General features: G+C 52.3%; 7 protein-coding genes across 17 annotated transcripts; 4 read left to right on the top strand and 3 right to left on the bottom strand.

The window, feature by feature from the left end:
* The first annotated feature begins 26,296 nt into the window (after positions 1 to 26,296).
* C1QL1 (complement C1q like 1) lies at positions 26,297 to 33,959 on the top strand. Of its 2 annotated transcripts, none has more exons than XM_067714745.1 (2): positions 26,297 to 27,166; positions 32,729 to 33,959. In XM_067714745.1, exons 1-2 carry the CDS (start codon positions 26,570 to 26,572, stop codon positions 32,906 to 32,908), a joined length of 777 nt encoding a protein of 258 aa, XP_067570846.1. In that variant the 5' UTR covers positions 26,297 to 26,569; the 3' UTR covers positions 32,909 to 33,959. The 2 variants fall into 2 exon arrangements, with proteins under 2 accessions (XP_067570846.1, XP_067570847.1); XM_067714746.1 differs by lacking the exon at positions 32,729 to 33,959 and adding an exon at positions 30,614 to 30,845.
* A 9,185-nt stretch (positions 33,960 to 43,144) lies between these two features.
* On the top strand, positions 43,145 to 62,778 carry KIF18B (kinesin family member 18B). 4 transcript variants are annotated; one of them, XM_067714269.1, is made up of 16 exons: positions 43,145 to 43,264; positions 51,211 to 51,537; positions 52,113 to 52,270; positions 52,608 to 52,712; positions 52,920 to 53,030; positions 53,112 to 53,309; positions 53,610 to 53,786; positions 54,407 to 54,481; positions 54,632 to 54,732; positions 55,126 to 55,312; positions 55,675 to 55,802; positions 59,048 to 59,253; positions 59,505 to 60,030; positions 60,972 to 61,061; positions 61,533 to 61,583; positions 61,946 to 62,778. In XM_067714269.1, exons 2-16 carry the CDS (start codon positions 51,219 to 51,221, stop codon positions 62,151 to 62,153), a joined length of 2,640 nt encoding a protein of 879 aa, XP_067570370.1. In that variant the 5' UTR covers positions 43,145 to 43,264; positions 51,211 to 51,218; the 3' UTR covers positions 62,154 to 62,778. The 4 variants fall into 4 exon arrangements, with proteins under 4 accessions (XP_067570370.1, XP_067570372.1, XP_067570369.1 ...); XM_067714271.1 differs by having other exon boundaries at positions 43,145 to 43,386; XM_067714268.1 differs by having other exon boundaries at positions 43,145 to 43,408.
* A 7,045-nt stretch (positions 62,779 to 69,823) lies between these two features.
* GFAP (glial fibrillary acidic protein) lies at positions 69,824 to 80,369 on the top strand. 2 transcript variants are annotated; one of them, XM_067717651.1, is made up of 10 exons: positions 69,824 to 70,306; positions 72,499 to 72,559; positions 72,755 to 72,850; positions 73,804 to 73,965; positions 75,139 to 75,264; positions 75,451 to 75,671; positions 76,236 to 76,279; positions 76,641 to 76,766; positions 78,036 to 78,121; positions 78,752 to 80,369. In XM_067717651.1, the coding sequence occupies exons 1-10, from the start codon at positions 69,858 to 69,860 to the stop codon at positions 78,791 to 78,793; spliced, it is 1,413 nt and encodes a 470-aa protein (XP_067573752.1). In that variant the 5' UTR covers positions 69,824 to 69,857; the 3' UTR covers positions 78,794 to 80,369. The 2 variants fall into 2 exon arrangements, with proteins under 2 accessions (XP_067573752.1, XP_067573753.1); XM_067717652.1 differs by lacking the exon at positions 76,641 to 76,766 and having other exon boundaries at positions 69,825 to 70,306.
* Positions 80,370 to 80,878: 509 nt separating this feature from the next.
* On the bottom strand, positions 80,879 to 82,417 carry FAM187A (family with sequence similarity 187 member A). The gene has a single exon (XM_067716820.1). It carries the CDS (start codon positions 82,398 to 82,400, stop codon positions 81,156 to 81,158), a length of 1,245 nt encoding a protein of 414 aa, XP_067572921.1. The 5' UTR covers positions 82,401 to 82,417; the 3' UTR covers positions 80,879 to 81,155.
* Positions 82,418 to 82,549: 132 nt separating this feature from the next.
* Positions 82,550 to 86,782, bottom strand: CCDC103 (coiled-coil domain containing 103). Of its 4 annotated transcripts, none has more exons than XM_067716845.1 (4): positions 86,715 to 86,782; positions 85,068 to 85,219; positions 84,535 to 84,667; positions 82,550 to 83,860 (listed from the first exon to the last, which is right to left on the bottom strand). In XM_067716845.1, exons 2-4 carry the CDS (start codon positions 85,208 to 85,210, stop codon positions 83,429 to 83,431), a joined length of 708 nt encoding a protein of 235 aa, XP_067572946.1. In that variant the 5' UTR covers positions 85,211 to 85,219; positions 86,715 to 86,782; the 3' UTR covers positions 82,550 to 83,428. The 4 variants fall into 4 exon arrangements, with proteins under 4 accessions (XP_067572946.1, XP_067572942.1, XP_067572944.1 ...); XM_067716841.1 differs by having other exon boundaries at positions 85,875 to 86,770; XM_067716843.1 differs by having other exon boundaries at positions 86,653 to 86,770.
* Positions 86,783 to 86,949: 167 nt separating this feature from the next.
* EFTUD2 (elongation factor Tu GTP binding domain containing 2) lies at positions 86,950 to 119,890 on the top strand. Of its 2 annotated transcripts, none has more exons than XM_067716812.1 (28): positions 86,950 to 87,105; positions 90,115 to 90,223; positions 92,917 to 93,082; positions 93,715 to 93,793; positions 96,111 to 96,186; positions 96,668 to 96,733; positions 97,495 to 97,530; positions 98,668 to 98,758; positions 99,690 to 99,772; positions 101,764 to 101,930; positions 104,357 to 104,481; positions 107,926 to 107,989; positions 108,374 to 108,464; positions 109,928 to 110,063; positions 111,091 to 111,218; positions 112,120 to 112,313; positions 113,280 to 113,391; positions 113,802 to 113,942; positions 114,591 to 114,692; positions 115,878 to 115,960; positions 116,499 to 116,585; positions 116,800 to 116,926; positions 117,131 to 117,218; positions 117,840 to 117,958; positions 118,097 to 118,191; positions 118,654 to 118,807; positions 118,978 to 119,085; positions 119,417 to 119,890. In XM_067716812.1, exons 2-28 carry the CDS (start codon positions 90,119 to 90,121, stop codon positions 119,510 to 119,512), a joined length of 2,919 nt encoding a protein of 972 aa, XP_067572913.1. In that variant the 5' UTR covers positions 86,950 to 87,105; positions 90,115 to 90,118; the 3' UTR covers positions 119,513 to 119,890. The 2 variants fall into 2 exon arrangements, with proteins under 2 accessions (XP_067572913.1, XP_067572914.1); XM_067716813.1 differs by having other exon boundaries at positions 86,997 to 87,105; positions 90,118 to 90,223.
* Positions 119,891 to 119,917: 27 nt separating this feature from the next.
* On the bottom strand, positions 119,918 to 125,604 carry HIGD1B (HIG1 hypoxia inducible domain family member 1B). Of its 2 annotated transcripts, none has more exons than XM_067716847.1 (5): positions 122,865 to 125,604; positions 121,882 to 122,032; positions 121,121 to 121,255; positions 120,370 to 120,480; positions 119,918 to 120,056 (listed from the first exon to the last, which is right to left on the bottom strand). In XM_067716847.1, exons 2-5 carry the CDS (start codon positions 121,979 to 121,981, stop codon positions 119,953 to 119,955), a joined length of 450 nt encoding a protein of 149 aa, XP_067572948.1. In that variant the 5' UTR covers positions 121,982 to 122,032; positions 122,865 to 125,604; the 3' UTR covers positions 119,918 to 119,952. The 2 variants fall into 2 exon arrangements, with proteins under 2 accessions (XP_067572948.1, XP_067572947.1); XM_067716846.1 differs by lacking the exon at positions 122,865 to 125,604 and adding an exon at positions 122,110 to 122,834.
* Between the last annotated feature and the right edge of the window lie 423 nt (positions 125,605 to 126,027).

Raw genomic sequence — 126,027 nt, 5'->3', positions numbered from 1 at the left:
GGACCCCTGGGCCCAGAGCCCTGTGGACCCCAACTCTGTGTATCTGGGCAACAACCAGGATGGATGGAGGCCCAGCTTCACACAGGTTGATGACACAAATCATCCTGCCCTCATCCCACCCCTGCCTTGGCTGCCAGGGGCATCTTCAGGAGTCAGATGGACAGAAAAGAGATCGTCCCATCGGGGCCAGATCCAGGAGAGGTGAAGGAGAGGCCATCAGTAAAGCCACGAGGAGCCGAGGACCTCCTCTGGGTTCTGGCACTACGCACACATGAACTGAGATAAATGTCACAACACGTCTGTACCATACATCCTGTTATCCCCATTTTACTGATGAGAAAACGAAGGGTCAGAAAGATTAAGTTACTTGCTCAATATTGCACACATGGAACTAGCAGAATCAAGATGTAGACAGCTAAGAAAATAATCAGGCAAGTCACAGCTTGGGAGAAAATATTTGCAATACATGTATCTGACAAAGGACACGTATCCGGAGAATGCTCACAACTCAATAATAAGAAGACAAACTATCTAATTTTTTTTTTTTTCTTTTTGGCCGTGCCACGAGGCACACAGGATCTCAGTTCCCCAAGCAGGGATGGAACCCGGGCCCCGCGAGTGAAAGCACCCGGTCCTAACCACTGGACCGCCAGGGAATTCCCCACAAACAATCTAATTTTTAAATTGTTAAAAGAAGATACAGGGCTTCCCTGGTGGCGCAGTGGTTGAGAGTCTGCCTGCCGATGCAGGGGACACGGGTTCGTGCCCCGGTCCGGGAAGATCCCACATGCCACAGAGCGGCTGGGCCCGTGAGCCATGGCCGCTGAGCCTGCGTGTCTGGAGCCTGTGCTCCGCAACGGGAGAGGCCACAACAGTGAGAGGCCCGCGTACCGCAAAAAGAAAAAAAAAAAGAAGATACAGAATGGCCAATATGCACATGAAAAAGATGTTCAACCTCACTCATCATCACGGAAATGCAAATTAAAACCGCAACAAATACCACTACACACCCATTAGAAGACTAACCGTGCTACATGTTGGTGAGGTTGTAGAGTGACTGGAACTCCCAAGAGTAGAAATGTATGACGGTCCAACTACTTAAGCAAACAGTGGATCCGTTTCTCAAAAGGTGAAACATGCAATTACTGTAGGACCCAGTCATTCCACTCTTAGCTATTTACCCAAGAAACAAAACATCTGTTCACACACAGACTTGTACACACAAGTTCAGAGCAGCTTAATTCACAACAGCCCGAACCTGGAAACAACACTAATGTCCATCAACAAGTGGCCAAATTGTCACATATTTGTACAGTGGGATGGTACTCAGCAATAAAAAGCTATAAACTACAGGCAAAACAACATGGATGAATCTCATGGACATTATGAAAAGTGAAAAGCGGCCAGCTACCAGGAGCACATATTACGTAATTCCATTTATATGAAACTCTAGGAAAGACAAATCTAATCTATTGTGACAGGAAGCAGATCAGTAGTTGCCTGGGGCGGGAGGGAGGGTGGGGATCAGCTGGGAAGGGGCGCGAGGGAGCTTTCGGGGATGATGAAAATGTTCTATATCCTGATTGCAGTGGTGGTTATATGTGCACATACATTTGTCAAAGCTCATCACATTGAACACTTCAAATGTGGGCATCTTATTGTACGTAAATGATGCTTCCATAAAGTTGAAAAAAGAAACCAGGTGAGCTGAGCTAAAATCTGCACCTGTAACTATCATATCCTGTGTCTCTCGAGGTAATGGCAGCTGAGTAGTGGGTACCCCGGGCCCCTCTGAGCAAGAGAAAGGGCTGTGGTTCGAGAATTGATTACCTGCCTCCACAGGAAGGAAGCGTCCAGCTTTCCTCTGCTTTACTGCCCCTCCCCCAGCCCCACATCCCAGGCTCCCCGTGGCTTTCTCTGTAACCTTAGGAACTGACCACCTGCGAGTGTCTAGTCTCCCGTTGGGTCCCCTCCCTAACCCCTTCAATAGGAAACATCTTTAAAGCTTCCTAAAGCAGCGCCCTGCTTAGTGGGTCAGGAACCCCCAGGGGAGTCAAAGTTGTTTTTCTTTCCATAGCTAGAGGTCAAGTCCACCTCTGCACATTCCCTCTCCCACCCACCACCCAGGGACTGGGAGTGGGCCTTCAGTGTGGTGGGAGGGGGCATGGGTACTCTGCTCCGGGGCAGGTACCAGGCTTACCCACTCAGGGATCCCCAAGGAAGGCCAGTGTGCTGGTGCTCGGAGCCCTCAGACTTGCTTGCTGTGATCATCAATCATTTACTGAACGCCTGTTAAGTGCTGGGCTTTGAGTTAAGCCCTGTGCCTGCATTTTCTCTGTTAATCCTCTGGATAACCCTAGGAGGCTGGAGCTATTATTGACCTCATTTTACAGATGAGGACGCTGAGACACAGAGAAGGTCAGCGAGGCCACACAGCTAGCAGGTGGAAGGGAGAGTGACAACGGCCAATGCTGTTAACTTCCCAGCAATACCTGGACCAGCCCCATCTGAATCCCTTGGAGGGGGTTAAAAATACAGATTCCCGGGCTGGCCGATGCTTTGCTTTGTCCTTATTCCCTCTAGATTCTCAGGAGTTTACTCAGGTAGGCAATCAGCTCTGACTCCCTCGGGGGCCTCCAGACAGTGAGCCACTCCCATCTCCCACCCCATCCCCATCCCCCCACCAGTTGCCAGGCTCCATGTGGCTGGGCACAGCGCCAGTCCATCTGACCAAAGAGAGGGGCAGGGCTGAACTTGGTCAGGACCGGCCGGGTTTGGGGGCCGGCAGGAGGAGATCTACAAATTGATTTCTGTCCTGTTTAGGGGGAGCGCTGGCACCAGCAGGAATGGGATTGGGTTTTAACTAGAGAAGTGGAAAGGGCAGCTCGACCTAGGGTAGGCGGGCCAAGCCAGGAGGCAGGACCCCCGGACCCCCGTGCCTCGGAGGTACCAGGACCTTGACTGTGTTCCTGGCGGAGTGGTACCTCCACTTCTGTCTGCCCCTGGGGATGCAGGGTCCTGGAAGATAGGCCCCAGAATCTAACTGGTATGACCTGCACCTGGAAAAAGAGTGAAAAAAAGCATTCCACAGCCCAAAATGCCTGTTTTTCCAAAATGACCCGTATTTCAAACATGCTGCCCCGTCAGACCTTGCTTAAGCACACGCAGCCAGTCACACCAAATGCTCTGACTTGGGGATCAGAAAATAACATTCAGGGAGTTCCCTGGCGGCCTAATGGTTAGGATTCCAGGCTTTCACTGCCATGGCCCACGTTCTGTCCCTGGTTGGGCCACAAGCTGCATGGTGCAGCTGAAAGGAAGAAAGAAAGAGAGAAAGAGAGGAAGGAAGGAAGGAAGGAAGGAAGGAAGGAAGGAAGGAAGAAAGAGAGAGAGAGAAAAAATAACATTCATGCCTTGAAAGAGTATTCAGGATGTCCCCCAATCACCCCCTTCTGTTTCGCCTGCACTCGAGGCGTCTCAGAGCTGGTTCCATGTTCCCCCCAGGCCCCCACCTTCCCCTCCATGTCTGCACAGGCGGTTCCCTCTTCCTGGAGTGCCCTTTCCATCAACCCTCTGGAAATCCATGTCCTGTGCAATCCTGAAGACCCAGACTAACTCCTGCCACCTGCTGAAACCTTCCTAGCTGTTGGCAGCCTCCTGGGGTTCTTCCTTCCTTGGCCTCCTGTGGTCAGTCCCACACAGCAACCTCACTACTACCATCTCCCTTGAGTGTGTGTGAGTGTGAATGTTTATACGGGGAGGCTCAGTGAATGCTGCACTCCTGTGTTTTTTTGGGCAAGAGTCTGGAAAGGTGAGGGCCTGGCCGTGGGGTCCCACTTCTTTTTTTTTTTTTTGGCCACACCGCCGGGCTTGTGGGATCTTTGTTCCCCGAGCAGGGATCAAACCCTCACCCTCGGCAGTGAGAGCGCGGAGTCCTAACCACTGGACCGCTAGGGAATCCCCAGGGGCCACGTCTCCACCATCCCAATCATCCCCACCTCCACAGCAGACAGCACAGCACGTGGTTGCTCCCTGGTCAGCCTTAGACACACGGCCTCGGACAGTCATGAAGCTAAAAGGTACCACAGCAGCATTTTGTCTCCTTCGCACCTGCTCAGAAAGTTCTAGTGATGAAAGCAGTCCTTGCATCACCCTAGGAGTTTCTGCCCCACCATCTGGGGGTGACGGGTATCTTGACTTCTGCTCAGCCTTCTGTCTCCTCCAGCTCCAATTCCTTCAGCTCCCAAAGGCCCCTGTGCTTCCCCTGATCCGTCCTCTGTTCTGAGGATGCTGAGCCAGCTGGCCCTGGGCAGCTTTCCAGCCCCTTAGTCCACCCTCCCTTCATGCCATGGTTGAGGGTCATCCCTTCCCACCCCCCACGCCCACACCCCATCTACCACCTGGGCAGATGGTGACTCTCCTTGGATCCCCAAGGTGGGGCTAGAGAGCAGAAAAAGGATCCAGGATCCAGGAGAAGTCATTGCCACCAGGCTCAGCCTTGTTTCAGCTCGGGACAAGTTACAGGGGGCCTGTGGCGGTGCCCAGGAGAGGAACAGAGGAGCCTCGGGGCAGCTGAGGCAGCAACATTCCTAGAGGGAGGAACTGAGCCTCCTCATCGGAACAATGGGGAAACCGAGGGACGTGGCTTGACCGTGGACGCACAGCATGTCAGAGCCAAATCCAGGAGCCAGTTTCCCATCTGGGGTAGGGAGTCTCCAGGGCCCTAGTCCCTAGGATGGTGACAGACAGGGCATCACAGCTGGCTCACACAGGTCCCTGGATAAGGGTGGACAGCCAGCCTCCCAACCCTGAGGCCAGGGCTGCGCCAGAGCTTCCAGGGACAGAGTGATTTCCTGTCACTTGGCCCCGGAGCAGCTGCTCCCTCATCTAATTAATGGCCCCGCTTCTGAGCCTTTGACGAAGGGGAATCACGAGCAGTGGCTCTGTACGAGCCTCCGTGGAGCCTTCCGTTAAGGGGGGCAGGCAGGAGGGGCGGCAGCAGCCGGGCAGCGCACAGGCCCCCGAGCTGAGAGCTGTGCCCACTGCCAACCTCTTGTCCCCCTTTATGTCCTCACCATTTCTTAGCTCCTTGCTTCGTCCTCCCCTTGTCCAGGCCAGCGCCCGTCCCCTGCCCTTACAGCCTTCCTCTGGGTCCTCTCTCACTTCCAGTCTGTCCTATCCTCTGCCCCCTCTCAGAGCCTGACTCCTTCACCTTGACATACACACACACACACACACACACACACACACACACACACACACACACGCTTGTCTGGCTCTGGGAGGAGGTGGGCAGGGAAGGCCCCTCCTTCCACCTACAGCCCACATCAAGGCGGCAATCTTGGGGCTTTCCCTGTGAGATCGGCTCAGCCCAGGGCTGTGACCCTCCACAGACGGTCGCTCCTAGCGACTAACATCCTGTCTTGGGAGCTGGGGAGGTGATGGAGGTGTCCAACAAGCAGCAGCCGGACTTCTCTGAGGACGGCTCAGGGATCATGAGAAAATCCCTTCCCAACCAAAGTCTGTGCAGTGCTAGCTGGGAGGAGACATTAGGGCTGGGTCAGATGGAGAGGAACAGGACTGGAGACCCAAAGGCTCCCCTGCTGGCTGACCGGATGGGTCCCGGGAGCCGGAGGAAGTTCAGATCAGTGCCAGTCAGGGTTAGGGCAATCTAGCTGTGACCCGCAGACATCTAAAGGGTTGAAAGGCACATGGTCCAGCAGAAAGCAACAGGAGATAGCGATGGGGGCGGGGACCTTATTAGGCAGAATCTTACATGATCATTGGAGAGTGGTTAATCTGGGGTGGTCAGTGTGGAGAGATCTGTACAGAGGGTCCTTACTGGATGTTGGGGTAGAGATGTTGGTGATGGGTGGCCAGTGTCGAAAGGATGTATTAGCACATTGATGTCGGGCCACCAGGAGTGGTTGATATTGGATAGTTGGTTGGGCCATCCGGGATGGGAGGCTGGGCTGGGTCGATGGGCGGTCAGTATTGCTGGGGACGGTCACTTGGTTAGTCAGTGTTAAGAGAGAGATGTTGAGTAGTCAGTATTTGGAGGCTGGGGCAAAGTGGTCAGTTCCCACACTCTGAAGGCATGGTACCCTCTGTGTTACTATGCATGGTACCTGATATAGCAACCTAAGGCGAGCCCCTGACTCCCTGCCCCAGGGCTTCATCCAGCCCCAGGCTATGCTCCTGGCTTAGTCAAAACAAAGCTGTCCTCAGGCTAAGGCGGGGCGGGGGGCGGGGGGTCTTAGTCTCTTGGGATTGTGGCAGGTGGGAAGGTCCCTAGAAGGGATGCCTGGGGCATGCGGGATGGAGTGGGCAGGGAGCTGAAGTGCTCAGGGATGCAGCAGAGCTCCACGGAGGCTGTAGACCTCAAAGCCAGGTTGCTTATCGATGAATCGATTCCCATTATTGATGCTCCTGGGAGAAGTTCCGAAAGATGGAGCTGGGGGAGAGGATGGGGTTCTCACGGAGAAAACTACGGCAGAGCCTGGCCACTCAGAATATAAATGAGACCATCTGCTCACCTGGCCCTTCATAGCTGCCCCCTGCAGTGCTGAGCAGAGGTGGGGACATGTACCCCAGCATGTAATGAGCTGCAGATGTGGGTGTTGGAGAAGCCGTGGTAGGCAGTGAGATGCAATTCTTGAATGGAGCGTCCCAGCTCCGGGCAAGCCGCAGACTTGCAGGCAGACGTGCAGGGAACATCAGGTTTGCATGGGGCAGTCACAAGGAGATGGATTTTGGCTTCCATTGGTGACAATTTCTCCAGAAAACAGGTTGTTCTCCACAAGGGGAAGCTTCCCTGCTTCCAGAGGCACTGAGTGCCGTGGACTGGAGGTGTCCAAGCAGAATTTGGAAGACTCCCTCTCAAGAAAGATGGTCTCTGAGGCACCCACCTCCCACCAACCCTGCCCCCGTATTGTCATCAGGGTCCCATTAGTGATATGAACGGTGGGAAATGGCCATAACCAGCCAGGGGTGTTTAGCTGCTTTCCAGGAAGGGCAAGGGGAGTAGTTGCTGTGCTGACCATCACTAAGGGGCCAGGATGAAGGAAGAGTGACAACTTGGGAGAGCTGCATCCATTGGTAGCAGGTCACTGCAAGGAAAATCTGGTGGGTACCCCGGGCAGAAGCCAGGAAGGGACAGGATAACTCACTGCTGTGAGGTGGGGCCGGGGGGCGAGTCAGGATAGAGCCAATGCTAAAGCTGCTGTAACCGGCAGACCACAGGGGCAGAGGCTGAAGGGGGAGGAATCTGATGAGGGAGGCACGATCTCTGCCTTAGGTGAAGGTCAGTCTGTTGGGGGAGACTCAGTCCCTGTCCTGGGAGCCCAATTTGACGAGAGAGATACAGACCCTGCCTTCGGGAGCCACCAAGTGTAAAGGGGGAGACAGTGCCTACGCCAAGGGTATCCATCTCTTGGGAGGAAAACAAGAGGCAGGTTGTCCTGATTGGAGTAGACGTGCGGTGTCCCAGATCTGAGAGCAGAGGCTGGGTTGTGGAGGCCAGCGTGGCCCCAAGTCTGCAGCCGAGAGGGCTCAGGCTGAGCAAAAGGCACGCTGACTTCCTGTGTCCGAGTTTCCAATGCTGGCCTAAATTCAGCGCCATTGGCTGTGACACTCCCCACCCCATCTTCTGCTCACTGCTCTGTCCCCAGTGAATTATTGAAGATGCTCAAAACGGCAGGAGGCCAGGGCCTCCGCTCCCTGGCAGAGAGGTGGCATTCTCCAGGTGTGCCTCCTTCACCAAGCACACGTGCCCACACCATGCTCGTTCGGGCTCCACACTCTCCTCCCAGGGAGGCCTGTGGGTCTCCTTCATCCCCCCACAAACCTGCGCACCCCAGACACAGGAAATCTCGGGGGGACAGGCTCAGATGTGGAGCAATGCCCTCTGCATCAGACCCGAATCCTCAGCCCAGCTGTGGCAACAACTTGCTCTGTGACTTTGGACAAGTCCCTTTCCCTCTGTCCCTCTGGACAATGGGTGGGTTGAACACAGTGGCCTCCCGGGTCCTGGGAAGTGCTGACCCTCTCTAGGCAGAAGGAACGATGAAGAGCAGTCTCTGTTTGAGGCTCTGCCATTAAGCAACGTGCGACCTTGGGCAACAATTTTTACCTCCTGGAGCCTCAGTTTTCTGTAAAATGGGTACAAGAGAAAAAAAGGATACAAGAGCTGAACTGCCTCCTGGGGTTGTTGCGAAGATCAAGGAGATAAAGCCAGTAAAGTGCTTGGGACGGGACCTGGCACGCGGGGCGTGCTTGGTAAACGTTACTCATGACTCTTGTTACTGTTATTATTTCCCTCCCAGGAGCAGCAAGGTCTCTGACACTCTTCTCTGGACCCCATTCTCCCTTCTCCAGGCAGCAGGGCCTTCTGCCCAATCCTTGCCCTGTATGATCAACTCCCACACAGTTCACTATCCCGTCTCTGCAAGTACCACCTGCCCGCAGCCCCCCTGCCCAGGGACAAAGCAGCACAGCCCCTCCCCCACACCCGCTACCACTCAGAGCGCCTGGGCCCCCTCCCAGTGCCCCCCTCCTGCAATTATGTAGAGCAAACAAGCGCAGCTGATGGGAAAGGAGCTGCTATTAGCTTAACCTTTCGGGGCTGGAGCTGCTGGGACGATGGGGAGGCTCATGGGGAGGGGGCTCCGTAAGCAGGTGGGGCTGTGAGATGGAAGAGAGGAGAGGGGAAGGGAGGGCACTAGCTCTGAGCTCCTAATGGGTAGGATGCAGGCCCCAAAAAAGCAGAAAAAAAAAAAAAAGGACAGAGAACAAAAGGAAGATGTGGAAGTGGAATTAAAAAGACTGGAGCAAAGAAATCAGTGTGGAAGAAGTGGGAGGCAGAGGAAAGGCGGGAAATAAAGCCCAGAGAACTGTGCCGAGGGCCCCCTGCCTGCCCATCACAGCCCCCTGTCCCCTCGCGCACAGGAGGATGGGACCTCAGAGTCTGTAGACAGGATTGTTCCATCTGACACTATGGAGAATCATAGAATGAGGATTGCCAGAGTCGCACGAGACCTCAGACACCGCATAGCCCCGCTCTCCCACTTTACAGATAGAGAAACTGAAGCTCAGAGAGGGCTTCTGCCTTTCCCAAAGTCACGGTGAATGTTCAGAGAAAACGGGTGAGCATTCAGGCCCCTGAGCTCCTCCCTTTACATCACCTCTAATCTGTCCATCCATCCGTCCATCCATCTCAACAGGCAAGCCCGCTTCCCAGCCTGAAGGGGCTTAGATACAGTGAGAGTGACCTAGGGAAATAAGGAAAGAAAACACAGAGTAGAGAAAGTCCCACAGGGAGACAAAGTTCCCACCGAGCACAACATGTGATGGCGTTTAATATTATTAAATTATGAACAGTATGTACAATGAACAAATAGCTCCTTCCGCGTGAATCAGGGAGGCTTCAGGGAGGAGGTGACTTTGGTCTGGGGCTTGAAGGATGAACTGGAGGATGCTGTGACTATTGCAATTTTCCCAGCAGGGCCGGCTCAGGTGCAGGTAGCAGCTGGGAGTTCAGGGAGGCCCTTCCTCCTTTCTCCTCTGAGTTCTGGGAGGGAGAGTGAAGCAGGTATGCTACGAGGTGGAGAAGGGACCTCGGCTACATGCAGGCCTCTCCCTCGGATGTGGGAGAGATGATGGTGAGGGTTCCTGTGAAACTGGTCCAGAGGTGGGGAGGGGGTTGCGGAGGGTGGTCAGGTATCAGAGGGTGGCTTCTGCCTTTCTTCCTGCTCCCACCCTTGTCTCCCCTGCCTCTCTCTCCCCAGCTCAGGTGGGCTAGCCAGGATGGGGAGGGGCGGGAGTCACAGATTTGCAGAGGCCTGGGTGTGGGGGGGTGAGAGCCCTTCTGCCTGAACTTGGCTTGGCCAGGCCCTGAGACTAGTCTCGACCCTTCGCCCTGCAGCCCACTCAGGGGGCCCGAGGGAAGGGCCGGGGGTGGGGAGTGGGGATGGGGTAGGGAGGCTTGACTCACACTTAGCCCACAGCTTCGGCGAGACAGCAAGGAATATTTTTAGGAGCTCGTTAAACAGGGAAGAAAGAAAGGGAAGGGAAGGAAGGAAGATGAGGATTATGCATTATTTTTCATCCAAGTGACAGCTCTGAGCATCTCCACTGGAACTGTCACACAAAAGAAATGGCATGTCTAATATTATTATGGAACGGGTGTGCGCACACGTGTGCGCGCGTGAGTGTGTGTGCCGCCAGTGTGCACCTCTGCAGGGTGGGGGCCCTGCAGGTGAGCCCGCAGGTGACACGTGTGTGCGAGCAGCGGAGGGGAGGGCGGTGTGTGCAGCTGCAAGAGAGGAAGCTGTGACGGAAACTGTGGGAGAAACTCTGAAACTGTGTGTGATGGGGGGTGCAGACTGTACAGCTCTGTGTAATTGGCTATGTAGAACTCTGGGTGCGTGAGACATCGCTGGAAAACTTGTATCCCCGGAGATGTGTGGGGTGAGCACGGGGGCGAGAGGGGCTCGTCCTCACAGGTGAGGCTGCATAGGTACGAGGGGGAGAGTGGGCTCGGTGGGGACTCAGAGTCGAGCCCCCAGAAGGTGGTGGGGAAACGGGAGGGTGAGGGCAGCCCTGAGCCCACCTACCCTGTCCTGAAGGGAAGGCGAGACATGGCGAGACACCCCTCACCACCCCGACACTCACACTGTCCCTTCTCTGACCCTGCTGACTTCCTGGCCGGAGGGACGCTGCCCGCGGGTGTGCGTGCAAAGTTCTCTCTCTGACCTTCAACTCTGGTAAGTGCTTCAGATGGTCTCATAGAATTATCGTCCCCTCTGGTGAGGTAGGTACTCTTTTTTTTTTTTTTTTTTGTGGTACGCGGGCCTCTCACTGTTGTGACCTCTCCCGTTGTGGAGCACAGGCTCCGGACGCGCAGGCTCAGCGGCCATGGCTCACGGGCCCAGCCGCTCCGCAGCATGTGGGATCTTCCTGGACCGGGGCACGAACCCGCGTCCCCTGCATCGGCAGGCGGACTCTCAACCACTGCGCCACCAGGGAAGCCCGAGGTAGGTACTCTTATTATTCGCATTTCATGAGTGAGGTGCTCGCGGGGTGACTCAGACTCAGCAGGGCCAAGCAGCTTCCCTGACGTCGCCGAAGGTGGCAGGAGGCAAAACGCAGATTTGAACAGGCCTCCCGTGAGCCTCCACGTCTCAGGGCTGGAGAGCTGAGCGCAGGGGGTCGGGGTTAGTGGGAAGGGGTCAGCCTGGGAGGCTGTGACTGTGACCTTGGGCTTCCAGGAGCCTTCCCAGGACTTCTTTGGGGTTCCTGGGAGCCTGTCTGGACCACAGGCGTCCAGCGTGGGAAGGGGGCCCCGGAGAGCTGGTGGGATGCTCCCGAGTGGCCGGCCGGGTGGGGTGTAAGGAGATTCGCTTCTGTCAGCCACTGAGCGGTGGCGCGGGCCCTGCCGACTTGGTAACTAAAGCCAACCTCGTAAGTGGCTAATTGATTTCTGTTCCCAGATTAAACGTGCAGCACTTTACATGGCAGCAGAAGGAGGTCAGCGCTCCCCCCACTTCTCCAGCGCCGCGTTCAGAGAGACAAAGAAATTGATTTTCCAATCGATGCTCTGAGCAATGATTAAATGTTCTCTTCACAGCGGGCCTAATGAGTCCCTGAGGGGCGTGCCGGTCTTTTAATTAGAGACTCCCATGGGGGCCAGGGGTAGGGGCTGCCCTAGAGAGAGGGGTCCGGCCAGGGAGCAGTCCTCACCCCCAGGGATCGGTGGGCGGCACCTCTGGGGGAGCACCGTGGCCTAAGAGATGCTGTCTAGGGGTTCCTGAGCATAGACACCCTGTGGAGGGGTCCCTGGTTGCTCAGGCCCATGCCAAGGCCTCCCTGCCTCCGCCCTCCCTCAGCATCCAGGTAGCCAGGGTTCTTCTTTCGGTCAGTTCAGCTCCTCCATCCTGGTGGAGACAGGGCGAGACAGGAAATGAATCCCCTGTAAGCAGCTGCATTTTCATTACCCAGCTGCCCCATTGGAGGACCGGCTAAAGACTTTAGAAATTCAAATGAGGCTCTCGGGGGAGAGCGGGTCTTAAACATTCCCCTGCGCAGGCGGCTTTATTGAAGGAATAAACTATTTGCAAAGTAAGATATTGAGGCTGTCAGTTTCTCTTAGGGATATAATGAGATCCTGGGAGGGAATGAGGCCGGCAGGATGGAGCCCCCGAGGGCAGGAGCCCTAGCCAGAAGCTGGGGTGAGCTGCCTGCCATGGGCCAGGCAGAGTCCCTCCCCCCCCCCCAGAAATTCTGTGACCACTACCCGGTAGAACCTATCCCCTCCCACACACCCACCATCCTCACCTCCCTTGTCGGCGCTCCCGAGAGAGGTGAAGGCAGGAAGGTAGTCAGAATGGCACTGCTGGCCATGGACACCCCAAGAGAGCGGAGCCCCCTGAAGTCCCAAACACACACACACATACTTCCCCACCAGCTCTCTTCCCCTGTATAGAGCTCCGCTCTCCTGGGGCGGAAGTAGAGGGCAGGAGGCAAGACTTGCGGGGGGGGCTGGGGCGGAGTCTAGGCTCTGCTATTCGCTAGCTGTTGACCTCGGGCAAGTTGCTTAACCTCACTGTGCCTCAGCTGTCTCATCTCTAGAATATTAGTAGCTGCCTCATAGGGTTGTTGGGAGAATTAAATGAATTATTTCATATAAAATGCTGAGCATGCATCTGTTTTGTGAATGACACTCAATAAATAGTAGCTATTACTAAAGAGGTGGGGGAAGATGTAGAGGAAGGTAGTGACCAGTCAACCTCTTTCCCTCCAGGAGGTCCTACCTTACTCTGATCATCACCACCACTGTCACCACCACCTCCACCGCCACTTCCATCATAACCACCACCAACATCACCACCAGCAGCATCACCGTGACTCAGACAGAGTCAGACACATAGCTGTGAGAGTGAAGGGACAGTCAGAGGGAGTCAGAGAGAGCAGAACTATGTGGGGTGAGTCCCGGCAGGTTTCCTGGGGGAGGAAGCCTGTGGACAACGTACAGTCTGGGCACAATTCTTTCTCTCCTCTTCCCTTCTTCACTAGCTCCTGGGGGTCAAGATGGAGCTACCCATTTTTTTGAGCAAGAGACTAAGGACTCAGGTGCAGGACCAGAAAAGGACGAGGACCAGACCCCCGAGCTCACCACCTCGGAGCTCAAACAGGGCTGAGGGCTGAGGGTGACATTCCCTGGCCCTCCAGCTCAATGCCAGTCAGAGCGGCTGTAGCACGGTGTGCAGGCCAAAGGAGGCCCACGGTCATATCTGGGGGAGGGGTGTCAAGTGTAATGGGTCAGGCAGCAGCTGGGCGTCTGTCACTCTCACTCTGAGCCTGGAGAAGGAGACTGAAAGTGACAGTGTAGACGGTCAGGAGGACAGCAGATACAGCAGCTCCCCCAGGGGCCTGAAGAGGTCTGTGCTCTGTGCCTCTGTCAGGGCTGCGGGGGGGATACACTGGTGGTCCGTCCATCCTCCTCAGTAAGACCTCAGCCCCAGCTGAGATCTAGAAGTCCAGAGAAAACAGCCAGGCTCTGCTTCTCACTACTGCATGACCTTGGGTAAATCAATCAACCTCTCTGGGTCTCCATTTTCCCTACTGTGACATGTGGGTGGCTTCATGATGGCAGAAGAAGGAACATGGGGCTAGGAGTCAAAGGACCCAGGGCTTAAGTACCTCTCCATGTCTTACTAGCTGTGAGCAGGTAGCCGGGTCACTTGTTCTCTGTGGCCTCAATGTCCTTATCCGTAAAAGGAAACAGCAATCTTCATGCGTTGCTGTAGAAACGAAGTGAGCCCCACAAGGGCCTGGCACATAGTAGGCCCTCAACGGATCATCTGGAACTGAGCTCTCTTCCAGCTCTTAAAATCTGAGCATAAGGTTCTGAAATGAGCTCCTATCACCACTATCACCACCTATACCACCAAAACCATCATCACCTCCACCATCACCTCCACCATCACCACCATCACGTCCATCACCACCAGCACCACTAATATCGTCACCTCCACCATAAACTCCACCATCACTTCCATCACCACCTTCACCATCACCACCACCACCACTAATATCATCACCTCCACCATCACCTGCATGACCACCACTGTCACCACTACCCCCACAAATACCATCATCACCTCCACCATCACTTACATCACCAGGTTCACCATCACTACCTCCACCATCACCATTCCACAACCACCACACACACAAGAATGCTTTTTTTTTTTTTTTTTAAGTGGTACGGGGGCCTCTCACTGTTGTGGCCTCTCCCGTTGCGGAGCACAGGCTCCGGACGCACAGGCTCAGTGGCCATGGCTCACGGGCCCAGCCGCTCCACGGCATGTGGGATCCTCCTGGACTGGGGCACGAACCCGTGTCCCCTGCATCGGCAGGCGGACTCTCAACCACTGTGCCACCAGTGAAGCCCCAAGAATGCATTTTTATAATTGAGAGCCAGAGAGGGGAAAGTGAGATGAAGAAAGGGGCTGTTTTTCTGGAATATGCAGGTGGTCCAGGAGGCAAAGCCAGGTCTCTCCACCCTCTTACCTGCAAATAAAGAGGCTTCCCTCAGAGCAGAACCGGACTCCCTGGGAGGACTGCATGAAGTACAGATTCATGGTGCATGGATTGCCGGGACTTCCCACACCCCTAAACCTCCCCCAAGTTTCCTCCCCCTGCCAGTGCGGAGAGATGCAGTGCATACTTCTGGCAAAGGGGCAGGGGAAGGGGCTGGCATGAGTCGAGGCCCCCACTCTCTGCCAGGCACCATCTTTGGTGCTTTATGTACTTAATCTCATTTGATGCTGATAGTACCCCTGTGATGGGTACCAGTCACTGCGTTTTAACAGAGAAGGAAACTGTGACTCAGAGAGACGACTGATTTGCCTGAGGTCACCCAGGCAGTGTGTGTCCAAGCTGAGGTTCAGTCTCACATTCACGCTTTTCCCACCATTCTTAGAGGGTTTGGCTGCCCAGGAAAGCAGACCTGCAGAGGCAGGAGAGGGGTGAGAAGGAGATGTGATCCTGGGATGAGAGAGGGATTCTGTGTCATTTTCACAACATTCAGCTGCAAGACCAGGACATCTGGGTCCCCATGTGTGGCACCTGAATACTGCTCCCTGGCCTCCTGGGGGCACCAGGCTTTGTCGTGCATTTGTTTTTCTTCTTTGATCAACTCTAAACAGTGTGCAGGCCAGAACTGGCTGGCGTTTGCACTGGCTCCCAGGACGCAGCACAGGACCTGGCACCTGCGTGAGTAATCGTTGTTGAGCAGTTACTTGAAGGAACCTGTGAAAGCATGAATCAATCAGGACGTAAACACCTGATGGAAAGCTACACTGACGATTAAAACACAGGAAAACTGCAGTCAGCACAACCTTCCCTGCTTTTCATTATTATTATTTGTTTGCCTTTCTGATTTTATAGAAATGGTTGCTCCCAGATTGCAGAGCACACGCTGACCAATTGATACCCCGGAACTAATACCCTGAGACAGACCCAAGGCGAGAAGATGATTATTTAACGCAGCACACAGGGGCACCGGGTGTGGGGACATCATTCTGTGTGCGGTAGAACAAATGGAATACAAAGTTTATGCCCAAAACATGTTTCGTTCCTCCTAGTGACCTTCTTCCCCAGCCCCCTCCTCAAGCCCCTGCCTCAGGCACCGGTTCCTGTCCACGTCTGGTGGGTGCCTGGGTGCCCAGGAGCAGAGAGTTGGCCCTGCTTCCCAAGCCCAGCTTCAGGGTCCGGGGACCTGGACAAGGTCTGGTTTCACTGCCTGCTTTTTGGAGAAGGAGATCCAATTGCCTCCCTCCCCCAACTTTGGCCCTGCAAGGTAAGGACAGCCAGGCAGGTCACTGGTCTCATCTGGGTCCCTGTGGGTGATGAGATGGGCACTGATGGGTGAGTTGGCAGCCAGGCTGGAGTGGCACAGCTCGCTGCCCTGGGCACTGCCTTCCCTGCTTGTCACCACTCCTGGCTGCCCAAGCAGCAAAGAAAACCCACAGTGACAAGATCCAGAGGGGGAGAGGCTCCAGCTGGGGGTTGCTGGTCTCACAGGCCACTGGAACAACAATGTGACAGTTTCTCATGGGGGGGGAGGGGGGGATCCCTCTGTCCCCAGCTCCTGCCCCATCTGCCTTGACCCTTGTCAGTCTCCATTTCCTTGGCCTGCCTTTGCCTCTCTTTTTTTTTCTTTATTTTTATATATTTTATTTTTTGGGGGGCTGTGTTGGGTTTTCGTTGCTGCCCATGGGCTTTCTCTAGTTGCATCGAGCAGGGGCTACTCTTCGTCGCGGTACACGGGCTTCTCATTGCAGTGGCTTCTCTTGTTGCGAGCCACGGGCTCTAGGCGCCTGGGCTTCAGCAGTTGTGGCTCGCGGGCTCAGTAGTCGCAGCACACAGGCTCAGTAGTTGTGGCTTGTGGGCTCAGTAGTTGTGGTGCCCGGGCTTAATTGCTCCGCAGCGTGTGGGATCTTCCCGGACGAGGGCTCGAACCCGTGTCCCCTGCACTGGCCACCAGGGAAGCCCTCCCTCTGTCTTACTTCAGTTATGGGCTGCTATCAGCTCTGAAGGGCTCCTGGTCCACACCTCCTCCCTCTCCCTCGTCCCCTGACCTCAGGGCCTATTCCCTCCTGCTACACACACACACACACACACACACACACACACACACACACGGACACAGACACACGCGCACGCGCACACACACCTCAGGCAAAAAACAGAAGGCTCTCTCCCAGGACCTGTGATTAAGACCTGTGAGGAGTAACTGGGATCTGGGGCTCCAGTGGGTTTGTGAGTGTGAAGTGGTGTATGTGCAAAGGTGTGAGCAGGTGTGCGTGAGAGTGAGCATCAACGTGGATGTGGGAGTTGGAAAGCGTGTTGAGGGCGGAGTCGGAGTGGCGATGGGTGTGTGAGTGCACGAGTGGGTGGGGGTGAGGGTGGCAGGATGGGAGTGACTCTGAGTGTGGAAGCAGAGCCCAGGGGCAGATGGACAGATGCATCCTCTGAGCTGGTGTTTCTCAGTGTAGAGGCTGCCGGGACCACGTCCTACTTGATCACCCCCATCTCTGCCATCCTGGGCTCCCTCAAATCAGGTCAGGGGGTGGGGAAGGGGGGTGAAGCCGCTGAGCTCCAGGCAGGGCCCCTGCCCGCTCCTTGGGCCTGTCAGCCACTGATCTGTTCCATGTTCCTATAAATATTTACAAATCCCAGCTGCTGAGGAGCAAGACATCCTCCGCCAGCTGGGGCTCCCAGCCTGGGAGCTGATGGGGAGGGAACATGGGGGAGGGGGAGGGGGCTGCAATGGAGAGACAGGCGCCCAGGACCCCCGGGTTCAGCTCCTAGTTTCGACTCAGGTTAGCCCGTGCACCTCTGTGTCTTCCTCAGGGACTGTGGAGCCAGAAATCTCCTCCTCCAGACCTCGGCCTCAGGAAGCCTGCACCCCTACCCGATGGAGAGGGGGGCCTCCTGTACAGCCAGCCTCCTGCATCCTATTCATGTCTCTCAATTTGAGGTAAGGGGAAGGGTCTTACTTTTTTAAAAACACAGAGGATTCTCCCCGAGTCCCTGGAAGGTATTTTTTTCTCTCCACTCAAAATCTTCCCCAGGACACTTTGATAAATCCATCTGGATCTTTCTAAGTTAGAGGCTGGAGGAGCTGTGGTTCAGGCACCCCCATCGCAAGAGCCCCCTCCGTAGACCCTGAGGAGAGCTGAAGCATTTTCAGCTGGTCTCACACGCTACCCCCAGGCCGCCCAGTCACTTCCAGAGCTGGCCTGGCTGTGGGAACCGGGGGAAAGGGGAGCTGGGTGGGGAGGGCTCCCTTGCCCCAGTCTGTCAGCACCATGGCCCAGGCTGGTGGTCAGACACCCTGGCGAACCAGCCCAAGACAGTAGCCCTTCTCAGGCAGAGACTGATTACCGATTATTGATCGACTCTACCTGGCGCCCGGCACAGGCCTTGGGCATTTGCATGGATTCATCGGCCATGTGCCTGGATCTCCAGGGCAGGTTTTCCCGGTAGGACTTGGCGGCAACTTCCGACTGCTAGTCCCACAAGGCATGTGCCTGACAGATGGCACCAGAGTCCTGGGTGTCCTGGGTCTCCCAGCTCAGGCAGGCCCAGCACAGACACAGGACACCCCGAGCTCTTCCCCTGTCTTGGCTAAAATTTCAGATTTATAAATGCCGGACCTTCCTGGCCCCCTGTGGGACACCCCTTGGCCTTGCCCAGGTAATACGTACATCCTGGTGTAGGTTTGTCCAGGAAGCCAGACACTGGAGTGGGAGAAAAAGAGGGACAGGGAACCCCATGATACGCTCGGCTGCGTGCGTGGAAGCAGCTGGAAACTCAGCCCAAATGCGGCATTGAAGTCGGGTCGGTGGCTGGCTGCTGCTCTGCCGGAAGGTGGACGCCAGGACTGTGGCTTCCCATCTTCCTCTCTGGGGCCCAGATCAGCTGTTTTCACTAGGGTGGGGGAGCCTAACTACCCCAATTTCATAAGATGAGAAGAAGGGGCTGGATGATGCTGAAAACGGCCAATCTCCTTAGCGCAGAGCTGTGATGAGGGGGAGGGGGAGGAGGTGCAGGGCTCAGAGGCCAGAGACAGCCACTCTCCTCGCGAAAGGCAACTGGCCCCACCCCCGAGAAAACTGTGTCCTTCTCAGCCGCCAGCGAGGAAGAGCAGGGGCCGGGAAGGAGGGATCAAGAGAAAGACAGTCTGGCGCTGGCACGTGCTCAGGAAGAGAAGGCCAGTTATGGCAGTGGCACAGGAAGAGTTAAGACTGTTCCTAAAATAGCCCAGCCAGAGCCTAAGCCAGCCGGCCAGGGCCTCTCCCAGAGAGCCGATCTATAGCGGGAAAAGTCAGCCTGCTCTGTGCCCACCGCCTGCTGCCTGGCTGGGGGTGCTAATTAAGCCTCCCCGCCTCCACCAGCCCCTCCTGGTCCTGTGGGGTGGGGGCGGGACTAAGCAGAGGGGCCACATCTTCCCAAGAGACAGCTGGGACCAGGAGTCTTGTGGCAGGGCATCCCCCTGCCACACATCCTGGCCTGGGTCAGTGATGGGCAATTGAGTGATGGGTCAGCGAGTGGGTCAGTCTTTGGAGGGTGGGGACCGCCAAGAAGCTCATTGAACGCCAGCTTCTCCCAGCTCTGTGCTCCGCTCTACTTGGGGCATCTAGGGGTGAAATTGGGGCAGGGAGGGGCCAGAGGAGCCCCTCCGAGAACAAACCATGTCTCTGTTTCAGGGGCAGGACCAGCTACATAATTTACAGGCCTGCACGAAATGCAACTGTGGAGTCCCTTTGTTCAAAGATTGTTAAGAACTTCAAGATGGTGACAGCAGAGCCTTAAACCAAGTGCAGGTCCCTTCTGAGCGCAGGGCTTTTGTCAGTGAACAAGTTGTACATCCATGAAGCTGGCACGGTCAGGGTCTGTTTAACTAACGTTTACTAAACAGGCACTGCTCTGTTCCACCGCTCTTCCGGCTCTGCCACCTCAGAGATCCCCTCTCACTCACTCCTGTCCTCAAATGTATGGATGAGGTGCTCAAAGACCGCTCTGAACTCGGAAGGGAGGCTGGGCCACCTCCGCCCCTGGCTGACTTGGACTCTCCAGGAATATTGCTGCAGCCAGGGTTCCAGCCTTCACACCCAGCTGCCAGAAGTCTTTGAGCCGAACCCTCCACTAACACCCTGAGGGTCTTTGGGGACCACCTAGGACAGGGATGAGCAATCAGCCCCTCTTCCTCTTGCCCCCTGACCCCCACCAGTGGGGTCCTGAAAAGAGCCCCTGGGGGTCCCATCTGGCTGTGCCTCAGATGGGCCTCTGACCTAGGGCAAGCCAAGTCCCCTCTCTGGGCCTCGGTGTCCCCCTCTGTCAAAGGAGAAGTATCTAAGATATTTCCAGACCCTAAGTTCTAGGTCTCCTGGGGTGAGAATGGAAGGGAAGGTTTTTTCCTAGAAGAGACAGAGCTTCCAAAGAAAAAGCCCTCCCCAGTCATCCTGGGGATCACGAGCCTTTCTCCCTTATACCCCCATCCTCAGACCCGGGGGTGTCTTCCCCAGAAGCCAGGAAAACCAATGCCCCACTGCAGCCCGGTCCCTCCTCCACCGCCCTCTCCCCACTACTTCTCCTCCTCCCTGCCTTCCCCCAGTTTGCCTGGGAGCTGGGGCTGGGGTGCTGGTGGGTCTGGAAGAGTCAAGGCCTGAGGGAGCGGGTGGGTAGCCTGGGGACCGCGCTGGCCAGGCCGGGCGCTCCCTCTGCTGCCTTTGCAGGAGGCTCAGCACAATTGCACTGCCTGTCACTCCCACTTCCCACTATCTGTCTCTCAGGCTGACCCCGTACACCGGCCATTATATTGGTTCCTGCTGGGGCTGCGGAACCTCATTACTTATACATGCAGCTGGGAGATGCAGGCTGGGCTGAGGGTAGACGGTCCCTCCGGTTAGGTCTCCCCCCCCACAGCAGGGGCCTTTTCAGAGCTGCCTCCCTGGAGCTGGATTGGGCTGGGCTGCCTCCCTGGAACCGTCAGGCATGAGGCCCAGAGTTCTCTGGCGAAGGGGCATCGGAAAACCTACCTGTGACCTGGGTACTTGGGCTCTGCCCCCTTCATCCCGCTCTCTCCTCCTAGGATATGGGGCTGGGGGAGGGGCTCCTGAAGGAGGTTCCTCACCAACCTGAGTCCCAGCCTGGTGTGTCCTGGCTCCCCCACCCCAAATCACGACACAGCTTCCATGCTCCCAAATGCCCCTTCTCCAAAGAGGGGCTGCGATTACGGAGGCTTTTCCCATGGAGGATCTGCAAGTGTCTGAGTTAAAATGTCATGAAGGGATTTTAAATATTTTAACAGACGACAATGAGGAGTTTTCTTTCACGTGAGAATCACAGCCTCTCTGAGCTGCCCTAGGCAACTCTCCAGCCCACAGAAAGAAATGCGAGGCTCTAAAATGTGATCAGAATCCCCAACACCGTGGCAAGCTGGTGGCCTAACTGAGCCTCGAGAGCCAGTCTCGGCCTCTAGATGCCTGGCTCCCCACCCTTGCCCAAGACAGGGCTATAGACCAGTGGCTTCAACCAAAACCCAAAAATATGCCTTGTATATAATTGAGCCTTAACCCAAGCTTTTCTTTCTCTCTAAAGGACCTAGCCTTGCTTTATCTACCGGGTATGCACCTGCTGGGCCGAGTGGTGAAGAGCCCCCACCCAGGGTCAAACAGACCCAAGTTCTCTCTCCTACTAGCTGTGTGATCTCAGGCAAGTTACTTTACCTCTCTGAGTCTCAGCATCCTCATCTCCAATATAAAGATGATAATGATTATTCCTTAGACTTCCAGCGAGTATTAAGTGAAATAGAGTATATAAAATGTCTGGCACATATTGGTGCATAGGTAATGGCAAAAACACTCATCCACCCTTCATTAATTTCATAAACATTTCAAGATCTTTCCAGAAAGCTGAAAGTCTCCTGCTCCTCATCCCACCCCCATCCCATCCAGATCAGGTCACTATCAGCTCTCGCCTGAACCACTGCAACCTCCTGCTACCTAATCTCCCTATGACACTCTTACTCTATTTTAATCCCTCCTGCCCAAAGGATATCTGAAAAAATCTGATTATCGGGCTTCCCTGGTGGCACAGTCATTAAGAATCCGCCTGCCAATGCAGGGGACACGGGTTCAAGCCCTGGTCCGGGAAGATCCCACACGCCAAGGAGCAACTAAGCCCGTGCACCACAACTACTGAGCCCCCGTGCCACAGCTACTGAGCCCCTGCACCTAGAGCCCGTGCTCTGCAACAAGAGAAGCCACTGCAATGAGAAGCCCGTGCACCTCAATGAAGAGTAGCCCCCGCTCGCCGCAACTGGAGAAAGCCCGCGCGCAAAAACAAGACCCAACGCAGCTAAAAATAAATAAATTAATTAATTTTAAAAAATCTGATATCGCTCACTCAACACTCTTCTGTAGTTTCTCATTGCCCTTACGATAAATTATACACTCCTTGCCACAGCCCACTGAGGCCCTGCAGTCTTGTCCTTAGCACATGCTGCTCCCTTTGCCTGGAATAAGCTTCCCTCCCTCCCTCTCTCCTCCATTTCTGGCAGTCATCCTCTTCACCTTGCTATCCTTTAATCAGGGCTTAACTAAAATACCACCTCCTCCAGGAAGCTTCCCATGATTCCCTGCCTCCAGATGAATTTAGGCAACACTGCTCAGTGTTCCTATAGCATCCCACATATTCCCAGGCAGTTTGTCAAGTTGGATAGCAGTTGCTTGTTTAATTGTCCAGGTTTCTACCATATGCTGTAACTACATAAGGTCAGAAGACTTTTCACGCTCATCACTGTATCTTGTGATAATAAGTCATCAATTAATATGGGCTTATAGAATGGATGGAGGATGGATAAGTGGATGGATAAATAGATGGGAAAAAAATGATACCTCCCCTCTGTAGAGTCTTCCTACAGTCCTCTGGGAAGGGAGTTTTCCATCTGTGCTTCATAATACCTAGTGCAAACCTCTACCCAAGCCTTAGTCTCCTCAGCTATAAAATGGGGGAAATAATAGTATCTACCTGGTGGGGTTATTGAAACGAAATTATATAAGCCATGTAATAGTTTTAAATCAATGATAACAGGTTGTTACATTTAAATGAGGTAATCCATGCAAAATGCTTAGAGCAAGTTCTTGTACTACTAAGCGCTCAAAAAATATTCATAATTATCATAGCACTTATCATTTCTTCCTGCCTGTGTCCCCTGCCAAAGAGTGAGCTCCTTAGAGGTGCTGCTTAGGTCTTGATCATTTTTGGACACACCACCTCTACGGCCTCACAGTGCCCAGCTCGGTGCTTTCAGTAAATGTTTACTGAGTGAACAAGTGAACAAATGAACACAGATTTGCCAGCCGATGAGTCAGGGCACTGCACTCTTTTTCATCACTCACAAACCCAGACACACACTAATGCAAACAGTCTCTTACAATTCACACCCACTCACATTCATTCAAAGAACCTCAAAATACCACAGAACAGCCACCCAGCTTCCTAAAGTCAGCCATGCATCAAAGAAGAGACTCACCCACTTTCTTACACCCACCATACAGCACCTCAATGCCCAGTACCCCCTCCTCACCTCTGGAATGATGGGGGCTGTAGGAGGGAGGGAGCTCTCACTCACAGTAAGGAAGGCAAAGCTGGACCTTCAGCCCCCAGCACTGGCAGTACCACAGCTACAGATAGCACTGCCCTCCCTCCCTTCCCTGGGCTCACCTCTTTCCTTTTCTGAAAACCTGGGTCCCTGGGCTTGGCAGGTGGTTGAGGAAGAGGCCTGGGAGCCAGAACTCCTGGGTTCCTTTCTCATTCATCTAGTCTTGTCTCTGAACCCGGAAGCATAGGCCATTGTCCTCCTCTCCTAGCGCCAAGCACAGCAATTTGTAGGAAAAAAGGCAGGATGAGGAGATCCCATGCCCCGGGGTGGTGGAAGGGTCTTGCTGTGAAATAATTATATTAGCCATCCTTTACTTGGCGCCTAATAAGGGTCAGATACTGAGGCCAGCGCTTTGCTACCTTCATTATTACTCATTTAATCCTTATAACAACCCCTTTTCCAGAGGAGAACACCTGAGACGCTGCTGGTTAGTCTGTAGCCTAAAATCACCACCTGGGACTGGCATGCAGGTCTCTAACCCCGGAATCATCAGCGGCCAGGCTTTAGAGAACTCGGGGTGGATGGGGTAGGAGGGCTGGAGGTCCTCAGGTATTAAGCTGGGGAGACGCGCCCCCGTCCCAGACAGTACCCGCCCCCCAATCAGCCAGGCCCTCTTGTCCCGGGGAAGAGGGGCTCGGAGCGCCGCGGCGGAGGACCCTTTCCCGCGGGGACCTGGGCGGGGCCCGGGCGGGGCCGGCGAGCCTGGGGGAGGCGCGGAGCCGGTGGCCCAGGCTCACAGGCCAAGATGGCTGTTAATTAAAGTGCTGGCACCGGCTCCTCTCTGCAAAGTTTGAAGCCGTTATTTTCCACTCCAGCGAAGCGGGGAGAATCCGGCTGGTCTGACAGCGACGCCACACCGCGCTAGGGGAGCGGGCGCTCTTTCGGGTCGGGGGGCGGGCCGCCTTGCAGCGCCGAGCGCGCCCCTGGACGCCCCGGCGAGCGCCGGGGGTGCGTGCTCCCGCCCCTCCGCGGCCTCGGGCGACCAGCCGCAGTTTCCCCGGCGGATTCGGGAAGGACTCCGGGTGACAGACGAGCCCCAGCGGCACAGCAGAGGAGAGAGCCGTGTGCGCGCGAACTAGGGGGCGCGGGATTGTACAAATCATACGCCGACGACCGCGCACTTGTCCCTCGGGTCACCAGCCCTGTCGCTGTTGGGGGAGTCATACTGGGGAGACCGCCGTGGGGGACGGGAGGCCGGACTGACAGCCGAGAGTCGGGACTACTCTTCCCGAGCCTGGGGGGGGGGGGTGTCTAGCTGTCCTCCTCCGCCTGCACTTAACGCCTTCCTCCCTCTAGGAAGTAAACGGTACCTAGAGACCCAACTGGGTGGCGGTTAGAAGAGCTTGGAGCCAGGCTGGCGGTTTGCATCCCGGCTCTATCGCTTATTAGTTGTGTGGCTTTGGGCAAATCTCTTAACTTCCCAGAGCCTCAGTTCTCCCGCTGTAAAATGAAAGTAATGATGGGCTTTACCTCCTTGGATTGCTGTAGAGATCTGGTGTGATGGCCTCTGTGAAGCAGTCAACACAGGGCCTGGCACACAGAAAACCCTGAATAAATGCTATTGATTGAATTTTTAGCTCCTTCCTTGGCGAGGGGATCACTCTAACATGGGCTCGGCGGTGCTTGAAAGGTCCTCTCTCACAGCCCCCACCCCCCCGCCCCCGACATCCTCCTGTTCTTGTCCTCCTCCCAGCTCAGGTGGGGTTAATCAATCTCAGCTTTGGGAGGGGTCCTCTCAGGAGAAAGGAGAAAGGCTGGAGGGTCATCCTTTAGCAGCAGCTCGTGGCCTCTGCATGGCAGAGCCCTCCCGGGTAGGCTGGATAAAGGAGGGTGAGAAGGAGCAGCGGAGCAGCACAAACTGGGCCTCAAATAACGTGACAAATATTTTGATGCAAGCAGACCCCTTCTCATTTATGCAGCCTCAACACTTTACTGCACTTGAGGAAGAGGAGTGCCTTATACAGCCTGATGGGGAAAAGAGTTAGGAGCTCAGGAGGCTCGAGCTTGGGTAGGAGTGGAGAGCTGAGGGACTGGGAGAGATCAACCCCTCCTCTTGGAGCCTGGGAGAGGGGGTCACCACCCAGGGATGTGTTTGTACTGTCAGAACGGAGAAATTACCTGGGGTGCCCACTTTCTTAGGGCCTCGATTTCTGCCTTGCCTAAAAGCAGGGAGAAGGGAAGTGACCAGAGTAAGATGGAGGGGCCCCCGGCCCCACGCCCATCCCCAGGAAAAAGCAGCCTGACCTGGCCTGGAGCGCAGGCAGGAAGGAGCAGAGGTAAGGAGGTGTGGGTAGAAGATCCTGCTCCTCCTGGGGAAAGGCGGTCCCGGGAACATCCAGGAGCCAAAAAGAGAGGAGGGAGCGGCAGATGTTAGCACTCGGGATTCTGCTGGGCACCCTGACAGGCATCCCACCACCACCCCCATCTCCCGGACAGGTTGTCTGCGAGGCCTGAGGGCGGATTGGCCCCCTCCCCATCCTCCTGCCTTCCCCTCTTCTCCCCCCTCATAACCCTCTTCCTTGTCCTTCCTTCTTGCTCCCCGCTCCTTCCTCTTCTCAATCGCTCTTTGTCCCCTGAAGACCGGGGTGCCCTACCCCAGCCTCCAGCCCCTGCGAGCCGTGGCCCCTCGTGCCTCCCACTGTCTCTCTCGGCTTTCCTCGTAAGCGACCCTCGAGTCCTCTCCCTCCCAATCTCCCTCGGCGCTTTCTAGCTCTCCCTATGACCCTCTCTTCCATTCGCTTTTTCGTCCCTAGTCTTCCCTTCTCTATGCGAGCCTCTCCTATGTCTGAGACTCTAGCATCCTCTCCATTTCCGAGGCCCTGTCTCCCTCAGTCAGTCTCCCCTTTCCTCTCCCGGCTCCAGCCCTCTACTCCGCGGCCCCGCCCCACGGCCCCGCCCCTCTTGGTGGGCGGAGCCCTACCGTCCGCGGCCCAATTAGGCGCCGGCCCAGCCCTCAGCCCCACCCCTCACGGGCGCAAAGCTGCGCTGAGCGGGTGGGGCTGGATAGGGCGGAGGGGGCGGTGGCTCGAGCGCGGGGAGGCAGGAGGAATCAGGCAGGAGGCGGCGGCCGCCGCGCTCAGTTCTGCCGCGCCGCGGGAGGGAAGCGCGAGGTGGGAGCCGGCGGCTGGGCTCGGCAGCGCATCCAGCCCAGCGCGGCGCCCCGGGCCCGGCCCCATGCCCTCAGACCCGCCGGACCGCCCTTGAGCACGGGCGCCCTGCCCGCGCCCCCCGCCCGCCGGCACCATTGCCCCGACGGCGCGGCCTGGCGGCCCGGCGCTCCCCAGGCTCCGCGCCGGCCGGAAGACGCTCCTGGCAGCCGCCGCGGGCGTGGTGATGCTGCTGGTGCTGGTGGTGCTCATCCCCGTGCTGGTGAGCTCGGGCGGCCCGGATGGCCACTACGAGATGCTGGGCACCTGCCGCATGGTGTGCGACCCCTACCCCGCGCGGGGCCCCGGCGCCGGCGCGCGGCCCGACGGCGGCGACGCCCTGAGCGAGCAGAGCGGCGCGCCCCCGCCCTCCACGCTGGTGCAGGGCCCCCAGGGGAAGCCGGGACGCACAGGCAAGCCGGGCCCTCCCGGGCCCCCGGGGGACCCGGGTCCTCCGGGTCCTGTGGGGCCACCCGGGGAGAAGGGTGAGCCGGGCAAGACCGGCCCTCCCGGGCTGCCGGGCGCGGGGGGCAGCGGCGCCATCAGCACGGCCACCTATACCACAGTGCCGCGCGTGGCCTTCTACGCCGGCCTCAAGAACCCTCACGAGGGTTACGAGGTGCTCAAGTTCGACGACGTGGTCACCAACCTAGGCAACAACTACGACGCGACCAGCGGCAAGTTTACATGCAACATTCCCGGCACCTACTTTTTCACCTACCACGTCCTCATGCGCGGAGGCGACGGCACCAGTATGTGGGCGGACCTCTGCAAGAACGGCCAGGTGGGCCCGGCGGGGGCATGGGGCTGGCCCGGGGGCAGGGCATCCAGGGATCCCGGGGCCGAAGGGTACGGAAGGGCGCAGATGGAGCCCCTGGAGCGGCTTAGGCATTACAGGCGGGGATGGTCCAGGCTGGCTGGCACCCCTAACTCCTCGGTTCCTGGGCGCCAGCTCCAAGGCAAATGCCGCTGGGCCCCCGTGGTATGGAAATGAGGGAGATAAATCCAACTAATAATCAGAGCGCAGGGCTCCCGGGCGCGCGGACTGGCCCTTGGGGGCTTGGCCCTTGGGAAACAGCATCTGAGAGCTGGGATTCTGGTTGATACCAGCTGGTGATGAGGGGACGGATCAGGATGGGCTCTGGGGAAAGGCAGCATCGGCGCCCACGGGCGCCTGGGCGCACCGCTAGGCGCGCAAGCGGAGAAGGCGAGCTATAGGATATGTTTTGCGCACAAAGGCAAAGGGAGCCGAGCGCATAAAGCCTTAGCTGCAATACATCCCCCGCCCTAAGAAAGGGACCACTGGGCAGATCTGACACCCTTTGCAAAACCCGGGACTGCGCGGCCCCTTCCCACTGTGTCAGAGCTAACCGCACAAAAAGACGGCCTGGGGGGGAAAGTTTTTCCTCCTGAGGCAGGGCAAAGAGGTGGAAACTCCCCCTCTTCTTTGCCTCCCAGCTGCAACTCCTGATTCCTGGGGTGCCGGGGGATCCTCTTCCTTCCCTATCCCCGTCGGAGAGACCAGAGTGGCAGGCACCAAGCTCACGAGGTCTTTGGTACCTGGGACCGGCAATGCCTCCTACTCTCCTTGGAACTGCTGCCCTGGGACCAATCTTGACCTAACCCTGCCCCAGGGTGACAGTTTTACGCAGCACCCTTCGCTTTGATTCCCCCTCCCTTCTCAGTGCTCCCAGACCACGGTGGCCTGGGGCCCCTGGGGTAGTCAAGCAGAGCATCCTTGTGGAAGAAGGTGTCTGTGCCAATCAGAACTAAAGCTAGGCTGATGGGAGTTGGGAAGGAATCTCCTGCGACTGAGACCCAAGATCCTGCTGGAACCCCTCCCACTGCAGCACTACCCTGAGGCAGACCCTGGCTTGCGGGGTGGGGGAAAGGACAGGCCTGAGAGTCAGCAAAAAGCCTACCAGGTGCTTGTAAGTCTGCCCCCTGCCCTCTCTGCCCTCTCTCCCATGCCTGCTGTGTCTGGTTTCTGCCTCTCCCCTGCCTCTTTCTCCTATCTCTCCATCTCTTGTGCTGGCCTCTCTCCTGTGTCTACCAGTCCTCTGTCTCTCCCTGGGTTTCTGTTCCCTCACCCCTGGGTTTAGCCCCCCCCCCCCTTTATTTCTTTGGTGTCTATCAGGCTTCCTGTGTCTCTCCTCTTTGTCCTTGGTTCTTGACCAAATGGGAGGCCCTAGTATCCAGTTAGGGCCATCTCTGCAGACAGTCCCACATTTCCCCTTATGAATCGCCGGTAAGGGATGCAACAATGTCACCTTCATTGATGGAATTTCTCCCTTTCCTAAAGAAAGTTTGGGCTGGCATGAAGTTGAGGTTTCAGGGGGCTGGGGGCCCAGCTTGCCTGAATAGGGAGGTGGTCACCAGGCCGCCAGTGGGCCCTAGACCCTATGCTACTTCAGGAGGGTGCCGCAGGGCCCCAGAGATGAGACAAGAGAGGCCCCAAAGATGGTGTGTGCTTGGGGCAAGGACACTTGCTGCAGTCTCAGGGAGGTGAAACTGACCCCAAAGCCTCTTTTTACCCCCCGGGGCAGGACATCGACAGAGCCTGACAAGGAGGTGGCACCGCAGGCTGGTAGAAGAAATGAGGTGGCTTTAACCAGGGGTTTCAGAGACCCAGCATTTTAACAGTTACTCAGACCGTTTCCTCCACACACATAAAAAAATCCAAGCAGTGGGGTGATAGGCTCTGGTCCTCCCCTACATCCTTTGTGACTTCTTCCAGATTGTCCAAGAGATTCCTTTACTCTCACTGGTCATTCTTTATATTAGTTTTGAGCCCCTACTAGGAGCCAGGTTTGGGGTTCCAGAGGTTCAGTCTGCTTGCCCTCCAGAACCTTGTGGTCTGTGCAGGGGAGACAGTAGTAAACACACAATAACACAGCCCAGCGATTACTGAGTGGGAGAAGGATAGGGAGACCACGGGCACTCCTGTCCCCAGATGTGTCGGCTGGAGGGAGTGATTCAGTGGGGCCTGCCCCAGCTCAGACCAACCTGCTCTGGGGAGAGGAAGGTGAACCTGGGTCCCCAAGGTGAGGAGACACAACTAGGGAGAAAATGAAAAGGTCAAGTGTAGGGAAAGGCTGGCTCAGAGGTGGACATTCAAGTGAGCGGAGAAAAAAATGATGGGGCTGGGCAATGGGTGGGACCAGAAAAGAGGAGCTTGCTCCTCCCACGCCTTCGAGTCCAGGGGTGACCCTGGGCTCTGTGCTTTTCCTTCCTGGCTTCCTGCCCTGCAGAGAGGCTTCCAGAATTTCCTCCAGAAGGTAGAGCTGCACTGGGGCCCTGGCCCTTCCCTGGGCAACACGGGGAGACGGGGCATCACCACCTTCCTGCCCGGTGCTGAGACCCCCTCTCTGTCCTTGTGTGAGGCCCACCAGCCCCTCTATCTAGGGGTAGCTTTGAGTCACCACTGCACAGCCTGATGGCACTAAGCCTGAGTCATCAGGACATGGGCACCGGAGGAGCCTGAGGAAGGGTCTCTAGGTTGGGGCTGGTGCCCTGGGTGAGGTGAGCCCCCTGCAGCTCCCCCTAAGACCCACAGTTCAGGGACTTCCCTGGCTGTCCAGTGGTTAAGACTTCATGCTTCCAGTGCAGAGGGCATGGGTTCGATCCCTGGTCCCTGGTCGGGGAACTGAGATCCCACGTGCCGGGCGAGGACGCGAAATTGATAAACAGGGCTAGAGAAGAGGGGGCTGTGTGGGGACAGGCCAGGGCCTATGGGAAGGCAAGTATTACAGATGGGCAGGGGCTTGGACACCAGAGTTTGAGTGAGGTGAGAAGTGGTGGGGTGTGTAAATTGGGGACCATGGTATAAAGACCTAACTGGAGATCAGCCTCTCTGATGGGAGGAGAGGGGCCCCCTGCTGTCCTCTCTGGCCTCTAATGCCTTTCACAGCACAGAACGAGTGCTTGGCATAGTAGGCACCCAGCAATGGTGTGAAAGCACAAGTGCCCTGTGGACCAGGCTGGCTGCCTGTGGGAGCCACACCTGCACATCCCAAACCCCAGCATTGCTCTGGGGGTAGGGGCACATTTCCTGGGTTCTCTGCCCCCACCCCACCCCCACTCCAGGCCCCTAATCGGACCACTGCCTCAGTTTCCTTTATTGGCAGCCCTTGAAGAGGTGCTTCTATAGCACCCCCTCCTGAAAAGCCCCAGACTTGCTTTCCTGCTTCCAGGACAACCTCAAATCCCCAAACTTCCCCTTTGCCCCCAGGAGGAGCTGGATGCCTCAACTGTTCCCAGTCTTGTGCAGAGAATCAGGACCCCTGGGTTCCATTCCTGGATCCCCCGCTGTCTAAGGATGGAAGAGCATTAATTCTCCCTGCCTCCGTGGACAGTCAGGATAATCACAGCAACAATCATGGTGATGAATAAATAATAAACATAAGCGTAACAGTTCTGATGCTTGTCACATCACCAGGAGATTCCTGATGACAGATGACGGTATTCTAATGGATTTGGCTATTAAGAAGCACACTGTTTTAATGAGTTAAGGCTAAATTAATCTGGGTAATAAAAATAATTGTTATTAATAGTAATTTATTAGCAAAGATAATGAAATGCATGTGTAATAATAAATACTACCAGGATTAGGGCCCAGGGAACAATACAGGAGTTGGCTGCTTGCTTTTTTCAGCTCTTTCCTAGTAGCTCAAAGCCCATCAAGATTAAAAATTTTTTCCTTCACTGTCAAAAAGCTTCTACACTGGTGGCAGTGGTGAGGCAGGATCTTCTCATCCATTTTCTAAATGGAGAAACTGAGCTCCTTGGCAGACGGCGTCTCTCCCTCATTTGATTTTCCACCACCTTTAGCTGGACCAGGAGTTTTCCCAACTGAGTGCCCCAAACAATTCCCTCCCGGGTTGGGGAAGAAGAGCTTGAGGGGTGAGAAGGGGCTGAAAGGATCTGGGCTTTAACTGGCAGACTGCGTGCAAATATGTCGGGTCCTCCTGGTGCAGCATTGCTGCTGAGTCAGCAGCTTCGGCACAGCTGATCTACAATTCTGCCTTCCGTCCAGGAGGGAGGATGGGCCCCTCCCCTAATTTGCCTTGGTCCAGCCCTGACTGTCAGCCCTTGGGGGAGTTGCCTTCGGTGAAGGGGCAGGATGGAGAGGGGCTGTTGAGGAGCCTGGCTGAGAGAACCCCATTCAATGCAGCCTCCCCCCAACACAAGCCGGAACTTGAAGATGGTTCCTCTCTTCCCATTCTCCACCCAGAATATCCCGGAGAGGCCCCAGGTCAGATGGCTCAGGACTTGCGCTGGCCTCAGCGGTCGGAAAGGAATGCCTGGAGGGAATTCGTCCACCACCCCACATCCTCGATATCTTATGATTATAGTCTGAGCCCCCCAAATGATGTGTCAGGCTTCAAATCCAAAGGCTGGCACTCCCCTGCCCCATCGTCCTGCCTGTCCCGCCCCTCCTCCATCCAAACAAGGAGCAGCAAAGATATCAGATCAGACTGAGGATCACAGAGGGATATAAGGCTTGGCTCCCTTCTTCCCATCCACTTCCTTTCTACCACCGTGGGGTGACACAGGAGGAGCCGGAAGTCCTCTTTGGGTGGGGGGATAGTCACAGGTATAGCTACAGCTCCTTGGAGGCGGGATGCAGGCCCAGCCTGAGCCTTGGGAGGGGAAGGCCTTCCATCTCACTGCAGGCCTTCCTGCAGGCCTTCCATCTCACTGCTCTGGTGTGAAAGACTCCAGAACGGACTTCAGACAAGGCGTCCACAGAGCAGGCCCTGGTACTACGGTGGTTGCTTTCTAGTAGCCTGGCATTGATCCAGGCCCGAACCTGTAAGGCCAAGGGGCGCCCTCCTGTCCATCCACTGACATAAGAACAGGTGGATGTGGCTGAGATGTAAGGCATCATTAGCACAATAAGGCAGAGAGGAACCAATGGTGAGAGAGGGGATGGCCCTCCATCCCTTAGGGGTCCAGAGAATTCCTCTCTGCAGGGAGGGAGTTCCAGGCTGAGGCATCCCGGAAACATTGTTGAAGTCAGACAGTGAGACCTAGGGGAGTTAAGGAGGCCGATTACACCTTGACTGCCAATTCAGACCCAGATTACACCTGCCCTAGAGATCCAAGGCTCCTCTGTAACCCCTTCCCAAAACACACAGTTATGACTGGACAGGGCAGTGGTGGGATGATGGGAGAAAAGCAGGCTGAGAGCCCTGATGGGGCTGGAGGTGGGGCTTTGGGGGCTTCCAGAGGTAGCTGCCTTACCTCTGACGGTCCCCCTCCCTCCCCGACCCCACCTCTCTCCCTCCTCCTCCCCTACCTTCTCACACACACCCCTCTTCTCCTACCCCCACCAACCCCGCAGGTGCGGGCCAGCGCCATTGCCCAGGACGCAGACCAGAACTACGACTACGCCAGCAACAGCGTGATCCTGCACCTGGACGCGGGCGACGAGGTCTTCATCAAGCTCGACGGAGGCAAAGCGCACGGCGGCAACAGCAACAAATACAGCACATTCTCCGGCTTCATCATCTACTCCGATTGAGCTCCTCGCGACCCCTCCATCCCCTATACCCCCGGAGGTCCCCTCCCGGCGGGGCAGAGGATGACCCGTCCCCCTACCCACACCCCCTCGCTGCCCGCCACGGCCGCCGGCTTCTCCCGGCTATGACGCCCCCGGCCTGCCCTCACCACCGTCCGGGCCGCAGCAAGCCCTCCCGCCGTCTCGCCACAGAGCCGGGTCCAGCGCGCCCCGTCCCGGTTCCCCGGGAGGCGGTGTCGACCGCCCCTGCCCCGGCCCGCACTGTATATTTGTACAATAGGATTGTTTTTGCCCACCTGACCCACCAGCCCGCCCCAGCTGGGGGAGAGATCTCGGCGGGGTCGCTCCCAGTGCTCGGATGTGCTGCCCACCCGCTCTGGGGTGGCGCTGCCTGGGGGAGCGGTGTATCGGGGGCTGGATGGCTTCCCAGCTACAGCCCTGGCCGGCTGAGCCCCGTCTGACCAAAGCTATAATAAAACACTTCCACCCCGCTGGCTTTCCGACTGTGCCGTGGAGAGGAGTTGCAGGAGGGGACCATGAACCCTGCCCTCCTCCAGGCTGGGAATGAGTCTGCTGAAAGCTTCTCACGGATCTGTGGGGAGCCAGGCTCCAGAGCTAGAGCTGGTCCCGGAGGAGGTGGGCCGAGGGACCCAATGCCCACCACAGCCCAAGTGGGCCTGGGCAGCTGGAATAGGAAGCAGTTCAGTTACATCATCATTTTCCAGGGTGGAAAAGCTCCATCTTTTCGACCTTGAAAGTGGCATCAGCATTCCAAAGGCATAGCAAGTTTTAAATTGGGAAACCCAGGTTCTGGTCCCAGTGCCACGGTTTAGAATCCTGGCCGTGCCACTCTTTTCTGACTCAGTTCTGGGTTAGTGACAGCAGTGAAAGGAACAAGCTTTGCATTAAATGCTGGTTGACCCTGACCCAAGCACTTCACCCCTGGGCCTCAGTTTTCTCATTATAATGTGTAGGTGAGGAGACCTAACCTACCTCACTTGACTGAGAATTAAAGAGGTATCATGTATATGCTCAATAAACACAACTTTTATTATTTATGCATCACTTTAAAGTTTGTCAAAGGCTTTCATGTATGTCGTCTCACTTGAGTCTTCCAAGAGCCCTGGGAGGTTGGATGAGTAGATTTTATTCTTTTTCCAAAGAGGTTAAAGAGCTTTTAAAATAGGACACAGGGACTTCCCTGGTGATGCAGTGGTTAAGGATCCACCTGCCAATGCAGGGGACACGGGTTCGAGTCCTGGTCCAGGAAGATCCCACATGCCGCGGAGCGACTAAGCCTGCGCTCTAGAGCCTGCGAACCACAGCTACTGAGCCCACGCAGCTAGAGCCCATGCTCCGCAATAGGGGAGGCCACCGCAATGAGAAGCCCACGCACCCCAACGAAGAGTAGCCCCCGCTCGCTTCAACTAGAGAAAGCCCACACACAGCAACGAAGATCCAACACAGCCAAAAGTAAATAAAATAAAATAAATAAATTTATTTTAAAAAAATATATAGGACACAGTCCCCAAGTTCTGTGATTGCACTTGAATCCAAGAAGCCCTTGCCTCCCTGGAGACACACTAAATCTCCTTGCCTTGTCACTGCCTCCCTCACCTCCTATTACTGGGACCATGACGGTTGCACAGTTAGGGCATTCCTAAATCATAATAGCTAATATTTAGAGAGCACCCACTCTGTGTCTGACACCATATAGGAACTTTTTAATTGTTTAAATTGATTTTTGGCTGCGTTGGGTCTTCGTTGCTGCACGCAGGCTTTCTCTAGTTGTGACGGGCAGGGCTACTCTTTGTTGCAGTGCACGGGCTTCTCATTGCGGTGGCTTCTCTCGTTGCAGAGCACGGGCTCTAGGCGCACAGGCTTCAGTAGCTGTGGCACGCGGGCTCAGTAGTTGTGGTGCACAGGCTTAGTTGCTCCGCGGCATGTGGGATCTTCCTGGACCAGGTCTCGAACCCATGTCCCCGGCATTGGAAGGTGGATTCTTAACCACTGCGTCACCAGGGAAGCCCCATATAGGAACTTTATAAATATTATCTGATGGAAATGTGTGTGGGGTGGGAGTGGACTGGCAAGAAATGCTCCCATGCCCTTTAACATGGATGCTGTTGTCTTATCCATTTCAGATGAGGAGACTGAGGCTCAGAGAGGATAAATAATTTGCCACGGTCACAGAGCTAGGAAGAGGCAAATGCCAGTATTCGAGCCAAAGACCATGCTCTTACCCAGCATGCCCTATTACATAAAGACCTGGGATCTCCGAAGCAGAACGGAGGAAGGATGGCTTGGGGGCAGCCCAGCGCTTCCACTCCAGCGCTGCCCTGCAGAGCCTTGATGGGATTTACAGGCATCTGCCCTGGGCAGCAGCCATGGGGTGAGCCTCTTGGAGAATCCCAAGGCTCTGCTTGAGGGAAGGGTCCCATCTGGCCTCCCCTCCTCCTGCTGGCTCAGCTGGAGAGACAGGAAGGAGGGGTGGCCTCCCTCCCAGTCAGGCCCCATGTATGGACCCTTGTCAAGGCTGGCGGACTTGAATGACTTTCTTTATCCTGTCTTCTCTCCCCGACATCCCCCTACTGCCAGCTGTGGCCATTTAATAAAATTAGCTTAATACTTGTTCCTTCCCTGTGGGGTCTGGAGATCGAAATCTGCGGGTTCCCACAAACAAAATAAAATCCCTGGCAGGTCTAGCTGGAACGAGAGTTTCCTTGGGAGAGTGATTAGATTAGCCAGTACCCCCCCGCCCCCCCACCCAGTGCCACCCACAACCCCCTGTGATTCTTTAATGGCCAACTGGCCCCAAATTACCACCACACCTGGGCGTGCTCCCCAGCCCTCTCCAGAGGCCACAGGGACTGGTCTAGGACCCCTGCTACAGCAAAAAGCATGTTAACCATTTTTGTAGGGAGAGCCAGGCTGGTTGGCCTGCTTTCTTTTCTTTCTGGTAAGTGGCTGTTCCTCATGTCATTCTGAGAGATGGGCCTAAAATCTCCATGTCGCAGATGAGGAAATCATAGTCTGAAGAAAATCTGTGACTTGTCTATGGTCACGCAGCAAGTTTGTGACACAACTGGGACAGGACTGAAGCCAAGGACCTTTTCTTCCTTTGCAGGGCACCAGGGGTGTCCGGCAGTGCCAGTTGCCAGCTGGTTGTCACTCAAGCGGCATCCCAGCTGACGGGGAACATGTTGGGGTAGTGTCTCCCCCACGAGACAGGGGCTCCCCAAGGGTGGATCTATTTTTTCCCCCCTCAGACTTGGGACACCTGAGAGCAAGGACTATGTCTCCATCCTCAGAATGGGAAACTTCCTGAAGGCAAGACTGTGTCCTCCATCAGCCTGGGTGTCCTCAAAGACAGCGTTTTGACTGAGTTGAGGGCAAGGTGTGTATCTCCAGAGACTGGGGATGAGGAGGGGCCGTTTCCTAGTTGCAAAGATTGTGGCCGTCCTCTCAGTGGCTCCAAGGGTAGACACTGTGCTTTTTCTATTAAACTAGGGCTTTCTGAGACCAGACCCTGGGACTGGAGGTTCCCTGAAGGACAAACTCTGTCTCCTCATGCAATTGGGGTCTCCTTGAAAGCAGGGCACGTGTCTCGCCTCTTCCTCTGTCAGGGGCGTGTCTGCCACAGAAACATTCCACAGGGCAGGGCTGGCTAGGTGGTGGAAAGGAGGCTGGACAGGCAGAATGGTGAGCCCACTCTGGAGGAAGGAAGGAAGAAGCCTCCCCAGGCTGCCTCCCCTTTAGAAAGATGTGTGATTAATTAACGAATAATGTCCCTGCCAAAGGGGTGTGAGGATGGCAGTGCCCCTGGAGCTCACCCACACGAGAATTGGCAGGCCATCCTGTGCCCAGGCAGCTGCCAGCCCTCAGAGCTGGTGTTGCCCTGGTTTCCGGGGTCAAGGGGAGCAGAGGGGGCAGCAGGAACCCACCGCTGGGGGCTACCCTAATTGGATGACTTTGCAGGAAGGCCAGGCAGGTGCGCTCGGCTCTCCGCTTCAGCTTGCTGCAAACACATCTGCCATGGTGAGGTCTAGGGGTTAATTGCCTCCCGCCTCACTCCTGGTAACCGATATTTCATTTACTGCTCAGAGGGGGAGCTGCCTGGAGAATCAATCCTGGACAAGCATCCAGGGGACAGGGGAGGCGCGGAGGCACGGGAGCTGTGTCCTGGAGGATCTCTGAGCATCAGAGGAGGAGGCAGGAGGCAAGGACCAATTGCTCAAGGCTATTCTGGGGCTCACCTGCATTCTGCTGACGCTGACAACAGCTCCAGGACCCCAAAGAGCTGGGAGAAAATCCGAGGGGTCCAGAGGCTGCACTACTTCAGCTAGCGGTGCTGTTTCCCCTGCCCTGGTTCCTTCTGCATGTACTTACCTGGGTACCCCTGTAAGCTGTAGCAGGTTAGATGCAGTTAATAAGGTTATTTTCACAAGCGATGAAGGTATATTTGAAAAGCGGAACTGGAGGTGTGAGCTCCTCACTTCCTTCCAGGTAATAAACCTTAAAATCCTACAAATGGGACTTCCCTGGTGGCGCAGTGGTTGAGAGTCCGCCTGCCGATGCAGGGGACACGGGTTCGTGACCCGGTCCGGGAAGATCCCACATGCTGCGGAGCGGCTGGGCCCGTGGGCCATGGCCGCTGGACCTGCGCGTCCGGAGCCTGCGCTCCGCAACGGGAGAGGCCACAACAGTGAGAGGCCTGCGTACCGCCAAAAAAAAAAAAAAAAAAAATCCTACAAATGAAGTGATAATAAAGTGGAAGTAAAAAGTCTATACATGTTTGGGACTGGGTGGGGTTGGAAGGGTTACTGAGAGAGGGCAGCTGGGGCCTGGAGAGAAAAGGGACCAGAGGGCTCCCTGCCACCGTGCTTTCCACATGCTACCCATTTGCCCCATCTGCCAAAATTGAGAATCAAAGCCACAGAATGGGCAACTCTCAGTACACAGCTGGAAAAACTGAGACCCAGAGATGAACCCAAGTTTGCTCGGGCTGGTTCAGGGCAGAGCTAGAACCTGAGACAGCAGGACCCAGCAGACATGCAGCAGTTGGAGTCAGAAGAATTGGGCTCAAGTTCTGGCCCAGTTCAGTGTTTCAGGAAACAAAATCTCACCTATCTGAGCCTTGGGTTCTCCATCTAAAAAATGGGCCTAATAAAAATATCTACTTGAAGGGCCATTACGAGGCAGTAAGAAATTATTAATATTTTGTAAGTTGTAAAGCAAAGTGCAGATGCAAATCTCCCAAGCCCTGTGATCTAAAATTCTTTTGAGGACTTCCCTGGTGGTCTAGTGGTTAAGAATCTGCCTTCCAATGCAGGGGACATGGGTTCGATCCCTGGTGGGGGAACTAATATCCCACATGCCACAGGGCAACTAAGCCCATGCGCTCTAGAGCCCAGGTGCCACAACTAGAGAGCCTGCGCCCTGCAACTACTGAGCCAGCGGGCCCCGGAGCCCGTGCCACAACTAGAGAGAAGCCCACGCACCGCAACAAAAGATCTCACAGGCCGCAACAAAGATCTGACACAGCCAAATAAATAAATAAAAATAAAATTCTTTTGGCTGCACTTCAATGTGTGGGCCGGTGATGATCGTCACTGAAGAAAACGAAGACATCTGGGTTTTCTCCCACCCGAAGTGAGTGTGGGGCACTAAGGGAGAGATTGGTCTGAGGTACCCAGGATGGAGAGCTAAGTATTAAGAATGGAGTCTCCAATGTGGATTCTCCCACCATTCTGCTCTGTGGCCTCCAGTTTGGGGTAAGAGCACAGGGATGCCCCAGAGGACCTGGCCAACCCATCTGTTTGGTCTCTACTTGCTCTGCTCATTTTTAAAAAAATATTTACTTATCAAACAACCCATACATTGTTAGTATACACATCATGCAAGGTTAAAACATATTCAAACATCAAGATCCACATTCAGGGCTTCCCTGGTGGCGCAGTGGTTGAGAGTCCGATGCAGGGGACGCGGGTTCGTGACCCGGTCTGGGAAGATCCCACATGCCGCGGAGCGGCTGGGCCCGTGAGCCATGGCCGCTGAGCCTGTGTGTCCGGAGCCTGTGCTCCGCAGCGGGAGAGGCCACAACAGTGAGAGGCCCATGTAAGTTCTAGAGGCTGGAAGTCTGGGCTCAAGGTGCCAGCGGGGTTGGGCTCTGGTGAGAGCTCTCTTCTTGGCTTGCAGATGGTTGCTTTCTTGTTGTGTCCTCACAGAGCAGAGAAAGAGAAAGAGAGAGAGGAAGAGGAGTAAGAGAGAAAGAGAGAGAGAGAGAGAGAGCTTGCTCTGCTCATTTTAACATTACTGAATACCTCATCTGGGCCAGGCCCTAGCTCAGTGTGGAGGAGCCAGAAAGTGATAAGAAACCACCCAGGGCTTCAAGATACCTACAGAGATCATATAAATACATCCAGGACACGGTGCTATTAGAGAGGCAGGGAAGGCTCCCCAAACTGTTAACAGTGGTTACCTCTGAGGGAGCTGGACTAAGTGGAGGCTTACATTTTTTTTTTTTACTTATATAATGTTCAAAATGGTTTTACAACAATTCTCCCTCCAAAATCTGAGACCCCAGCCCCACCCCAGCTGTAGTTGAAGCTGTCCTTTTTGGAATAGGGAAGGGGGCAGAACCCAGGCAGCTGAGGGGTTTCTCTTCTTTTGTCCAGGGGTTTGGGGAATATTGGAGCTGGAAGAACAAATATACTCTCATCTCCGTATCAATAACTAAGTTATAACAGTAGCTTATGCACCATGCGCTGTTTTAAGAATTTTGCACGTATTCGTTCATTTTAATCTCACGATGATCCCGTAAGGTAGTTACTATTATCACACCCATTTTTTTGGATGAGAAAAATGAGGCACAGAGAGGTAAACCTTGCCCGAGATCACGAGGCTTCATCTTTCTGACAACAGCTCTCTTGACTGTCCATTCCCTGGAGTAGGGGAAGGGTTGAATCTCACTCCCTCCCAGCCAGAGAAGTCTTTCATCCCCTAAATCACTAGACATTTCCTATAACACCTGCCACCTGGGCAGCTTGTGCAGGGGCGGGGTTCCTGTCTCTTCCCAGACAGTAATGGGCAAATTCAAGGAGTTCTTCCCAGGCCCCCAGGGCTCAAGCCCCTTTGCTCCCTGAGTGAAGAACCCCAGCCAGCATTAGGACAACTGCCTAGGCCAGTAGAGTTACAGACCTCTCCCTGCCTGCCCAGAACCAGGGATGGGTCTGCTAGACCCTGGGCTACTTCAGCTGCCTGCAGAACACCTGCTCTTCCATGAAGCCTTCCTGGACTTCCCCAGCAGTCATCTGCCATCTCCAAGGCCATACTGAGAGCATCTTCCAAGTGGCTCACTCAGTACCTAACACGGCTTCCTCTAGTTGAGGCAAGTGGGGGCTACTCTTCGTTGCGGTGCGAGGGCTTCTCATTGCGATGGCTTCTCTTGTTACGGAGCACGGGCTATAGGCCCTCGGTCTCAGTAGTTGTCGCATGCCGCCCTAGAGCACACGGGCTTCAGTAGTTGAGGCACGTGAGCTCAGTAGTTGTGGCGCACCAGCTTAGTTGCTCTGCGGCACGTGGGATCTTCCCGGACCAGGGACTGAACCCGTGTACCCAGCACTGGCAGGTGGATTCTTAACCCCTGCGCCACCAGGGAAGTCTCCAAGGACCTTTTAAAATTGGTCTACACCCGAAGCAGTGAATGCTACATCCAGGTGCAAAGATGTGCAGTGACAAGGGTACAGGTGAATGGACATGCCTCCTCTCTGCCTCCTTTGAGCACCCAGGGTTGGTAGTCTTGCCACTTGCAGATAGTGAGACATCCACACACCTCACAAGAGCACAGAGCCTGTGGCCTTTCACACCCCCAGCCATGTCAGCCCAGAAACATCTGCTGCCAGACAAGGCAAAACTCCTGCACCCAGCCCTCACGTCTGGGTTCTATGCTTTGAAGTTCTTGTTAGGCCAGTACCAGGCTGCTCTCCCCTTATCAGCATCTGTGGTGTAGGGCCCAAGGGTTTTCCATTTGTGTCCACTAAGGTGGGCCTCACCAGGCCCTACCAAGCTCTCTCAGCATCACTGGGCTTGGTTGACTCCCTCACCTGCAGAATCCTTTTCCCTTGGCCTCTAAGATCCAAGGAATGGCTCCACTCACCAAACGAGCTCCACTCCTCCTTCAGACCTCAGCTTGCATGTCACTTCCTCCTGACACCCTCAGATGTTCTCGTTATAGCCCATCTCTCATGTCATTGTTAGTCATTGTTTAATAGGCCAATTTCTCCCATAGCCTGGAAGCTCTATGAAGGTAGGAGGTGACTGTTTAGCACGCACCACCCTATCCTCTGAGCCTACTTGTCTCATATCAGTAAATATTTGTTGAATGAATGAATACGAGAACACCCATTACCACTTCATTGAATGTCTGCAAATTGCTTTCCCTACATTATTTCTCATCTTTGTAACAAGCTAAGTATTATTTTATCCTCTTTTTTTATACAACTGCAGAAACTGAGGCTCTGAGAGGCTAAGTGACTTGCCCCAAATGATCAAGCAAGTAAATGTCCCCTTTCCACTGCCCATAGCAGGGCCAGCCTCTGCTCCTGGCCTCACCGTGACTCACCTCACCTTCTACAGGTAATTGTCAGAGTCAGAATAGGACCAGGGCAAGACTTGGCTTACAGGGCACAAGAGGCTCCTATTCCCCTCGTCTCCTGGGCACCCCAAGCTTTCAACCACACTCCAAACCTCTGTTATAATGCACATCCCTGTGAGGGGGGAGGAGATCCCTAACCTGGAAGCCATTCTCTCTTTTTTTTTTTCTTTTTTGCGGTACGCGGGCCTCTCACTGTTGTGGCCTCTCCCGTTGCGGAGCACAGGCTCCGGACGCGCAGGCTCAGCAGCCATGGCTCACGGGCCCAGCCGCTCCGCGGCATGTGGGATCCTCCCGGACCGGGGCACGAACCCGTGTCCCCTGCATCGGCAGGCGGACTCTCAACCGCTGCGCCACCAGGGAAGCCCTGGAAGCCATTCTTTAACAGCTTATTTCTCCTGGGTAGTGGAGATGGCAAGAATACCCTGGTTTTCTGGTAGCTTTACAATAACAGCATTTTTGCATGGTTGTTTCATTTTATTCTCACCAAACCAGCAGTGCTAGCTCACTGAATAGAGGGCGGTAGAGGTCCAGGTAGGTGAATGGAGTTTGGGCCAAATCAACCAGGGATTAAATAGTGACACTCCTATCTTGATGGCAGGCCAGCCAGGGAACTTTGCCTCCTGCTTTCTTGCATGCCTCAGACCTGTTCATGGTCCCAGTGTGGGGACAGATCATTAGAAAGTGGTGAGCAACTGACTCCGGGCAGCCATTGCTGTTTCATCCTAATCAGACTCATAGAAAGCTTACATATGCTGGAAGTTAAGAGAGTTTTCCAACCATGCTCTTAGGAAGGGCAGGATATTTGCCCCACTTTATAGATGAGGAAACTGACACCCAGAGAGGAGAAGTGACTTCCACAGTCTCAGCACTAATTAATGATACAGGCACTAGTGATTGGAATCAGACTTTCCGATTCCAGGGCAAGGCTCTCTCTTCCACCGCCACAGCCCCCGGAGCTGGGGATGAGCATGAGGGTGGCCCACCAGAATCCAAGCAGCAGACCACTGTGGAGGATAGAGACACTGCGGCCCAGCGGTGCCCTAAGGGGCCGCCCCTCTTATTCAACAATCCGTCCATGATACTCCTGGCACTGTCAAAGCCAAGCAGGTGCCACTCTCTGCCTCCACCGGTTTCTCCACATCAAACCTTGAAGTTCATTCTTCGGATGGTCGCGGAAGAGAAGAAACCCTGGAGAGCGGCTGAAACTCCTTTCTTGGGTAAGTGGATGCCGACTTAGCCCACAGAAAAAGCAGGTTTGAAAACGTGTTTGATGTCTGGTTGCTGCATTTGGTGATGAACTCAGTCCCAGGGACAACTGAGACGGGCCGTAACCCTCCCCTTCCCCCTCCGTACCCCAACCCCATACTGGTTTCTGCCGGTCGGTCTGGTGGCTCCAGCCTCAGAGACACTGCTTCGAACCTCCAGCCAACAGGAAGGGGAAGTGCGCAAGCGCACTGTTGACAACTCCCGCCACCTCGGAGCAGTACACTGTTACTTAGGAAACAGCCAATCAGCCATCCGGACTGTGACCAATGGCAAGCGCCGATGAGCCGACCCGGCTAATTTGAACACTCCGCGCGGGCAGGAGGTTGGCGCCGGTCGGGTGCTGGAGGGGCGGCGCTCTCCGGTGGTCAGGGTTTCCTGTCTGCTGCGGCTGGACCCGGCAGCGAGGGGCGACACCAGCGGCGGGGAACCGACGAAGGGTAAGCGCTGACCCACGACGGAGGCGGCCCCTCGGGCTCCTGCGCTCAAGTCTGGACCGGCGGACCCAGCTGCTGACGGCGGCGGAAGCCGGAGCCCGGCCTCTTTTGTGCGGGACATGGAGGTGCAGCGTGAAGACCGATCAGGTCCCGGGCGGCCCCTTCCGAACAGGGTGGGGGGAGGTGCGGGGAGAAGGCCCTTCCTTCTATACCTGCACGGGAGATCGGGACCCTCTGCTGATTTGTATAGGACCTAGACTGGGCCCTCATGTCTGCATCCGGGCCCAGCCCTCTGTACATCCGCTCTGAGAAAGGTACCCCTGCTCATACGTAAGGACGAATTGGGTCCTCCCGCGCACTAGAACTAGAGACGTGGGACTCTCTGCACATCTGTAAGGAGTAGCTAAGACCCTCGCTGCACATCTGTGCAGAACTGATTGCAGAGCTGTGCCAGGGGCCGTAACTTAGTTACTGGGGCACCCAGTAAATATTTGATTGAATAAAGGAAAGAGTGAAAGAAGATCTGCATGACGGAAAACCAGACCTTCTGCTACTGTTCCTAGGATGCCTTTCCTCTTAGCTTTGACCCTTTAAGGTACTGAAGTGACACGGGAAAGATAAGCCTGGTCTGTGTCAAGGAAAATAGGCGATTTTACTGCAGATGGTGGTTCTTCTGGTAGGGGGCGAAATGCTAGTATGTCATATCAATTCTAATAATGATGGCTAACATTTATTGAGCACTTACCAGGTTTGAGTTAACTCATTTAATCCTCACAACAACCCAATGGAATAGATACTAATATTTACATTTTACAGGTTAAGAAACAGAGAAGTTAAGCCTAGCTAAGAGGAGAACATCCACAAAATTTTTCTGTATGAGCTTCTCGTGGATGTTACACTGCTTTCACCCGTCTTATCACTATTCTTTTTCCTCTCCGGTCACACAGTCCATGCTTCAAACAACTACCAAAGTATCCAGTCCTTCTCTGCCTATTTCATGATTGAATTCCCCCACCATCAGAGAGAGATTTTAAAGTGTCTCAATTTGTTGGTTTTATGTTAACCAACCCAGCTCCATTTTATACTTTTTTTTTTGAAAAAAAGTATGCCAGTAGCATATTTTTAGAGGTCTTAATAAAAATTATCTCTATCTGGCTACAGAGCAAATCTAAACAGTTATCAGAGTATTGTACAAACCATATTCTATTTCCACAAGCAATTAAATTTAAAATATAAAAGAAAAAGAAACAAACCCACATTTGGATATTTTTTTTAAAAAAACATTTAAATAACTCAGTCAAATAGGATATCATTATTCTAATTAAAATGTAATTAGCATGAAACAGTGATAATGCTATTTATAAAATGTGGGGAATGCAGTTAGAGAATACTTAGAGGGAAATTTATAGTCTTAAAGACTTACATTAGAACATGTATTTTTTCAATCTGAAAATGAGGCAAATATTCAATTTTAATAAGATAGAACAGAACAACAGAATTAAAGTGTAGAAAATAAAAGAAGTTGAGAGCAAAAAGTAATGCAATAGCATTTTCCTATATAATAGAGATGATTAACTTAGCCAAAAGCTGTATCTTTGAAAAGACTAATAAAAAAGCCAGACCTCTGGTAATATTGATTAAGAGAAAAAGAAAAGAAACATGGAAAAATGACCTTAGGAATGAAAATAGGGACATAACTTTGGTTACTGAAAGATTAAAAGAGAGAGAAAGACTTCAATGGAAACTCTTTTTGATGATGCTTTTGGGCAATTTTCTAGGAAAAACAACTTACCTAAACTGATTCAAGAAGCTATGGAAGGTACTTCCCTGGTGGTGCAGTGGTTAAAGCATCCGCCTGCCAATGCAGGGGACACGGGTTCGATCCCTGGTCCGGGAAGGTCCCACATGCCACGGAGCAACTAAGCCCTTGTGCCACAATTACTGAAGCCCTCGTGCCTAGAGCCCGTGCTCCACAACAGGAGAAGCCACTGCAATGAGAAGCCCACGCATCGCAACAAAGAGTAGCCCCCGGTCACCACAACTAGAGAAAGCCCACAAGCAGCAATGAAGACCCAACACAGCCAAAAATAAATAAAATAAAATTAATTAATTAAAAAAAAAAGAAGCTATGGAAATTTTGAACAAACCTAGGACTACTGAAGAAATTTGATTAGTTTAAAATCTACCTTCACACACATCAAAAAAACCCACCAAAAATATACAGGCAATTGAAATGATTCTAATCTTCTAGAAACTCTTCCAAAAAAAGAAAGAAAGGAAGAAAACATTTACAGTCTATTTTTGGGGGGGAGGCGGGGTGCCGCGCAGCATGCAGGATCTTAGTTCCCTGACCACGGATCGAACCTGTGTCTCCTGCAGTGGAAGCTCAGAGTCTTAACCACTGGACCGCCAGGGAAGTCCCCAGTCTATTTTGTGATACCAAAAATGAGGCAAAGAAAATTTCAAGCCAATCTCTTTTATAAATGTAGTTGTAAAACTCTTAGATAAAATACTAGCAATCAGAAGCCAGTGTTGTATTTTTAAAAACTGCATTATGACTAAATTGGGTTTATCCCAGGAATGTGAGAATAGTTTAACAATAGAAGATCTATTAATACAATTTACACATTTACAGATTAAAGGAGAAAACATATCCCATTAGGTACAGAAATAGCATTCAATAACCATTTATGATTTTTTTCAATGGTAAACTAGAAATAGAGGTAAATTTCCTTAAACCAACAAAGAGCAAAATGAAAGCAGCAAAGAGACAAGATTGCTCACTATTGCTGCTTTCAATATTGTACCCGAGGTCCCAGCCAGAGCTGTAAGACAAGAAAAATAAATAAAATTGATTAGAAAGGAATAAACAAAACTACCATTAGATACAGCCTTATGATTGTCTATCTATAAAACAAAAGGACACAGCTCCTTCCTCTTTGCTACCACCCATAGAAAGAAACAGCCATCTTTGGACGTTTTTCTGTAGGTACTAAGGTGAGGGGGATTAAGAGCTGCAAAAGCCCAGGTAGAAGGCAGAGCAGGCTAGGATGAAGAGTAACGCCTCTGATGACAGAACAAAGTCAAGGTCTGGCCTTGCTACTTACCATCCATGAGACAATTTCCTTCCTGAGCCTCAGTTTCCTTTGCAGAGTAGGGATGTAACAAATGTATCAATAACTGCAGAATGAGATTGCTGTGAAAGATAAACGAAACACTTGTAAAGCACTTAGCATAGTGCCTGACACATAGTAAGTGCTCAATAAATGTTAGCTATAATTGTAGTCATTTTTAGGCTTTTGGCTTCAGACTGCTTTTCTCTGGCCTCTATTCATTCACAGGACAGATATTATACAGCATCTACTGCATGCTGGATCTGGCTCCTAGGCATCTGGGGTGCACAGACTATATCAGAAGAGGGTCCTGCTCTCTTGGAGCTTAAGGACCAGAAACACAGTGTACGATTGTTGTGAAGGAGCAATGAAGGAGACCACAGTAACCGCTATACAAAAGTACAACACCCAAGGGCTAAGCACTTTCCCTGCCTTCCGAGCTCCCAATGTCTGCAGGCAGACCCCCCTCAAGTCCTCAAAAATTCTTCTCCAGGGGCTTCTGAGGACCTTGGGCTTGTTCTCTCTGTCCCTATGAGGATGGGCAGAGGAGGCTACCCTGAAAACAACTGAATCTTGGCTTCCCAGCCTCAGCTCCGCGGCGAACTAGCCTCCGGGTTTTAATGAGCTGCCCCAGGTTAGAAACAGGACGTGACTGTGGCTGGCTCAGAACCCTGAAGATCTTATTAAAGAATCATGTCCCTTGTACTTTGGGCTGAAAAGCTCTTTCCAACCGAGGATCAAAGCAAACTTGACAAACGTTTTCTCATTAATCTCCCATCCCCCTGGGGCAGGAGCAGATCGGTAGCTGTTCTCTCTGGCTCTCGAAGGGAGATGATGTGACATCAACGTGGTGTGGCTGGTGGAAAGACCTCCCCACCAGTCAGAGGCAAAGCAGAGACCAGGACCCAGGTGTCCTAACTGCGGCCATGCCAAGTGTCACCCTACCCGCTTCCCACCTCCCACCCCACACCCTCAGCACTGTCTCTGGAAGAAGGAAAACATCTCATTAGGCAAACGGTCAGCCTCACTGGTCCTCAGGAGGTGGAGAGGAGAGAACTGTAAAGGTTAGGCGCACTCCGCTGCCAGTGCCCTTTTTAACTTCCTGCTTTGAATGTTAGGCTGCTCTGTAGCTCCAACTCAGCTAATACAGTGTAGACTCAGATGGTGGGACCAGGCACCCTCTGGCTTCACTTTCCTGGTCACAAGAGTGGGGTTCCTGGGAATTCCCTGGCGGTCCAGTGGTTAGGACTCCATGCTTTCACTGTCGAGGGCCGAGGGGTTCGATCCCTGGTCAGGGAGCTAGGATCCTGCCAGCTGTGAGGCACAGCCAAAAAAAAAAGAGTGGGGTTCCCTGGGGGTGGGAATGCGAGGATGGGAGACAGGAATTCTGAGTGTTGAAAATTAGGTCTAGTCCACTTATCCGAAAGCGTTTGAAGCATACATAATGCTAGTTACATAAAAGGGATTATAATTATTATACAAGCATAAGGGACTGTTACAACAATGTGATCATGAGGGTGTGATATATAACGTCATTCCAAGGCAGTATCGCAGGCTCTATGGGCAGACTGCCCGGGTTGGAAGCAGGATTCATCACTTACTACCACTGGGATCTCGGGCAAGTTGCTTAACCCTCTCTGTCTCAATTTTCTCATTGAAAAATGAGTATAATAATAGTAGCTATCACGTGGGGTCATGATGGGGTTGAAAGGAGGTGAAACGTGTAAGGCGCCTAGAACAGTCCCTGACAGAGTGGACACTTACCTGTTATGTTTATTATTATGATGAGCTGATTACTGGGACAGGAATAGAATTAATTACACACAAGTAAAAAGATGATTATTGGTTGACATCTCTCCTTTGTTTTGTGTGGGGAAGAAATTAAGAAGTTTGGGGGTGAAGGACAGGAGTTTGAAGTCAACTCAATTCTGCCTCATTCCCCAAGGAAAAAATGAGTTGTTTGCTGGAGTTTTAGGTAGAAATCCCGTGTTTCTTTGCTGAATGACCCTGGTAATTGTGACCCATCAGTGGGACCTCATCTTTCCTAGGAAAGCATTCATCTATTCCTATCCCCCAGGAACAGCCCCCTGTTTCTTACCCCTGTTAACATATCCCTAGACTTGGGCTGAACTTTTCCAGGATATCTGTGACTCCTGCATTGCAGAAATTCCATCTCTACCTTTGGTAGGCTGGCTTGAAGGTGAAATGAAAGGGGAGAGAGGTCTGAGGGGAATTCAAGAGAGAATAGGCAAATAAGCTTTCGGGATTACTACCAGGGCAATATTAGGAAATCTATCCATGTCACCCTCTACATTAACAGACTAAAGGAGAAACACTGTGCGATCATCTCAGCGAGTGCCAAAAAAGCATTTGATAAAATTTAGCACCCATTCCTAATGGGTAGTGGAGGGTGGGGAACTAAATAAAGAAGAGCTAAAAATAGAAAGTAACTTATTATTACTAAGTAACCTAAGAGAATCAATGACAATCTATTAGAACTAATAAGGGTGTTCAACAATGTGGCCAGATACAAGATCTGCATACAGAAATCAGTAGCTGTCCTATGTTCTGTCAAAATGAATTAGAAAATGTAATTTTAAAAAGAGCTTATTGGGCTTCCCTGGTGGCGCAGTGGTTGAGAGTCCGCCTGCCGATGCAGGGGACACGGGTTCGTGCCCCGGTCTGGGAAGATCCCACATGCCACGGAGCGGCTGGGGCCATGAGCCATGGCCGCTGAGCCTGCGCGTCCAGAGCCTGTGCTCTGCAACGGGAGAGGCCACAACAGTAGGAGGCCTGCGTACCGCAAAAAAAAAAAAAAAAAAAAAAGAGCTTATTTACAATATAACAAAGACTATACAGTAACTAGTAATAAACCTATGAAGAAATGTACAAAACTCATGTGAGGAAAACAATAAAATTTTACCGAAGATTATAAAGTTGTGAATAATGAAAAGAGATACGATATTCCTAGATGGGAAGACTTCATACTGTAAAGATGCCAATTCTCATATTAATCTATAAATTCAAAATAATCCCAATTAAAGTCTTAGCAGGATTTTTCATAGAATCAGTTTCATAAGCTGATTCTAAAATCATGCACAAGACAAGATGCCCAAGAATAGCCAAGAAAAAGAACAATAAGGTGATATATTATAGAACCACAATAATTACGAGTTACGGGAAAAGGAATAGACATTTCAGTAGATCAGAATGGAGAGTCAGAAAACAAGTTCATGTTTATATGAGAATTTAGTTATGTTAAATGTGGCATTTAAATTAATGGGGGGGGACTTCCCTGGTGGCCCAGTGGTTAAGACTCCACCTGCCGATGCAGGGGAGACAGGTTCGAGCCCTGGTCCTGGAAGATCCCACATGCCGCGGAGCAACTAAGCCCGTGAGGCACAACTACTGAGCCCACGTGCCTAGAGCCCGTGCTCCACAACAAGAGAAGCCACGACAGTGAGAAGCCCACGCACCACAGCAAAGGGTAGCCCCACGCTCTCTACAACTAGAGAAAGCCCACGCGCAGCAACAAAGACCCAACACAGCCAAAAATAAATAAATTTATTTAAAAAAAAAACAATACAGGGATGCCTATTATCATTCAACATTGTTTTGGAAGTTCTAGGGAATACAGTAGACAACATATGAAATATTTAGTGTAAGTATGGAGAAGAAAAAGTTAAAAAAATTATTTTCTGATACATAATTGTATACTCAGAAAACTCAATGAGCTCTAATAAGAAGCACTTAAAGTCAATAAGAGAGTTTGAGGGAATTCCTTGGTGGTCCAGTGGTTAGGACTACACACTTTCACTGCTGAGGGCCCATGTTCAATCCCTGGTCAGGGAACTAAGATCCCACAAACCTCGTGGCACAGCCAAATAATAATAATAATAATAAGAGAGTTTGAGGATGGTGGGTATAAGGCAAATATATAAAAATCAATCATGTTTCAGGACTTCCCTGGTGGCGCAGTGGTTAAGACTCCACATTCCCAATGCAGGGGGCCCGGATTTGATCCCTGGTCCGGGAACTAGATCCCACATGGGTGCCGTAACTAAGAGTTTGCATACCACAACTAAGGAGCCAAGTAAGGAGCCCGCCTGCCACAACTAAGACCCAATGCAACCAAATAAATAATTTTTTTTTAATCAATCATGTTTCTCCATATTAGCACCTGGAAATAGGGAAGGTGTTCCATTCATAAGAGCAATAAAGTACTTAAGAATTGTATTAAAAGGACAATTATAGAAACTATCTGAAGATATAAAAAATACATGAACAAATAGAAAGGTAATAGCCATATTCTTGTATGAAAACATTTCATATAAAATAAATATGTAAATTTAATATAATTCCGATTGTAATCCCAATAGAGATTTTTTTTGGGGGTGTGGTTCTGGGATGGGGATGGAATTGATAAAATGTTCTTAAAGTCGAATAGAATAAATGACTGAACATAGCCAAGAGAATCATGAGAAAGAAAGCTGGGGTTGGGAGGGGTGTCTTGCCTTGCTAGACAAGAAGCAACTGTAAAGGAATGGAGTGGAAACAGTGTGGTGCTGGCACAGGAATGGACAGATTAGTGGAACATAATAGAAAGCCCAGAATAGGCCTCTGAAAGATATACAGTCATTGGATATGACAAAGACGGTCTTTCAGATGAGAAAGATATTTGTCAATAATCGGTGCTGGCATCAATGTTCTCTTGAGGTATAAAATGGAGCTGAGCTGTTGAGGAGGAGGTGGGAGAAGGCCCCTGAGTGCTAGGCTGAGGGCACCTGGTCAGGCCTGGGTCAGATTGGTCCTCATCTCCATCATGTCTCTGCCCAGGTGTTGCCATGGTGATGGCGGTGGAAAACAGCATGGTGCGGGTCGTGGTGCGGGTGCGGCCCCCCACCCCGAGGGAGTTGGAGAGTCAGCGGCGGCCTGTGGTTCAGGTGGTGGATGAGCGGGTGCTGGTGTTTGACCCTGAGGAGCCTGATGGGGGCTTCCTTGGCCTGAAATGGGGCAGCGTCCATGATGGCCCCAGGAAGAAGGGCAAAGACCTGACGTTTGTCTTTGACCGGGTCTTTGGTGAGGCGGCCACCCAACAGGACGTGTTCCATCACACCACCCACAGCATCCTGGACAGCTTCCTCCAGGGCTACAACTGCTCAGGTGAGCCCGTCTCCCCCTCTGCTGGGCACTGGTTGAGGAGGGCTCTGGCCGTGCATTCTCTGTGGGCCCCCCATTCATTCTTCTCCTGTGTGGGGACCACTCCACTGGGCCACGGGATACAATAGCAGATCAGGCAGACAGCGTTCCTGTATGCGTGAGGCTTACAGTCTAGAACTGGGAGAAAACACATCACAGAATCACACCCACAAGTGTGTGGTTAAAAACCAAGAAAAGTGATATGAGGGAAAGAATTGTGGGCCTTCCACAGAGGAAGCTACCCAGGCTGGAGAAGGCTTCCCTGAGGAAGGGATAAGCTCCCACTCATAGTGGAGACCCCTTTGCCCTCAAATCCACAAGCCTACAGGGGCACCAGGAATGGACACGGAGAACTCAACAGCTGTGAACGTAGGGGATGTGGGTGGGTGGGAGGGAGCAGTGGAACCGCGCATGTGGAAGGAAGGAAAGGGGCTCGGGGAGAAGGGAAGGGCTGACCGGATGGAAATGCACTGGGGGAGCCCCTGGAGAAGGTGGATCTGGCCCTGCCGCCACCCTACTCCCTACTCTGTCTTCTGTAGTGTTTGCCTATGGGGCCACTGGGGCCGGGAAGACACACACCATGCTGGGAAGAGAGGGGGACCCTGGCATCATGTACCTGACCACCATGGAACTGTACAGAAGGCTCGAGGCCTGCCGGGAGGAGAAGAGACTCGAGGTGCTCATCAGCTACCAGGAGGTAGGGCTGTTTGCACCCCAGGACTGGGCGGCCCCATCTCTCATTCTCACAACCACCTAAAGAGGGAGTGGGGTGGAGTAAGCAGGAGGGGGGAGAGGGTGGTAGGGAGTGGGCAGACGGGGGCCCAGAGGGTGGACGCAGCTCCAAGAGAGACTGCGTGTGAACTGACCCCGCCTGTCCTACTCATAACGTGACATCATCCAGCAGAGTGCCACTCACCACGGCGTGTCTCATCATGCTTCCCTGACCCAGCAACTCAGCTCTCCCCAGCGCCTAGGGGAGAGGCTTCCTGACCAGCCTCTCCCTCGGGTCTCTCCCTGGCTTCCTTTCTCCTCAGGTGTACAATGAGCAGATCCACGACCTTCTGGAGCCCAAGGGGCCCCTTGCCATCCGTGAGGACCCCGACAAGGGGGTGGTGGTGCAAGGGCTTTCCTTCCACCAGGTAAGGGGCTGGGCTCAGGTGGGACGAGCAGCCCCACTGGTCCTCCGGGATCCCCTCCCCGGGTAGTTTGGGGATGTCCTGGATCCTGTTGGGGCAGTGGTGGTGATAGCAAGGGGGTAACATGGGTCCTGAAGAGCAGCCCTTCTGTTGGGGGAAAAGTCCCCACTGGGGAGACCACAGCCCCCTTCCTGCACATCTCATCTGTAGCCGACCTCAGCTGAGCAGCTGCTGGGGATGCTGACCAGGGGGAACCGTAACCGCACGCAGCACCCCACTGACGTCAACGCTACGTCCTCCCGCTCCCATGCCATCTTCCAGGTGAGGAGGGGTCACAGGCCAGGGCCTGAAGCTGGAGCTCCTGGTGCCCAGTGGCCCCTCACCCCTGCCATCTGCCCCCAGATCTTCGTGAAGCAGCAGGACCGGATCCCAGGTCTGACGCAGGCCCTTCGGGTGGCCAAGATGAGCCTGATTGACCTGGCTGGCTCGGAGCGGGCGTCCAGCACCCACGCCAAGGGGGAGCGGCTGCGGGAGGGAGCCAACATCAACCGCTCCCTGCTGGCCCTCATCAACGTCCTCAACGCCCTGGCCGACGCAAAGGTAAAGCTGCACGGGGCCAGGCTCCTCCCCAGACAGCGACCCAGTGCCCAAGCCAAGGCTCCCTCCCTCCAGCCCTGGGCCGAAACCTATCAAGTCTAAATTTCCTGGTGGTCCAGTGGTTAGGACTCGGTGCTTTCACTCCAGCGGCCCGGGTTCAGTCCCTGGTCAGAGAACTAAGGTCCTGTAAGCCCAGCAGCGGGGTCAACAAAACAAACAAACAAACAAAAAGCAAAGGCTACCGAGTCTAGCCTGGGTCTGTGTAGTCCAGACACTCGCTCCACGCCCACCCACTGTCCCCAGGGCCGCAAGTCTCACGTGCCCTACCGGGACAGCAAGCTGACCCGCCTGCTCAAGGACTCCATCGGGGGCAACTGCCGCACGGTGATGATCGCTGCCATCAGCCCCTCCAGCCTGGCCTACGAGGATACTTACAACACCCTCAAGTATGCCGACCGGGCCAAGGAGATCAAACTCTCGGTGCGTGCCAGCTGGGAGGGCCACCACCCTGGAGTGGGGGTGTAGGGGTGTCGGGGGAGCCCCCAGGCTGGGAGGAGGAGGGGACAGGACCCACTGGCCTCCTCTGGTACCTGGAGCAAGCGTTCCCGCAAGGCCGAGGGAAGAAGTGCTTAAAGGGGTCCTCGTCCTTAAAATATCACAGCGCTGGGACGATTGAGGCAGTCTTCTCAAGAGGGAGGCAACGGAAGGGAGTGGCCGAGTATCAGCCAGTGATCTTTGTCAGCCTTGTTTTTAGCAGCAGGCCCATATTTTTGGCAAAACAACATATAACACAGATAAAAGCAGAGTTGCCCGGTTTCCCCCGCCTCCTCCAGGGAGCCCCGGTGCTCCAGGAGCCGCTGCGGCAGAGCCCCTGGCCTGCAGAGAGCATATCGGTCAGGGAGCCGGGGTCTCGGGTTCAAAGGCAAGCTCTCCTCTTGCTGTGCTAGGAGAGCCACTGGCCTCCCTGTTCCCTCAGTCGTGAGGGTGCCTCTCGGGAATGTGAGTGAGGTGTGCCTAGCGCGGCGTCTGGCCGCCGGAAGTGGTTGCCGAAAGCTGCTTTGAATGAACAAACAGATCCCTCCCCTGTGCCCCCATCTCAGCTGAAGAGCAACGTGATCAGCCTGGACTGTCACATCAGCCAGTACGCCAGCATCTGCCAGCAGCTCCAGGCTGAGGTGAGGAGCCGCCCCGGGAGCTTGGCCGGGAGGCAGGGCGCCCGGCTCGGGGGCAGGACGGGACCGCCGGCGCGCGGCCAGGGCGCTCTGCCTGCCCCCTGCCTCCTGTGCTCACCCGGCGCTCTGAGGGGCTGGGCTGCTTCATTCCAGGTGGCCGCCCTGAGGGAGAAGCTCCGAGTGTACGAGGCAGGAGCGCAGGCCCCACAGCAGGACTCCTCGCAGCCCCCCATAGCGGACCCTCCACATCAACCGTGAGTTCTGCCACCCCTACCTGCCCCCATCCTTTCTCCAGCTTCTGCAGGGCTAGGACTCCTCGCTTCTGTTCTGGCACCTGGGGTTAGGGGTTCCTACTCACTGCCCGGCACACTGACTGTCACCTAGAATGGTCTATGTCAAAGGAGTAAATCACACCCCAGCCTATATAAGCAGCATCTACTCTTCAAAAGAAGGTGCATTTAAGGGGCGGGTGTCATTGTTTCCTAAACCAGAAAATCCCTGACTCCTTCTCCCACGCTCAGCTACTGCCCTATTATTACCCAGGCATCCACCCCTTATGGACCTGGAGCCACAGAGACCCTGCCGCCTCCCTGATTTTCCCAGCTGCCCCCGCTTCCCACCTTTCAAACCTCTCCTTTCCGCCTTAGCCTTCCCAGCTGCCCCTCTCCATCCCGCCTCCCCAGCCAGCCCTGCACCCCAGAGCTACGCCCAGGGTCGGCGGTCCTTCAAGAGGAGAGCCTGGGGACAGAGGCCCAGGTGGAGAAGGTCGTGGAAGGGAACTCTTCAGAAAGGGAGCAGCTCCCAGAGGACAAGGACGAAGGTCCGGCTGAGGAGGTAAGACTTGGAGCTGGTGGAATATTGAAAGAAATGCCCCACCCCCAACTCACAGGGTCCCTTCAGTCCCAGCTTCTCTACCTGGATGTCTTACACCTCAGTCATTAGGAGGCTTTCAGATCCTGCGCAGGAAGAACTAGTCTGTCAGATCCTGTGTGTCTGGAAATGGGGAGGCTGAGTGTTAACAGAAGGGGAGCAGGGAAGGAGCACAGGGACCGGGAGAGAAAATGCCGCTACCAGGACCTGGTCGTTCCAGGAGCTGTCATTCCCACTCTTGGAGGAGGGACGGGTTGTAGGAGCTGCTCACGTAAAGCGAGGGAGGCCGTCCTGGGCCCTCGACCTGTGACTCCCTTCCTCTCTAGGTTCCAATCCAGGTGCCAGCACAGAACCTCAGACACCCATTGCCCGGCTCCCCTGACCTGACCCTGCAGCCCAAGCCAGTCGCGGACCACCTCCCACCACAGAACCTGGGCAGCGACCGTTCTAAGCAGTAGGTATCTTCTTGCTCCAAGGCGGGAGGCGATGGGTTCCAGGCCTCCTGGGGTGGGAGCTGGCGCTAAGTACATCACAAAAGCTCTGTTTCTGCTCTAGTTAAAGAGGCAAGTCTTTTCTCATCAACATTGTCCCTTACCTGCTGTCAACAATTAGATATTATCACCTACTCTGTTTATGTAGCATCCTCTCTATTTATTACTCCGTGTAGCTGGCAGCCCAACAGGAGGGAAGCAAAACACCGAATTCCATCCAGACAGCTGGCAAACACCGAGCTAGGGCAGGGCTGCCTGGGCTAGTGCTTTGCTCTCCAGTCTGAAGGCCAAGCTGCCTGTGCTCAGCAAGGAGCCAGCTGCCAGCAGCTGAGCAAGGGACAGCTTTCCTGAGTCAGGTGTTCGTCGTGTGTCTTCATCAACAGATTGACTGCTGCTCCTCTCCTCTGAAGTAAATACAAACCCAAAGAGAAATGGCTTTTGGACCATTCTTTCCGTGCTTAATAGAGAGGTGCAGCTAGTATTTTCTTCCTTGGCCCCCAGAACATAAATCCCCTGCCACTTAGCTTTGCTGCTGCCAACCCTACACCTCCCTCCCCAGCACGCTTCACGCTAAGCAGTGTATTTAAAGCTTCCGGACAGAAGGGCCTGTTTAATTTTATTTCTTGTTGGGGAGTGCCTGTTCCCGACTCAGCAAAAACTGCTGCAGCCTGAATAATCAGCGGCTCATTATCTGTCTCCTGCTGCCGACTCCCCGGGGCCCTGGAGTGGCAGGGATGCACTGGCGGGATGTCCCCTTGGCCCCCAGGGAACAACCATGGACTCCCACTGATGACTCAGGGTCTCTCTGCCTGGAGTCCTGCGTTGCTAGGACACTAGGGTTCTCATTTCTGCTCTGCCTCTGATTTTGTGGTTTCTGACAAGTTGCTTCAACCTTGGCTGCGATTTGGGCATCATGGTCCTCGTTTTCCTTACTTCTTAGAGTTAATAATAGATACTAATAAACTGTGATGGAAGACCCCAAGTGTCAGGGGCTGCAGAACATTCTAGATCTTCTCCATGCTTGAAAACAACCTAACAACCAGATCATCGAAAATAATTTTGCTTTGGCCTTAGAGTTTAGAATCTTAGACCACCAGGGCACTGAGTAGATCTTAGATTTTCCAGTTCAGTGGTTTTTCGGAATTTTTTTTTAGCGGCAAAGCCCTGTCTTCAAATGAAATCTTATGCTGAGGTCTAATATGTAGAATGGATAAAGCAGAGCTGTTCTATTAAAAATGTTCTCTGATGGGTTTCTTGAAACCTGAATTGAAAACCCATGATATAGACTGACGGGGGCTACACGGCAAGAGGGACGGGGCCAGACCTGGGTCATCTGACATCCAGGCCAGTGGCTTTCTCCCCAGACTCCCACTTTTCTCTCTCTAATTTTCATATAATGTGTGGCTCAGGCAGATATAGAATGAGTTTCTGCTGTGTCCTTTTTAATTTATATCCTGCCTTCTTTCAAAAAGGCCTTGAGGCTGCTTTATAAAATGAGTTTGGGTTCCCTGAGCACACACTGAGGACGGAGCAGGGGGCTCAGAGATGTCCAGGCAGGTAAATGCTACCCAGGGATAAATGACTGGCCATGAATAATCCCCACCGAGATAACTGTTTATCCTTTTATCGTGGGTGTGCCTCACAGAAGGAAAATTTGCTTTCTTAGAATCTAAATTTACAACATCAATAATTACATTACCCTCGTAATTTCCTTTATTTTATTTTTTACATATATATTTTAAAAAATAAATTTATTTATTTGTTTATTTTTGGCTGCATTGGGTCTTCGTTGCTGCGCGCGGGCTTTCTCTAGTTGCGGCGGGTGGGGGCTACTCTTTTTTTTTTTTTTTTTTTTGCGGTACGCGGGCCTCTCACTGCTGTGGCCTCTCCCGTTGCGGAGCACAGGCTCCAGACGCGCAGGCTCAACGGCCATGGCTCACGGGCCTAGCCGCTCCGTGGCATGTGGGATCTTCCCGGACTGGGTCACGAACCCGTGTCCCCTGCATCGGCAGGTGGACTGTTAACCACTGCGCCACCAGGGAAGCCCGAGGGCTACTCTTCATTGCGGTGCGCAGGCTTCTCATTGCGGTGGCTTCTCTTGTTGCGGAGCACGGGCTCTAGGCGCGCGGGTTTCAGTAGTTGTGGCACGCGGACTCAATAGTTGTGGCTCGCGGGCTCTAGAGCACAGGCTCAGTAGTTGTGGCGCATGGGCTTAGTTGCTCTGCGGCATGTGGGATCTTCCCAGACCAGGGCTCGAACCCGTGTCCCCTGCATTGGCAGGCAGATTCTTAACCACTGCGCCACAAGGGGAGTCCTTCGTAATTTTCTTTAAATAGCCCCTCAGTGCATGTGAAGTATGTGTTAATACACACATACTCTTTCAGCATCCCAATCACTGAATAGAAAGAGCAGACTGAATGCATTTTTGAGGGTCTCCTCGGAGCCAAGATCAACATGGCCTATCTTATTTAATCTCATTAACCTAACAAGGTAGATGGCATTATTATTATTACTATTAGAGAAAACAACAGTTAACTAACCTTATAGTGCTGGGTATGTGCCAAGTACTCTTTAAACACTTTATATCTAAGATAACCCATTTGGGGAATTCCCTGGCGATCCAGTGGTTGGGACTCTGTGCTTTCATTACTGAGGGCCCGGGTTCAATCCCTGGTCAGGGAACTAGGATTCCGCAATCTGCCTATTTCATCTCCCCAGCAACCCTGTGAGATGGCTGCGTGTGTTGACCTCATTTTAGGGATGCGGACACTGAGGGTAGGAGGTGATCCGAGGTCACGCAGCTGGGATGTGTTGGAGCCGGGTTTTGAGCTGTTAGTCTGACTTGAGCCTGGCTCTTCTCTGCTACCTCCCATCGCCCCTCTGGGAAATGGACTTAAGATCACAGCACTTGTAGGTGGCAGAGCTCAGAGGAAACTCAGACCTTCCGAGTCCAAGGCCACTTAGTGCCCTTTCCCTACTTCCCAAGTACTGTCTTTGTCAGGGACATGTTTAGTGAGTGAAGCCGCCCACCATTACCGGGGTCATCTCCGCCAGCCCTGGTCTTCAGCACGGCTGGAAGGGTGATGAGGCCAGCCAGGCAGTCCGGGAGGGCCAGTGCACGTGTGCTGCTCACCACACCTGGAGCCCTGGGGCTGGGTCCTCCAGGCAGGTCTGAGGTGGAGTGGGGATCCCCTTCTCTCTGTTCCAGGTTGGCTCTGAGGGTGTTGTGTCTGGCCCAGCGCCAGTATTCCCTGCTCCAAGCAGCCAACCTCCTGACCCCTGACATGATCGCAGAATTCGAGATGCTGCAGCAGCTGGTACAAGAGGAAAACACTGAGCCTGGAGCAGAGGCCACCGCGGAGCCTGACCCGGCCAGGGGGCCACCTCTGGCTCAGGAGCTACGTTCAGAGTCAAGTGAGTCTCAGCCCTGCTCGGCCTCTGTCTTCTGGTGCCAAGGGGTGGCTGGGGCCCCAGGTGCAGGGTTATAGTTCGGTCAGAGACTGGACCCCTAGGATCATGGACTTCTGCACAGAGAGGCCCCAGGGGTCACGCAGACCCGAGGAGTCAGGGGCTCCTGCCTGTCCGGTGTCTCTCTTCCCCAATTCTACACATTCTTCCTTCTGGCCAATCCCTGATCTCCCCTCAGCACCCTCCTCTCTGCCCAGAGTCTCCAGGATACTCCGGCCCTGTGACCCGGACCATGGCAAAGCAACTGAATGGCCTCATACACGCTCTCGGCGTCCCACCCGGGCCTGACCGCACCTCAGCTCAGGCATCCCAGCGGCCCACAGAGAAGAAAAGGAGGAGACCGAGCCCCTTGGAGCCAGACAGCCCCCCAGACCCGAAGCCCGGGACCAAGCGCCGGCGCCAGTCCCTCCTGCCCTGCCCGAGGAGGGGGACCCCGCCTGAGGCTCGGCTTCCGTGTGGGCCCATCACCCCCACGGGGGGACGGGCCTCCTCCCCCCGCCATTCCCCCAACTTCTGCCCAGCCACAGTCATCAAAAGCCGGGTGCCCCTGGGCCCTTCCGCTCTGCAGAACTGCTCTACCCCTCTGGCCCTGCCTGCACGGGACCTCAACGCCACCTTTGATCTCTCTGAGGAGACCCCCTCAAAGCTGGGCTTCCACGAATGCATTGGCTGGGACAGTGTCCCCCGGGAGCTGAACAGGCTGGATCAGCCCTTCATCCCCAGGTGGGTCTCCCTTCTGGCCTCCCAGCAGGGGGTCAGGGGCCACAAGGGACAGAGGTGCTGCCCAGGGGAACGGAAGACAGCACGCTCTTGGAATTGGGACACTGCATCTCCTTCCCTTTGGTCTGACCAGCATCCAGGCCCAGGAGAGCAGAACGCGCCGTCTCTTTGGAGGCGTCGCTCCTCTCCAGGCCCTGCCTTGTCCATCTATACTTCAAAGCCGCCAGCTCTGTGCTGGTTTGTCACATGCCCCTGAGCAGCTCACAGGCGCCGCCTATGGGGAGGGTCAGCGGGGAGGAGGAACTAACACGGGGTGCCCGGCCCACTCTGTTCCTTGGCATAACCTGGGCCTGGTCTGAGTTCTGTATCCCACTGAGAAATACCTGTTTCTACCACTTCCACCCCAGACTTTACCCTCCAGCCCAGCATCTGGAACTGGGAAGGGGATCCTGAGAAAACTTTCTTCAGCATTTTTCAGTGGGAAGATGCTCTCACCCTCGGCTTCTGCCCGCGTGGCAGGGAGGGGGGAGCAGCGACCAGCTCAGGACGGTCCAAGGCCGCGAACAAGCAGCAGACTGACCTGGACTTGGGAGGCCGAGGGTGGCAGGCTGCCCACTGCTCCCCCCACCTCTCCCACAGCCCAAACCCCCTCTCAGTAACAAGCTCAGAGCCAGGCAGGTGGAAGGGTGAAACTGTCTGAACTCCAGTTCCCCGGACGCGCCAGAAACTGACACCTGGATGTTCTCCCAGAGCAGGCCTGTCGCTCAGCTGTCAGCCCAGACCGAGTGAGGCAGGGAGGGGAGTCCACCTCTTAGGAGGAAGAAACCGCAGAGGTCACCTTGTCTAACCTCCCTGCCCCGCACGCCGGGTGCCGGAGCGGGAGGTGCTGGCACTCTTCTCTGGTTCCCTCCTGATGTGCCACCTTCATCCTCCTCCCTCCCCAGCGGACCCAGGCCCCTGTTCACCGTGAAGGGCCCCAAGCCGGCAACTTCCTTCCCTGGGACCTCAGCTCGCAAGAAGAGGCGCGTTGTGAGGTGAGGCTGGGGAGGTGTGGGCAGAGGAGAAGAAGGAGCTGTCACCAGGGCAGCAGGTGCCTGGGCCAACTACAGCTGGTCCTCTGGCAGGACCAGCATCTGGTTGTCTGAGGTTCCCTGGGCTCTTGCTATTACAGGATTATATTAGAGATGTCTCCCTCCTTTGGTAAAGGCCACAGACCCTCTCTCCACGAGGGGGACATTCAGTGTTCACTGGGTAATCCAGGGAGTGGACTACCCACCCCCCTCACCTCTACTTCCCTCCCAAACCGCACTCAGCTCCCCTCCCCTCTGCTGCCTCTCCCACCCTCAGGTCTGGCCTTGGCCAAGTGCTTCCTACTGTTGCTCAGCCTCCCCCCACTCCCAAGGCTCCGTGTCTAGCTCTTACCCTCCCACCCCCACCGCCCCCCCCCCATAGTCCAGAGGCTTGGCCGTGACCTTCCTCCCTTCTTCCTTCCTTCCCTCCCGCAGTTCCCGCGGCCACAGTCGCATCGCCCGCCTCCCCAGCAGCACCTTGAAGAGGTCAGCTGGGCCCCTGGCAATCCCAGGTGACTGGTATTTGGGGGCAGGGATGCTCTGGGTCAGAGTGGCAGATGGGGACAAGAAGTAGGAGGGGAGGGAGTTCCCTGGCGGTCCAGTGGTTAAGACTCGGCGCGTTCACTGCGGTGGCCCAGGTTCCATCCCTGGTCAGGGAAGTAAGACCTCGCAAGCCGCCAAAAAAAAAAATGTAGGCGGGGACAGGCGAGAGGAGGGCATGGGGTACTTCCGAGCATCTCAGGGACCCTGGTGAGAGAAATGGGGGATGGGGTGGGGGAAGGGAACGGTGGGATACAGCCTCACTTTTCTCCTTCCTCCCTGCGTCCCCTCATCTAACTGGCCTGCAGAGCCCCCCTCCAGTCTCCACTCCCCTGGCAACCACAGGAGCCAGAAGGAACTGTTGAGGGTTGGGAGAGCGCTGTCAGCTGGGAGCTGCTCCGCCAAGGTGTCCTGACCGCCGGCCCCTGTTGGTCCCTGGAGCCGCCTAAACCAGGAGCCCTGACCTGCCTTCCTCGGCTCGGAGCAATTAATGCCAACGCCCTCTTCCTTTACTAACAGTCCTCCCCCAGACGTTCATTCTGCTGCTCACCCTCTTTATTAATCTCTTGTTACACTCAGCTTCTCAGCGTGTACTTATTCATTTGTGAGTTTTAACGTGTTGCTATTTTAAAGGGTGCTGCCATCATTCCCCCCTGGTTTATAACACCCTCCATGCAGGAAGGTGGCTTTTGGGGGCCTTGTTGCCCACCCCCCATCTAACACAGGGCTCTGCACAGTGATGCCCGCTGTGCAGTTGAGGAGGGGTGGGCATGGGATGGGGGCATGAGGGAGTCCCAGCTTGGCTCTTCCTGGCTTTGAGAGGAAGGCGTCTTCAGCCCCATCCCCCCAGCCTGGAGTAAGAGCCCCAACCCCATGCCACAGTCCTGGCGATGATGCAGATGATGGTGGTGCCTTGATTTCCAAATGAAGAGAGTTTATCGTTTTTACCCTATTGTAAACAGGATACACACTCAGTGTAAGAAGAAGTGTAAACATTAATGCTACCACCTAGACGTAAGAGCTGTTAATACTTGGGTTTATATCTGCTGATCCTTCAGTTCTGCATGTATATATACATACATATATATATATATATATATGTATATATACACATATATAGTTTTTTAATTATAATGACTAATAAACCACCTCCATCCTTGGTGTGTGTTTCTCTCTGTACACCTAGGTAGGATAGCAACCCCTTCCTCCTCTTCAAGAAACTTCTGAGTATAAAAAACATGCCCCCTCTGCCTCCTCCTTCAGCCTTACAGGTGGGCCCTGTCCCTTACTCCGCAGCCCCACCTTCTGCTAAGGGCCCCTGCTCCTTAGCAGGTGAAGAAGCTATCACCCCTGGAGGCCAGGTCCATCCTCCTACAGCCTGCGTGTGGTGGGTTGCCAGGAGTCCTGTCGTCAGAGAGAGCATCTTAGTGGTCCCCAGGTTTTACAAGGCTCCAGGCTGAGCCTCCACCTGCTGGAACCCATTGCAATCTTCCTCCCACAGCTCCGAAAGCTCCCCTCCACCCCCATTCGTGGCTTTCCTCTCCACTCATTCGGATTGTGACAGTTCAACCCAAGCCTACCTCTTTTTCCCCAGGAAGACGTGGCTGGCTGCATGAACGAATGGCATAACCAAAATTCCAGGAGTCTGTGTTTAAATTGCTTCTGAAAACAAATACGTAAAAGGCATTTAGCACTTTGTGAGTAGTGTGTAAACAATGTCGCTAATTTCAAGTGAGGCCTCTGCTGCTCTGGGTGAGCAACCTCCCCCTCTACCTGGGGCACCCCTCCCCGCTCAGTTTCCATGCCTTTTTGGAGGAGTGGAGAGCACAGAGGGGAGCGCCGCATTCCTACCGGCTGCAGGCATCTCACACGACTTCACGACCTTATGAGGTATAATGAGGAAATAGACAAAAAGGTTAACAAAATGTGCCCGGAGTTAAGACGGCAAGTGGCAGCGCCAGGACTCAGACCAGGATCTGGTCGCACACGTGACACCAAGCTGCTTCTGTTTAGAAGTGAACAGACATCGTTTCTTTCCGCGTGCCGGGAATTTCCTCCTCTCCAATTAGTCTTCATGAGTTTCCTTCCCCTGGGTACCATGATCCCCACAGAAGCAGTCACCGCCTCACATCTGTAGCCCCCAACGGCTTGGTGTGGTGCCTTTGACCTCAGGAGACCTCGCCGCATGCTGGTTGGATCCAAATTGAATAAGTTCCTCATTTCCTGGGGCCCTCACATCTATTATCTCATTTGATCGTCACCATCACCCCTGCAAGCGCAGAGGCAGCAGGCACAGGGCAAGGTGGCTGGTAACCAGGGCCAGGAGGGCAAGCTTCGCCCAACAGGCTCCGTTGCACGAGGGCTGGGGGCAGCTTGCAAGGGGAAGAGGTCACTCTTGACAAGGATGTTCTGCAGCTGACCATTCGCTCAGCAAACATTTGTGGCTCCGTGGTGCGAAATGTGCTCTCGGGTGACCCATTAAATGTACAAAGACTCTGCCAATGGAGTTAAGCACACGTGGCTCCTGCCCTCAATCACGGGAGGTTGGGCTGAGATGGGCCGCTCACAAGGGGGCAGCCTGGCTGGTCCAGGGAGCTGGCAGGGGCTGAGGGGGGCAGTGAGCTGACGGCCGGCTCCCAGCTGACCCCCGTGGGCAGCGATGAGGCTCTGAGATTGGATTGTTCTCACATAGAGTCATCCGCCAGAGGCGGCAATAGATGGCTCCCCCGTCCACTGCCCTAGGTTCCCCCGCCCGGCTTCAGCCTGCCTCTTCCGCCTTGAGGGCCTACGCAGAGCCCCTCCCTCTACTTCAGGGAGTTTAGACGTCCTCTCTTCCCAGGCTCTATGCACCCACTCCAGGCCCCGAAGCTCAGGTCTGGGCTCCACCCCGGGGGCACAAATTCCTGCCCAGTTCAGAGAATCAGGCTCAGTGTCAGGAGCTGCAGACACAGAACAAGACATGGTCCCTTCACACAGAGTCAGGATGGAGTCCTTGTCACCTGAGAGTAAACCAAACCTCCGTCAGTGTTAGGATGTGTCAAGAGGAAGGGACTGGGCTTTTCCCACTGGGTCCTCCCACCGCCAGCCATCGGCTTGGCACCCACAGGGGACATCCTCACCCCATGGGGATCCTTCCTCCCTGGCAGCTGCTAACTCAGGCATCCTGCCTCCCAGACCCTTGCTCATCTGCCTCCCGTTTCCCCCAGAATGTCTCTTTGGCTCTTGGCTAGGTTTGGGGGATCCTGCTTCCCAGACAGAGTCTAGTTTCTGGCTATCTTCCCCTTCTCCACAGTTCTTTTGTGAATAGGGACCTAGAAAGTCTTGGGATGGAGTTTGTGGGTGGAGGAAGGGACCAGAGTCGTACCCAAGAGCCTGGAGACCATGGCTGTGTTTTCTAGCTCACCCCAGAGCTCCCCTGGGCTCACCCGCAGCCCTACCCCCGGCTCATCCTGCCCATTTGAAGGACCACTGGATTGGAAATAACAGGCCGCCGGTCAGCCCTCTCCTCCCTCCAGGGACACATCTGGTCCCCGCCTCTCACCCTCCCAAAGGGACACAGTCAGGCAGGGAGACAGAAGGGAGCAGGGAGCAGAGCAGACCAAGGAAAGCAATTAAAGAGCTGGTCTCAGGGTTAGAGGCCGGGGGCAGGCTTGAGCGGCCCCTGGCTGGGTGGGGAGGCAGGAGTAGAGCAAGGCCCCGAGCTTATTAACCCCAACACAGCAGCCTGGCCCCTGGGTCTGTGAAGGTGAATGAGCTGGTGCCTCCAACGGCTGAGGGGCTGGGGAAGAGAAGGGGAAGGAGTCCAGGGGTTCAGCCAGGAGCCCTTCTGCAGCCACAGGAGTCGGGCGCTTTTAGCCGACAGAGCTGGATGGACACAGGCTCAGGATCGGAGAAGGAACCATCCCTGGCTGGAGGCAGCCATCCTCCAACCGTCCTCCAACAGAAAGGGGAGACCCCTGCGCTCAGGGAGCTCCCAGCTGACAGTGAACCATGGGTTCTCCCATTAGCTGGCTCCCATCCAAGGGGAAAGGGCAGCTCCTGTCCTGTGGGTGCCTGAGTCTGAAAGGGGAGACAGACCATACCCTTAGGTGCATCCCAGTCTGATGGAAAACATAGGTCTAGCAACGGGAGGACCCCATCTTCAGGGGGTCTTGTCCTTGGGAAGCCTCAGGCTAAAGTGCAGAAGAGACTCGCACCCATGGGAGATGCTGACACACCAAGAGGTTCTCAAGCCAATGGAGCTGTGGGTCTCAAGCCCACAAGGGCTGGGGAAGGGCAAGGATGGAGCGACAGAGCCCACTGTGGGAGTCAGGGAGGAGAGCAAGCAGGCTGGGAGACAGCCTGTACTCTGAGTCTCCTCCAGAACAGGGGGACATAACTCTCACATGTCCCCTGGGAGACCCAAAGCCACAAACAACTAGTGATCTGGGGGCAAAGGGTGCTGCCCCCTCCCCACATCCTGTCCACACTGCCAGGTAACTGCCCTTTGCAGGGGGGGCCTGCCCACATGCTGTCCCTGCCCCAACCCCAATGGAGTCAACAGGACATGGCCGCTCCCCTGGAAGACCCAGCTCCCAGCCCCCCAGGTCCACCCCATCACAGATGCGCTAACATGGAAACAGGTGAAGCACCTGGTAGGTGTTATTAAATGGAAGCTAGGATTTGTCGAGCACCTGCTGTGTCCGGCTTTTCACTGATTTTTATCTCACAACTACCTTGGAAGTAAATATGTCTAGACCTCATTTTACAGATGGGGAAATGGAGACTCAGCGAAGGTTCCAGAGTCATCCAAGATCATACAGCTATTGAGTGGCCATGGCCTTGCTCTCTCCCCTAGACAGCACTGCCACAGCAGTCAGAGGCAGTTCTAGTGAGCCCTCAAAGTGATGTACATTTGGGTTTTAGAAAGCCTGCCTAGAGCTGTGAGACCAACTTTCTTCCTGCCTCCAAAGGGCTATGTCCACCCGGCCACTCGGACCTGGTCAGCTCAGCACTGCCATCTAGTGGCCAGTTTCCTTCCTCAGAGATGGGTCACTGAGTGGATGGTCAGAGATCCATGTTCTCTCCATCCCACTCACTCTTGTTGACCACCGTGCTGTGCCAGGCACTGGGAGAGTGGCAGGAGCACAAGCGGAGTCAGTGGGCAGCAGTCAAGGGACACAAGGGCCCCTTGAATTAGAGGCTGGCAGGTTTGGAAAACACTGGGCACTTTGCGTGCAGGTTGAGGCCGGGTGACGTGTTGATCTATCCTGGGATCAACTTGGGTCTTGTAGGCAGGAGGGCATCCTGGCAAGTTCTGACGTAGAAGATGGGCACAGGGAGTGGGAGGTCATCTTGTCCCCAACTCAGCTTGCAGTGGGGCGCAGCTTGGCCGAAGGCCGTGTGGAAGGGTGTCCAGGCATCCTCTTCTTGGGACCCGCAGCGTTCTGCCGTCTAGTCCGGAAGTCAGTCTAGGAACTGGCCCGAGGCTTTGGATGATGAGGCCCTCAGATTGGGGAAGCAGGAGAGGAGGCGCCACAGAGAATGGGGCCTGAGTCAGGCTGGGAGGAGGCGGGTAGAGGTGGAGGCCGGGAGCTGTGTCTGCCTGAGGCAGATGTGCATCACGGTGTGACCTAGAACAGAGGGAGAGGGGACATAACTGTCCAACAACAGGGCTTGGTTACATTAATGCACGTAATGGAAAACCATGCAACTGTTAAAATGATGATGTAGATAAATATTTACTGATATGGAAAGATGTTCACAACATATTGTCTAGTAAAAAAAAGCAAGTTACAAAATAATTTGTACAGCATGAGCCTACTTTTAAAAACTGAATTTATATGTGTAGAAAAAAATTCGGTAATTTTATATCTCCAGGTGGCAAAATTATAGCTAATTAAATTTTGTTTTGCTTATCTGTATTTGCTGATTTTTCTACAATGAAGGTATAATAAAAAATAATGAAGGTTTGACAAACAACCATGACTGAGTCTATCTATTTCTTTGCTTTGCTGTGTGGACAACTTCAGATAGTTAAGGGCTGAGTGTGGAGCTGGGTCTGAAGGTTGGATGGGAGTTGAAGATGGAGGGAGAGGGCCTGGGTGGGTGACAGGGGCCCAGCGAGTGGCTGAAGGGGTTAAAGAGGGGGTCTCATCTGCTGCTGCTGAAACGAGCTGAGCCTCTGTCTCCCAGACACAATTACTGAGAGTCCCTGACAAGCCCTTCCTGCTCTATTACATCTTTTCCCTCCAGTTCCGCTTTGCGCTCATTTCAACTAGATTTCACTTGTACAAAGAGAGAAGGCCACACACTGTGACTTGCCCTGCAAGCTGGAAGGGCAGCCTCTCCAAGCCACGGAGAGGAGTTGGGGCAAGGGTTTGTCCCCAGTCTTGTTCTTCCTTTAATGTCACTCCCCGCCCCCATCCTTCCCCGGCCCCTCAACCCACAGCAGGATCAAGTGACTGGGTGCCCCCTCCTCAAGATTCAAGATTCCCCTCCCCATGATACTGCTCAGGCCCAGGGTCAGACTCTGCTAAAGAATTAGGGATTCTCACCTCCTCTCTCTGCTTGGGACTCACGGGGAAGTCTTGGCGAGCAGCCTGTAACCTGCCCGAATGAAAAGCATCTCCCCTGGCGTGGACGAGAGGGCATTGCCCAGACAGGAGCTCAGGGGCTGCGCTGGCTCTGACAGCTGGAGAGGAGGCGAGTAGCCAGACCCTGTCTGCAGAGCTGGAGACCTGGCAGTGCTGCGCTACCCCCAGGGCTTCCCCTTGTGCCCACTGAATGACTCACCTTGGCACAAACACAATGGTCAGGGGTGGGCACAGAGCCTGCTCCCTGCTGCACCCCAGCCCCCATCAGATGCTTTCCGAGAAGCTCTTTGAGCAAGGGGCTTGGGCTGCACCCCACCCAACAGGCTGGCATCTTGGGATAAAAACAGCACAGCCCCCTGCAAGGGCTGCCCTTGCCACGCGACACCCTCACCGGCAGTGGAGAACAAGGCTCCATTCAGCAAGTGCTCGGGAAAAGGCATCAGAGGCCCAGGCGTGGGCAGTGGGCAGTGGGGCGGTGCGGGGGGGGGGGCAGGAGAGGAAGGCTGCCCACTTCCCAGAAGTCCAGGGACACAGATGGGTGAAGGGCCTGGGCAGGACCCCAGGGGACCAGATAGAAGGTGTGATTGGATCTGAAATCTCAAGGGGCAACAGGGCACAGGCCCCAGGCTCCCAGTTCAAACCCACCGGCTCCTAGGTTCCCAAACCCACCGATTCCCCAGAAGCCTTTCCCAGCTTCTCAGCTCGATGCGTGGGAACTTGAAGGAGATAAATCTCCAGTGTGAGAGTGAGGTGGCCAGGGAAACGGGGTGTTACAGGAACAAAGATGGGAGTTGGGACAGCCAGCTCATTCATAAGTGCTTTGTGGAGCTGTCAAGGCCTGCGCTCTGGGAGGGGGTGTGGGGAGGCTGGGCAAGGGAGGGGTGAGCCCGATGAGGCTGAGGCTGGGGCTTAAGGGTGACCCAGGGGGAGGGCCAGAGAGTACAGCGCCTGCCCCCACTTACCCTGTAAGGGGCTCCACGTTCCTTCCATCATTCCCCCACTGCTAGACATAGGCCTCAATTGACTGACCCTCCAGACAAAGGGCGGGTTCTAATTCCGGCCCACAGCCCCGCACCTGCAGATGGGGAGAAAGCAGGAATGCAGAACACCTGTATTCAGAGGGGAGGACTCCAGGAATCTGTTGGGAATGAGGCTGGCAGGAAACTGTAACATAGGCTGTTCCTTGAAGATGTGGAACAGGTTTGTCTTCCACCAGATTCCCAGCATCTAACAGGCACTGAGTGTGCCTGAGAATGCTGAGTGAGGAAAGGCCTGGGTCATAGGATCTAAAAGTTAGAAGACAGGTCAGAGGTCATCTGGTCCAGCCCTTCCTTGACCCACCGTCCCAGTGAAAGGGTCTCCTTGTCCAGTGGTCAGGGCCCCAGACGCAGCATCGGCCCTGGGAACTGCCCACTAGCACCTCTGTCTGGAGCCAGGCTGGGGCTGGCATGCTCAGGAGGCCCTGTCTCTGGGCACAGTGACCTCTGTGGGCATGAGAGGCACTCTCCCCATGGCTGGGCTACAGCCCAGCCCCACCCACTTAGGCTATGCCAGGGGGTGTTGCCAGGGGCAGCCTGGGCCGGGCCAGGCCAGGTCCTCCTCCATAAAGGCAGCACATCCCAGGAGCAGGCAGAGCCAGGACAGGATGGAGAGGAGACGGGTCACCTCAGTGGCTCGCCGCTCCTATGTCTCCTCCTCAGAGATGGGGGTGGGGGGCCGCCGCCTGGGTCCTGGCACCCGCCTGTCCCTGGCTCGAATGCCGCCTGCACTCCCGGCCCGGGTGGACTTCTCCTTGGCCGGGGCGCTCAACTCCAGCTTCAAGGAGACCCGGGCCAGTGAGCGGGCGGAGATGATGGAGCTCAATGACCGCTTCGCCAGCTACATCGAGAAGGTGCGCTTCCTGGAACAGCAGAACAAGGCGCTGGCTGCCGAGCTGAACCAGCTGCGGGCCAAGGAGCCCACCAAGCTTGCCGACGTCTACCAGGCGGAGCTGCGCGAGCTGCGGCTGCGGCTTGACCAACTTACCGCCAACAGCGCCCGGCTCGAGGTGGAGAGGGACAATCTGGCGCAGGACCTGGGCACCCTGAGGCAGAAGTGAGGAGGGGGCCGCAGAGGGGCGTCACGAACAGGGAGCACTGAGCCGCCCCCCACCCCCAGAGAGGGAGCACCTGCAGGCCTGCAGGGTCTCGGGCAGGGGCTCTGCCTCCCTGCTCCCCAGTTTCCCACCTCTGGGAGGAGAGGGTGGCCCTTGCTCCCCAAGATGAGGGTGGGCCTGGGAGGAAGCCCAGGATCTCAGGGATCGGATTCCCAAAGACCTTCAGGTACTCTCAGCGCCTCCCCGCTGGGGAAAGCTGTGTGGGACAGTCACGGACCCCCAGCGGGGAGGGTCTCTGCGTCTCACTCACTGCAGGGCCTTGTTACTGCGGTCGGGGAGCGCACCTATTCTGAGCCTGGGTCTGTCTAGAGGGGGAACCGGAAGGGAAGATTGGTATGTACCAGGAGGACTGGGCTGGGGCTACAGGAAGAGAGGGAAAGAGCAGGCAGAATACCGGCTTCAGAATACAGGAGACTCTGCCTGTCACCAGCTTATGACCCTAGTCAAGACACTTCAACTTGCACAGCTGTAAAGCGGAGATCTTAATAAAACCCATTTCCAAAGGTCAGAGGAAACCCCAAGGGCATGGTCCTTGCTGGGCTGGCAGGGCATGCCTGTGTGACTTCAAGTGCGGGAGGCCGTGTGTGTGTGTGTGTGTGTGTGTGTGTGTGTGTGTGTGTGTGGTGTGTGTGTGTGTGTGTGGTGTGTGTGTGGTGTGTGTGTGTGGTGTGTGTGTGGTGTGTGTGTGTGTGTGGGTGTGTGGGTGTGTGTGGTGTGTGTGTGTGGTGTGTGGGGTGTGTGTGTGTGGTGTGTGTGGTGTGTGTGTGGTGTGCGGTGTGTGTGTGGTGTGTGTGGTGTGTGTGGTGTGTGTGTGGTATGTGGTTTGTGTGTGGTGTGTGTGTGTGGTGTGTGTGTGTGGTGTGTGGTGTGTGTGTGTGTGGTGTGTGTGTGGTGTGTGTGGTGTGTGTGTGGTGTGTGTGGTGTGTGTGGTATGTGTGTGTGGTGTGTGGTGTGTGTGTGGTGTGTGTGTGTGGTGTGTGGTGTGTGTGTGGTGTGTGTGTGGTGTGTGTGGTGTGTGTGTGTGGTGTGTGTGTGGTGTGTGGTGTGTGTGTGGTGTGTGGTGTGTGTGTGGTGTGTGGTGTGTGGTGTGTGTGTGGTGTGTGGTGTGTGTGTGGTGTGTGTGTGTGTGTGTGGTGTGTGTGGTGTGTGTGTGTGGTGTGTGTGTGGTGTGTGTGGTATGTGTGTGTGGTGTGTGGTGTGTGTGTGGTGTGTGTGTGTGGTGTGTGGTGTGTGTGGTGTGTGTGTGGTGTGTGTGGTGTGTGTGTGTGGTGTGTGTGTGGTGTGTGGTGTGTGGTGTGTGTGTGGTGTGTGGTGTGTGTGTGGTGTGTGGTGTGTGGTGTGTGTGTGGTGTGTGGTGTGTGTGTGGTGTGTGTGTGGTGTGTGTGGTGTGTGTGGTGTGTGTGTGGTGTGTGTGTGGTGTGTGTGGTTTGTGTGTGGTGTGTGTGTGGTGTGTGGGGTGTGTGTGTGTGGTGTGTGTGTGTGGTGTGTGTGTGGTGTGTGGTGTGTGTGTGGTGTGTGTGTGTGGTGTGTGGTGTGTGTGTGTGGTGTGTGGTGTGTGTGTGGTGTGTGTGTGTGGTGTGGTGTGTGTGTGGTGTGTGTGTGGTGTGTGTGGTGTGTGGTGTGTGTGTGTGTGGTGTGTGTGTGGTGTGTGTGTGGTGTGTGTGGTGTGTATGTGGTGTGTGTGTGTGGTGTGTGTGTGTGGTGTGTGGTGTGTGTGTGTGGTGTGTATGTGGTGTGTGGTGTGTGTGTGGTGTGTATGTGGTGTGTGTGGTGTGTGTGGTGTGTGTGTGTGGTGTGTGGTGTGTGTGTGTGGTGTGTATGTGGTGTGTGTGGTGTGTGTGCGTGTGTGTGGTGTGTGTGCAGCAGTGAGTGTACATTGGTGGAAGCGCCTGTGTGAGCAGGAGCAGGTGCAGCAACCCTGATAAGGCACCTTGGTAATGAGTTAGAGCAAAGGCCCTTGTCTGCTCACCCACCTGGCCAAGTCCATCTGCCCCTCACTCCTCTTGCCACTCACATTGGTCCTGGGAGGGAGCGGGGGCGGTTCTCTGGCAGCCACCTCCAGGGAGGTTAGGGCAGGGGTCCAATAGTCCTCAGAAGAGCCCGGACCCAGGAATGTGTCCCCCTACCCCAGGCTCCAGGATGAAACCAACCTGAGGCTGGAGGCTGAGAACAACCTGGCTGCCTATCGACAGGTCAGGGTGGTAGAGGGGAGGGGCCGGGGGGGGGGGAAGTGTTGATGGCAGCCCACCCAAACACAGCCCCCAAGCCCAGCCCTCCAGAGCAGTGTGCTGCTCCCGGCAGCCACAAAAGGAGGGATCAGATAAGACTAGGGAGTGGGGAGGAGGAGTCTGGGGTCAGAGGGGCCCTTTGCTTCCTCCCTACTCCAGGAGGCAGATGAAGCCACCCTGGGCCGTCTGGATCTGGAGAGGAAGACTGAGTCTCTGGAGGAGGAAATCCGGTTCTGGAGGAAGATCCATGAGGAGGTAAGGCCAGGGCAGAGGGAGGAAAGGCCAACAGAGAGTGGAACTGAGGAAAAGAGACAGAGAGACAGAGACTGAGACAGAGATATTCAGACATAGAGAGGAGACAGACTGACAGAGAGAGAAAGAAAATGAGAGAGAAAAGACAGAGAGAGATACAGAGAGAGACTAAGGGAGATAGAGATAAAGACAGGGCCTTCCCTGGTGGTCCAGTGGTTAGGACTGTGTGCATCCACTGCAGGGAGCACGGGGTCCATCCCTGGCTGGGGAATTCACATGCCTCGTGGTGCGGCCGGGGTACAAAATGATAGACAAGAGAGCATCTCCCGCCCCTGATAAAATGCACACAGACACACACTCCACTTACTGAGAATTACGACGGGCCTCGTTGCCTCCTGTTTTTCTTCACTACAGCCGTGTGAGATAGGGACCGTTCCAGTGTTATCTCCTTTTCACAGAGGAGGACACTGAAGCCCTGAGATGTTAAAGAACTTGCTAAGGTCACACAGTTAGTCTCTCTGACTCCATTCCCTCTGCCATCTGTCTCCATTTAAATGAGAGCCATACATAAAAACACACACACAAACAAACGAACAAACCCCCTGCCCTCGCTGAGCTCTGACTTCAGATAATGGATGCGGAATCCAGGGCCTCAGGGAACCTGGGAACCCACAGGCACACCCACACCACAAGGACTCAGTCACTCTCCCACGAGAACACAGGCACACTTTCAGCGCTCCTGCCTTCCAGGCCTGGGAGGAGGACACCATGAGACCCCCAAACTACCCCCGCCTCCCTTAGCCTGGGCCATGCCATTTCCTCCAACTAGGAATGCCCATCTCCCTTAGCCAACTTCTGTGTCCGAGGGACAGACAGAAGAGGGCATGATGCTGTGGGGAAACCCCAGGTGCAGCCTGGTCCCTGAGCCCTGGCATCCCTTCTCTCACCCTGGCCAGGAGGTGCGGGAGCTCCAGGAGCAGCTGGCTCAGCAGCAGGTCCACGTGGAGATGGATGTGGCCAAGCCCGACCTCACAGCAGCCCTGAGAGAGATCCGGACACAGTACGAGGCAGTGGCATCCAGCAACATACATGAGGCGGAGGAGTGGTACCGCTCCAAGGTAGCCCTGACTTTGGGCCAGCCTGCCTCCTCCAGGCAGCCCTCCTGGCTCCATACAAAAGAACTGGGGAAGGAGGGTGGAGGAAGCTGGGGGAGGATCCTCTCTGAGTGACTGACCTTCACCAGAGAAGTGAGGTGACTTGCCCAGGGCTACACAGGCACTATTATTTCCAATAAGTACTTATTAGTACTTATTGCTATTACTATTAGCCAACACTGTTGTGTATTAGGCCCTGTGCTTTGCATGGATTATTTTACCATGAAGTAGGTACTGTTCTTTGATAGATGAGAGAACTAAAGTCCAGAGAGGTTAACCAACTTGCCCAACGTCACACAGCTCCTAAGCAGTAGAGCTGGATTTCTAACCCTAGCTATCTCACTTGGAAGCCTGCATTCTTGATGTGTCTGTATCCTGGGTTATTGAGCATCTACTACATCTCCAGCTCTGCCCAGGATACAGAGACATGTCTGACCAGGGAGATGTATGTCACTCAATAATGAGGTCTACGGAGAACACAGCAGGGCAGAGTTTATATACAATGTGGGGACAGGAAGGATATCATAGAAGGGAGGGCACTGGGGCCAGGCAGGACTGGAAGCCTGTGAACATAAAGTAAAGAGGAAAGGGGCGTTCAGAGTGCAGGACAGAGCCTGAGTAGCGGCCGAAAAGCACAGAGGTAGGGGCCCAGAGATCCTGGGCCAGGGCGTGGAGCTGAGGAGTGTAAGTGGCAGGAGCCAGTGATGGTTCTGAGCAGGGCAAGACGTGATGGAGCCCTGAGGGCTTCACTGCAGCAGGGCTATTAGAATACAGAGCTCTGCTCACCAGAATCCCCTGTGTAAGGTGGAGAAGGACAGGGTTCGGTCACGCGGATGGAGCTGCCAGTGCTGGAGATTCTGGATTCCGCGGCAAACACTGTTCATTCCTGCATTCCCTGACCAGTCATTGTGCTAGGTGCTAGAGGCGTAGCAGTGTCTTCTGTGTCCCCGGTCCACGGGCCGCAGTCGCTGCGAATAATCCCACCCAGGGCCATTGGCTGGGGTGAGCTGAACAACAACCTTGGGGTCCCGCCCATCTCCCTGATCCTCCAGACATCTTCCTCCCCACGGGCCCGCACAGCTCCCGCCATAAGCGTCCCCAGCCCTCCCCTCAGCATAAAGCCCTCTCCCCATTTAGTTTGCGGACTTGACGGACGCCGCTGCCCGCAACGCGGAGCTGCTCCGCCAGGCCAAGCACGAGGCCAACGACTACCGGCGCCAGCTGCAGGCCTTAACCTGCGACCTGGAGTCCTTGCGCGGCACGGTGAGCGCGGGCAGGGCCAGAGGCGGGGCGGAAGGGGTCCGCGAGCGGAGGCTGGCGAATCGGAGGACGGGACCTGCCGCCCTAGGAGGTGCTGGAAAAGGGCCAGGGTCTGGGACCAGGGCTGGGGGCGGAGCTCTGAAGTTACTCGGGGCGGGGCCTCGAGAAACCAGCCGACTCCACCCACAGAACGAGTCCCTGGAGAGGCAGATGCGGGAGCAGGACGAGCGCCACGCGCGGGAGGCGGCGAGTTACCTAGAGGCGCTGGCCCGGCTGGAAGAGGAGGGGCAGAGCCTCAAGGACGAGATGGCCCGCCACCTGCAGGAGTACCAGGACCTGCTCAGCGTTAAACTGGCCCTGGATATCGAGATCGCCACCTACAGGAAGCTGCTGGAGGGCGAAGAGAACCGGTGAGGCCTGCCTAGCAGCCCTCCCTGCTGGCCCCTCCCTGGAGTTGCTTTGCTCCCTTCAGGGACTGTCTCATTCAGTCTTGCGTCCAGCTCCCTCCTATCCCAGTGCCCAGCACAGTGCTTGCCTGACACACAGTTGGTATTCAATGAATGTCTGATGAATGAGTGAACGGATTCAATTCAGCCCATGTTGATTAGGTCCCAGAGTAAGGACTCGGGTAACCTCCCAAACTGAGGCTCACTCCCCACCCTCCCAACAAAAATCGGACTTCTTTTCCCCTGACCAGTGTCTTCTGCCTCCTGGGAATTCTCTTCGCCACTCTTCTTTCCCCTCTGCCATCCTCCAGGCATCCACTCTCTTTTGAAAAGAGATGTTCCCCTCACAATATCCAGGCCCCTTGCCGGCTTTGGTAGCTCCAAGGAGTGTGTTTGCTGCTGGGGAAGCTAAAAGATGGGGTCGGCCTTTCCTGGCAAGGAAAAAAGCCTCAAAGCTGTCATGAAATCCTGGCCTGGGGATACCCTCGGGCAGCCTGGTCACCCCTCTCTCTCTCTGCTGTCTTTCAGCATCACCATTCCTGTGCAGACCTTCTCCAACCTGCAGATCCGAGGTCAGTAGAACAGGGTCTTGTGGGCAGAGTGTTGGATTCCTGCCCCCTTCCCCAGGCCTGTGGGTTGCTGTTCTGGCCTGGGGCCCAGGACCAGGGCAAACGGGCCTGGGGCTCTCCATGGGGACCTTCATGATTCACCGCAGAACTTCTAGCCAGAACACACCATCCCAGAGCATTCGAGGTGGGGCTTGCAGCCTGCTCTGCCCTTTGTCCCACCCCACACCCCCATCCCCACCCCCCATTCCATTGCAGAACTGGGTGATGGTCTCAACCTCTGTCCTGTCTGCAGATCCCTGATTAAGCTCTGCCCATCCAAGTGTTTGATGTTTGTGTTTTTTTTTTTAACTGCTTATCACTACAGGGGGCAAAAGCACCAAAGAAGGGGAAGGTCACAAGGTCACAAGACATCTCAAAAGCCTCACAATACAGGTTATACCAATACAGGCTCACCAGATTGTAAATGGAGCCCCCGCCGGCTCGGCTCTCGGTTAGCTGCCTGCTCTGCCTGCCTTCTAGACACGGTGCTCTTCCCAGCTTGATAGGGAGCGAGCCTCACCAAGCCCACTTTCCCCATCCTCTTGGGCTCCCTCCTCCTCCCAGGTTTCCTTAAAGGGCCAAGCCTGTGTCATTTTCCCAGCAACCTCAGCACCCAGCCCAGGACCTGGCACAGGGTAAATGTAGGTTAAAGTAGCAGAGTTGGCCGGTGTTCAAGGTGATCAGTCCTCGGATGCGCAGATGAGATACTCTGGGGCCTCTGAGCAAATGCCAGCCTCTGCCTCACCTCTTTCCCATCACTGGGAGGGCCCCTAGGGTCTCGCTGTGCCCGGCGGCCAGGCTCTCTGCCTGATTCGTCTGTCCCTGAGGCTCCATTGCTCAGCTCAGTGATGATTCAACCTAGAGGGTTATTTCCCCCTGGACTGCTGCTCTTGGAGTGAATAAAGTTTTATGTCCCCTGCTCTTAATTTTAAATATTAGTGAGTGTGACATGTTGTATTTTTCTCTCTGAGGAGGGGAAAAGAGAGTGTATGTGGCCCTCAAATGATTCTTAGCTAAGGAAAAATAAATTCTTCTTTCTTTTGGGCTAGAAATTTAGGAACACTAGCTATGCATGTCCCAGGGCTTAGTTCAGCATCAGAAGGGTTAACCAGGCAGACCAGGTAGAGGCAATACTGCCAAATGCCAGATAGAAAAGGGTCACTAGGGCCCAGAGAAGAGGCAGAGAGAAGTAGGAAAGAGGAAGGGGGACAGGAAAGGGACCCACGTGTATTGAGCACTAATATGTGCCCGTTGTTTAACAAACATTATTTCAGTTAACTGACTCCTCACTCCCACGTAGAAAAGTAGACAACAGCATCCCCATTTTGCAGATGAGGACACTGAGGCTGGAAGAGGTAAATTAACTTGCCCACAGTCACGTGGCTGAGCTGGGACTCAAGTTCTGGCCTGCCTGACTTCAAAACCCACATGCTCCTTCCTTGGCACGGCGCTGGGTCGTCAGGAAGCCGGGGGCCAGGTGAGGGCTTGCAGAGGGGCTGAAGTGCAGCCAGGCCAGGAGAGTGAGCAGGGCAGCAAGGACTTGCCCAGCACCATGGGGACTTAGGAGGTTGCCAGCCCCTTTGGAAGAGCCTATGCCCTCTCTGCCTGATTGGCTAGGCTTTTGTACTCATGATTGGGGCTTTCATGGTGAAACCGAGGGTGGGAGAGGATGTCTAGTGCCCTGAAAGCCCATGGAGGCCTCCTCTCCTCATGCCTGCAGAAACCAGCCTGGACACCAATTCCGTGACAGAAGGCCACCTCAAGAGGAACATCGTGGTGAAGACCGTGGAGATGCGGGACGGAGAGGTGAGGAGGGTGGATCCCAGATTCTGGCCCCAGCAGACTCTGGAAGAAAGCTTGACTGGTACATAGAAGGTTGTTGATAATTCGCAAAGAGCTCCTCTGGGAGGCTCTGCAAGAGGGGAAGGAACCCGGATGTAATTCATTTCCCCAGCCCCTCCACTGGCAGTTCTAAGGGGATCCTGGGTGCCTAGACCACTGGATGGGGTCCTGACTCCAGCTTTCTCCCTGTCTCACCCTCAGACTCAGGTGCCCCCATGCCAGGCCTGGGGGAGAGAGAAAGAAAATTAAAGTTAGTAGCTTTCACTCCCAACTTTCAACTTGCAGCTTGGTGAAAGGAACCTGGCAGAAGAATGGGATGGGGGGATTGGTCATAACCCCCTCCCCATCACACCAGCAACAGTACCAGCTAATCTTACAAGATCAGCTCACCATGTGCCAGGCACGGTGCTAGTTGTTTGCCCGTGTTACCTCATCTCCCCCTCTGACTGCTGCATGGGGGTGTTCCGGCTACTATCATAGAAAAGATGACCCAGGAAGGCGGGGGACTTGTCTAGGTCCATAGCCTAGCTGTGGTGGACCTGGAGTCTGTGTGAGCTCCTAACCTAACCGTGGCACCTTCTCTGTCCCCTGCAGGTCATTAAGGAGTCCAAGCAGGAGCACAAGGATGTGATGTGAGGCAGGACCCACCTGGTGGTCCCTGCCCCACAGTATGAGGGGCCTGCAGCAGGAGTTGGGGTAGTTGCCTCTCCTCTGCTAGTTAATTTCCCCAGACTTGAGTTCCCACCCACCCCAGCTGCTCCTTTTCCCCCTCAGTCTCTATGTCAGCTTGCTGCCCTAGGCTCCATCAGCATTAAGCCTGTCAGACAGCACCCACCCAGCACCCAGCAACTCTAACAGGGCACTCACTCCAAAGGGGCAGCCTGGAGGGGCATGGCCAGCAGCCTGGGTTAGAATTGGGAGGGAGGAGAGAAGTTGGGGAGGGCAGGGAGACCTAATAAATCACCCTCCGCATCCCGAATCCCTGTTGTCATGGCAACTGTTGCCAGAGCCAGAGGTGTCTGGGGGTATCTGGGAATGGGGCCTTTGAATTTCCTCAGGCTGGTGGAGGAAATCCGAGACTCTGAGACAGGCAGGGGAATCCCCACAGGCAAGGAGGCCTTGGCCAGGGGCTTATTCTTCTAGACTGACTCTGACCAGTCTGAGGATGGGTGGGGCTATCCTGCCACCTGGGGTAGTCGCCAGACAGAATTCCTGGGCTGCCCAGATTGCAGAGGGGCCTCCTGAGTGACGGTTCAAGCGGCTCAGCCCCACTGAGCTGCCACGTGGGCATGCCGTGGGCCCGTGGGAGCTTGATTCTCAGCATTTGGGGGAACTACAGTGTAAGTGGTGAGGGAAGGGGTGCTGGGAGGGAGTAGAAGGGGGCCTGGCCCCGAGCTGTGGGCACAGAGAGGTCAAGCCCAGGAGGACTCCCCCCACCCCATACAGGCCGGAGGGGGGGCAGGTAGAGATGGTAGAGGAGGCGGTTGGGATGAGGCCAGACATCAGAGTGGGGGGCTGTGAGTGAGCAGTTACACTTGGCCTCTGGGTCGTGGGAATCAGGAAAGTGACTCATCCTCTTGAAGATGGTGAAACAGGAAAGAAAGAGGCTGCTGGTCCTGGGGGCAGGGCCCACTTTGTCCCACCTCTAAAGGCCCTCTCCTGGCTGCGTAATCCCTGTCCACCCAGGCCTGGGAGCCGCTGCAGCTGCCGCCTGACCCCAGCAAATACTGCTAGGCAAAGCCTCTGCTGCACGCCCGAGCCCCTCCTCCCCACAGTGACCGCTGCTCTCTAAGCCAAGGCCCCTGTTGTCCCCTCGTAGTCAAATACAAAACGTACCCCCGTGTTGTAGGTAGCACCCTATTTCATAATTTGGGAACCCGAGACGCACGCAGAGTGAAGACACTGGTTTGTGTTCCTGAAGCCTAGAGGCAGGACAGCTTGGGGCAGAGACTTTCACCTCGAGCACCTGTTCTGCGGCCCACGGGAAGATTGGCGGGCACGAGATGATCAGTGCCCACGAGTGGAGCTCAGAGGCCCGCTCCAGGGTCCCCATCTCCCTCTAAGGCAGAGGGAGGGAGAAGTAGGAGTCCCTCCCTCTTTCCAAGACTGGTGCCCTTCCCCTACTCCCTCCTGCCACCCACTGCTGCTAACCTTCGGGGCACCATTGCTGCCTTTAGTCACTGACATAAATAAAGACAACTGCTGTGGCTTTCCCCAGAGTGGACTCTGATCTGTTCGGCAGAGGCTGGGGCTGGGGGAAGGGGGCAGGAAGTAGCCTTGGACAAGACACAACTTGCTTCTTATCACTGATCATCTTGGGATACCCAGCCACCCCCAGCAGTGGCCACATGACAAATCCCATCTCCAGCCCTGCTCTGCCCTGCAGCCCTGCTGCCGGCCCCCCACAGCCTTTGCTTCCCACCCCTTTTCTCACCCCCAGCCCCCAGCCTGGGTGCAATCTGGCAGGAAAGTCCTGAATTCAGTCTCCAATTTCCTCACCCATTTCCCCTGTTGTAGTCTCTACCTGTATTCCCAAACTCACCATTTCTACCTGCCAGTCCCAGGATGAGGCTGGGAAAGAGGATACACACCAGGTACCCCGACTCTTTTCTTCCTCCCTCTGCTACCCCCAATTCAAACCGCCTACTTAGCAATCCTCGAAGGCAAGAAAATAAAGCACGTTAAACACTGTTCAACACCAGACAGGTGATAAATGTTAGGTTCACAAGAATTCTTCCTTCTCTGAAGTCAGAAGACACGTGCACCCTGGCTACTTCCATCTCGCTCCAGTCCCCCATCTCCCACCAGCCTCGGGCCTCCCCACTTCCCGGATTGGGTCTCAGACTCGCTCATGACAGCAGGGAGCAGGTTATAGCTAACAACTTTGTCCACATGCCCTGCCACACATCCCAGCTCAGGATGCCTATCCAGAGGCATCTGGTACCATTTAACAAACACATTTGAGCACAACTGGCCTTCAGAGCTGGGAAGAGAGAGCCTAGGGGGAGAAGTTGGGATAACAGCGGAATAAGTAACAGCAGCAACGACAGAGGTGAATAGTGATGAAGACTGCCGTGATGAGCAGGTAGCCTATCAGGGTGAGCACCAGGGCAGCCCGAATCTCGGGGTTGGAGAACGAGACTGGGTAGCGGCCTCGAGATGTCACGCCCAGTCGGAGCCCAGCGATGCGCACGCCCTGCCTCCAGCAATAGTAGATGCCCCGGTCTTCCAGCTGGGTGAAGCGGATGTGGAGATGGTTGCCGTGGTCGATGAACACCCTCATGGACCTGTTGACGCCCTTTAGGTACTGCGTGCGGTAGAGGTACTGTTGGTCCTTGTCCCAGGCCACGGCATGCTCCGGCCGGGCCCCGGGACAGGAGATGATTAGTCCATGGCCCAGCCTCTGCTGGTGGAACTGAATGGGCACCGGGGGCAACCAGGGCCGGCTGCCCACTTTGGCCACGTAGCTGAAGAGGGCCATCACACCCTCCTGGATTTTCTTCTTCTCCTCGCAGGGCACCAGGCAGCTCCGAAGCAGCAGCTCGGGGACGTGGTCTCTGGCCTTGGCCCGGAGCTGCCTGGGCACAGCCCGTGAACCACAGGACACCACGTCGGGCAGTGTCTTGCGGTAGCGGGGGGAGAGGCCTGGGCTCTGCAGGTAACACAGGCCAATGCGCCACTGCTCCCCGCGCACCCCGCAGCGGTCGCAGGGGGTCCACTCCCAGAAGGTGGTGAAGACACGGAGGCTCCCGTGGTACTCATCTGCGAAGGGCTCCTGGCCCTGGTCCTCGAAGGTGGCCACCATCCTCTCACTGCTCTGGATGTCCACGTCATAGGCGTAAAAGTAGTCCCCCTTGCGGGTGCCGCAGAAATACAAGCCTGAGTCCTCGGGCTGCGCCCGGAAGACCAACAGGCTGAACATGTGGATGCTGAAGCGGACCAGCATGTCGCTGCCCACGCGCACCTGGGCTGCCTCCGTCAGGACCCGCCCATCAAAGTCCGTCAGCACTTTGGTGTGGCCGCTGCCGAGGTGCTTCTGATAGTACCAGACGACAGCGGACACCTCCTCGGGCTTGCAGTGGCAGGGGAGCTCGAAGCTCATGTCAGCCAGGTAGGCTGCATTGTCAAACATCAGGAACGCTGGGCAGGGGGTCCTCTGAAAAATGTTCTCCTTCTCCACGATTTCAAAGGCCTGGAGGCTCCCCAACACCCACAGGAGCACAGTGGCTTGGGCCAGGTTCATGCCTGCGCGAGGGAAGAGTCAGAGGGGGCGGGGCAGAACCTAGGCACTAAAGGCCTATGGGGCTTCTAGAAATCACTGCTGGGAGGAGGCATCTAGATGAGGAAAGGATTCAGCAGCCAGGAAAAGAAGCAACAATCTGCAGAGGAAGCTGCCACAGACAAGGCAATTTATTCCCAGTGGATGTACAAGATGCCCTTCTAACGTTCCGGACGTGATCTTGAGGGAAAACCATTCTAGAACCTGGCCCTTTGTCCCCTTTCTAGAACACTGGCACTCACTCAAGAATGGATCAGGGGAAGCCAGAATAAGAAGCAAGGGCCCAGGTACCAGGACAGGGGAATCTCTGCCTCTCTGTTCCAGGCCCTGCCCTGCCTGCCCGGTGGAAAGGTCCTCCCTTTGGTTAATCCAGGAGTTGAAGGCAACCCTCCTACCTGCACAACTGGCCACCTGAAGATGCCTGGGAGGCTGGCCAGGCCTGAGCTGATGGCTTGGGGTTTTCCCAGGCTCAACCTGCACGGGAACTCAGCCCCTGGAGCTGGAGAAAAATACTGCACCTCAAATGAGGTAGCATTTGATCGTTTATTGATTAAATGTCCATTCTGTTGGTTTCCAGTTACAAATACTCTTGTTAAGAGCTATGGAGATCAGTATTAATTTATCATGGAAGATTAACAATTTTGCTTTTTCCTTTTTTTGAGTGGAGGCTATAACTGGTGGTACCGGTGTTTGGTTGAGTGCTCACCCACCTCTCAGGGCCATGGGCTAGCAGACTGGCAGACTCTAAGGGTGGGAAGCAAACGTCTTTCAACTTCTTGGGCCCTTGACCATCCTGTGGATCTAACAGTTCAGAATATGGAGCCCCCAAGAGGCTGGAGGAAAAGGGAAAATTCAGTTACTGCTTTTGTTGTGAAACTTCCAAGACCAGAGGGAGTTAGGTGTGGGCTCTTCATTACAGTCTTGCAGAGCCCTCGAGACAACGAAAAACGCCTCCAGTGACCACTGGGGGCCTCTGAAGGTAACTGCTCCCATCAGTCCACATGGTACAGCCTTAGCAGCACCTGCAGAAGACTCTCCTCCTCCTGAAGCCCACCAGGCTGCTCCCCCAGATCCCGCCCCTCCAGGCTGGGGGTGCCCATGGCCTGCAACTTCTGAAACAAGGCTCTGCAGCTCTCTCTCTCCGCATGGCTCATCAGGCTCAGGTTCAGGGTGAAGCGGCCGGTGCCGGCCAGGCTGCGCAGGATTCCCAGCACCACCCACCGGTCAGCTGGCCTCACGTGATCAGCCAGCGCCATCAGCATCTCCCCTAGGAGTCCAAACCCCACATCCATCTGGAAGAGGCGGCCCAGCTTTGGGCCCCCGAGCTGCAGCAGGGCCTCGTAGCGCTCCGACCCACTCCGCAAGTATCGCCGCCAATCACGGTAGAACTCAGCCGAGGTCTCGGGCTGGAGGCGTGTTTTCTCCTGGATCGCAAAGGAAGGAAAGAGAGTACAGAGCTCCTCCAGCTGCTCTGTGACAGTGAGAGTGAGGGGAGCCTGTGGATTTTCATCTGAGCTCTAGTATCACTCTCTGAGCACTGGCAAGGCTGCGGTCCCTGTGGGCCTCATTTTCAGATGAGGGAACAAGGGATGGGATGGGGAGGGAGGGTCCCAAGGAATCCAGGCTGTGATTTGAGACTCTCAGTTGTACCAGACTTTTCCTACTGATGAATGTGGACATAGCCCTGCTCTGCAAGACTAAGTCAGAGTTTACTCTGGGCAGGGCAGGAGAGGGGGTAATTGGAAACCTCGGGAGGAGAGAAAGGAACTCCAGATGAGTATTAAGGATATGACAGGCTGGATCTCCTTCCCGACACTGCCAGAGGGTCACAGGCTCTATACCATAGAACTCGAGGCAGAGCAACCCAAAGCTGATCTGGGAGTGGGACAAGGACTGAACGACAGGGGCCTGCCGAGCCCACCTTTCTGACTTGTTCTGGTTGGTTTGGGCCTCACCACCCGTTGGTTGCTTTTCTTTCTGGGATTGGAGGCAGAAACCTGCCTCTGTTGGCTTTACATGAGAAATAAGGAAAACATATGTGTTATAAGAAAACAGGGTTGGAGGTTTAAGGCAGAGAATCCTGCTGGGCCTCACCTACCGGGGAGATTTCAGTGGTTTCATCCTGGGAGGGCCTTCCCTGAATAGTGTGACAGTTCCAGGGCACAGTCTTCTTTCCTCCTATCTTGTCCTTCGGCTCCAGCGGCTTCAGATGTGATGCAAGGACAATACCCCTACAGGCAAGGGACAGAGATTAGGGGATGGACCTAATGCCATCTGTAGGTGTGAGGTGGCTGGACTTTGTGTGATACCGGCTGAACCTGTTGGCAGGCCAATATGACAATGATAATAACAACAACAGCAACAATAGCTGACAACTTTTGAGCACTTTCCATGTGCCAGATATTGTGCTCAGAATCTTATGTGCGATAACATTTAATCATGACGGTGGTTACTCTCTCTTACGGATGAGGAACAGAGGCTCAGATAGGTTAAATAACTTGCACAGGATCACACAGGTAGCAGAAGGTACGGCCAAGACTGAGCCCAGAATTGTCTGACTCCAAGTGCACGCTCTTATCCACTATGGTAAACCATAACAGGAGAGCCTGAGAAAAGTGGCAGTAAGCCGACCTGAACTCCTCATAGGAAGCCACCCTCTGTTCCACTGCCCGTAACTTGGCAGCATTTTCCCGTTTGTACTTCTCATCAGCAGTGAGTGCAGCCTGCAGCTCTTTCTCCAAAGCCTTGAAGTCAATGATGTCATTCCTTTTCATGGCCTGTGCCTGGGAAGGCAAAGGGAATGAATGTCAGCAGAGGGTGAATAGCAGGGGTGGGGGGTTGCATCTGGATTCTTTGCCAGCCCACAGAATGACCCCAAAGCTGTCAAACTCTAGATGTCTAGTCACTTATCTTGAGGAGGGTGTTATAAAAATCTAGTTCTCTATTTTACAGAGGGAAGCTGAGTTGCACAGTGAGGTCTTGCTTAAGATTTGTTGCCACTGAAAATAGTCTTGACTTTCAATTTAGTGCCTTGTCTTAATTTTGCTCTCTGCCTCTGAAAATATTTTTTAATTAAAGTATAATTGACATACAATGTTATATTAGTTTCAGGTGTACAACATAGTGATTCAACATTTATATACATTACAAGATGATCACCACAGTAAGTCTTGTTACCATCTGTCATCATTTAAGGTTATTACAATAATATTGACTATATTCCCTATTCTGTATATTACATTCTCATATATTTTATACCTGGAAGTTTGTGCTTCTTAACCTAGTTCGTCCACCCCACCACCCCCTTCCCCTCTGGCAACCACCAGTTTGTTCTGTTTTGTTTGTTCATTTGTGTTTTAGATTCCACATATAAGTGAAATCATACACTATTTGTCTTTCTCTGTCTGACTTATAATATCCTGTAATGCTGTATAATACCTTAGCATAACACCCTCTAGGTCCATCCATGTTGTTTTAAATGGCAATTTTTCATTCTTTTTTATTCTGCCTCTAAAAATATTTTAGCATTGGTGCTTTGGCTGAGGAAGCATTTGGATTTCAGAATTCAGCCCCTTCACATTTCCACATGGACTCACTCTATAGCGAGTTGTGATAGAGGCCCTCACACAAAAGCAGAACTATTGTAACCTACTCTTGAGCCCTGGGATAAAATTCCACTCATTGTTAAATGTCTTTAACGAGGAATGATACTTTCCACCCAAACCAGATTCAGTGACTGAGCAGGAAATCAAGTAGAGGTGGCAGAAGAAGGGGCTCAATGATCCCCGTTTCCAAATCCCTCTGTCCAGCCAGGGCTGGAGCACAGATTCCTAGGTTCTTGGGCAACCTCTTTAGCTCTGCCACTGTACTGCTGCAGCCTCCGCATATCTGAGGCTGATTGACCCGTTCTACACGGAGATCACCTATATGGGTTCTAGTCTTGGCTCTAGCATTTCCTTACTGTGAGACCCCTTTGACCATCAGACTCCTAGTGCACTAAGCTAGATTACGTGGTGAAGTCATCATCAACAGCCCTAGGGCCGGGAAGCTTGAGGTCTACAACCAACCCCTCCCTCCCCCTCCACCCCAACATGGGTAAGCTTGAAGACCAAGAAGGAGGCTGGGTTGGCCAGGAACTGAACTCAGGTGTCCTGGCTCCTGTCTAGTTCTGAGCCCTTGCCAGTCACTGAATAAATAGAACACCTAATCCTCCTGCCCCCTGACCTTCACCCCAGCAGCCAGCACCCTGGTTTGCTTTCTTTGGGGATCCCCAGTTACCGCCAGATCACGTCTGCTCAGCGTAGACCACGCCCAGCAGCTGTGGTTGCCCAGCAACTGCTCTAACAGCCTGCCCACGTGACCTCCCCGAAGGCCCCCGTCAGGGTAGCCCCGAGGCGCCTGATCAGATTCTCGCCTCCTCGGACCTTGTTTTCTTTGGAGCAGCCCACGCCTTGGTTTGGGGACCCACAACTCCGCCTCGCAGGTTCCTGTGTCCGCGGCCGGCATTCTTCCGAGCTGGTCCACAGGCAAAGGGCTGTCCTCCGAGGCAGAAACGCGACCGCGGCGCCTGCGGGGTCCTTCCGAATAGCGGGCGCAGGCGGTGCGGCGGCGTTGGACGGAAGCGCGGTCTCCGGCGGCCTACTCGGAGTTTCTGGCTGAGCAGCGGGAGGTGAGTTGACGCGGGTCCACGGCATGGGAAGGTTGCTCCTGTGGGATGGGAAATTAAATAATGGCAGATGTGGAGGAGACGTTATATGCTGTCTTCTCCTTTCACTTTACAGATGAGGCGGGAAAGGGAATGAAGGCCCTACCACACCGCCCTCACACACACACACACAGATTCCGGGGTTCCCTCCTGTCCATCTTTAAAACCCTTTCCCGGGGCAGGGGTCGTTCTTGCACTGTCCCTGCACCTGTCTCACTCCCTCTTCCAGCTGTGCCGCCTTCACCCTACTGTTTTTCTTGGAGAGCCTGCGTTGTAGCGGGAAGCTGCGGTGAAGTTTGGTACCGAAATTAACTAATTTGTGCAACTGTGGGCAAATCAGCTATCTTCTGGGTGCCTTGTTGGAGTCACTCATTTAGTCATTGAGCAAATGCTGATTGAGGTTCTATTTTGTGCCAGGCACCGTTCTAAGTGAAAAAAAAAACAGTCCTTGCTTCAACTGTAGTTGGAGAGATGACAGTAAATACACGAATAGATACGTGTCAGTTAATGATAAATGTTAATAAAAATAATAAAACAATGAAAGTGGGGGTTGGAGAATGTGTGTATAGGTGGAGCTTTTTTTTTTTTTTTTTTTTTTTGCGGTACGCGGGCCTCTCACTGCTGCGGCCTCTCCCGCTGCGGAGCACAGGCCCCGGACGCGCAGGCCCAGCGGCCATGGCGCGGCATGTGGGATCCTCCCGGACCGGGGCACGAACCCGCGTCCCCCGCATCGGCAGGCGGACTCTCAACCACTGCGCCACCAGGGAAGCCCAAGGTGGAGCTTTTTTTAGAGTGACAAGGGAAGGCTTCTCAGAGAAGGTAACATTTTATATAGTAGAGAACTGGGTGAGATGAAGGAACAAGGTATACATGCCCAAGGGGAGAGCATTTTGGAAGAGAATAGTAAGTGCAGTGGCCCTGAAGCAGAAATGAGGTGGGTTGTTCCATGGACAGCCTTCTGTAAAAATTTCTGCAGTCATTTCATGGGTGTCTTGGGAGAATGAAATGTGCACAGATGTGGTAGCTCTTTGGAAGTAAAAAGAATCTCTATGCATATGAAAGTTTCTATAATAATTTACATTTAATTATTAGTGCTTGGAGCTCTTAATTCTCTATTTTATCCACAGTTAGCACTCAACAGGGGCATTGAGGGAGGTGGCGGGATTAACCTCATGAAAGAAGTATCAGTATTTCAAAATTAAACATTCTGTTCAGTTAACATTTATCCAGTTTCTACTTAGGTGAAGCGCTATCTTGGTCATTGGCAGGTGGGCACAAGGAACGCAGGGTTCCTGTATTCAAGAATGGCCAAAAAATAATGCTAGCTAACATTTATTGAGCCTGGAACTGTAATAAATTGTTTACACAGCCTATTTTGCTTAATTCTCATAACCCTTTATGCAATGGGGATTAATCACTTTATTTTCCAATTAAAGAAACAAGCTTGGAGAGGTGAAATAACCTGAAATGACATAGTTATTAAGTGACAAAGTTGGGATTCAAATCTAGGTCTTCCAATTCCAGAGCCCTGACCATTAACCCACACTCTGGTCTGTTGCCTATTACTGTAAGCTGTAGAGGTGTTGGTGAGGGTAATTAGTACAGTTAACTACCATTCATGACAGAATTAAATGCTGATAAAGACACTAAAGGCTACAGCAGTATAGGAGAGTGAGAAATTGAGGCTATAGGAAGGCTTGAAGGAGGTGGTATTTGACCTGTTACTTTGAGTAGAATTTCTGGAATTGAAGTGGAGACAACCCACAAAATACTTATTAATTACAAAGAGAAAGCATGTAACTTTACAATGGAAAGGGCTGGTAGGCACCACCATAATCAGTGGTGAAGTTAACATCACCACTGATGGTACAAATTAAAATCATATGCCACTTGTTAGAAGATGCACTGAAAAGAGCACAGCATCACTTCTGTGATATTCTTGCCAAAAAATGCATAACCTGAATCTAATCATGAGGAAACATTGGCAAACTTAAATTAAGGGACATTCTACAAACTCACTAGCCTATAATCTGCAAAAGTTTCAAGTCACAGAAGTCAAAGGAAAGACCAAGGAACTGTTCCAGATTGAAAGAGACTAAAGACATGACAGCTAAATGCAAACATGGAATCCTGGATTGGCTCCTTTGCTGTGCAGGAGATTATTGGAACAGTCTGTGAAACTTGAATGGGGACCTGTGGGTTAGGTGGTAGTAATATGTCAGTGTTTTCTGATTTTGATGGTTGTATTGTGGTTATGTAGGAGAATGTCCTCGTTTGTAGGAATCACATGCACTAAAAGCAGGGGTTGGCAAACTTTGTCTGTCAAGGGCTAGATAGTAAATATTTTAGACTTTGTGGGCCATATGGTCTCAGTGGCAGCTACTCTGCTCCGCTGTTACAGTGTGAAAGCAGCCACAGACAATATAAAAGAATGAGCATGGCTGTGTTCCAATAATGCTGTTTTTATAGATGCTGAAATTTGAATTTCATATAATTAATTTTCACGTGTCATGAAATATTATTCTTTTGATTTTTTTCAACTATTTAAAAATAATAAAAAACATCGTACCTTCAGGACTGTTTGAAAATAGTTGGCAGGCCAGATTTGGCCACAGGCTATAGTTTACCAACTGCTGCACTAAAGTATGAGGAGGCGATGAGACATTGTGTCAGCAACTTATTTGCAAATAATTTAGGAGAAAGAAAGTTATGTGTACTATTTTTGCAACTTTCTGGTATTTAATTATTTTAAAATTAAAATTTGTTTAGTATTAGAAAAAAGAAGTGGGTGAAGTATATGTAAACAGAAACAGGAGTGGAACAGACAGGAGGGGAAGATGCAGGGCTTTGGAGGAGCAGTCAGTGGGTTGATGTAACTGGAGAGGAGACTGTGTGTGGGATATGGTCAGCCACAGGCTAGGGCGGAGGCCTTGATTACCTTGCCAGCATCTAACTCTTCTCCTTGAATTTTAGCATCATGGATACTGACTTGTATGATGAGTTTGGGAATTATATTGGACCAGAGCTTGATTCTGATGAAGATGATGATGAATTGGGCAGAGAGACCAAAGATCTTGATGAGGTAAAACAAATATATACTTTTTTCATCTCTCTTTTTTAAGAAAGCAATAAAGTAGTAACCATAAATTTGTTTTCTGTGTCTATGAGTCTGTTTCTGTTTTGTATATAGATTCATTTGTGTTGTGTTTTAGATTCCACATATAAGTCATATCATATAATATTTGTCTTTCTCTGTCTGGCTTCACTTAGTATGATATTCTCTAGGTCCATCAACACTGCTGCAAATGGCAATATTTCATTCTTTTTTATGGCTGAGTAATATTCCACTGTATACATGTACCACATCTTAAATCAGTCATCTGTTCATGAGCACTTGGGTTGTTTCCATGTCTTGGCTGTTGTAAATAGTGCTGCTATGAACCTGGGGGTGCATGTGTCTTTTTGAACTAGTGTTTTTGATTTTTCCATCATCCCTTCTCGTTTACTCTAGATGTTCACCCCAGCAATTCTCCCCTCTCTCCCATGTCATTAGTTTTCTCTCTCTACTAGATCATCCCCATCAGCATACAGATATGCTGTTGTTTCATCATAAAATCCTTTCACGACCCTATAGCCCCCTGTCGTTACCTCCCATTTCCCTGTTTCCCAATGCGGCACATCACAAAAGAGTTGTTACTTGCTGTCTCCAAATCCTCTCCTCCCATTTTCTCTGCATCCAAGTTTTGTCGTTTTGCCTCTCCCATTCCACACAGACTGCTCTTGCCAGGGTCATCGGTGACCTCTGCCGCAGACCCAGTGCTCATCCTGCTTGACCTGTCTGCAGCATCTGGCCCAGCTGATCCCTCCCTCCTTAAAATACTCTCTTCCCTTGGCTTCCAGGGAATCCCCTGGTTTTCCTTCTCTTCTCTGGCCGGTCCTTCTCAGTCTTTGCCGCTGGTTCCTCCTCATCTCCCTGACCTTTTAACTGTCAATGGGCCCCAAGGCTCCATTCCTAATACCTGTTCTCTATCTACACTCACTCCCCTGGTCATCTTATCCAGTATATCAAATCCCTTCTATTCCCTGAGGACTCTCAAATTTATATCTCCAACCTGGACCTTTCTCTTGAACCTCAGGTTTGTATGTCTAGCTTTCTACTTGGCATCTCTACTTGATGTCTAATATGGCATCTCAAACTTAGCATATCTAAGGCCTAAACACAGAGCTTCCCCATCCCCTGTCCCCTGCTTCTGCCTCCAACCTCCTCTTACAGTCTTCCTCATCTAGTAAAGACAGGGCCATTCCCCGGTTGCTCAGGTCAAAAACCTTGTCTCTTTTTTTTCACTCCTACTCTGAATTCACTAGAACACATTTTTTACTCTATTTTTAAAATATATGCAGAATCCAACCTCTCCTTCCATCTTCACAGCTACTCCTCTGGGCATAAGCCACAATCACTGCCATCTCTCTCCTGTATCACTGCAGTAGCCTTCCAACTAATCTCTCTCCTTTTAGTATATCTCAGTATGGGAACCAGAGTGAGTCTTTTAAAACAAAATCCTGATCATATTACTCCTCTGCTCAGAACTGCTAGAACAGGACTTCTTAGCCTCGGTACCATTGAGGTTTGGGGCCAGATAATTCTTTGTTACAGGGGCTGTCCTGCGCTTTATAGGATATTTAACAGCATCCCTGGCTTCTACTCACTAGGTCCCCCACACACAGAGCCAGCTGTGACAACCAGAAACGTCTTCAGACATTGCCAAATGTTCCCTGGGAGACAGAATTGTCTTTGGCTGAGAAGCACTGTCATAGAGTAAAGTTAGATTACTTAGAATGATCCAGAAGATCCTACATGATCACCTCCTATGAGATCTCAGCTTATACTGTTCTCCCCATTATTTACTGAACTGGCTTCCTTGCTAATCCTCAAAGTTGCCAGCGTACCCTTGACTCAGAGCCTTTGCATTTGCCGTTTCAGCCAACTAGAATGCTCTTCCCCACTTACTTGTAGAACTTACTCTCTCTTCCCTCAGATTTTTGCTCAAATGTCCTCACCTCTCTTTTTTGCATTGCTATATTACCAATACCTAGAACAGTGCCTGGCACATAGTAAGTGCTCAGCAGCTATTTGTTGAGCGAATGAATTAACCAGGGTGTTTTGGAACATAAAGGGTTATGTAGTAGCCACTTTTAATCATTTGAAAGACTTTTTAGGAGAAGAGGGCATAACTTTGTTCAGTGTTGCTTGTGACTGTGGGTTTTAATTTATAAGGAGGTGAGTTCGATGTCATTTACGGAGACTCACTTTCCAACAGGGAACTGGGCTGTCTTGTGAGTGAATACTGTTGTTATTGGAAGTATTCAACAGGGACAGGAATACGTAGAGAGAGTTCATTCATTTAACATGCTGTGTTCCAAGGACACAGAGATGAATAGTGCTCGAAGAACTCCCGTCCTATGGGATTCCTAATATGTGAGGCATAGGGCAATATCCAGAAAAGTGCCTCCAAGCTTGATCCATTTGTGACCAATGGCCTGCATTTAAGAAAGGGTCCATTTGAATCAGGAGAGCCATCCATACCCATGGCTTACAGTCTTCTCTTTGTGAAGGATCATGCAAGAGTGGAACCTGCCCCACTGGCGGTAGCACAGAACTCAAAATAAGAAGCTGTCAGGCATGTGAAGTCATTGCTCTTAACTCGTGTAGTGTATGAGTCATTGAGCAGGAAAAGTGCATGCCTCTTCCAACCTCCTTCCGTCTCTTGCTTTTAGGTCGATGATGATGATGATGACGACGAGCTGGGAGATCATGATGAAGACCACCCTGGCATGGAGGTGGTGCTGCATGAGGACAAGAAGTACTACCCCACCGCTGAGGAGGTATATGGTCCTGAAGTGGAGACCATAGTTCAGGAGGAGGACACCCAGCCTCTCACAGGTGAGTCTGGAGGCACTGGGCTGTGAGAGGTGAAATCGAAACTAGAAAACTTCATTTCATAGCATCAGCAGTCTTGAAAGTTCAGTGAATGAACTGACTAGTTTTTCTTTCAGGTGGTATTTCTGGATTGAGATTCAATTAACCCTGTTTTGATATTCAACAGAACAGCTTGTTACCAAGCAAATAAGTGTTACTTCTTTCTTTATCTAATACTTGTTTGGGTTCTTGAAGACTGTTTTTAAGTTCTCCCTCTGGTCTGATACGTTTTTCCATCCAAATAATACCAGTTTCTTTAACTAGTCCTCACAATGCTTATTTTCCACTTTCTTAGTAATTTTCGTTGATCTTCTGGGAAGTAGTTGCATTTTATAAATACAAGGAGAGATTTTGAACTGACATTGACCTCATCCTATATCCAGTCCCTCTCCCTTCCTCAGTCCACAATTCAAGATCTTTCAGTGTCTCATGCCAAACAGCGTTCCCAGAACTTTCTCAACCTGAGTGGTCCTCGAGAACAACATAAATTGATGTCGTATATCATCCATTCTGAAAGCTCAGTCTAATGGAATAGGGCTCTGTATTTTTATGCTTTACGCCTACCTGCACATCACTACTTTTTTTTTTCCTCCTAGAACCCATTATTAAACCGGTGAAAACCAAGAAATTCACTCTGATGGAGCAGACATTACCTGTCACGGTATATGAAATGGAGTAAGTTATAAGGTCTTGCAGCCTCTCTGCACGAATATTGTAGGTTCAGTTTGTTCATGGAGGTAGGAGGTGGTTTGTGGTTGAAGTAACCAGTGAATTTTTGGGGTGGTGGTGGTGAGAGCAGTGGCATCCGTTTGTGCCTGAGTCCTTTTGCCGACTTCTCTCTGTGACCAGGTTCAGCTCTGTTGCTGCCTGCTGCCAGATCTAGTCTGACAGATTTCAACTTTATTTATGTATTTATTTATTTTGGTGGGTAAAAGGGCATATCCCTGAGCTCTTTATTATTTATTTAATTTTTTAAAATTGAGGTATAGCTGATTTGCAATGTTGTGTACAGCACAGTGATTCAGATTCTTTTCCCTTATATGTTATTACAAAATATTGAGTATAGTTCCCTGTGCTATACAGTAGGTCCTTGTTGGTTATCTGTTTTATATATAGTAGTGTGTATATTTTAATCCCCAACTCCTAATTTATCCCTCCCCTCCCCTCCCCTTTCCTCTTTGGTAACCGTCAGTTTGTTTTCTCTGTCTGTGGGCCTATTTCTGTTTTGTAAATAAGCTCATTTTTATCTTTTTTTTTTTCTTTTAGATTCCACATATAAGTGATATCGTATGATATTTGTCTTTCTCTGTCTGGCTTACTTCACTTAGGATAATAATCTCTAGGTCCATCCATGGTGCTGCGCCAGTGAGTTATTGTGAAAGCAAAAATCTCTTCCTACAATTTGCCAAAATTTTCCTTCAGCTTATATCGTTGCTGAGATATTTAGGCTCAATCTTAACTTTCTTCTTGGCTCTCATCCGGATCTCAGCCATTTTCTCTTCTTCCAAACCTTTAGTTTGGTATTAGAAGCCAGCCTTTGAGACAGAATTGGGTATTATAATTGTCAGTGTTGGGGCCACCAGAGCCTGTTTTGACACGGTATGGTTGCTAAGTGTTTTGGGAACATAACAACTCTTTATTTTGAAAAGGAGGCACAGGTAGGTAGATATGTGTAGAATAATTTAGACTCCTCAAACTGCAAACTGTTTTTGAAAATATTTTCGTTGATGAAATGCAACTATAAGGCTCTCATATATTGAGGAGCTTGTGGCCCGTTATTAGATAATGAAACTTTTTTTTTAAAACATGTTGACATCTTGTATGTCCGAAGGAGTAAGGTCCCTTCTGAAATGGTCAGCTCACCTGCCATCATTCACACTTTTTTTTTCTTTTTTAATATTTATTTATTTGGTTGCACTGGATCTTAGTTGCAGCTCACGGGCTCCTTAGTTGCGGCAGGTGGGCTCCTTAGTTGTGGCATGTGAATCTTACGTGGGATCTAGTTCCCTGAGCAGGGATCGAACCTGGGCCCCTTGGGAGTGCGGAGTCTTAACCACTGTGCCACCAGGAAGTCCCCCATTCACACTTTTTTTTTTTTTTTCCCGGTACGCGGGCCTCTCACTGTTGTGGCCTCTCCCGTTGCAGAGCACAGGCTCCGGACGCGCAGGCTCAGCGGCCATGGCTCACAGGCCTAGCCGCTCTGCGGCATGTGGGATCTTCCTGGACCGGGGCACGAACACGTGTCCCCTGTCTCGGCAGGTGGACTCTCAACCACTGCGCCACCAGGGAAGCCCCATTCACACATTTTTGAAACAACCTTTCAGTTTTCTTCAGAACTTGCGTCACATTCTTTTGTGTTCTCAGTGGTGATTTTTTAAAAAAATCTCCAGTCTTTGAAAGCAGGCTTGATTTTTCAGAGCCAAAAGTCATCTGAAGGCTATTTACCATAAGTAATGCGGATGATAAGCAAGAAAGGCAGGGTTGGTTTTGATCAGAATGGAACTCCTCTGCTCATCATTAATGAGATGAGGTCTTCTTTTTTTTTTTTTTTTTTTGAGATGAGGTTTTCTTGAAAGCCTTGTTAACCAGCTGTGACGGCAGTTTCAGAAGCAAAGCTCCCAAAGTGATTTGAAGTCCCCTTGGCATCAGTGGTATAAATGTATAACATCTAGCCTGAATGTTTTGAACTGAACAGTACTCATGTATGTGTGTGCTGGTATTTGGTTTTTTCTTCTTGCTTGCTTTTCAAATTTCATTATTTTACTGTTGAAATCTCCATGACGTTTCACAGGTCGTGTCTCCTCATGAATAAGTCCGTTCCGTTCCCAAAGACAGAACTGTATGGAGGTAGAAACTCACTTCTGCCTCTGAGCATTCTCCAGTTGGTCTGAAAGTTGTTCCTGGCCGAAAATACCTAAAACACCTTTGTACCACCCCCCCCATTTGAAAACCTTTGGCAAAGTCCCTTTTGCTCTTTCCCTTCTCCTTTCAGTTTCTTGGCAGACCTGATGGATAACTCGGAGCTGATCAGAAATGTGACCCTTTGTGGTCATCTCCACCATGGCAAGGTGAGAGAGCTTTCGGCTACTTGGAACAGGGTTGCTCTTCGTTTCTGCTCATTTTTTCAGCCCTCAGAGTCACACGTTGGGGTCTGAGGCCATAAGGCTGGACCTCCTCACTCTGGGGGGCCTCCATGCCTATTGTGAAACTGAGCTGTGAAATTCTAGCTTTTCCTGAGCAGCAGATGGAAAGCTAAGCCACTTGCATGCCTGAACCTTGTGTCTACATCTGGACAGAAGAGGGGAAATTGAGCCTTACTCTGATTTTATAAGTTTTCATTTCCTGGGGGATGGTTGTCTAAGAAAGATTTCATCTTTCATTTGAAAATAATCCTGTGGCTTCATGTTAATTCTTTGCTGTCCCATAATCCTCCCTGCTCTCTTCTTCCTCTCTTTATCCCTAAATTATGTGATGTAGTGAGAACTGGGAGAAGGGTAGAGTAGATTTTTCTCTGTGGTTTGCAGAACTTAACTTTCTCTTCCCTTTCAGACATGTTTTGTAGATTGTTTAATAGAGCAGACTCACCCGGAAATCAGAAAGCGCTACGACCAAGATGTGAGTAGAAATTCTGTTGAAGGTTTAGGATGAACCATTCAGAATATACAGGGATGGGTGTCTCTCTCCTTCCCCTTTCTTCCACCTTCCCACTCTCACTGTAAATAATGATGCATATAATACGCTGCTTTATAATTGTAATTTCTGTTAATAGACCTTAAGAAAATAACTTCAGCTTTCTCAGAAACATAGAAATACTAGTGCGCAGTATTTTTGGATGATCTGTTCTGTGCTTGGGATCCCTCCTCTGTTCTGATATATCCTGACTTCGGTAGCCTATTCTTTCCTGTCATAGTATTAATAGCCTCTCTATAAATATAATACAGTTGGACCTTGTTTTCATGATAAAGTTAAGCGCCTGTGAATGAGGCCAAGTGGGGCTGCAAGTCTCAGTGCAATAAATGTTCAATCTTGGCCAGACTGACTGTTTTGACGTTCAGGGTCCCATGAAGGCTGGGTGTGTCTCCCTGTACCACCGTGAAGAATTCAGTGCATTTGATATAATTTAGCTCTTCCGTCATACCTGGTCTTTAGCGACTTCCTCCACTCCCCAAAAAACCACACACCCAGGAGCATTTTCCATCTGGGAGGGTGCTGGTCTCATTGTCTGAAATTTCTGTAGGGGTACCCTGTTTTCTTCCATCTGTTCTCCTCCTGAGGCAGAGACCCTTGAGCTGGGAGGTGGTGAGGGAAAGTGATTGATGGTTTGTGTGGGAGAGGAGTCTGAATTCAGGAGGTAATTACAGTTCTTTTTTTTTAAGCTGTGCTACACTGACATCCTCTTCACAGAGCAAGAGGTAAGTGTGCCTTTGGAAGTCTGATTGTTGTCCACAGCAGGCCCAGCAGTAGTAGTTTTGTAGGGAATGTAGAAGAGCTTTACGGTAACATTTTGGTCCATACCACACACCTCCCCACCCTCACTCCCACCCCTCATCTCTTTATCTCCCTGCTTCTCTCGGTCATCCTATGATCTATAACTTGAAAGAGAGCTGGGTAGGCAAACTGTAGGGTAAAAGGGGGGACCCTCCTATCCTGGGCTGGATTTAATTTAGCCAAGTAGGGCAAATGCTAAGAGGTCATGTGTACATTTATGCTATAAGTTCTGCAGAAGCTAAACATGATTTTTAAAATGACATCGTCCTTAAAATCTGTAACGTGACTCCATCCATATGTTGATCTTTCTGGGAGTAGCTTCTCCTGGAGAATGGGTTCGTCTGTCTTTGGGCTTCTCTTCTGTATAAAGGAGTGAGCATACATTTTTGTCTTTCCCATTCCTACTGGTTGGTCTTCCTTTCCATCTGGATCTTTGTCCCTCCCCTCGAATCCCTTGTTTCCCCCTCTTCTTTATTTCTGTCTCTCTTAAATGACCACATGGAAAGCACAAGAGTGTAAGTACTGTGATTAACCAAAGGAACCTTGAATGGTGCTGGCATATGTTAAGCACTCAACAGATACTAACTATTGTTTTTTTATTTATATGTTTGACTGGAGTTGTTTTAATACTTATTTTCTGTTACAGCTTTTATAGTATATTTTTAAGAAAACCTAAAGTGCTGCAGATTGTTTCTTTTTACTTGTACTGTGCTAAATTATTTTTGTTTACAGTGTATGAGGAGGATAAGATTTTAGGACTCTGGATTCTCTATTAAGGTTTAATACTGCTTTGCTAGCTTGTTCATTTTTTTATTTTTACTTTTTTGTATTTGAACCAAATCCCCACCCCGCGCCCCCGCCGCCCCAGTGCTTTTTAACATCAAGATTGTTCATCTTTAAGGTCATTCTGGTTAGAGACCTAGGTAAAAATCATACCCATTACAAGGAGAGACATCAGTGTAATTTACTAGCAACTGGAAAGATCCAAGAGCAGAATGAATCCCTCCTGCATAGGAAGAAGCCTTGATCACTCTCGCCCTCTTTCTCTCTGCGACTTTCAGAGGGGTGTTGGCATCAAGAGTACTCCTGTGACAGTAGTCTTGCCAGATACCAAAGGAAAATCCTACCTCTTCAATATCATGGACACTCCAGGTAGGACATTCCTTGACTTTTTACCATCAGAACCCTGTCCTGTTTGTTTCTTTTGCTTCCAGAACAGAGCAGAGCATTATGTCTTTGTTTTTACATTCCCTTGCCTTCATTGAGTTAATTTTCTTTTTTAACTGTCTCCTTTGCTTCTAACTAGTTAATTAGCCAGCAGTGTACTGCAGGCCTTCTATTTTGTTCCTCTCTTGACTCTGCTGTAGAAGATTTAAATTTGGGGGAATCTTATTCACTTACTCATTTCAGCCTGTGTCAGCCCATGCTAGACACTGGGGCAACAAAGCTGAGTTAGACATGGTCCCAGCCTCAGGCAGTCTCAGTCTTTTGAAGGAGACTATGGGAGCACGCACCGATGGCTGGGGGACATGCAGGTTACCATAGAAGCAGCATACCTCCCCCTGTGGCTGACTTTCTCTTTGGGAAGGACCAACTCAGGGTTCCCTTTTTTTAAATAGGAAAATTTGGGTTTTGACAGATTGGCCTTCTTTGCCCCATCAGATGCCCGATGCCCTCGTACCTCTCAGCCCCGACCCCTACCAGCACCCACCAGCACCACCTTGCCAGGAACTGGCTCACGTGCTCCAGGCCCTCCTTTGCCCTGTTTCCTGCTTCCAAATTGTCTTCTGTCCCGCAGAACTCTGTTCACTGCTGATTAGACTGGTTTAGTCTGCGAGTTGAATGTGTTGTGCCCTCCTTGATAAAATGCTTTCTTTATGTTTGGGGGCCTCCTGTATAAAAGCGTAATCCAAGGATGTGACTCTAACGTAGAACTTGGCACACTGCAGGGAGCTGTGGGGAGAAGAGAAGGCGGTATTTGTGGGTTCACATGCTTTGCAGTGCCCCACAGACCACGTACAAATTAATCGTGCCTCATCCTGCCACCACACAAGTGGCGACTTACTTGGTATTTGCTTTTCAGGACACGTGAATTTTTCTGACGAGGTCACAGCTGGCTTGCGCATCTCAGATGGAGTGGTCCTTTTCATCGATGCTGCTGAGGGCGTAAGTCTGCGTCAGTTCCCTCAGGACCCCTCTTCCCTGTCATGTTTGCCGCACACAATGCCCAGAGCTCTGAGTGAGCTGGGAATTAGAGAACGTGAGAGTCTGTGGGATTAAAGCTCACCTTTGCTCTAAAATTAGGGCAACAAATGAAAGTCAAAATTAGTTCTCAGTGAGTCCCTCACTCCCTGCCCAGTGAAGCTCAAAATGATAGGACCCATTGTCATTCAGAAACACAAAAATGACAAAGGTAAGTAAAAGGGAGGGAGAAGAGTTTTAAATGTTAATGAATTTGTCTGAGGTAAAGAGAGATTAGAGTTAAAAGGCCCAAAGATTAGGTAATTTGGCTAACCTCATTCATGTTGTCATCGGTGAGATAGCCAGCAGAGGGAGCCAGGGTTACCTTTTTAAAAATTGACTTCATCTTGGAGTAATTTCAAACTTACTGAAAAGTTGCAGTAGTACAGAGAACACCCTCATTTGTAATTCTGTGTCTGTACATGTACATATGCACTCACACGTATGTGTTTTCCCCTTGAACCATTTGAAAATAAAATATTTCAGAATGTATTTCCTAAGAACAAGGACATTCACTTACATAATCATAATACACTTACCAGAATCTGGGAATTCAACGTTGATACAATATTGTTGTACAGATCTTTTTCTGTAGACCTTAGTCAGTCTCACTAATTGTCCCAATAATGTCCCTTATAGAATTTTTTTTCCTAATCCAGGATCATGCATAACATTTAGTTTTCATGTCTCTTTTAATTGGAATTCTTCTTTTACCTTTCTTGGTCTTTTATGACATTGGCATTTTTGAAGTATATAGGCCATTTATTTTGTAGACTGTCTCTCAATCAGGGTTTGTCTAATGTTTCCTCATGATTAGGTTCAGGTTATTTGGGGCAGGAATACTATATCAGCACAGTTGTGATCTTATTAGTCCATCACATCAGAAGGCCCATGATGGTGATGTTAACTTTGATCACTTGGTTAAGGTGGGTGTGCCAGGCTTCTCCAATGTAAAGTTACTGTTTTCCCCCTTTGTAATAACTGATTTATGGGGCGATTACCTTGAGTCTATGTATACATGTTATTCCTTATCAAACTTTACCAGTTTTATCATCCATTGGTCATTCCTAGCTTATTGATATAATAGTTGCAAATGGTGATTTTCTAACTCTTACTATTTGTTCTATATTTATTGGTTGGAATTCTGTTGTAAGGAAGAGATTTCCCTTCTCCATTTGCTTATTTATTATCCGTATGGATACACGGATTTTTATTTTACTCGGCGGGTTATAATCCACTAGTATCTTTATATCTTTTGATACTCTAGTTATCCCAGATTTGGCTAGTGAGAACTCCTTCAGGCTGGCTCCTTTATCCTTTTGACATTCCCTGTCTTTTTTCAGGCACAAAAAGATGTCCTAGACTCATCTTGTACTTTCCCTGCCCCAATCCTGGAATCAGCCATTTCTCCATAGAGCTTCGGCTCCTTATAGTGAGCACAGATACTTAGAAACAAAGGTCAGAGTATGTTCATTGCTACTGGGACACATTGTTTCTAGGACTTTCCACTGAACACAGATAATATACACCCATACGTATCTGTAACTGTTTCTACACATACATATTAAAAACTATTAACACAGTAGAAGAGAAGAAAAAAATCAATTTATCCTAATACCCACAATTCCATTTCAGCACCACAGCTTCTTCCCAAGCCTTCCTTGGTTCCTTCTCTGGCACTGAGAAACCTGGCTCCCAACATCATCAGTGTATTTATTCATTTCTCAATCCTGCAAGGTCACCTCTTAAAATTCCTGAATCTGCCATTGGGCAAGATACCCTCTGCTTCCCCCCAACAATCTATTTCCTCTTTTCCACATTCTTCATATTTTTAAATAGCACCTTTTTTGGCTCTGCTCTGGACTGTTCTGCCCTCTTTGCTCTCATCACCACCTTCTGAGCCTTGTGTCTCTCAGGTGATGCTGAACACAGAGCGGCTGATCAAGCACGCCGTGCAGGAGAGGCTGGCGGTCACCGTGTGCATCAACAAGATTGACCGGCTGATCCTAGAGCTGAAGCTGCCCCCCACTGATGCCTATTACAAGCTGCGTCACATTGTCGATGAGGTCAACGGATTAATAAGGTAGAGGAACCCTGGGAGTGGACCTCCTGTCCTCGGCACTCTGGTTTTTATAAATCTTAACCTTGAACACCTCTGGGGGCAACTCTGATTCCTTGGCATGCATTGACAAGCTTGTTGGACACAGCTAGAGGCGCATTCTGTGGCTCTGCAGGGATTGACTCCACCGCCTTGGCCTTGTTAACTCTGCTCCTTAACCAGATATGCAGCTCGCCGCACGTCCTCAATTTAGTACTGCAGTCAGTACCCTGAGCTCTAGAATCAGTCTCGTCTTCACAGAACCAACCATGTAAAGTTGGGCAGAGTCCTTAAGCTCATAGAGCCTCAGTTTCTGCTTCTGTAAGAAGGGAATAGTAATATTTGCCCAATGAGATGTTACAAGAAATTAAAGACAGCCAATGTAACACACTTAGCACAGTGCTCAGCAGACAGTAGCTGATTGGTGAGTAATGTTAGCTGCTATTATCTTACTGGTACAGACTCAGTAAGAGAAGGAACTGTTGGCTTTTATTTCTTGTTGAAGCTGCTTTTCAACAAGGTGGATTTGGGGTTTATGAGTGATGGTTGGGAGACCTTAGAATACAGTACCAAGGTGGCTTTGAAGAATAGCTTAAATATAGTTTTTTTTGGCCACACCGCACAGCTTGTGGGATCTTAGTTCCCCCACCAGGGATCCAATCCGGGCCCCTAGCAGTGGAAGTGTGGAGTCCTAATCACTGAACCGCCAGGGAACTCCCTAAGTATATTCTTAAAGACAGTTTTATCTGTAGGCTGAAGGATGTACTGGATGACTTTTTGAGGCCTGTTGAAGGACCTGGGAGGAGGCTGTCCTCCTGAGAGAATTCCTCTCCAGCTGAGGATCAGGGACAGTACTCTCGTGGCCAGGGACAGGTTCACCTTCAGACACCCCACCCCCGCCACCCCCCAGTTTGTAATGCTGGTTCTCAACAGGGGTATCTTCTCCCTGTCACTGGAAGGGCTGAGAATGACTGGAGCCCGTATAATGGCCGGAGTCCAAAAGATGAAATGATAAACTTCTCTAAAGGGGGGACGGCTTGGACAGGGCTAAATCCTGATCTACCAGAGTAGGAAGTCAAGAAGTCACATCTCAACGATCAAACAAGAAATAGCAACATGGGGCTTCCCTGGTGGCTCAGTGGTTAAGAATCCACCTGCCAATGCAGGGGACACGGGTTCAAGCCCTGGTCCGCGAAGATCCCACATGCCGCGGAGCAACTAAGCCCGTGCGCCACAACTACTGAGCCTGCGCTCTAGAGCCTGCAAGCCACAACTACTAAGCCCACGTGCCACAATTACTGAAGCCCGCCACCTAGATAGAGCCTGTGTTCAGCAACGAAGAGCAGCCCCCACTCGCCGCAACTAGAGAAAGCCCGCGCACAGCAATGAAGACCCAATGCAGCCAAAAAGAAAAAAAGAAAGAAAAAGAAATAGTAACATGAACATATTATTTAGAAATATCGAGGTGAATGCTCTAGAAGTACCTTTAAAAGAGTTGAAAGCAATTGCCTCTGGGGACCGTAACTTGGGAGTATGGTAGGGGAGTACTCTTGATAAGCCAGTACTTTTATTTCTAAATTAAGAAATTCCAGGGACTTCCCTGGTGGTCCAGTGGCTGAGACTCTGCGCTTCCAACACAGGGGGCCCGGGTTCGATCCCTGGTCAGGGAACTAGATCCCACATGCCGCAACTAAGAGTTCTCATGCTGCAGCTAAAAAGATTCTGCACGCTGCAACTAAGACCTGATGCAGCCAAATAAATAAATATTTTTTAGAAAGAAAAGAAATTCCGTAAAGCAGGGTGTCAGAAAGGCTAGGGTTGTGGATTTGATCCCTGTGTACAGCTGGTTTTGTTATAAATGCTAGTGAACTTGGGGTGCTGTGGCTTCTGCATGGCTTTTAAGACCGAACGTTTTAACGTGAATTTGTAAAGCAAAGCCAAACAAGGCAATAAAGAGTAGGGCAGTGAGAGCAGGGGGCAGAGTTGCTTTTTCTTCATTCATTCATTCATTCATTCATTTACTTATACTGGTGTTTCTGTTTGTGAAATTGAGATTTCTCTAAAATGTTGGATTTCTCTAATCTTATCACATTAGATTAGTTTCCTGTGTTCCAAGGTCTTTGTCTCTGTCCTCCAAGTTTCCCCTTGCCCGGCGCAGTTAACTTCTTAAAGATCACACACAATGTTTCCAGCTCTGGGAAATCACTTTGTTACTGGGGGTTAGGGTACAGCTCCATCATGTCACTTTCTTGGACCAGGCTGTTGGCAAAGCTGAGTGTATTACGCAAGCCCCTTCTGAGGGTGAGGGCTGGAAAGAAGCTGTGATATTGAGTCCCTGCGCCCTTCACCCTTGGCATCGCGCCGGCATTGCTGCCCAGCTGGCTCTGCACTCACGGCTGTCTCTGTTTCAGCATGTATTCCACTGACGAGAACCTAATCCTTTCCCCGCTCCTGGGCAACGTCTGCTTCTCCAGCTCCCAGTACAGCATCTGCTTCACACTGGGCTCCTTTGCCAAGATCTACGCTGACACCTTTGGTAAGCTCTGGCTGGCAGTCTGTCTCTCCAGCTTCCCCAGAGTCATGTGTGCCTTTCCTGCTGAATGGCTTAGAAATGGGCTTCATGCCAGAGTTCCCTGTCGGAGGCAGGCATTTTATCAAGTGTTGTCTTCACATCTGGGGCTCTTTTTGGCACCTAGGCTCCTTCCTCAGGCTAACTGCTTTCCAAACAATAAATAGAAGGATAAAGGTGCCTGGGAAGAAATGGGTGAAGAGGGAGCTCAAGTTAGGAATAAGAATCTCTCCTAGAGTGAAACAGATTTTGTCAAGAAGGAATTATCCATGGCCCCAAAGCCATTCAGGCCTCTTTCTCAGAGATGGAATTTCTCTCACTGGTTGTGCTTCTAGCTGTCTTTCCAACTGTATCCAGGCAGAAGTTTTGTAGGCCCACTTGAGAACTCCATTTGGATTTGCAGCCCATTGGGACGTCCAGTGGAATGATTTTATAGGCCCCTGGAGCCACAACACCAGAACCCTGGGACCAGCTCCCCAACTCTCAAGAGGTTCCCGTGCGCTCCACCTCTGTACCTCCCCAGTTCCCTCAGATCTAGTAGGAACCATGTCCTGGGTGTCAGTCTGCAGCCTGTGTGTCTGTACTTCCTCACAGAGGTCTTTGTCACCCCCATTTTTGGAGCTGAGGAGACAGGCTCAGTGAGAGGCCTCACAGCTAGTCAGCACTGGCGCTGGGGCACCAGTGTTCTCTCCAGTCACTGGTCCTGCCTACTCTAAAACGTGGAAACGTTTGCTCTGGTGAATATAATGGACCAATTGAAACTTGGTGTTTTTTAAAATACATACGTATTTACTGCATCCTTATTTAGAAAAGTGGAAAATACAGTAAAATGTGAAGGAAACAAAATTCACCCATAACCTCATTACCATAACCACTGCAAACATTCTGAGATAGTTCCTTCTTTCTCAGTTCAGTGTTTTACATAAAAGAGATCATAATATATATATACATATAGTATAATAGCATAAGGTAAATATTCACTTAGCATTAGATCACAATAATTTGCCTATTAAAATTTATTGATAAAAATGATTTTATGGGGCTTCCCTGGTGGCGCAGTGGTTGAGAGTCCGCCTGCCGATGCAGGGGACACGGGTTCGTGCCCCGGTCCGGGAAGATCCCGCATGCGGCGGAGCGGCTGGGCCCGTGAGCCATGGCCGCTGAGCCTGCGCGTCCGGAGCCTGTGCTCCGCAGCAGGAGAGGCCACAACAGTGAGAGGCCCGCGTACCACAAAAAAAAAATGATTTTATGTAACTGCCTATTGGTCCGCTGTATAGATGTACTATAACTTATTCGCTTTCTCATCATTAGACATATATTTTGGTTGTTTCCAAATGGCTCTTTTTTAAAAAATGTATAGATGGACAGACAGTAAATGAAATTCACCTGAACAAAGTTCCAGGTTATGTTTCTGAATGTTCTTTGTATCAACATATGAAGCAAAATCCAAGATTGTTTCTATAATTATAATGTATTGACGGTTCAGTTTCTGACTGAAAATGGCTCTGAGCCTCAGGAGAGGTTATTACTCACCCTTGGAACCCACTGTTAGTTTCCGAAGAAGCCAGCTGTGAGCCCCAGCATCATTATGAAAAGCCACATATGGACTTCTAGAAAGTCAGCACTGGAAGGAATCAGAGATCACTGAGCCATTCCCCATCGTTGTACATGTGGGAAAACTGTGCCCAGGGACACAGAACTTACTGATGGGGTTGGGACTAGAATCCACTTTGGTGCTTTTTTTATCACATCATCCTGCCAAAATTGATACCATGTCTTCTTACTAGGAACACAAGGCATGATGAATAATCTCTGACTCCTGGGAACTTCATCCAGTGGGCAGACAGAATCCCACAGTGATGAATGACAGTGTAAGGTGGTGTAGGCTTAGTGCCTGGTGGCTGCCGTAGGCAGGTAGAGCTCCAAAGGTCCAGGGGAGGCTGCGTGAAGGAGATGGGGCCTTGACGGTGGAGTGGGGAGCCAGGATGTCCAGACTCGCTGGGCTGGGAGGGGAGGCATGGAGGCAGGTGGTGTTGGCCCACGGGCGGCTGTTCAGGAATAGTGGACTGTTCCAGCAAGGAGAAGAGTTCAAGTAAAACTACTGGGAGGCTGGGTTGGGGCCACAGTGGGGAGGGTTGGAATGCGAGGTTAAGGAATTTAGACTTTATCCTGTAGGCAGTTAGGAACTAGTAAAGATTGGGGTGGGGTGATATGTGCAAAGCTGATGGAAGATAGGCCAGAGAGGAAAGGATGAGGGAAGGGACACTTATTTAGACATTTTCGCCAATATGCAGATACAGGATTGTGATTATTGGCCGGATGTTATCTTTGAGGTTGAAAGGGGGCAGGGGGATTGGAGAGGTGTTCACTCATTCTTTGAGTAAGCATGTATTAAACGTCTGTTACGCAGTAGGCCTGGTTCTTGTGAGTGCTCGGGCAGCTCACTCCAGTGATCATAATACAGTGTACGTTAAGTGCAGTAATAGAGGTGTGGAAAAGAAACAGCGGTTCACGGAGGAGAGAAGATGAAAGTAACTAATGTGGGAAAGAAGGGAAACGTGGTCATTAACCAAGTGGGCAACAAAGATTTTGAGCTTGGTTGTAGTGCCGATGATGGCCTCACTGAAAGGGAGCGAAAAGTCTGAGAGAACGTGGCTTTAGGGAAAAGGTGATGAATTTCCTCTGTGGCTTCTCGAGAAAGAGATTGCAGTGTGACATCTGGGTTAGAAACATCCATGAGACAGCTGGTGATATCAGGGATCTAACTGAATGTTAGAGGAGCTCTGGACTCAGAAGATCTTGAATTTTAAAAGCCACAATTGCTTACTTCAGTCTGATGAGGATCTGCAGTTGCAGTCAAGCTAAAAATATCAATTGGTAAAAGATGACACCACGGTTAGCTTTGGTGTTTTCTCTCCAGAGGGCTGGGTGTGCGCCTTCTAGAGGTTGAGGGCTAGTCGGAGCCTCAGCGTGGTGCTGCAGCTGGGAGGTTGCCCACACTGGCAGCAGAGTAGAGCTTCTGTGGGTCAGGAAGGAATGAAGGAACTACTAAGATCCACTGCAGGAAGGGGCGGTAACAGGTGCACACACAGGATAGCATGTAGGCAGTTGAGCCTGTTGCATCAAAGGAAAGGATATAAACTGTATCCTTGTCCATAGCTCAGACACAGGCTTGCTGGAGATGGAGCTATCTGAGTGCTCATTTTGGCTCCAGCACCGCCTTGTTGACTTTGGACCAGTCTTGTCCCTTGTGCCTCAGTATCCTTGTCTGCCTGCCTGGGTTGAAACAAATGTCTGGACCTTGGAGGGGAAGGTGCAAGAATTCCTCAGCTAGAAACCACTTGTGGCACATGAAACAATTTTAAACAGTACTTTGCTAGGTAGACTATAATTGTATGGCTTCTCTTACAGGTGACATTAACTACCAGGAATTTGCTAAAAGACTCTGGGGTGACATCTACTTCAACCCCAAGACGTAAGTAGAGTGCAGGAAGTGACTCTCTAGAGGCGTGATCCATTTTCCCAGTAAGTGCAGACAGACAAAGAGTTCCTAAGATTAAAACCTACTTTTTTATTAGATGTGAACTACCATCTTTTCTCCTCTAAGTGAGCTGACTTCATGAGCTCTAACACGGTGAGAGGCCATTTCCCTTGAAGTCTCCACAGCTCAGCCCAGGCATTCATGAGTGTCATAACCTATGCCCTCTCAGGAGTCTCTGTTTGGAGATTGTATGATTTCACACATTCCTTCCCCTCAAGACTTGGCCTTGCCCAGATTCAGAAGTTAGGAAATACACCCTTGGGGTTGGTGACACTGCCTTCTCCCTCCTGGGTCTCCCATAACTCTTGATCTCTTCAGGCGAAAGTTCACCAAAAAGGCCCCAACCAGCAGCTCCCAGAGGAGCTTCGTGGAGTTTATCTTGGAGCCCCTCTATAAGATCCTCGCTCAGGTGAGTGTGTCAGGCCCCTGGCTCAGGTCTGCCCTTCTAAGCGCAAGGTGGAAGAGCTGGTGAGCTTGGTCTTCGCCCTGCCCGTGAACCTGATCAGTTTTGTATTAACTCAGTATGAGGGAGGTTGGTCACCAATCTTCTGGATCTAGAACACTACAGTCCTCTAAGTCCTGTTGAGATCAGAGTAAAGGGGGAAGATAGAAAAGAAAAGGCACAGCCTGGAGAAATGTACAAAGATTTTGACTATTCGAAAGAATGTGACACTTGAGAAATTATAGTTTCAGTTATGGGGATTTAACTTAGATATAATTGTTTCACGTGAACGTCCTCTAGTTTTTACTTTTATACACATATAAAAATATATTTTAAAAATATATATATATATGTTATAGTGTTATTTATACCAGCAAGAAAAGGGGAAAAAACTGGAAATACTTGTTTATCGGTGAGAATCTGATTAAATGAATTACGGTACACCCCATAAAATGAAGTATTTTGTAGCCATTAAATGAATGGCTGTATGAGCTTGATTCTAATGACTATTCTGGGCACGTATGTATGTGATGTTTGTCAGATTGAAAAGGGTGCATCAGACAGTGGTAATGATGTAGTTAAACATGTGGGATGCTCCAAGCAACTATACGCCAATGAAAATAAACAAACAAACAAACAAACATGTGGGATGCTCCAAAGAAAAGAATATAACATTGCATTTGTATGAATTTGTGCTACCTAAAAGGGTAATAATGTTATACAGGAATTTTCATACATACCTTTCTCCCAAGACAGTTATACTTTATGAATGTTATGTGTTTATGCAAGTGTTTAATAAGCACTGTGCACAGTGAACACACACACATACACAAAATGTGTGTGGCCATTCCACTGACAAAATAGTAAAACATAGCAACAAGACAAAGTACCACGATTAAAATTTATTAGTGCTGGAAAATACTTCGTATCTTGTGTGAGACCAGAATGGATTAAAGAAGAAATTTATAGAGTCCATCTCCGTAGAGTCCTTGAGTCTGCTGAGGACGGTTTAGCTTGGCCCCATCCTGACAGCGGATGGACTGCTAGGTGACCTTTTTTGGTTCCTTCCAGTGCAGTGATCCTCTAAATCTGAGAAATCTCTAAATAGGGAAGGAAGGGTAAGGGATTTCCTGAGTGCGGTGAGATACTGCTTTTTGGACACCAGGGGGCAGCACTGACAGTCCGTTTGAGAGGGCCAGGTTTATTGGCTGGTGTGGGCATTTAACTGAGCTTGCTACACCCACTGTTGGTTTGAAGTGTAAGTACCAAAGATTTCCCTGAAACCAAATTGATATCCTTGCCAAGAGCTCTCCCTGTAGAAGAGAACCCAGTGCAGTGACCCTTCCTCCTGCCCTTTGGCCCCCCTTGTCCTCTGTACCACCACACTGGGGCTATCATTCGAGCTAACATGGTGTCTGTTTCTGTCACAGGTCGTGGGTGATGTGGACACCAGCCTCCCGAGGACCCTGGATGAGCTTGGCATCCACCTGACCAAGGAGGAGCTGAAGCTGAACATCCGCCCCCTGCTCAGGCTGGTCTGCAAAAAATTCTTTGGCGAGTTCACAGGTAAGGAGCTCGTCGTCATCACCATTTCCTCCACATGTATCATGGGGACCTTTTCCTTACCCCACAGTGGTGTTTGGAGATCTGAGCCTCTGTTAAGTAAACTGCAGGTCAGGATGCAGGGCACCTGGGTTTCTTCCTAGCTGCTTTGCTTAGAGGATGGTACCAAGAATTCTATCTTGGGAAAACAAAAGCAATTAGATTTCCCTACCAGGAGGAACATGCAAGTAAAGGGGATGGGGAAGCAGATTCTGAGGTTCTGGTATTTTTGCCAGAGGGCAGTCAGGAAGGTGGACTCGTGGGTGTGGTAAAATAGTGGGAAAAGCCCCAGGCTGGGACTTGGGAGATGGGTTATAGACTCCAATCTCTCTTTCCCCCAAGCTTCTCTTTCTCGTATTTTAGTCACGCAGAAGGCAGGTGCTGTAGTAAAACAAGCCCCAGACTGGTTGGGAAAAGACCTGAGTCTTAATCCTACTCTGGCCCTGTCCCATGGGGTGATCCCGGGCCAGCCACTCAATCCTTTTGTCACTCTGATTTCTCATCTGTAAAATAAGGGAGGTGGGAAAGGTGATGGCTAAGGGCCCTCTCAGCAACCTCTTGATTCCGAGTCTGGTAGGAATTAGGTATCTGAATCCCTAAAGCGCGTAATTTTAATGGTTCATTCTGGGCTGGTCATCATTCTGACATAGGAGACCCCAACTAAAAGCAGACATGCTAGGCACCCCAAGGTGCCAATGCAGGTTCTCTCTTGTGTGGCTTATTGGCTGAAGTTTTTGTCACCTGAGTTCCAAGGAACTCCTTAGACCTGCTTCTTGCTCTTCCCTGGCATCAGTGTGATTCCAAATCTCTTAGCAGCATATGCCCAGGAAACAGGGTATCACTTCTGCCTAGAATCATAGGACCATAGCTTTTAGAGCTGAAAAGCAGTCCCTTCACTGTTAGTTTTCTGACCATCATGAGTGGATCAGAACTCCCCACTTCCTTCCCCCATGAGAGTGTATAGTAATGGCTTTCTCTTCTCCCTCCACAGGCTTTGTGGACATGTGTGTGCAGCATATCCCCTCTCCAAAGGTGGGCGCCAAGCCCAAGATCGAGCACACCTACACCGGAGGTGTGGATTCCGACCTCGGGGAGGCCATGAGCGACTGTGACCCTGATGTAAGGGAACGTGGCCCCCCGGTTCTCTGATTTCCGTCCCCTACTGTATGGGGAATACTCTTTTCCAGTCACAGGAGTAATGCCCTCTTTTCCATCCTTACATGGCCTTCCCAATGGGCGTAGTCAGAATGACCTGAATTCAAAGCCCGATGTTACCACTAATGCTGGTGTGATCTTGAGAACACTGTTTAGGCTTTCTGAGTCTAAGGGTCTTGGTCTGTAAAGAGATGATAATAATTTGTATGTGGTAGTTATGAGAAGTAAGTAAGATTAAGCAAGTGTCACGGTTGTGTTTAGCGTGGTGCCTGACAGGTAGTAAAGATTCAACGAATGATAACTGATCTTGTCAGTCCTGGCTTTTAATTTTTGATTGATTGATTGCCGCACAGCACACGGGATCTTAGTTCCCTGACCAGGGATCGAACCCGTGCCCCCTGAAGTGGAAGTGCGGAGTCTTAACCACTGGACCGCCAGGAAAGTCCCAGTCCTGGCTTTTAAAAAAACCTTTCCTAGTCATTCCTTAGGCAATCTAGTTTCTTGGCATAAGCGTTACAGCCAGTCGAGAATTGTGAGTTACTTCTTTGGAGGAAATTTGGGGCAAGTTAGTCTTATAATCTTGCAAGTTAAAAGTGCCATTCTACCATCCTAAACCTGCTTCTCTTTCCCAGTGCCCTCATCCCCCCCAAGAAAAAGGAAGATTTATTTTGCTATGCCTGTGACATCTATTAACTAAGCAGGGGTGGGCCTTGGTTGGAATTTTCCCAGGAGATTGCCACATCTTCTTCTCGGTCTGGGCTGCCTTCTCGTGGAGCTCACGTCATTGCTAACAAGGAAGGTGGAGACAGTGGTGCTTACGCAGAGAGTCTATGTGGTTGAGGCTGCACCCTGTCCCCACCTCCAGGGTCCCCTGATGTGCCACACTACCAAGATGTACAGCACAGACGATGGGGTTCAGTTTCATGCCTTCGGCCGGGTGCTAAGTGGCACCATCCATGCTGGGCAGCCTGTGAAGGTACTGGGAGAGAACTACACCCTGGAGGATGAGGAAGACTCCCAGATATGCACCGTGGGCCGCCTTTGGATCTCCGTGGCCAGGTACTGCCAACCAGGGCCCCTAGGGGCATGCCTGGGCCTCTGCACTGGAACTGCCCCAGCGAGCTGAAAGGGGTGGTCCTCCTTGGAAACACAGTAGCTGCCTGGCCCTATCTTACCCCCCTATGATGGGGGTAAGATGGACACTCCTTCAGCAGATCTGTTGACTTCTGGTTCTTACTGTCCGAGGTTGCTAGGGTCACAAGGCAGCTACTGTTGAGATAATGCCAAGAGCCCTGCCTTTGCCTTTTGGATGGTTTGTATAAACTTGTAGCAGGATTTCCATGTTCACTCATCTTAATCTTGTCTTCCTCTTCTGTGTTCTTTAAATCATAACCTTTATGTTTCTCCCAAAGAAATTATTTCCCAAACTCCACTGACTGTTTTTTGACTAAGATAAAGACTTTGCTGGATCCCTTGTAGCATCCCAGTCTGCAGAATTAAACTTCGCTTGCGTGTCTGGGCTGCTCGTCAGTTCCTCAGTTTGGCGTTTTAGCTAGAAAGCCGAACCGAGGCTGTCCTGTTCCTGGGGTGGCTGCTGCACCTTGCCCACAGCCCCTTTTCCCCCCAAGTTCACCCCATTCTCTAGAAGGCAGAAGAAAATTGAAGAGCTAGGAGAGCTGCAGTATCTTCTGTGGTGCTTTTGGCAACTCCTTACATTCTGCCCCTTGGGCAGTGGTTTGCTTACTACCAACATCTAACTGGAATTAGATTTGCCTGTTCTGTCCTCATGTTATACCTTGCATTTTTCTTTCATGGCATGCATCAGTTTGTAACCACATATATGTGTGGCCATATGATTGATTGTTTATCGCATCCCTCCCCTGCTAGAATGTATCTGTTTTGCTCACCCTGCTCCTGGCTCAGTGCCTGGCACAGAGCGGGTGCTCAGTAAATTTTTATGGAATGAATAACTACTCTGGAATACTCTGCCCAAGTTCCATTGCTGCTTATTGGATGTTGCTCCAGGTACCACATCGAAGTGAACCGTGTTCCTGCTGGCAACTGGGTTCTGATTGAAGGTGTCGATCAACCAATTGTGAAGACCGCGACCATAACTGAACCCCGAGGCAATGAGGAGGTAGAGTTTTGGAAGAGGCAGCTAGATTGGCTTAAGCTAGAGGGTGACAAGGAGCCGCAGCACACGTGAGCAACAAGCAGCAGAACACGCAGGGGATGAACCCGGAGTCACTGCTGCTTCCTGCTGCCAGGCCTCAGCATGGGCTCAGCCTTCCAGATCTGACCCTGCTGGATTCTCCTTGTACTGAATGCTAGGAATTAGAAGGGATCCTTTTATTCTTTCCCTCCTCTTTTTGTTCTGCCAACATATGTGGGAATAAATGGCCCTTCAGGTTGCCTCCAAGCAGCGCCCTGGCTCCAGGTGGGGGGGATAGTCCGCTCCCCAGCAGGTCCTCAGCTTCTCCCTGACCTCTGCACTGTCTGTGCCTGCTCAGGGCAGGTGTCCTCACTGCTCTGCATTTTGGGTCTCAGGCTCAGATTTTCCGGCCCTTGAAGTTCAACACCACATCTGTTATCAAGATTGCTGTGGAGCCGGTCAACCCCTCTGAGCTGCCCAAGATGCTGGACGGCCTCCGCAAGGTCAACAAGAGCTATCCGTCCCTCACCACCAAGGTAGGCCCGAGGCAGCAGTCGCTGCCGAGCCCTGTGTGCCCAGGCTGAGGGGTCTTTGCTTGTGCCGCACTCTGCTTCCTGTCCATCGGGTGGCTCTGATCTGCTGCTTCCGGCAGCCTACATCAGGGACTGGTCCCTGTCTGTTGTCATCTGAAGGCAGTACAAGACCCCTGTTTGTGTGTATGGGCCTGTATGCACGTGTGTGTGCATCTTACACAAGCGTCTTTAGATAGGAAAGGTGATTCCTGGAAAGTACACTTTGAATTGATTTTCCAGAAAACACACAGGGAAAAGTGAGTCACTCTGAGCCTGCCAGCATAGCTTTCTGAGGAGTTGGCCAGGGCTACAGGGTCAGCTTATATCCACAGACAGAGCAGGGTTTTCCCTAAATGGCTAAGATGTTAATTCAGTCCGTGACCTCACACCCAGTAGCACTGTGCTCGGTGGTCCGGGTGTCTTGAGGACTGACTCATAGGTCACTGCTCCCCACTGATCCTTCCTGAAGAGGCTGGAACCAACACTGACCAGTGGCTTTTCTGATAGTGGGCTTGGGCACCTCCTTCTGGGTTCTAGCCTTGATGCTCTCTCTGTCTGTGTTGCTGCCACAAGAGAGTCCAGGCTGTGACCACCAGGGTCCTTGTGTTTCAGGTGGAAGAATCTGGTGAGCACGTGATCCTGGGTACTGGGGAGCTCTACCTGGACTGTGTGATGCACGATTTGCGGAAGATGTACTCGGAGATAGACATCAAGGTAAAGCAGCCGCTCCTTTCTTTGGCGCCTGCTTGGCCAGGAGCTTGGCTCACAGCTCCAGGCTGATTTTACAAGCAGCCAAACCCTTGAGTCCCCAGGAAGGCCCAAGGGGAGAAGGGTGGTCCAGGGGAGGAGATCTGCGTGGGAAAAGCATGACCTGTTGCTCCCTGTGTGGGAAGGATTGGAAATCCGGTTTGCCTCCTTCGGTGGGGATTATTCTCAGTGTCAAACGTTCAGAGTCAAGCCTCCCAAGCCAAAGTTATTCTTGATCTTTTGTTAAGAAAACGGTTGCACAGCTAAGCCATCTGTGGGGATTAGGGCTCAGAGTGGATGGTTTCGAGGAGAGCGTGGGGACTGGCTCTTCTGGACTTGTGGTGAGGTCTCAATGTAGCCCCTCAGTTAAACTGCCCCTCGCACAGCCTTGGTCTCAGTGGACAGATGCATTTTCTCCAGGGCCATGGGTGGTGGTCATGGGAGTGAGTGCCCTCAAGTGCCCCTCTTAGCCCAGGGCTGGTGCTGTAGAAGACGCTGCGTTTTTCCGGGAGTAGGCCGTGTGGGGGCTTCTGGGAGGAGCTGTGCTGCCCCGAGGTCATGGGCTGAGGATGGAACAGGCGCTCGCCAGTCAGTCTGTCGAGGCAGAGCTCTGACAGACCCACGGTGTTCAGTGAATGCCGGTGGGACGGCTATATGGTTGTTGGAAGATACCTTGGGAGACTATAATTTAGGCCTTAAACTGATCTCCACTTACTCTTGGCTCAGGAATATAAATTGTGCACTACGCTAAGTTTTCCAGGCTTCTTAGTTTAGGTGCAGACTTTTAGCCTCAGGCTGCTATGGTACTTGTCACTAACACTGATTAAGACAGGGGTTCTCTGGGCTTCCCTGGTGGCATAGTGGTTGAGAGTCCGCCTGCCGATGCAGGGGACACGGGTTTGTGCCCCAGTCCAGGAAGATCCCACATGCCGCGGAGCGGCTTTGCCCGTGAGCCATGGCCGCTGAGCCTGCGCGTCTGGAGCCTGTGTTCCGCAACGGGAGAGGCCACAGCAGTGAGAGGCCCACGTACCGCAAAAAAAAAAGACAGGGGTTCTTGCAGAGGTAGCGTCAGGGGAACCTTGGAATCCCCTCTGGCAGAAGGTTGTCCTTCCAACAGTTAGACCTTGCCTGACAGTTTATTTTGTTTCTCAGGTGGCTGACCCCGTTGTCACGTTTTGTGAGACGGTCGTGGAAACATCCTCCCTCAAGTGCTTTGCTGAAACTCCCAATAAGAAGTAAGCTGGGGGTCATAGTGACCCTGGGACTCACAGGGGTCGCTTTCCCCTGCTCCCGGCTCTACCCCAATCACCAATAGAGGCCCCTAAGTCTAGGGATGAGGGTGCTTAGGATACCTGAGCTTTACCCCAGCCCTCTCATTATGCCTTTGGACATGATGCTGTGGAATTCTTTGCCTTAGCTACTCCCAGTGGTTTCGTAATTGCCACTTTTTCTCTCTGTATAACATGACCACCTTAAAATTTTCCCTAGCAGCAACTCTACTGTTTCACCGTTTAATAACTAACACTGTTTAAAGCTTTTTTAAAAAATGCCCCAAATTTTACTTTTTTAAAGAGTGATAGATTCAAATGTAAGAAGATGAGCCCTTTTGCTCTACTCTGCTCCTGTGGCTTTCACTGATGTCACTGCCTTAGCTCTTTCCTTTGTCACCCTTTCTTAGGAACAACCCTTCTGACCCTGCTCAGAACCCACTTCCTTTCTGACTGGAGGGTCAGCCTGCTGACCCTCCTCATTACCCATTTCCTTTCTGACTAGGAACAAGATCACCATGATTGCTGAGCCTCTTGAGAAGGGGCTCGCTGAGGACATAGAGAACGAGGTGGTCCAGATCACATGGAACAGGTGAGAGTGTGGCTCTGATTCCAGGGCCGAACAGCTTACCTGATGAGTCTCTAGCACGACACATCCCTCCCTCTAGGAATTGATTTTGTCTCCACTGTCCTGGCACAGTGTAGGTAGGCTGAGGCGACTGTCATCCAGAAAAGCAGGATCTGTGGCCTCAGGAACGGGCAAGCACAGAGCCGTCTGACATGACCATTTTCTCCTCCTCCCCCAGGAAGAAGCTGGGAGAGTTCTTCCAGACCAAGTACGATTGGGATCTGCTGGCTGCCCGTTCCATCTGGGCTTTCGGCCCTGATGCCACCGGCCCCAACATCCTGGTGGATGATACCCTGCCCTCTGAGGTACAGAAGAACTAAGGGAAGCCCTGTGGCCTTCTCTTAGTTCTTGAGTGGAAGAAACTACAAAGTGTTCTTATTTTTCCCGAAAGTATTTTGTATCTTCTGGTGAAGAAGAGTATTCTTTAACTGGTGTACCTACTCCTTCTCCCTCTAAACTCTTCGGCTGTTGCCAGGGTCACTGCTAAGGGGCCCTCGTGTTTTGTGCAGGTGGACAAGGCTCTTCTCGGCTCGGTGAAGGACAGCATCGTTCAAGGTTTCCAGTGGGGAACCAGGGAGGGGCCCCTCTGTGATGAGTGTAAGTCCACCAGCGCCTCTGCCTTTGCCACCCCAGGCCTCTAGGGTCCTTGCATCTGGGTGTATGAGGTGGGATGGGCTCATCTTTGGGACCCAGCAGAAGCAGCAGCTTGGGGCCCACAGGGCCTTCCCATGTCCTGGGCCAGCTTCCTCCCTTCTCCTTCCCTATTCTGGTGCTACTGCTTGGTACATCTTAGAAATGGAAGTCACGTCTAGATTGACATTGGCTCCTCATTTCTGGAATGTGTTTCAGGAAGGGTATCGGGGGGATGGGATTGGAGTGGTTTATAGACCAGGACTGGACTTAGTAGGGACAAATGTGCAATTCCTAGAACTTATTCTACATCCCAAAATAATTAAATATCTGGAAAAGAAACACATAAACTTCTAGGGACACGTTATGCTGTCTGAACGTGGCCTGAAACCAACTCTGAGAACATATGCTTACCTTCACACCTCCGCATATGCTATTAGAACGCGCATCTGCAGGCTGAGTCTGTACCATATCTTTCATGGCTACAAGATAGCTGCAGTGCTGCAGGAGGCTCCCTGCTGCTCTGCCCGTGCGCCCTTGACTAGCACCAGAACCACTCAGCGGTCAGCTCCCCCTTCTCCTTTCCAGTGATTCGAAATGTCAAGTTTAAGATCCTGGATGCAGTCGTTGCCCAGGAGCCCCTGCACCGGGGCGGGGGCCAAATCATCCCCACGGCCAGAAGAGTCGTCTACTCTGCCTTCCTCATGGTGAGCGAGTAGGGCTGTGCTGCCGCAGGGCATTAAGTGGGGCCTCGAGGCTACTGTCCCCCAGCCTTCTCTTTACCCGGGTTCTTGGTCCTCAGCCTTCCCCAAGCTGAGGAACCCTTCCTTCTGGCTCTCTTGCAGGCCACCCCTCGTCTGATGGAGCCCTACTACTTCGTAGAGGTCCAGGCCCCCGCAGATTGTGTTTCTGCTGTTTATACTGTCCTGGCCAGGCGCAGGTGAGCCGCCCAGGCACGTAAGGGAGGGGGCAGCGAGCAAGCCGCCCAGCAAGAGGGAACCTCGCTGTGGAGGAGGAGGGACTGGACCCCACACTCTCCACTTCTGAAACCAAGGTTTTTAGAAGGAAGTAGGGAAGGAATGAGGCAATCCCCAGCCTTACCACAGATTATAATTTGAGATTTCTCCTTGGGCTCCCCCCTCAGAGAGCTCCTGCGGCAAGTATTCCTTGGGTGTGTCAGTGGTGGGAATGTCTACAGGTCCTTGTCTCGTCAGTGTTGCGCTGTTGCCCAGAGGTTGCTGCCCCTTTGACTTCCACAGGGAACTATGCCAAGAGCCGTTTCTGCCCTCCGTAGCGCACTTGTGGCTATTCTTTCTTTGATGGTCAACATTTGGGGGTACGCTACTTCTCTGCTTTTGGCCTCTTCAGGACTAGGGACTCAGCCTTTGTTTTTCTGTCTCAGGGGGCACGTGACTCAGGATGCACCCATCCCAGGCTCCCCTCTCTACACCATCAAAGCTTTCATCCCCGCCATCGACTCTTTTGGCTTTGAGACCGATCTGCGGACTCACACGCAGGGGCAGGCCTTTTCCTTGTCTGTCTTCCACCATTGGCAGGTAAGGAAACAACGCAGGCTGGTCCCCACCTCTGCAGGGCCATCCCCTCTGACCTGTTCCTCTCCAGGCCTCAAGGGGGATCGCCAGCATCCTAGATGAGGGCCTGCTTCTAGGCCGGATGCTCTGGGAGGTCGGCCTGGACCATCTGATGAAACCACTCTGCCTTTCAGATTGTACCTGGTGATCCTCTGGACAAGAGCATTGTCATCCGTCCCTTGGAGCCGCAGCCAGCGCCCCACCTGGCCCGAGAATTCATGATCAAAACCCGTCGTAGGAAGGTACGTGTCCCTCAGACCCACGGCCTTCCCTCCACCCACAAGGGTCTTGCCAGGAGTTGGATCTCTCTTCATTTCTTGCTTTTGGAGCCTTCTCCCAGAGACTGAAAGCATTTCACAGCACAGCGTGGAGAGTCACGATCTGTATAGGCTTCAGGCACTCAGACCCGGGGCCGCGTGCCTGGGAAGGGAGCGCCTTCCCCTGCCCTGGGACAGTACCCTAGAGGCAGGGCTCCCGAAGCAGCTCAGCCGACACTTGGCCCCCGCCCGCTCCCCGCACTCAAGCACAGCTCGGTCACGCAGGGCTCATCCTTGCATTTGCCCCACTCTGCAGGGCCTGAGTGAAGACGTCAGCATCAGCAAGTTCTTCGATGATCCTATGTTGCTGGAGCTCGCCAAGCAGGATGTTGTGCTCAATTACCCCATGTGAGCGCCGGACACCTGGCGGCTCCTACTGCCTGCGCGGGGCTGCATCCTGGACTTCGGAGCCAGGACCTGGTGGGGCTCGGACTCCGTGCTGTCAGAGCGTGTCTGGGACTGCTGTGGCCGCCCTTAACAAGCCCAGAGCCTCCAAGCCTCCAACCCAGACGGAGGAGCATTTGGCTTCCTGGTTCCTCCTGTGGCCTCTGCCTGGCTCCATTCCCAGAGAACAGAGAGGAGCTTGGGCCCAGGGAACGAGAAGGGGATGGAAGTGTTGAAGCCCAAGGGGGCCCTGTCCTCGGGATTTACGTGGATTTTTATTTTATTTTGTTTTTTTTGTATAACAGTTCGACCTTAGACATGGTTTATAAATGAACAGAACATTCTGGCCTCTGCCTTGCTCCGTTCTTTTCATCCCCACCGCTCCGCCCCCTTCCCTCCAGCACAGGCTCATCCTGGCACTTGGGTTCTGGATCTGTGTTGTCTCCCACGAGGCCGCACGGACTCTGCTCCCAGCTGCAGCCTTCTTCCTGCCTGGTCCCCAGGGAGGCGGCCTGTGGAGGGAGGAACGCCTGCCTCTTCGCTCAGTGTTCCCATGAGCACTGGGGCCTCGTTACTGTCCCCAGCTCCCATTCCTGGTGGATGGCACCTGAGGGGGCTTGGGAGTTGTTGGGTCTCTGGGATCAGAGGGCTGCACCTCCTCCTCTGGCCCTGAGGATTCTCCTTGCCCTGGAGCTGGTGCCAGAACTCCGATTTCCAGTCCTTGGCTCTAAGTCCTCCTACCAGCCACTGCCAGTCCCTTACTCTGCTCTCGTCTACGTGAAGAAGAGACTTGATTCGCCTCAAACTCCTTTATTAGGTGCATACCAGGGGTTGATCGAAGAGGTCTGACTGCCCCAGGCCTGCAGGAGTCCCACTTCTCCCCAGCATCCTGCGCGGTTCTCTTGACGTAGTCTCTGTACATCGTGTACACAGCACCTGTGTGAGGGAGAAGGGAAAAGGCCCCATGACATCGCACCCTCCACCCATCCTCTGGCTCTCTCAGGTGTCCCAGAGTCCTGGGGGTCCAACACTAGCTGTCCCCTTGAGAGTCCAGCTTTGCTGCTTATTTTCCGCCCTAGGTCACAACAGCTGCTACAAACACCTGGCTGCACAGCCTGGGGAAACATCCCATTGAACACTTGACAAAGTACTTCACGTATATTATCTGTCTGAGAAACCTCACGGCAGTACATGAGGGAGGCAAGCTGGGGTGGGTATCATCATGTCGCACGTGGGGAAACTGAGAGAGATTTGTCCACTGTCGCACAGCTAGTAAGCAGCTGTCTGCCTTTTGATCCAGAGAGGAAAAGAAATTCAGCATAGGTTCTGCTGCATGGTTTTTCTCATTTCTAGGACAAACTTACGGAACAGACTGTGCATCTTCCCCTGGAACACAGGAAATTAAACAGGGAGCCCTGAAACTGTCTCGGTATGAGGGCCTCACCAAGGACTGGTTGTGGAGCCTGGTATAGGGAACAGGGACTGAACTCGTGGTCCCTTAACTGTCAGGACTCACAGCCACATTTTGCCTAATCAGTTCTGCCCTCATTCTCCCATGACCCCACCAGCTACTTACCCAGCATGATCACACCCACAGCGCAGGCCTGTGCTGCCACTCGGGTGTGAATCAGGTGTGTGGACATCTTGGTGGAACCACGAGGCTTCAGCCGGTAAATCCTGTTTGCTGCCACCACCACGCAGCCTCCTAAGCCTACGTGGGCAGAGAACGTGACCCCTTGGACCTCAGTCACCAAGTACGTCGCTCTCCTGGTGAAGAGACCCCTCACTAGGCAGGCTGGGCACCTGGATAATCAGCTGCCTTCCTGCTGCTGCTTTGGGGCTGGCAGTGGGGTGAGGAGAGGCTATCATTAGAACATTGAGTTGTTTCTTCTCAAAGATATTTACAAAGTGCTTCCCTCCAATGACTTCCCTCCTCCCTGTTCAAATAGCCCATGATCATGACTCTCCCACCCCCCTTAGCTCTTCTCCAACTGCTGCCGGCCCCCACAGCTGTTCTAACCCCCCAGGGCCAGGGGGAAGGGAGCCCTGGGGGACCCCAAACTGCTCTGCCCATCCTGAGGCTGGTGTTGGTATCCCATGCGCTTGGTTGGCTGCCACCTCCAGCCATCCAGCCATCCAGACTCCTTTGTTTCATCGTCAGGATGTGCCCCTTAGTCCCTCGGCACCTTTGCTGTTGGCTCACTTCTCTTCTAGCTGTTGATTATTTGATGGGTAGGACCACTTGAGTTCTGTGCTTCATTCTTTGAAAAGACTAGGAGACATGCTCTCTGAGAGAAGGCCCCCTCTTCGCCTCCCATTCCTTCGTCTCCCACTCACCTATAGGCACCAGCAGAGACTCCCTGGTCTTCCTCAGGAACTTCTCAGACATGCTGTCCTCACCCTCAGGTGGTGCCCACCAGCCTTTGTTAGCAGACATGATCCTGACCCCAGATGTTAGCAGCTGGGGCTCCTAGGCTTCAAACCAGTCCTAGAAGGAGGCAGGAAGAACTCCAATTCCCAGTCAACGGTGGGAGGGAAGAAGTGGACTGCTGAGACCTCTCTTACCATGCCCAACACAGACACTACTTAAAAAGATGTCCTGGGTGTCCTGTCTCAGACGGCTGGAGCCATTTCTCGGTCTCTTCCTCCCAACATCTGCCTCTTGTCCAGATCATTCCAGCTTCACTGTTTTCTCTGCCTCCCCCTCTACCATCTGTGTCCCTACGGGTGTGATCCTTGGGCCAAGAAAAGCAGCTGGAAAAATCCACAGATGAGGGTGGGAGGAACAGGCCTTTAACCTTGGGTCCCCCACTGGCCTTGAGTCTGTGATGGTTGTCCCTGATGGAGCTGCAGAGGAAGATCTGGCCCCAGGCAGCCAGAGCCATCCCAGTGTTACAGCACCGGTTACCGAATCACCAGAGCCAGAGATTGAAACGATTAGGCATGGATCTGTGTATAATTTTTTGTGTAGATTTCGGATGTTAAGGCTAATGGAACAAATTCTGGTCCCTGAGCTGTTCCCCTGTCTCTAAGTCCATCTCTTGACAGGTTCTTTGCAGGTACCAACCCCCTGCCTTATCCCTGCGCTGGAACCCCTATGGCTCTAATTGCTAACCCTGTAAATGTCTGCTCTGATCAAAAACTAGATGGAGTCCCAGAGTCCTGGTCCTTAGACCAGGGGTTCTGCCTGCCGGTTGCCTTCTAAGTCTAACCACGAGACAAAGTCCCTGCTTGAGGCGACTTCTATTCCTAGTTGCCTCTCCTCTCCTGGAGGAGCAAAGACTGCTGGCCCCACAGGTCCTCAGCACGCCGGTGCTTACCCTAGGAGACGGCTAGAAAGTGGAGTGCAAGCAGCCCAGCCAGGGCTCAGCGTCTGCTGTTTTGAATCGGCCAAGAGCTGATGATGGAGCTGCAACTATGGGGGCAGGGAAGCAGTGTCTGGCTTTATGGAGACTTTGAAGTCAGGAATGGAGAGGGGAGGAGATAGGACAGGGCATCAATCTTAACGCCCCATCTGCTGAGTTCCAGGCTGGAGCTCCAAGCACTGGAAAGTAATGAAAGATCAGATGGAGGGGAGCCCTTACCTCAATTCAGTCTTTACATTCATTCCTCTGGACGTAAGTGGCTGGATCAGAGACGGACCTGATTTGGCGAACTGAGATGGGAATATAGAGGCAAGGATGGGTAGAGATCCTGGGTTCTCCCGCAAGTTGTACTGCCTTAATTGTGCCTTAATTGTGAGAGACGGGCTGTCTGGTCTTGGTCTTGATCCCTCCAAGGATGTTTTCTGGGCCAAAGAGATTTGTCCAGGAGTTTGAGACAACTGGGACTTCCCTCACATCTCCAGACCCCTTCATACTGCCTGTGGGGTGATGCTCACTCAGGATACAGAGATGACAACGACCGGCATTAGCACCTATTCTATTTCAAGTATTTATGTTTCAGACCTTTCCACTATTCTACACGGTAAGTAGCAGCTTGTTCATAGACCAGGAACTGGGCTTCTGAGAGGCTAAATGAATTATCCACGAGTACACAGCTAGTAAATGGCAGTGTCACGATCTGAACCTAGGTCTGGCTGGCTCCAAAGTAGCTTCTTGCTAAGAAATGGAGAAAGATCGGATGCACTGTGGAGAGTCCCACTCCATCCCATGCCTTTGTTCCTCTCCTAGCCCATGTGTCTGTCCTAAAGGGGCTTTTCAGCACTGGAAATGTGTCCAGCAGCTGATGTCTTTCTTTTCTCTCCCGAGCCCTCACTGCTTCAGGGAGAGACCCAGGGTCACAGCATCTCCCCAGGGCCTCCGCATATCCCCAGCGTCCATGGGAACTCTCCTCCCAGTCATTCACACACACTCCTGTGCTGCCTCTCCTGGTCCCAGCAGTGGCCTGAATTCTCCAGAGATCAATGCTCTAGGCCACAAGTGGGAGGATGGAAATGTCTGGATGAGACAGTGCAAGAATCAGGACCAACTCCAAGCCCTTTAGAGAATGGAGGCCAAGCTATGGAGAGCGAAGTTCAACTTCTCCCCGTTGAGATGATGTCGATGCTCCCACAGCATCTCAGCCCAGAACCAAGAAAATAATAGTTGCTATGATCTTCTGAGCACCTGTGAGCCTAGAAATGTGCTAATTGCTTTAAGTAGGTTATTTTATTTAATCCTCACAACTATTATTCTATTAGGTATGTGGTAGGTACTATTATTTTTATTCCTATTTCAAAGATGAAAAACTGAGGCCTGAGTTAAACATCTTGCTCAAGGTCACAGAAAGTGACAGAGAAAAAAGGACCATATTTCTAACCATTCCTAAAGTCAAATCTCACTACTCTGGACTAACAGGAGAATGACTGTAAAGTGGGGGGAAAGTCTTTAAATAGAAGAAACAAAATTGCTTTTTATTTCAAGGACCTCTGAGAACACACAGTAATTAAAACTTCAAGGACCAGATTTCTGTAGAGTCCTGTTTTAGTAAACAGATAAGATAAAATTATGATAACACTTTTGTTTAATATGCCAAGTCTTTAATAATTACTTTGATTTAAGCCTTTCTACATTAGTAATTTGCTTAATAAACCTCTTCCAGATCAGGTCACACTAATAGAAATTCTATTAGAGGGGTCTAATTGAATGATGCAGACAGACTTAATGGGTCCGGAGTGCAGGCCAGAGTCAGACGGGGGGTCAGCTGCTTGACCAACCACTCTCTGAATACTTGGACTTATGCCACTCAACCTCTTTTGAGTGTGTGTCATCATCTGTAAAATGGAGGTAGCATCTACCTATAGGATCGTTGTAAGGGTTAAATAAGATGATTGTTAGAATTCCCCTGCACACTGCCTGCTTCTCTTCCTCCAGAGCAAGTGGCAGGGATGGGTAACAGGCTGGGGGAGAAGTGGAAAGTCCCTGACAACAGATGGGAAGGTTCCCATGTTCTGGGTGGTCCTGAATTCAGTACACTCTCCTCTCCAACCCCACCTCCTCCTTGTTGGAGGGGCTTCCCTGCCTAACTGGAAGCTTCAGGCTTGTTCTCCTTATTGTGTGGGGGGAAGGGAATGGGGAGGGGAGGGGGACTTGGACTTGAGGCTGTACACAATCTAAGACACAGCTGTGCTATATATAGCCTGAGGGAGCTGAGTGACAAGAGGGGGGAGGTGAGGGACGCGCAGCTTTTGCCTTGAGCTAAGGAGTGCTGTGAGTGAGGGGATGATGATGAATGAACTGGACAAGGAACAGAGGATGCTCTGAGTTGGGGTTGGAATGGGAAGGACCCAGGCTGAAGGGCTGGGGTAATCACAGGGGAGAAAACATTGGGCCATATAGTAGTATCTGGGGGACTTGAGGGGCAAAGAGGGGGTAGCAGGAACAGGCAGAGGCAGTGGAAGTTTCCAGATGATGTGGCTAGGCTGAGGCAGCCTCTAGAGGGTGCCTGGGGTGGGGAGGGTGGGACACCCCCTCTCCTTCTAAAAACAGGCACTGGGTTCCAAGGACCTCGCAGTATTTGTCCAAGGACAGCCTCAAGAGCCACAGGCTTGGGCCAGGACAGTGCCTTTGGTACCCACTAATCATTCTGGAGGGGCTGCTCACATATTTTTAAAGATTCTAAGAGGTGTGGATAATAATAGCAATTTGGAAGGCTGAATCAGACTGTAGCGATGCTGACACAGAATCATGTCTTGTGAAGGAATAATTTTGAGCTGCAGAAGACACCAGTATAGACCCCTGTACTAACAAATGGTTGCTCCAGAGGAGTTGAAATGTTTTGCTGAAGTTCTTGTGTTGGGTGCTTTTGAATACCCAAATTACCCAAAGTGCACTATGGGAGGGAACTAATTGTCTTGAGAGCCTACAAGATTTAGGGTACTTCATATATTTAATCTTCACAACAGCCCCAACTGGTAGATATCATTATCCCCATGTTATAGATGAGGAAACCGGGGCTGAGAGAGCAGGTAAATGGCTGCACTACCCAGCCAATAATGATAAC

The sequence above is a fragment of the Pseudorca crassidens genome, chromosome 19 (assembly GCF_039906515.1).
Source record: "Pseudorca crassidens isolate mPseCra1 chromosome 19, mPseCra1.hap1, whole genome shotgun sequence".
NCBI classification, from domain to species: Eukaryota; Metazoa; Chordata; class Mammalia; order Artiodactyla; family Delphinidae; genus Pseudorca; species Pseudorca crassidens.
The sequence above is the reverse complement of the archived record's forward strand: the minus strand, read 5'-3'. Positions and strand labels throughout refer to the sequence as shown.

Excerpts from the sequence above, each read along its gene's own strand:
- GFAP (XM_067717651.1), top strand. The coding sequence starts at position 69,858 with ATGGAGAGGAGACGGGTCACCTCAGTGGCTCGCCGCTCCTATGTCTCC. Across the intron at positions 72,560-72,754 it reads ACCTGGCTGCCTATCGACAG|GAGGCAGATGAAGCCACCCT; the intron begins GTCAGGGTGGTA and ends TCCCTACTCCAG. Across the intron at positions 76,767-78,035 it reads CCCCGCCGGCTCGGCTCTCG|AAACCAGCCTGGACACCAAT; the intron begins GTTAGCTGCCTG and ends TCATGCCTGCAG.
- HIGD1B (XM_067716847.1), bottom strand. The coding sequence starts at position 121,981 with ATGTCTGCTAACAAAGGCTGGTGGGCACCACCTGAGGGTGAGGACAGC. Across the intron at positions 121,256-121,881 it reads GTCTCTGCTGGTGCCTATAG|GCTTAGGAGGCTGCGTGGTG; the intron begins GTGAGTGGGAGA and ends CTGCCCACGTAG. Across the intron at positions 120,481-121,120 it reads TGTGGGTGTGATCATGCTGG|GTGCTGTGTACACGATGTAC; the intron begins GTAAGTAGCTGG and ends TCCCTCACACAG.
- CCDC103 (XM_067716841.1), bottom strand. The coding sequence starts at position 85,904 with ATGGATGGACCTAGAGGGTGTTATGCTAAG. Across the intron at positions 85,220-85,874 it reads CTAGAGGGTGTTATGCTAAG|GCACAGGCCATGAAAAGGAA; the intron begins GTATTATACAGC and ends TTGCCTTCCCAG. Across the intron at positions 84,668-85,067 it reads GCTTCCTATGAGGAGTTCAG|GGGTATTGTCCTTGCATCAC; the intron begins GTCGGCTTACTG and ends CCTTGCCTGTAG.
- KIF18B (XM_067714268.1), top strand. The coding sequence starts at position 43,381 with ATGGAGGTGCAGCGTGAAGACCGATCAG. Across the intron at positions 51,538-52,112 it reads CCAGGGCTACAACTGCTCAG|TGTTTGCCTATGGGGCCACT; the intron begins GTGAGCCCGTCT and ends TGTCTTCTGTAG. Across the intron at positions 61,584-61,945 it reads CCCAGCAGCACCTTGAAGAG|AGCCCCCCTCCAGTCTCCAC; the intron begins GTCAGCTGGGCC and ends ACTGGCCTGCAG.
- C1QL1 (XM_067714745.1), top strand. The coding sequence starts at position 26,570 with ATGCTGCTGGTGCTGGTGGTGCTCATCCCCGTGCTGGTGAGCTCGGGC. Across the intron at positions 27,167-32,728 it reads ACCTCTGCAAGAACGGCCAG|GTGCGGGCCAGCGCCATTGC; the intron begins GTGGGCCCGGCG and ends CCAACCCCGCAG.
- EFTUD2 (XM_067716812.1), top strand. The coding sequence starts at position 90,119 with ATGGATACTGACTTGTATGATGAGTTTGGGAATTATATTGGACCAGAG. Across the intron at positions 90,224-92,916 it reads AGACCAAAGATCTTGATGAG|GTCGATGATGATGATGATGA; the intron begins GTAAAACAAATA and ends TCTTGCTTTTAG. Across the intron at positions 98,759-99,689 it reads CAATATCATGGACACTCCAG|GACACGTGAATTTTTCTGAC; the intron begins GTAGGACATTCC and ends TTTGCTTTTCAG.
- FAM187A (XM_067716820.1), bottom strand. The coding sequence starts at position 82,400 with ATGAACCTGGCCCAAGCCACTGTGCTCCTGTGGGTGTTGGGGAGCCTC.